The sequence below is a fragment of the Erpetoichthys calabaricus genome, chromosome 4 (genome assembly GCF_900747795.2).
Source record: "Erpetoichthys calabaricus chromosome 4, fErpCal1.3, whole genome shotgun sequence".
NCBI lineage: Eukaryota > Metazoa > Chordata > Cladistia > Polypteriformes > Polypteridae > Erpetoichthys > Erpetoichthys calabaricus.
The window spans coordinates 44,032,849-44,161,260 of NC_041397.2; the positions used below are offsets into that span (position 1 = coordinate 44,032,849).

Genomic DNA, 128,412 nt, shown 5'->3' on the forward strand with positions numbered 1-128,412 from the left:
ATTATAGTATTCTTCACTCAAGTAGCATGACTTCTAAGAGACCAAATGTTTAGCAAACAACATTTTTTATAGCAAAGCTGTTTTTGAACTAGTATTATTCTTTTTGTTTTCATTTGAATCAAGTTACCCAAGGTGGAGGATATGATTTTAATTTCAGGTCAAATTATGTTGTTTATTCTCTGGTTTAGATTTAGTTTCATGACTCAATATATATGTATTGAATGCCACAGTTCGGATTCAGCGGGTTAGAAAATGGATGGATGGATGAATGCCACACAACAGAAATTCTTGGTTTGCAGCTATAATGTAATAACAGGACAAATACAAGACAAAAAGTTTTTATCACAAGTTTTTGGTTTGGAAGGTGCTCTAAATAATCAGTCAGGCAACTTTCCTGCAGTATTTGAAGTAAGTATTAAGTATTTTAAGATAAAACAACCCAGTTAGAATGAAAATTGTTTATGTCAAAATCACCCAGGCCTTTCCAAAAAATCATTTCAATTATTAACACATTACTATGCAGTTTTGTTCTCCTTCTTACAAAAAAGACATCTGCAGTGTAGTAAGTCAAGAAGTAAGCTGCCATATTGATTATGGGTTATAAGCTAGGAGGAAAGACTGAAAAAAGTTAAACAGCTGCTTTATATTACGAAGAAAGCTGGTTAAGAGTAAATTTCACATTAACATTATTGCACAGAAATTAATAGATGAAGTGCATGGAATGAGATTCATTGAATAGAGATTGGAGTGCTAGGTTCAGTTGAATGGCTTACTCTTGACAGTAGGTTTGTTATGTTTTTATAGACAGACTAGGGGGGTTACCCCCTGCTCCCTTTGCTCACCAACCCCCGTGGCCAGTGCTACCCTCTATGAATTATGCCAAAGGAGGACAAACATTACATAAATGACATTTATTGAAATAATTACACCAGGAAAAAAAAGAATGTACAAAATTACATACAACATTATTTCTTACCAACGACCTCTTTTTCTTTCTGTCTCTTGTCCCATTTTCCACCAGCTGAGCCTTTACTTCCAGCTAACCTCATGATTGTAGGCTCAAAGTACCTCTATGAGGTAGCTTTAAACCTCCTGCTGGGGTAACTTGCAGTACACTCCAAAACTCACTTCCCAAGCCAGTGGCCATCCAATTTGTACTATACAAATATCAGACAGTATCTGTCATCCCTGTATTTATAAAAGGGAGTGTCAGAATGGGGTCCCATTATCTGTTGCCTTGCTTGGCCTATAGGGTCCTGAGGAAAATTAATGTACTTACATCCAAGTTACCACCCTGTCTTCTTCCTTGTCTGGTGCCTTCCTAAGACACCCAGCACATACATATTGCTTACTGCTATCTAATGTTCCCTGAATAAGCTCACTGGCATCCGTAAAACATCTGCTGCAAGTGTTCCTTTTTCTTGCTCACCTGACTTGGATATCACATATAGAATTCTGACTGTTAAGTCTTCTAGAGCGTCTTGGTAGCAGGGCACACTCTCACAGGGCAGCGACTGACATCTAATTTCAAATATGTAATGCGTTGAGGAATGGAGTGGCAATTTTAAGTGGTAAGCATTAAACTCACAGTAACCCTTTTTCTAATTAAAATTTGGTTTTAATTCTAAATTATGGACTGCATTTTTTAACATTCTGTTCCAAGAGTACACTTGTAGTACATAAACACAGAAAGGACATCTCAAAAGCGTTTATTAGCGTTTGAAATTGGATACATTTATGAATTAATTCAAAACAAATCAGGATTGCTCTGTATACTGTATTAGAAGTTTAGAATTTATTTTATTTTTAAAAAATGTAAACAAATGTTTTATAGCTCAAATTTAGAAATACGCTTAATATAATTTCAAATTTGAACAATGTATTTATTAGGTATATCAGGAAACTTAAAAATATGAATACCTTCTGAACACTGCCTTTAACCACATCGCTTTCATGCAGTTATCACTTCTGCTATTTAGCCTGACTCTGTATTATAATGGTTTATGTGTAACAATGTTAGAGTGCAAGATAAAATCAGAAATTTTGATTGCTGCGTAATAAATGCAGATATCACTACCATTCAATACTTTCTTTTTCATAAAAACATTTTTTAAGTAGAATTAATGAATTTAAATTAACACTGAGCACTTTTTTTACTTAGAATTCATCTATGAATCCAGTTGCTGTACCCACTTAATACAGTTTTAAAGGTATCCCACCCTGGATAGAGTGCCAGTAAATTGCAAGACATGTTCACAAGAAAAAAATACACTATTAAGTGGAAACTTTACTATGATTTCTCTTTATCAGTGTATAATATTGAAACAAAACACATGTTGTCTGACCATCTAGTTTTTGCATATTATTGCTTTTGAATGGACACAATTATTTTTTAAAACATGCCCTGCAAAGATAGGATGCATTTTCAATCCCAACATCTCAACATTTCAATTTACAATATGAATAAATACATTCTGAGGGAAAAAAAACAGAACAAAGTACATTTTGCACAGATTGATGCACAAGTTTGTTGTAGAGTGCATCAGCTTTTCATGGAGGAGGCAAATACAGACAAGGTCACAAATGGTATGCTGTTAAATTTGTATTTTATTAACAACTCCAAAATTCATCTTCACACTTTACTATTTCAATTTAAAGCTAGTAGAATGCCAAATGTTTCGGCACATTCAGATTGTCGAAAGATTGTGATATTGTAACAGCAATTTTTTTTGAGCTTCAGTCATTGTGAAAACATTTTTTCAAAGTATTTATCTACAGTAATTTTATGTACATATAGATGAATACTGAAGTTGAATTAAAAATATTTACTGTAGAGAAAAGAATTCTTATATGCTTGCTTTATATTTTCAAGGATTTACACCTTGCATGAGGAAATACAGTTCGTGAATTGTTCTAAAATGTATCTTCAAACACTGTAGTTGCAGAAGAAATATTAAATGGCACCAAAATAAGCACCTGTATCTTTTTACTATTTTTAACACAACAACAGATTCTACATTTTCTTTACAATACTATACAGTTGAAAGCTGACAAATGCCACTTTATTATTACAGTTCTTTTTGACATCACACAACACTTATGCTATAGTTTCCGTTTTATCAGCATTCAAGAACAGAGTGCCATTTCTTCCTTTGACCATCTTGAATATTTGCTGCCTTATTTCTTTTGTTCGTACACCATAAATAACAGGATTAAAACAACAAGGTAAAAGTTGATATAATACACTTATTATGTTGTGTGTATTGATAGAAATTGAATCCTTTATTCGATATGCAATAAATGAAACTAAAGCAGAAAGAAATGTTGTAAGTATTACGATTAAATGAGTAGTACATGTATGAATCGCTTTTTGCCGAGAACTTACTGATGAACTTTTTAGTACAACAGTGAATATTTTAATGTAAGAACAGAAAATGCATATTAGATCAACACCAATTATGCTAAAAATTCCTACCAGTCCAACTATGCTGTTCTTAGTGGTATCTCCACAAGCGAGTCCAACCACTGCCATGTGTTCACAATAGCAGTGTTTAATAATATTAGTCCAACAAAAAGAAAGGGTACCTACAAAGATGACAATTAGAGAAACAAAAATAACACTTCTAATTACAGCTGCAACAGACAGTTTCAACAATGTAGAACTGTTAATATAATCATTATACCTTAGGGGCATACATATAGCAACATAACGATCTAATGCCATGACCATCAGAATAGTTGATTCAAATGAGCTGATAAAGTGAATAAAAAACATTTGCACTAAGCAACCAGTAAGAGAAATATCATTCCAGTCAAATAAAAAATTCAATAACATCTTGGGAACAAATGTTATTGGTATGCCAAGATCCACAAATGCAATTGCACAAATTAAAAGATACATGGGGGAACTGAACCCTTTTCCAGTTTGAATGATATAAATGATAACACAGTTTGACACCACAGCCATAACAAACAACATAAAGAAAGGAATAAAGAGCAGCTTCCTATACTCATAAACATCAGGAAATCCAACAAGAATAAATTGTGTGTAAGATATATTTTCTTCTCGAATATCTTGCATTGTACTTTCTAATGCTGATGACCGCACACCTCCACAGTTGCCTGTAATTAGAGCATTTTAAATGCCATTAGTAAATCATATCAAATTATTAGTCAAAAGGAAAAAGCAGTGAAATCTCTAAACTGCAATACAACAGATGACATTTTCTTTATTTAAAATTTTATATAACCAGCTTTAGAAAATTAAATGCATTATAAGCATTGTTGCATTTTTAATAATACTCCATCTGTCAAATATTATTGATTTTATTAACTGAAAAATCTGAAAACTGATAATGTTTAACTGTTGCAAACTTATGCCAGTTGTACTGAAGCCTGACCTTGTGTCCATGAACACTGATGAGTAATAACAGAAGTTACTTACTTTGTTTCACAAAAATATTTCCTTCACTCTTGACTGTGTTGACTCCTTTAGACAATGACAACAATACTTAAAGGCTTGTTCTTTTCCCCTGATAGTTTCTATTCCCATTGCTATACAGCATGTGTATTAATTACATTTAATCTAAATAACCAGGTTGATTAATCAGTAACAATGAGATCATAATATGTATTGCACTAGTTTTACCTTTCTTTAGGACACCAGAGTCCCGTATGAAAAATGTAATAGTTATGATACATTTTTAAGTTCAACACTAACTGATAAATAAAACAAATCTTTATAATTATACTGTACTGTACTGTTTATACCCAACGAGGAATGAGCATTATAAAATAATGTTTATGTTTAAAGTATAAATAAACAATTCATTCAGAATAAAAACATTTTGTAAAACAAATTTTTGTCATATGCAAGGGCTGGAATCAGAGTGACTTACTGTTTTCAAATGGAAAGAGCTCAAATACAGCGCATACAATACAATCTACCATTTCTCATAAACTTTACACTTGGCTGTTTTCTTATATTGCCTGGAGTATCTTCTTAGCTCTTTGATACTTGGTTGTACTTCAATGTATCATATTTTTTAAGTATACTGAGTCTATTATCAAAAGGCAGGGCTTGGTAAAGCCCTTTTCGACACTTCTTGTGTGATTTTGGGTTATATAAAAATAAATTGTATTGTATTCATTAATCTAGACAATATCAAAAGATCACAGTTTCTCCTGGGATCCTTTAAGGCTCCTGCAACTTTGAAAACATATTGTGGCTAACATATACCAAACTGTTTATTAATTTGATAACAAACAATCACATATAAAGTCCTATACAGCAGGTTTGCCAAGCTGGTGTACAAGATGCGGCTCAAATAATGTACAGTATATGTGATTATTCTCAATGATTACAGACACTGAGCTGTAGTCCTAACAGCAAAGTGAAGAGTCTTCCAGAACACTGAAGTCTAACTGGGTGCTCACTTCTGGATCTAATGGAAAATTTAGCTCCACAGAAAATGATCAGTTTCATAGGTTATAGCGCTGTTCCAGGTGACAAACGCTATAAAATACAAATTGAAGACATACTGTATGTCATCCAAATGAAAATAGAACTAAAGAAAAAACACTGTTCAGCACTGTTCAAAAAGTGCACTACCAGGACTTCCAACCACTCAGTGCTTCTCCCTGAAAAAGAGCAGTAGTCAGTAAAAACATTGTACATTGTGAAGAAATTCTATAAACCACACATCTGAGTGAGTAAGTGTGATGCATTGACTAGTCAGTTTTTATTCTTACTTTATGGTGGGTGAAAGCTGTTTTTAAATAATATAATGTACATATTTTTGAGCAAAGTTGATTACATTGCTTTTACTCAGAGCAAGACATTTATGAATGTTTTCAAATTTTAAAGACATTTAATAGCTATTATGGGAAGTACACCATTTTTCTGTTTAATTTTTCTTTCATTTATTTTTATTGATGACATTTGAGAACAGTATTTATAAAGACTTTTTGCCTATACAAAGAAAATTTTACAACTATTTCAGCAAATGGATTTAGACACTAGATAGATAGATAGATAGATAGATAGATAGATAGATAGATAGATAGATAGATAGATAGATAGATAGATAGATAGATAGATAGATAGATAGATAGATACTTTATTAATCCCAAGGGGAAATTCACATACTCCAGCAACAGCATAGCTTTTTAACAACTTTTTGAAATTTTATAGTCAAAGAATATGCTGTGTTGTTGTTCGCTGTTTTTATGTTTAGATGTGGCTTTTATTATATAAATATTCTGTGGGACAGGGTTCCTGCAAAGCAAATATTTTTGGGCCAGTCCCAGGTGTAACTTAACCTCCTCCTATCCCACCTCACAGACTTTAACAGATATACTCCCTCATTTACTCATAGACACTCTTATCTAATCACCCATCACATTTGTATCATGAAAAAGAATATTCAAAGTCAGTTAAAAGATGGTGTCAGGCTGAATATTTACCATTAGCCTTTAAGGAATTTGCAGACAACACAGATATGGTGCAGCAGTTTTCAATGAGCAAAATTTAGAAAGGAACAGCAAATTACTGGAGCTGTGATGACATCACACATCAACCATCCACCAGTCAAACTGCTACAACCAGATGACATTACCAACAACAGCATGACTGCAGTGGCATTAAAATACAGAAAAATGTCAGCACACGTGACTCAAAAAATACACATAATGACAATGTGGTGACTTCAAGAAAATAAGAAAAGAATATCAATTAATTAAAAAATATAATAAATGGGCAAAAAGACAACATAAATGGAATCAAGGAAGTGAAAAATAAAACTATGATTCACAACAGTTGCTATCCAAACCTTAAAACCAGATAACCAGGCTTTTTGCAGACTTGAAGTTCTCCATTACTCTGGCCAAATAAGAAATGACACTAATACTGCTGATGAATTGTCACTTCTATGTTATGCATAAGATGTATACAATTTATTAAGCACAGGCAAAATTAAATGAGATTTAATAGATAATAATAAATGTAGTTAAATAAAGGTAACCTTATCGTGGTGGAGGGGTTTGCGTGTCCCAATGATCCTAGGAGCTCTGTTGTCCGGGGCTTTATGCCCCTGGTAGGGCCACCCAAGGCAAACTGGTCCTAGGTGAGGGATGAGACAAAGTGCGGTTCAATACAACCTCCTATGACGAATAAAAAATTTGGACGGCGTTTTCCCTTGCCCGGACGCGGGTCACTGGGGCCCCACTCTGGAGCCAGGCCTGGAGGTGGGGCTCGATGGCGAGCGCCTGGTGGCCAGGCTTGCACCCATGGGGTTCGGCCGGGCACAGCCCGAAGAGGCAACGTGGGTCCCCCTTCCCATGGGCTCACCACCTATGGGAGGGGCCAAGGAGGTCGGATGCAGTGTGAGTTGGGTGGTGGCCGAAGGCGGGGACCTTGGCAGTCCGATCCTCGGCTACAGAAGCTGGCTCTTGGGACGTGGAATGTCACCTCTCTGAAGGGGAAGGAGCCTGAGTTTGTGCGTGAGGTTGAGAAGTTCTGGCTAGATAGTCGGGCTCACCTCGACGCACAGCTTGGACTCTGGAACCAATCTCCTTGAGAGGGGCTGGACTCTGTACCACTCTGGAGTTGCCCGCGGTGAGAGGCGCCGAGCTGGTGTGGGCATACTTATTGCCCCCCAACTTGGAGCCTGTACACTGGGGTTTACCCCGGTGGACAAGAGGGTAGCCTCCCTCCGCCTTCGGGTGGGGGGACGGGTCCTAACTGTTGTTTGTGTGTATGCACCAAACAGCAGTTCGGAGTACCCACCCTTTTTGGAGTCCCTGGAGGGGGTGCTAGAGGGCATACCTTCTGGGGACTCCCTCGTATTGCTGGGAGACTTCAATGCTCACGTGGGCAATGACAGTGAGACCTGGAAGGGCGTGATTGGGAGGAATGGCCCCCCCCGATCTGAACCCGAGTGGTGTTTTATTATTGGACTTCTGTGCTCGTCACGGATTGTCCATAACAAACACCATGTTCAAGCATAGGGGTGTTCATATGTGCACTTGGCACCAGGACACCCTAGGCCTCAGTTCGATGATCGACTTTGTGGTCGTGTCGTCGGACCTGCGGCCACATATCTTGGACACTCAGGTGAAGAAAGGGGCAGAGCTGTCAACTGATCACCACCTGGTGGTGAGTTGGCTCCGATGGTGGGGGAGGATGCCGGTCAGGCCTGGTAGGCCCAAACATGTTGTGAGGGTCTGCTGGGAACGTCTGGCAGAGCCCCCTGTCAGAAGTAGCTTCAACTCCCACCTCCGGCAGAACTTCGACCATGTCCCGAGGGAGGTGGGGGACATTGAGTCCGAATGGGCCATGTTCCATGCCTCTATTGTTGAGGCAGCTGACCGGAGCTGTGGCCGTAAGGTGGTCGGTGCCTGTCATGCCGGCAATCCCCGAACCCGTTGGTGGACACTGGCGGTGAGGGATGCCGTCAAGCTGAAGAAGGAGTCCTACCGGTCCCTTTTGTCCTGTGGGACTCTGGAGGCAGCTGATAGGTACCGGCAGGCCAAATGGAATGCGGCTTCGGTGGTTGCTGAGGCAAAAACTCGGGCATGGGAGGAGTTTGGGGAGGCCATGAAAAACGAATTTCGGACGGCTTCGAGGAGATTCTGGTCCACCGTCCGGCGTCTCAGGAGGGGGAAGCAGTGTAGTGTCAACACTGTGTATGGTGGGGATGGTGTGCTGCTGACCTCGACTTGGGACGTTGTGGGTCGGTGGGGGGAGTACTTCGAAGACCTCCTCAATCCCACTAACATGCCTTCCAATGAGGAAGCAGAGCCTGGGGACTCGGAGGTGGGCTCCCCCATCTCTGGGACTGAGGTCACCGAGGTGGTCAAAAAACTCCTTGGTGGCAGGGCCCCGGGGGTGGATGAGATAGGCCCGGAGTTCCTCAAGGCTCTGGATGTTGTAGGGCTGTCTTGGTTGACATGTCTCTGCAACATCGCATGGACATCAGGGACAGTGCCTCTGGACTGGCAGACCGGGGTGGTGGTCCCACTCTTTAAGAAGGGGGACCGGAGGGTGTGTTCCAACTACAGAGGAATCACACTCCTCAGCCTCCCTGGAAAAGTCTATTCGGGGGTTCTGGAGAGGAGGGTCCGTCGGATAATCGAACCTCGGATTCAGGAGGAACAGTGTGGTTTTCGTCCTGGTCGTGGAACAGTGGACCAGCTCTACACTCTTAGCAGGGTCCTGGAGGGTGCATGGGAGTTCGCCCAACCAGTCTACATGTGTTTTGTGGACTTGGAAAAGGCGTTCGACCGTGTCCCTCGGGGAATCCTGTGGGGGGGGTGCTCCGAGAGTATGGGGTACCGGACCCCCTGATAAGGGCTGTTTGGTCCCTGTACGATCAGTGCCAGAGCTTGGTCCGCATTGCTGGCAGTAAGTCGAACCCGTTTCCAGTGATAGTTGGACTCCGCCAGGGCTCCCCTTTGTCACCAATTCTGTTCATAACTTTTATGGACAGAATTTCTAGGCGCAGCCAGGGTGTTGAGGGGGTCCGGCTTGGTGGACTCAGGATTGGGTCACTGCTTTTTGCAGATGATGTTGTTCTGTTTGCTTCATCAGGCCGTGATCTTCAGCTCTCTCTGGATCGGTTCGCAGCCGAGTGTGAAGCGGCTGGGATGGGAATCAGCACCTCCAAATCCGAGACCATGGTCCTCCCTGCCCTCTCAGGGTTGGGAGCGAGATCCTGCCCCAAGTGGAGGAGTTCAAGTATCTCGGGGTCTTGTTCATGAGTGAAGGAAGAATGGAGCGTGAGATCGACAGGCGGATCGGTGCGGCATCTGCAGTGATGTGGGCTCTGCATCGGTCTGTCGTGGTGAAAAAGGAGCTGAGCCGTATGGCAAAGCTCTCAATTTACCAGTCGATCTATGTTCCTACCCTCACCTATGGTCATGAGCTATGGGTAGTGACCGAAAGAACGAGATCGCGAATACAAGCGGCTGAAATGAGTTTTCTCCGCAGGGTGTCTGGGCTCTCCCTTAAAGATAGGGTGAGAAGCTCAGTCATCCGGGAGGGGCTCAGAGTAGAGCCACTGCTCCTCCGCATCGAGAGGAGTCAGATGAGGTGGCTCGGGCATCTGATCAGGATGCCTCCTGGACGCCTCCTTGGTGAGTTGTTCCGGGCACGTCCAACCGGGAGGAGGCCCTGGGGAAGACCCAGGACACGCTGGAGGGACTATGTCTACTGGCTGGCCTGGGAACGCCTCGGGATTCTCCTGGAAGAACTAGAAGAAGTGGCCGGGGAGAGGGAAGTCTGGGCATCTCTGCTCAAGCTGCTGCCCCCGCGACCCAACCTCGGATAAGCGGAAGAGGATGGATGGATGGATGGATGGATAGTAATAGAGTATTTAACTACTGAACCAAGAAACATTAAAATACATAAAGCAAATACCAAGGAAGGCAAAGATCAATAAAACAAAAATAAAAAAAAGGAAAACAACTGTATAAAGTGAATAAAAAGAAAAAAACAACCCTATTTACCTTCTTGGCCAATTTAAATAATAAACAAATACAATGAGAGCTAAATACTAGGTGAGCCAAAAAGAAGTGCCATATTTCAATCGTTTATTCTACAAAAACGCTACAAGATAAAATAAGTTTACAACCCAAGAAAGGGTATACAAAATAGATTTTTTTCACTGTGTTTTAAAAATGATGTCTTCAAGGTGGTGGCCATCATTAGTGGTATACTTTTCGAGACAATTTCTGAATGCTTGCATGACTCGTTCGGCCATTTCAAGGGGAATAATGGCAGTTTTGTGACGAATAGCATCCTTGAGGGCATTCAGGGTTTTGAGGTTGGTGTGTGTATACCTTGGACTTGAGATAGTTCTACAAGAAGAAATTGCACGGAGCAAGATCAGGCGACCATGAAGGCCACCCGACATTGCTGCATAGGGAGATCAGCTTCCCCAGAAACATCTCACGCAAAACTTGCATGGCTCTCCACACCGTATGAGCTGTTGCTCCATCCTGTTGAAACCAGGCATCCACCACATCCATTTCTTCCATTTGGGGCCACAAAAAGTTCTCTAGCATTTCAATGTAACGTTCTGAAGTGACGGTGACCGTTGCTCCTCCCTCCTCAAAAAAGTAAGGGCCTACAATGCCAAATTCTGCAACGGCGCACCAAATTGTAACATGCTCACTGTGCAGGGGTCTCTGATGAAGTTGGCAAGGGTTGATTTCAGCCCAATAGCAAAAGTTTTGCTTATTTACGCAACCATTCAAATGGAAATGTGCCTCATCCCTCAACATGACGATGGCATCTCGAAGAAGCAGTTTGCAGAATGTTTGTGCACAACTCTGTACGACTCTCCCAGTTTCTCTTAGTGAGTTCCTGCACTACCATCATTTTTTATGGATGGAGATTAAGGTCCTCATGCAGAATCCTGCTCAAAGATAGGTTGAAAATGCCTAAGGCAGAAGTATGTTTAAGTGCTGAACATCTAGGAGACAATTTTTAAAACTGACGCCCTTACAGCTTGGATATTTCAGGCATTTGTACAGTCCAAGGACGGCCTGGAGATTTTCTGTTCAATTTTGTTGCTTTCTGTCTGAATTTAGCCACACACTGAAGAATTGTTTTGGGACGTCACCTTTAGGAGGACTGCTGAAGTGCATTTGGAAGGTGCATTGCATAGTGATGATGGATTTGTTGTTTTTGAAGAATGCTTTGATAGTGAAAGTGTGGTGCACACCAGAGCAAGGCATGTTGCCAAATGAAAACTATAAGGGATTGCCTATCAAAGGACCCCCACCCCAACCCACTTGGCTACCTCTACCTCATGCAATGACCTTGAGGGTAGATTTTAGAATATTTCAATGTCCAATTGCAAAATAATAAGAATAAGCTGTTTTGCAGATACTGATTTTATGATTACTCATTTTTCTATACAATTGATAAATAATAGTAACTACAGTGGAACCTCGGTTTGCGAGCATAATTCGTTCCAGAAACGTGCTCGCGGTCCAAAGCACTCGTATATCAAAGTGAATTTCCCCATAAGAAATAATGGAAACTCAGATGATTCGTTCCACAACCCAAACTATTCATATAAAATGATTAATACAAAATCTAAAGTAAAAATAAATAAAACAAATTAACCTGCACTTTACCTTTGAAAAGAATCATGGCTTGTGTGTGTGAGTTTCTAAACTCTTGTGGGATTCCACCCAACGGGATGACATGAAGAGCGTCCCAAAGCAATCGTAGTCTCCCAGCACTGTAGCAGTTTGCCGTAAAAGCGAATCCGAAAAGATCACAGACATGCTATAAGCGCCTACCGTCGATCGGTAATACAAGGAACATTATAAATGCGCAGTGTCTGTGTATAGGAGAGTGGCAGATCCTGCTACAATAAATAACCACGCTGTTGCTGTTTCAAGCTGAATAAAGCTGGTATTGCTAAAGTACTGAGACTCAGCTTTGTGTTTTGGGGTACAAGACGGGGTCTTGCACGTCACAACACACGCACACACACACACACAATGCTGTAGTAAACAGTATACGCTCGTACGGATGTTGACTATATGACTGAGGCACGCCGACTCAAATGGAGAATAGGAGACGATTGCCCACAATCCCGCAGTGAGAGAGAGAGAAGAACCATCAGCTCAGTTGTGATCACATGACGCTCAGCAGACAAAGCGTATACATACTACTCGTATTGCAAGACCTCGCTTGTTTATCAAGTCAAAATTTATTAAAAATTTCAGCTCGTCTTGCAAAATACTTGTAAACCAAGTTACTCGCAAACCGAGATTCCACTGTATATTATAGTCAAAGTTGGTAGAAAATGGAGGCATATAAAATTGAGGTATTTTAAAATGAACAAAGTCTCTCACTGGCAAGTGCTTCTGCAATACCGATCTGTTGGACTAGTGCCTGAAAGTCTTATTTATAATAGTGCTGACTCTGGCACCAATTAGGGGAAGTAAGGAGACTACAGATAAGATCAGCAGCCATGTCAAGGCTGGAAGGGATATTAGCTTGAACTGAATGACCTGTATTCAAATGAGCAGCTTCACTGTGACCATCTTAGCATAGCACAGCAAGCAGCTCTTCAAGTGATACCAAGCTAATCAGAAGATGGACAAAAATAACTGAGTTTTTTAAGTCAGTGCTAAAATATGTTTCTGTAATTTAAGGGTGAACTTGACAGTAATGAAACAAATTCTATAGATGTCAATAGAAAATTGTAATGCATTTTGAACAAAAAGAATTTTAGTATGGAGAAAAAGTAGTCAGTTCCCTTTTCATTGGTAATCTGTGCAGATAGTTGATGACAGGAGTATAGTCTGTGTTAAATTCATGTTTTTCACATGTTTGCTCCAAAGTAATCCAGCAGGTTGTCAGCATGTGCCAGTCTTCTTTCATCTTAGCTCTCTGAAACAATCTCTTAGTTGAAGACTTTTTTATTCTGTGTAAACATTATTACACAGTCTGAAAGACTTACCTTAACTACAGTATATGTACTGTATACAAAAAGAGAAACAAAGCATGGTAAATGGAGTGGCTCTTCTGTGCAGCACAAAAAGATGGAGGCTGAGTGAGAGAGAGCTTTACAGATCAGTAGTTGTAACTGAATTAATTAACTCTGTAACTGCATTAATTCTTCAGACCAATTAAAGATATATATTGAACCAAATGGAGCGGTCCTGTGCTGCACTTGTCCACAATGGGTCACAAGACAGCTAATCAAAAAACACAAACATGGCCATGAAACAAGCAGTACATACTGAAGCTTGTTTAACACTGGACTAGGTGTGTTAACAAATAATGCTCAAGTGATGCTCAGTATTTTTTCTGTATTCATTTTTATATGGTGCACATTTGTTTGGACTGTCCACCATTGGTTTCTAACATGCACACAGTGCAGCTATGCAGCAAACTCTGCATATTAGGCCATCGAATTGGAGAAGCAGGTTCGAAAAAGGGTCCATGCATGAATGTAAATTGTGCCATATGTAATTCAGAAAACAGACATAATTATTAATTGAAATTAAAGACGTCTGATATTTAAATTCTAATTATACTTTAGTTTAGGTACTGCAAAAATACATCTATTACTCCTTTACTCTTATGTAATAATAACTTAACAAAGGCTTCTTTTGGTGTTAATTATGGTTATAAAGCATCAATAAAGTGGTAATTCGTCTCTGTGTACCATTGCACATAAGAGCCTGTAATACACTGGTGAAATTACTTAGGAATATGAAGGATGCACATGTCTAATAATGAAGTATTTAATATCAAGAAAAATATGTCTCACTTATGCCACCTGTGACCATTCCAAGATGACATTATTTTATTAGGCCACATTGCATAGATGATCAAAGGCTTTGCTTTGCAAGTGTCATTATCGCTAAAAATGTCTTTATTCACATCTTGTTACATAACAGCATATGAGTAATAAATGCATTTTGCAGTACCTAAACGTAGTACTAGGGTGTTGTACCGTGTTAGCCATTATGAATGTAGAGAAAAGCCAAGCAAAATGACACCTTTTATTGGCTAACTAGAAAGATTACAATATGCAAGCTTTCGAGGCAACTCAGGCCCCTTCTTCAGGCAAGATGTAATCAATTGATTACATCTTGCCTGAAGAAGGGGCCTGAGTTGCCTCGAAAGCTTGCATATTGTAATCTTTCTAGTTAGCCAATAAAAGGTGTCATTTTGCTTGGCTTTTCTCTACAGTACCTAAACTAAAGTGTTACCTAAATTAATTTTGGAGGCTAACCACTTTTTTGAACATTTTCTTCTTTTTAATTTTACATACATTGTGCTCAAACTTACTAGTGTCCTTTTTATCATTTTTTCATTTTATTCTTTCATTGTTTTTCCAGCAATATTTTAAATGATCCCTCCATTTAGATTATTCAATGTGTATGCATTCTCGTTGATCAAAACTGAAAGTCCGCATACACAAATTTGGAACACAGTCATTAGTATTGACTTGCAACATGCTGGCTGAATATTTATGGAGGGGTGGGGTAGCAAAACATATTGATTTAGTCAAGTAGCAGAAGTGTTCTAAAAGATAGGAGTTGTTCAGGAAAACCTTATCTTGTATCATTAAAACCTAATCTTTTACCCTTACATGTATGTTGTTTTTTGCCATTACAAAACAGGGGTTTGAACAGGGGTGCATGAAAAAGTGCAAATTGATTGCATGTGAAGAGTGAAATCCTAGATGATCAGAAATGTGTGACACTTGCTGAAGTAATGCACATTAGCATGGCAGAAAGAGAGTAATACATTTACACATTGATTCAAATTAATGCTTCGTTCCCAGCTAGACAAGTATGTATCATAGGATCAAGACTGGAAAATCTATCCTTAGGATTACCAGGCCATGGTGTAGATATTGACAGGGTGCAAAAAAAGGAAATTATATAGTTTTATCTGAATGACTCGCAAATTTGAGGATAGTGCAACATCAGGGTCTGCTTATGTCAAGCATCTGCGACAGTGGCAAAGCACACAATACAGACATCAAACAAAAATGCCAGTGAAAAGATTTCAAAACAGCATCCATACATGTAGAAAGACAAAACATAATTTTTCAGCTTCCTGAAACTGCTGTCATTAGTGCCACCTTAGTTTCATCAGCTAGGTCAGACTGCAATAAACCCATTTAGGAAATTCTGTTAGATTAGAGGTTGACATCATAATGAAATGTTCCATAACTGCTACCACTGACTGATCTGTGTGCAATATCTGTTTTAGTTCCCTATACTTATATTTCCTGAGCACATAGATTGAGTTGCAAAAATTGCATATTTCACTGCCTGAGAATGGTGCACAATGACACAGCTAATGAAGACCTGTTATACTGGTATTACAATACAAGTCAGTGCAATGTAGATTGGATATAAAATCAGGAATGTTGAATACGTACAATACAAAGGTGAAAATAAATCTGCCTGATGCGCATACCTCACTCCTTTTTACTGTGCACCATAAACAAAAAGACTGATTTAGTAAAAAAAACTACAGTTTTCTAATGCATCAATAAAAATCAGCTTACATGGTTTTGATTACAATTTTATTGCTTATAATTGTAGTATTTATGAGCCCATATTTGAGATTTTTTTCATAATCTGATCTCTAATTTCTTTAGTTCGAAGTCCATAAATAATTGGATTGCAACAACATGGCAAAAGCAAATACAGAACACCTATGAGGATATGAACATCAGATGAAATTGAATGTTTCACTCTGTATGCAATCAATGAACAGAATGCTGACAGATAGGTCATTAAAATTACAATCAAATGAGTACTGCATGTGTGAATTGCTTTCTGGCGTTCAACACCACAAGCTGACTTCACTACTACAGAAAAAATTTTAATGTAGGAAATTAAAATGAAAAGCAAGTCAAATCCAATCAACAAACACATGGCAACTAATCCCATTATGTTATTTTTGCTTGTGTTGCCACAAGCTAAGCTGACAAGTGCCATGTGCTCACAATAGCAGTGCTCAATTACATTTGACAAACAATATGAAAGAGATCCAGCCATGAGGACGATAAGGAATATAAGAATGAAACTTCTTAGTACAGCTGCAATAAATGCTATTAAAAAGCTGGAACTATTTATATAATCATTGTATCGCAGTGGATTACATATAGCAACATAGCGATCTATAGCCATTATCAGCAGAATGGCTGATTCAAAAGAAGCAACAAAATGCACAAAATACATTTGGATCAAGCAACCTAAAAGAGAAATTTCATTCCAGTCACATAAAAAATTGAATAACATCTTTGGGACAAATGTTACAGGTACAGTCATATCAATAGCTGCTATTGCAGCAATTAAAAAATACATAGGAGAATGCAAACTAGGTGCAGACTTTATTAAGTAAATTATTGCAGAATTACAGAATATTATAAGCACAAATAAAATAAAGAAAGGAATAAAAAGAAAGCGTCTGTGCTCTCTTACTCCCTGGAATCCACTGAAAATGAAAACTGTATAAGAATTGTTCTCTCTTCTGTACTCATTCATTGTAACGTTAGTTTTTCAAACATTGCCTACAAAACCAATAATGGAAAAAGTTAATGATGTTTCAATGGTAACTTGTCGATGTTCAACTACTCAGAAGTTAAAAAAGACTAATTGTCTCAAATGTTCCAGTATCTTGCGTATCAAGAATAAACAACAGGGTGTAGAACTGTAAGACTTACAAAGATGATGAGGCTTTAATTGTATCTGATGCCCACAGTGAGATCACAGTAAATAAAACATTAGGAGCCTGTCTTTCCAAAGTTCAAGTGATAATATTCTAAACTGAATTATTTTATATCATCTAAAAAAACATAATGTTAAAATGAATGAAAAATTAGACAATATAAAAATCTAAGTAAGGTAGACAGTTGAGTAGTTGAAATAGTTGCAATACTTGCAATAGCTGAATTTAAAAAATCTTAAGCTTAATTATAATGCTGCAATTATGTACTTAAGTAACACATTCAATTCTATTTAATTACATACTGTATAAATATTCTAGGAAAATGTAGAAAAAAAGATTGGATACTATACTTAATAAAACACTAATTGTATTAGTATTTTTAAAAATACTTACATAAATCCCTTTATATTGTATTTATTCCAGACTGTTAGCTAAGGTTTATAAGTAGCTGCCTTTAAATACTCCAATTTCCCAGCTGAATTGTTTCCTAAGCAGCAGGTACCAAATTACCACTGACTAGATAGTGGAATTCATATAATTATTTCAAATGTATGTGTTTAAATTCCTAAAAGCCAATTATCTAAAAAAAATAGCATTTACTGTTCCTTTTTAATGAAAGGCATTGGCAAATTTAAGAAATAATCACAATTGTCCTTAAAATAAAATTAAAATAATACTTAATACACCATATGCAGTCACCTATTCACTTGTAACATCACTGCTGTCTTTTTTAAAATATACACATACTCTTTTGCATCATTTTCTAGATAAATTATTAGTATATAATGTTTGAATCTGATCAGATCAGCTGCAATTTAAATATAAATAGTAAGCAATAGATAAAATATGTAATTAGGAATTGAATTAAATGTATTGCATTTAAATCCTAACAATACTTTTACAAAATTATTTTTCCTATCTGCGGATATCTCCAGATATTAGAACTACTGTGCATTTCTAAATAAGAGCTTGTTCTTCTTTTAGATGACAACAGAGTGTTGTTTTTTTACTAAGGCTTATGAAAGCCTTTCCAACAGCAAGAAAAACAAAACTGGAGTGAGACAGTAAAGAGAATAATTATAGCTTATCATATCCATTTTTGATCTCTTTATATCTATGTGAAAATAACATACTAAACAACAGCCAGAGTGAGCCTATCAGAGGAAGTTCTTGCCAAACCATTGTTTTGGATTTTTTTTGAAAAGGCAACTGCAAAAGTTGACAAAAGCAAAGCATAAAATATAGATTACTAAAACCTCACATCACATCTACCCAGCTCCACTCTCCATCCTCTGGTTAACCTACTTCATTTTAAGTGGAGCAGCTACTTTTAGATACCAATTTCAACAGCATATCAAAAGATGATGGACTATAAAGAACATCTCAGATTCAACATTGGCTGTTTCTCTCCAGTAATAGCAAAACTGATCAGTACTGTAACTTACAAGTACAGTATGTGCAATTCCAATCACTTTACACTTGGTAAATACCTACACTTTGTTAATTTACTTCTAGATAATTTTTGGTAATACTTATTTTTTATCTGTTGCTGTAACCCTGCAATGTACTTTAGGATTAATAGTTTCATTGTTCTGTCAATCTATTGTAGAATTCAGACAATGTGTTTGCTACAACAGTATACTTTTATGCAATAATGTGAAGAACTTCAATGAGACTCAAGAGACAAGTTGAATATTTCAGGGTGAGTTTTATGCTTGGAGTTTGCCATCTTTGTACCACATCTGGGTTAGTGCAGTTCTCTGCCACACGAATATAGTATTTTCAACAAGAGATCTTTATTTATGTGGATCTGAACATCATGAGGAGGCAAGGATGCCTGCACTATGCGTTTATCACCAATATTGTGTTGCATAATTCCAAAGAGGCCTGTTCTAGTAAACATTTTTCATATGTTCTTATCATTGAATCTGTCCATAACTGTTGCATCCATGTTGACCAGTTATGCCACTGATGCACAGAGATTTATAGAGATTTAAGTAACTTTCTGCTAGACAGAATCATCATGCACCTCACAGAACATTGAATTAGTACTAATTTCACTGGATACAGGCAATTAATGTCACAGTGAATCAAGAATAAATGTGAAATACAGACTTTAATGATTTATTGTTCTAAGTTATAAAAGTGTACTAAAACAGACATACAGCAATAGCTCGATCTAAAATGTGTCAGGCAAACTCCACTATCCAAGAAAATATCTAAATAACTAGGAAAGATCTCTAAAATTCTAGAACAGAATAAATGAATGGCACATAGGCTGGAGCACAAAACCTGGATGGCATTTTGTGGGTGAAGTCAGAGGTGGGCAGGACATGATGTCAGCCTGACATAATGTACTGCAGAGTTTTCTCCTAATGTGGATTACTGATTTAGTAGGATTAAATTGTTGATGATTTTGCATGATCCTAGATCTGTCAGTTCTTCGAAAATTTTGTTGGATGTATCATCATAGTAACAAATCGTAAACCTCAAATCTGCTCGGGAGCATTTTTGTTCTATGTAAACAAAGATTATCTCACACACTTAACTGGTTTCAATACATGGTAATCCGTTCAGCCATGGCCTCGCCATTCATAGATGAGTGACCAACTGCAATCGTTGCACAGATAATAAGAAGAGATTTTCAGAATGAAAGAATTTTGCCCAATTGTCAATATCTTTTAGCCTATCCTGATGATGATCATCTTTTTAAGAGATATCACTTCAGCCAAGAGTTAATTTTTATACATCAGAAATTGAATAGCTCCTTATTATTATTAGAAGCCAAACTCAGAGAAGTTGTGCTCTCATGACCACGCAGACTGTGTTCATTGCTCTCTGGTTTTTTGCAAGTGGCAATTTTTTGTATATGGTAGGCGATATTTGTTAAAGAGCACTGTTTGTCATCCAATTCACAAAGCCTGCTTGGCCCTGAAACACTTCCTTAGAGTTTTTATTATTTTTCCTAGACACCTGCATGCAGATATTTAAAGAGGCTTTTTATGCCATTGCAGGTAATATATAGGCAAAAACCTATGTTTCTTTAAAGAACTTTAAAACCAGACTAATAGTCTAATTTCCCAGGATTCTCTAATGTGATTGGAGCATTGGACTGTACTCAGATCCAAATCAGCCCCCATCAGGTACTAATGAAGGGGATTACGTAAATAGAAAATGCTTCCACAGTAATAATGTACAGGTAGTGTAACCTATACGATTACACCTGAAAATAGCCAATAGACCTGTTGACATAGTGAATAAATTTGTCTAACATACATGCTATGAATACATTCGGATTTTATATGTAAGCATATTTAAATATATATCGCAGATTTTTTGCTGGTTCGCGGATTTCTGCGGACAATGGGTCTTTTAATTTCTGGTACATGCTTCCTCAGTTGGTTTGCCCAGTTGATTTCATACAAGGGACGCTATTGGCACATGGCTGAGAAGCTACCCAACTTACTTTTCTCTCTCTCTTGCGCTGACTTTCTCTGATCCTGACATAGGGGGATTGAGCAGGGGGGCTGTTTGCACACCTAGACGATACGGACGCTCGTCTAAAAATGCTGAAAGATTATCTTCACGTTGCTACCTTCTGTGCAGCTGCTTCCTGAAGCGACATGCTGCACGGTGCTTCGCATACATAAAAGCTCAAAGGGCACGTATTGATTTTTGATTGAAAAACAAACTCTGCCTCTCTCTATCTCTCTCTCTCTCTCATTCGCTGCTCCTGACAGAGGGGGTGTGAGCTGCCGCCTTCAACAGCTTTGTGCCGCGGTGCTTCGCATACTTAAAAGCCAAACAGCCCTATTGATTTGTTTGCTTTTCTCTATGTCTCTGACAGTCACTGCTCCTGACATACACTCCTTTGAAGAGGAAGATATGTTTGCATTCTTTTAATTGTGAGATGGAACTGTCATCTCTGTCTTCTCATGGAGCACAATTTAAACTTTTGAAAAAGAGACAAATGTTTGTTTGCAGTGTTTGAATAACGTTCCTGTCTCTCTACAACCTCCTGTGTTTCTGCGCAAATCTGTGACCCAAGCATGACAATATAAAAATAACCATATAAATATATGGTTTCTACTTCGCAGATTTTCTTATTTCGCGGGTGGCTCTGGAACGCAACCCCTGCGATGGAGGAGGGATTACTGTACATAGAATGGCTGGTGATCATCTCATGAGTGAATGCAGTGGTGAAAACGCGAACTGAGGATTGACTTGTCTCATTCTTTGTTGTTTTGGTACTGTTGCCCATGGTCACTGTAAGCAGAGAAGTTTGTATAGTCACACTATATCAGTATTAATGTCATTCTATCTATCTATCTATCTATCTATCTATCTATCTATCTATCTATCTATCTATCTATCTATCTATCTATCTATCTATCTATCTATCTATCTATCTATCTATCTATCTATCTATCTATCTATCTATCTATCTTTAGGGCGGTTTGAGCCTATCCCAGCAGGAATCATGATGCCAGCTCATTGAAAGGTGAACACAAATACACAACACACAAACAGCAGGGCCAATTTAGCATCGCTAATCAACCTAACCTGCATATCTTTGAACTGTAGGAGGAAACCAGAGAGACTCCCGCACATACACAGGAAGAAAATGTAAACTCCTCACAGAGTGCACCTTCTTACTTGTATGGGCTTATCAACATGCAACACATCACCACTCTCCAGTGCCATGAATAAATAAATATAACAACCTTCTTTCTTATTTGAAATAACTCTTATATAAGTGTACTTTTACAAAGAGAAAAATGTCCTATTGTAGGCATTAATAATATATGTGTGTATGCGTGGGTGTGTGTGTGTGTTTCTTTACGATTGCTATAATTCTCAGCAAACCTATCAGTGAAGAATGAGTTAGTGGAAACAGTGGATTTAAAAAACCTTTTCTAAGTTCATAGTTTTGAATTTCAGAGATTTGTATTTTTTTAATTGTTGAGGACTTTAAACATATTATTTACTTTTTAAAATCAGTATTCCCTTTGTAAAACAAAGCCACTTTCAAGTAATTATCCCATTCATTAGCATGTTATATAAAATTTGTTTTGTAAATTTTGTAAATAAAATATTTTCAGTAGTAAAATACTAGGTGAAATTTACAGTACATTCATTTACTTTAGATCTGTAATAAACTCCCTAGGCATTATTCACCAAGAATTGTGAAACTCATCAAAACAAATATATCCCCATAGTCCATATAAAATGCATATATGAATGTGGGGTGGGGGGTATCATCACCAACACCTTATGTATTATCGCAGTATTTCCCTCTTACCCTTTACCTGTTTTCTTCAAGGGTAAGTGTACTCATCAAGTTCATCACCGGGTTAGTCTACTGTTGCACTTTAAGATTAGCACACGCATATATAGCTATATGCATACACACAGAAACTCAACAGTGCCCTATGAATGACAAACACACAGCTGGTTAACCTCTGGCACTTTAAACCACACAAGTGCCCTTGGAATAACACAGCCTGTCACTCTCTCAGCACTTCAAGAGACTTACTTAATAACAGCACAAACAATATGCGATGTTTTAATGATATCTCAGACCTAAATATTACTTTTGGTCTACAAGAATACATTTAAACATACAAAGGCCCAGCACTCTTGACTATAGGCCATTTATCAGCCAAGAATGCCTTACTTTACGTTCTGTTGCCTACTATGGGCTGGAGCTTTCAGACGCAGCCTTAATAAACCTCGCAGCACAGAGGTAATGGCAAACCTCCAGGAGCTCAAAGAAATCTAACTTATTACTTCAATCACTCTAGACATTGAGACAAAACATAGAAAGTTAAAAGCAGCATGGTATTTATTACAGGAATAATAATAATACCAGTGGAACAAAGAATAATATAAAACAGGATTAATAGTAAAGTCTGGATATATATATATATATATATATATATATATATATATATATATATATATATATATATATATATATATATATGTATAGTCTTTAGAAAAGGTTGATGAAAAGTTACAGATGACAAGGATAAATGTCACAGGCAGCTTGTGATCTAGCACTCACAGCTGTTCATGATGCTTTTCTGACAACCAGATGGAAACGGCTTCACGTTCACGTCCCCCTGTTCTCTTCTGACGTCTTCATTCCTTCTTCTTCCTCACTCGTTCCTTACTATATCGCTGCTCAGATGAGGCATATTTATTCTAAAATTCTACTGGGGGTTTTGCAAGATGTGATTGTTAGATATTCTGATTGGCTTGCTGTCAATATGATGAATGAATTCACTGTCTATTTTCCCAAAAAAATAAAACTTTTTTTGATGTTCTCTGAGGTGTTGCTATGTCTTCCTTTCTCAGGCTGTAAAATAATTAGATGCCCATCCTTTCTCAGGTTATAAAGTAATTGATAGCCTGAGCCACCAGCATGACTTCCTTTCTTTGTTGGAACAGCTGATTTAAAAGTGATGTATAACTGGGAAGAAGACATGCTTTGATTTGTTCTAAATGTAATTCATCTGTTGTCTTGTCTTGAACAAAATAAAATGGAAATATAAACCAAAATGTACAGATTTTGTACCCCATAACACCTTACAAATACATTTTCACATAGCCAATTACCATCTTGCCCTCATAAGAAGTGACACAAGATCCCTTTTACAATGGCGTGCTGGATATCCATACTTTAGGCCTGCATTCATCCTTAAAAGAAAATGTTTTCTTTTTATTTATTAATTGGATAATACAGCAGAGAAAATCAGTTAAGTAAAGCATATTGTTTACTTGTGGCATATAGCAAATAAAACATTGAAGTGAAATTTACCAGATGTGAGAGATTTAGCATTTATTCTTAAGACAAGCAGTTTGTATAATCTGTATAATCCATCTATAAAATTCTTTTTTTCTGTCATGGTTAGAACAGAAAACATGTCTATAGCAAAAAGAAAATGCATGCAGTTACTACCCTGCATGTTTATACTGTAGGTGAAATTAGTTTTCCAAGATGTATAATCATGACCATTGTTAATGAGGCCATTTAGCCTTATCAGGACTGTGGAATAAATAATGTAGTCATTAGTAGACCCTGGCAATGAAGAGTTCTACTTTTATTTAGCCCAGAAGGCCACCTGAGACTAGAAACGCAAGCCAAAAGGAAAGTTCTACTAACCTAGAGTGACATGAGTAGAAGGATAAAGGGTGACAATGATAAGGAAAGAAAGATGCCTCACATATCACCTTACACCTAACCTTTAACTAACTGAATTGCATTTGTCCAAATCCGAATTGTGGAGTTGGATGAGCCGTGATCTTTGCAGTACAAATTAACAGATGTTATGCTTAAGCTTTATAACCCACTAGTGAGGCCTCACCTGGAGTACTATGTACAGTTTTGGTCTCCATACTATAAAAATCACATAGCAGTATTAGAGAAATTCCAGAGGAGAGTGATTAAGACTGATTCTAGGACTGAAAGGTATGAACTAGGACAAGAGATTGAAAGAGCAGAACCTTTTCAGTTTAAGCAAATGGAGACTAAGAGGTGACTTGTTTGGAATACTGAAAATTATGAAGGGAATTAGTAGAGTGGATCCAAGCGGTTATTTCAAAATAAATTTTTCAACATGAATTCAGCGACAAAGTTAAAAACTTGTTAAAGGATTTAAAGGAGTATTTTTCAGGTGATGGCCAGCACTTTTTCAAGAGGAGGTGGTATGAGCCGAATTGCTGTTAAATTTTGCTAACAATTTTTTTCAGTTGTTGTCCTGTTTTTTCCAAGAGACCGTAAAATTGCTTGTTTTTTGCTTACCTGCCCTACTTGTCCTTCTCATTTCACTGCACATGCCTCCCTCCATTATTTCCTGACTTTCTCCTTATTTAGCATGAAATGGGTTCTTTATTTTGTATATTTCAGATAAATGCATAGTTCCTCCATTCACATTACAATAGTATCACTTCAAGCATGATTCATTCATTCATTCATTCACAACTCTTCAGGTTATTAGGAACAAAGGTGAAGAAGTCTGTGAGAAAACTCAAAACACTATTAAAGTAATTGATTAGGTATAAAATGCATGTAAATTTAATTTTATTTCCTAATCAGTTTGGTAATGGCACCCAAATAGTGCTGTATAATGGGAAAATTGTGACAGTAGTGCCAATGCTGAACAGCATAGTCCTAACTCTCATGTATTGTTGCTGTTAAATCAAAGTTTAAATTTGAATGCTTTTAGTGGATATTTTAATTGCTGCTTTTACCCTGCTAAACTAAAGAAGAAATATATCACTGAAGTCTGTGAAATGTAAGGGTAATTCCAAATAGGCTTATATCTGTTTCCAATTCTGAGCATAGATGTCAGCAGAGAAATGCCCCCTGAAGTGCCTCATCATGTACCTGGATGAAGATGAGACCTACCTAACCCAAAAATACCTTGTATATTTTCCCATCCTGGCAAAGCCTGGTGATCTTTTTTATGATATGGTTGTTTGTAAATGTATCTGGTAAATTGGTATTTTGTGTCTAAATTATGGAATCAGTTCACACAGCCTTTAATCCTGGTACTGAGGAACCCTGGCAAGCAAACACACACCCCACAGTCTCTCTCTCTCTCTCTGAAACACACACACGCACACACACACATTGTGTGCCTGTTATACACTCTCTTTGTACTTGTATGTCTCCAGATTGTCTATATGAATGAAGATGAGAGAGTACTTGAACACACCACCTTGGCAGTCTTCATTCTCCGTGATGATGATGATGATATCCTTTAATAAACCAATGAACATTGGCTATGTAATAGATAGGGGAAGGGTAAGCTGTGCCAAGATGTTTGACCTTATTTACATATTAAACTTCAGATATCCAGACCAGACACATTTGAAACTTAAAAAAAAATAGCATGAACATAGAAAGTCAGCACATGAACCAAAGGATATCGAATCTCTCTGCAAAACTGCAGGAAGAAATTGAGTTAATTTCTCTGCTGATAATATGAAGTATGGCTAATGTTGTCCCTAGCAGGAAATGAAACTTGTTGGAAATTTCTCAAGTTCTTGAGCTTTAGCAATAAATGGTCAATTTTTCATAGCTGCTTTACTGAAACGCGTCATAATGTGACAATCCTTTATGTTTGTATTTTAATAATAGACCCTTTTTATTTTCAATCATTGATTATATTTACAGGTTCAAGTTCTCATATTATTCAAGGTTATTGAAAATTAAAAGAGTTTTGGACAATTTTAGAAAAATGTGTGTTATAGGAGATATAACAGTCATTTTTAAAGACTCCAATTTTAATTTGCGTTGGTTGGCATAGTTGATTTTTTGTTACAGTAACTTGTATTTATCCGAATCTACAAGGCTAAGAACTGAAGTAATTGAAGTAGGAACACTTTCTTTTCACTGTTTACCAGTGAACTATATTAATCAAGTACTATGAATAAGAGAATACTTGACTACTGGCTATTATACTAAAATGTATAAATCAAGAATCGTTCATCTACCTGCAGCAAATGGAAATAATTTTAGAAAAGACCAAATACATTAGTATTATTTATTTGATAACATTATTATAATATTTATCCATTAATTTAGTAAAGACTCTTATTCCATTTATAATTTCAGCATTTAATTTCTATTTGACTCTTGCACTTGCACATTTTCAAAAGAATCATTTTAAGTTTTGTTTATTGACCATAGGTATTTGAAATAACATACATTAAATGTATTTGGACTTTCACCACATACTAATAGATAACGCAGTATGATAAACAAAAGTACAGTACATTTGTACATGTATTCCTGGCCAATTTCAAATGTACCACAAAGATGGGGTTAGTAATATTAGGTTCTATTAGTTAAGAAATGTTCAAAATGTTCACAAGAAAAGCACTAATGCTACAGAAAATAAACAAGGAAAATTAAACAATACTATACAAGATGTGGAATGTTTACTGAGCAATGTTATAAAGACATGCTCTCTGATTTACTATACCATAAAAAAAGTATAGTATTTTCCAAATAAAGTTTATTTCTATAATGTAAAGCAGTTTGTTATTATTTTTCAACTGTTAATTCTTGGGCTGTAATTGAAAAAGAAGACATTTTTCCTCCTTTCAGTTTTTGTACTATTAGTTCTCTAATCTCCTTTATTCTGACACCATAGATAACTGGGTTGAAGCAGCTGGGTAACATTAAATAGAGCACATTTACTAGAATGTGAGCATCTGCTGAAAAAGAATTTTTGACCCGATACATGAGGTATGAGCACAAAGCTAAAAGATAATCAAAAAGGATAACAATTAAATGTGTACTACACGTGTCAAAGGCCTTTTGCCTTGCCTTTCCAGAGGCTGTTTTAAGAACTACATTGAAAATGTTACAATAGGAAAAGATAATAAACAGCAAGTCTACAACCGTTATAAAAATGATAGCTGCTAAGCCCATGATATTGTTTTTTAAAGTGTTCTCACAAGCCAAACTTACCAAAGACATGTGATCACAGTAGCAATTCTCAATCACATTTGACATGCAGAATGTCAAATACCCTGCAGCGATGGTAAAGATAATAATAAACATGCTATTTCTTATTAAAAGTGCTACAAATATCTTGATCAAATTGGAATTATTAATATAATCATTGTAGCGCAATGGATTGCATATTGCAACATAGCGATCCAAAGCCATCACCAGAAGTATACTTGATTGAAATGAACTAATCAAGTGAACAAAAAACATCTGAATAAGACAGCCAGTAAGAGAGATTTCATTCCAATCAAATAAAAAAAACAACAACATTTTGGGAGCAAAAGTCATTATGATAGATAAATCTGCAGCTGCTTTCGTACATATTAACATATACATAGGTGACTGCAGGGCATGTACAGTCCTGATTGTGTGAATGATCACAGAATTTGAACCTATAGCCAGTATAAATAAAAGAGAAAAAGGAATGAAAAGAAGCTGTCTTTTTTCCAAGAATCCTGGAAATCCAGTTAAAATAAAATTAGTATAAGAAAAGTTGTGTTTTTGAAGATCTTGCACCATGATTCTACCAATATTTTTGATGGATGTCCATAGTTACCTAAAAAAATATTAAGGAACAAGTGACAAGGTAGTCCTGCGGTGGGTTGGCACCCTGCCCGGGATTGGTTCCTGCCTTGTGCCCTGTGTTGGCTGGGATTGGCTCCTGCAGACCCCCGTGACCCTGTGTTCGGATTCAGCGGGTTGGAAAATGGATGGATGGATGGTGACAAGGTAAGTGACAGTCCAGTATGTTAATTTATCTGCAGCTAAAGTATATATAAACATGTAAATGTTAAACATTTGTTTAAAAATATTTTATAATACATAGTGAAGTTTACTTGGATTAGTTTGATAATATTAATAAATTATTTTGCACAATAAACAAACAAAAAATAGGAAATTTTGATGAATGCAGAAGTAATATTATCTTTGGAATATTTTTTAACACATTTAAGTTTAATAACATATTTAAGTGTAAGACTGATAAAGAAATTTTCTGAATACATTTTTATATGCCCTTCTCAAATTAAAAAGGTACAGTTACAATTTTTACAAAGTAAATGTAAATTTCATTTGCCAAAATCTAATGTTTTACTGAAATCTTTATCTTTTTTTAAATGTGTCCGGATTAAAAGTTAAGTGCTTCATCAATTTTTCTGAAGTTATCTTTACCACTATAGCATCACAGGGAATCAGAACATCCCAGCTGCAATGCAATGTATGATTGTCATTATTATTGGTGTTTAAAATGATAAGTGGTAGTTGAGAAATTAAAGATTAATTTAGCCATAGCAAATTAAGCAATTGTTTTTAGAAGATTTCATAGCACATAAAAAATGTTACTTAGATTAAGCTTGATAAAAATAATACATTCTGTTGCACAATAAAGAAATGCTTTAAACAATTTTAGTTTAATTTCACATTTCAGTATGAACACAGTAAAGATGCTCTGTGACTATGCTTTTCTTTGCCTTTCTCAAATTAAGAAGCTACAATTAGACTTTCAATAGAGTAGATATAAATGTTGTTTCCCGAAAGTGCATACTGGTTAAGGATGTTTTACTGTAATCTTTATTCAAATGTTTATCTTTTTAATGTGGCTATTTTTAAACTTAAGTATTTATTATCAATTTAGTGACCCTGTCAGAACATCCAAGTTTCATAAGAAGACGGAGCGCAAGTCTATTGCATACACCGAAGATAAACATCCTCTGTCGCCCAACATGGGCTCAATTCACATGTACAGGAATGACGTGTTTGGGTTATGAAAGGAAATAATTTAAGTAAAAATTTTTAATCATTTTTATTTCAAATGAATTAAATGGAATTAACATCATTGTACAATAAAAACTTTACCTTGCATAATATGTTCTTTTATTTTAGGATGGATTTCTTACATAATTAATTAACACAAAGTAAATATATTAAAACATTTTTTTCATTGCCTCTAACAAAACCAAGTTGTCACATGGGATAATTAAAATATTTCCTAATAATATAATCATACTAAAGCATCCATTAGTCTATTTAACCACCGCTGCACCAAGTTGTTTCAATCTGAAAAAATTAAACTCTATCGAAATATATATATTTCATTTACTTCTTACTGTAACTATAATTAGTAAATTTAAACCCAAATACTGTATACATTTAATAACAGAACTAAAGATGATATCTTGCTCATGTTTTGATGTAAAATGATATCCTGTAAATGCCTGTACTTACTTCATGATAATGTCTTTTCTCTTCATGCTATGATCTGGGATTTCCCTGCATTAACAAAATGAAGATGGCTAGTCTTAAATCCTTCCACATATTCCCTTGCTAGTTTTTTTTTTTTTTTTTTTTGTTGCCTAACCAGAATTTTCATGTAACCCATTAAAGCACTTCTCAAAGTGTTTATTAATAATAGACCAAGTTCACATACAGTGTTTAGTTCTATTTTGTCACCATTTTTAATAAAGTGACTTTCTTATTTATTTAGAATTAAATTAATTTATTATTTAATAACATTTATCCTCAGGCAAGCAATCCCCAGACTTTATTGTGCCCATTTCAGTTCATGAACTCAACAGAAGTAATGCTGCAACCATATATGAGGAAAAAGGCTGCATGAATTAAATTGAGTCGTATCTGGCAGTCGATTTCTATTTCAGAGTGATTATCTTTTAACATCAGTACTTTTTCAACTTCCTCACATGCTTAATTTTTATCCATTAATAATGTCTGCCTAAATATGCAGTTTTTTTGTTGCCAATAAATGGTGCTGTAATATTTATATCTCTAACTTACACAGTACATAAATCTAAACCAGTGAAAATGGAAAGGATTAACTACACTAAGAAGAAAAAAAACCTGTTGAAATTACTTAATCCAGTTATGATAACAGGTTCCACTTGATTAGGGTGGACCACAAAGTAAAGCTGAAAACAACAGTGATGTGTGGAATGGCACAGAGTGACAGAAAGATGAATGGTGAGTTAAGAAGAAGACTTGGTGTAGAGGATAAACAGACCCAGGTAGATCGGGTGAAGAGGAGGACAGGATAAGGCCCAGAGGGAAGTTAAAGAAGATGTGGTTCGAGGTGGTGTCAGGTGACCAGAAAAGAATGCCTCAAACTCAAAAGATGTTCAAGACATCTTCTTGACATGTTCTTGACACACAGAAGAAGGTTTGGGGCAGCCACCTGTGTACCTGAGCCCTACCTGCAAAAGGCAAAATTATTTGCACTGATGTGTACAGATTCAAGTCCACCATTAAACTGAGGAAACATAGGTAGTGGTCTGGGTGTAAATGCAGGGAACTGGAAGTGACATCATCGTGGCCAGACCCGGAAGTGACGTCAGGGTGGATGGAACCGGAAATGGCGTCTTCGTGGTTGGACCCGGAAGTGATGTCAAGGTGGCTGGAACTGGAAGTGACATCTTCGTAGCTGGAATTAAGCTGAGTTTCCCATGTTTGGTCTACAGGGATAACAGAGAAAGGTTTAACGAACCCCTTCACCCCTGGCCTGGTGTAGAATTACCTTCATTTGGTCCTATTAACTGCCTCCCATGCACATGTGTGTGACACGGCCCCCCCATAAGCCCAGACCCACCACGAAAGGGTATTGGCATGCAGGACACACCGGCGCTTAATGACTGAAAACTTGTATGGCTGTAGGTCCAAGAACCACCTTGTGACTCATGGGTTTGACTCCCTGTGCAAGGCCATCCACTGTAAAGGTGCATGGTCCGTCACCAGGGTGATCTCGCAACCCAAGAGGTAGTACCTCAGCTGAGTAATCGGCCATTTAATCGCTAAGGCCACCCTCTCCATGGCTGCATACCTGGTCTCCTGGTCCAGCAGTTTCTGACTCAGGAACACGACGGGGTGTTCAATTCCATTGACGCTTTGGCTCAGCACAGCTCCAAGACCTGTGTTCGAAGCGTCCATCTGAAGGATGAAAGACAAAGAGAAATTAGGGGCTTTCAAAACTGGAGCTGATTGTATATCTCTTTTATGCTAGCTAATGTATTGATTTATTGTTTTGTTAATTGTTCATTACAATTCCTACCTAATTTAGATAGACAGATAGACTATTTCTTTTACATTTTGTAAAGTACTTTGAGCTACATCCTTTTGTATGGAAATGTGCTATAATAAATAAAATAAAATAAAATTTTGTTAATGTTGCTGTTGTTGCCTGGGAGGAATAGAAGGGAGAGGTGGAGGTTGGAAATGCAAATTTTTTTGATCTTAGGGCACATGGAGTATATTATTTAGTTTTGCTCACTAGTTTGCAGAATACTTTGTTTTTATTTCATTAGAATTATTACTTATATATTGAGAAATAAACACAATATGCAATGTCCGATAGAGTGTGAGGATATGGAATATATAACTGAATTTATTTGCTTCATTTAAGGATTATGGAAAACTAGCAAAATACCCGCGCTTCGCAGCGGAGAAGTAGTGTGTTAAAGAGGTTATGTAAACATATATATACATAAACATATATACTTATATACATATCTACATATACACAGATCTACATATATACATATATATATATATATACATATAGACATCCACATATATATACATATATCAACATATATATACACAGACATATGCACACATACATACATACACACAAATATATAAATAAATATATATATATATATATAAATATATATATAAATATATATATATATATATATATACACATACAGACACATATATATATACATATAGCAAAATACCCGCGCTTCGCAGCGGAGAAGTAGTGTGTTAAAGAGGTTATGTAACCATATATATACATAAACATATATACATATATATACATATCTACATATACACATATCTACATATACATATATATACATATACACATCCACATATACATGTGGATACATATACAAATTTACATATCTACATATATATATATATATATATATATATATATATAGATATAAATATAGACATACATATATACATACATACATTCACATATATATATATATATATATATATATATATATATATATATATATATATATATATATATACTGTATATATACATGTCTACTTATTGGTTCCTGTATTTAGGATATAGCGGGTTGGATAATGGATGGATGGACATCTGTATGCATAGCCCCATTTGCCCGTTTTCGTTTTTTTTCTTTCTTCAGTAATATTTCAGCAAACCCGGAGCTTGTCAGTTCAAATCTTGGTACTGACACCACTGTGTGACCCTGAGGAAGTCACTTCACCTGCCTGTGCAGCAAAAAAGAAAAGTAATGTAAGAAATTGTACCTCAGATGTTGCAAGTTGCTGGAATAAAGGCATAAGTCAAATAGATAAATATGTATTATACACATAGGAACTATTCATTTATTTTCAGTTAAGTCATCTGCAGCAAACTTTTATAAATGAGGGTTTCTTATTTTTAGATAGTGCAAACTGTTTCTTCTTCATTGACATTTTCTCTTGGAGAGGTTCTTTCATTTCATTGAAAATTAAAGCAGCAGCTGCCAAAATATGTAGCTTTCTTATTAATTTTTCAACATTGTGTAAAATAAATTTATAAAGTAACATAAAAGGTTTAAATACTGGTTATCCTTTTACACTAAAATATTACTAAAGAGAAACAAAAAAAGTAAAATGGATATGTTCTTTTTCTTTAAGGAGATTAAATATTACTGAAGAAAGAAAAAAATAAATAAAACAGCCAAATGGGGCTATGCATACAAACTTAAAAGGTTTAAATAAAACAGAAATATGTATTTTATTTTTACTTGCTTAACTTGTGGAGGGTGTATCCTGTAGCAAAGCCCTAACTTTTTTCGTGAAAGCCCGTTTCAGTCAATAAGTCTTAAAAAAAGGTGTAAAGATATTGACAATAAGCTACGCAAACCCAGGAAGACATGGAATCGTTTAAATCAAGTATCATTACATCTTCCTTTCTTAAAGAGAAGTAAGGCAGAACTTATAAGCTTACATATTTATATACAGACATACATACATATATATATATATATATATATATATATATATATATATATATATCTATATCTGAAGCCGTGCAAGCACACTCTTGAGAATGCAACGTATAGTTGTACAGAAGAAAAGCAATCTTGCCTGAAATGAATGGCAACCTTTTGTAGGTCTATGAACTTAATTTAAACTTTAGGTTTACACGGTGCTTCTTTCCGAAGTACCTGCACTCATGAATATGTCTGTATGTGTCAGTCGGTCAAATCCACGCGCTTCGCACTGGCGAAGTACCGCTTTTAAATTTTTATTAAGAAGAAAAGAAAACCTTTTTAAATTGAGGGAAAATATACTAATAACAGTTTGTTAAGGATCTGTTTTTTTGTGAAGCTGCCTTCACTTGAGTGATCACTTCGAGCTGACTTGTTGGCCAACTATAAGCGTTACCTGGTAGGTAACCACCCATACAATCAGATTGTGAATCAGACTACGAATGCCGTGAATGTAATTACCCCGATCTACATGTTGTCAAATAAACGAACCACACGCCGTGGCGCAATTTTAGGGGCTTCGCCTGTAGCGCTGATGTCCGAGGTTCGATTCCCGTAAGGGAGTGAAGTGAGTGGCTGGTTACCTACCAGGTAACGCTTATGGTTGGCCAGCAAGTGAGGTAACATCAGCCACGGAGAAACCCTCATTTATAAAGGTTTGCTGCAGATGACTTAACTGAAAATAAATGAATAGTTCCTATGTGTATAATACATATTTATCTATTTGACTTATGCCTTTATTCCAGCAACTTGCAACATCTAAGGTACAATTTGTTACATTACTTTGGTTTTTTGCAGCACAGGCAGGTGAAGTGACTTCCTCAGGGTCACACAGTGGTGTCAGTACCAGGATTTGAACTGACAAGCTCCGGGTTTGCTGAAATATTACTGAAGAATGAAAAAAAACGAAAACGGGCAAATGGGGCTATGCATACCAATGTCCATCCATCCATTATCCAACCCAGTATATCCTAAATACATGAGCCAATCCCTGCCAACACAGGGCACAAGGCAGGAAACAAACCCCGGGCAAGGTGCCAGCCCACCGCAGGGCGCACACACCCACACACACCCACACACCAGGGACAATTTAGAATCGCCAATGCACCTAACCTGCATGTCTTTGGACTGTGGGAGGAAACTGGAGTACCCGGAGGAAACCCAGACAGACACGGGGAGAACATTCAAACTCCACGCAGGGAAGCGAACCCGGGCCTCCTAACTGGCACCTTTCACTGCACCACCATACTGCCTGCATACAAACTTAAAAGGTTTAAATAAAACAGAAATATATACCTTTATTTTTACTTCCTTAACTTGTGGAGGGTGTATCCTGTAGCAAAGCCCTAAGTTTTTCATGAAAGCCCCTTTCAGTCAAGAAGCCTTAAAAACAGGTGTAAAGCTAAACTTGCAGCACTGCTATTCAATTACGCTTGCCTAACGCCTCTCCTAAGGGGACATACTGTGGGATCTGGGCATCCGTCAAAGCACCAATCACAGGCCCGATTAGAAAGCGGGAAGCTGTGATTTGTCGTCTCCCTCCCATGTAACAATCACAGCCTGTGTTACAACGCACTATGTATGTATGTATATATGTATATGTGTGTGTTTATGTATGTGTGTATATGTATGTGTATATATATGTTGATATGTGTATATATATATGTATATGTAGATATGTGTATATGTAGATATGTATATATATGTATATGTATATATATGTTTACATAACCTCTTTAACACACTACTTCTCCGCTGCGAAGCGTGGGTATTTTGCTAGTACATTATATAATTAAAGCCACCAGCCTGCCCAGGTTTTGTCAATGTGTCCCAGTTTTGTTTTTGTAGCTTTTGAAAAGCCTACCACATGCCTTGGTAAATACCAACACTCTAAAAAAGACACTGACATTTTAAAGAAGAACAAACTCTTCCTTACAAAAGTGTGATGTTCTATTACACTGCATGTCATCATTTTTTAAACATATGTCTTAGAAGAAATATGGTTTGAATGATGTGCTTTTTAAAATACTTTGTGTTATCTGCACAAACAGAAGAGGTGTGTGTGTGTGTTCAGTCTTGTGTGTTTGTCATACCACGACAGAATGGAAAATGCAAAAAAAAAGCCAGAGATTGAAGCTGAACTTGGTATTTGCAGGACATCAATTTAATTAAAACACTAAACACGTACCAGCTGCAGTTCTGTTATTAAATATGTAATTGGTTTTAAAATGACTAATTATATTTATCAGTAATAAATGAATGAAATACATACATTTAAAAAAAGCTTAACTTTGTATTTGTTTCAGATTGAAACAACTTGGTGTAGCGATAGTTAAATAGACCAATGGCTGCTTTAGTATGATTATATTATTATTAAATATTTTAGTTATCTCAAGGAACAACTTGGTATTGTTAGAGGCAATGAAAACATTTTTTAATATATTTACTTTTGTATGCATTAATTATGTAAGGAAACCTATTCACTTTCACTCTTTGAGTTCTATCAGTTAAAAAAGTAAATAAGCCACTCTACCAAAGTGATGTCTAAAATAAAGTTTTTATATCTCTATCTTTAAGAAGGTGGGGCTTTGTGGTGTTTAAAGCCAAAGAGATGAACTAGATGACCTCCAAGGTGTTACAGATGAAGCAAAGTGACAATGGCATCCTCTGTGCCTCTATTAGACTGATAGGTAAACACTCGGCACATATTCTGTACTTCAGTGACAAAAGTGAAGACTTGTTATCATTCCTGTTTTGGAGAATTATTTAAACAATATGATATCTTATTTGATTTGCAATTTTTTTTTTGTCAGAAGAAAGTATAAATTTAGCCCCAAAACATGTCAGTATGACACTCGCTATGTTGGCATGTTTTTGGGTCCCTCTTGAGATCTTTTTGGTTCATTTGAACATTGTACCAATGTGGATGCTTTCTCACTTTTTTAAGCATAGCCTTTCCAAGTGTTGCATTTTTTGTAAATAAAACACTGATTCTCTTAAGAGAAAAATGTGATGGACGTTTTATTTAGTTTTATGACTGTAACTTATCTTTATCTTTTTCAAGCCATTTAGTGCTTTTACAGGCTTTGTCTCAAAATACATCTAATTATGTTGCACATCTCTTAAAACTTGGAGTATTAAAGCTTGTTATGTTACATGAAACATTATCTTTCAGCATAAATAAATACAAGAAGTAATATGTTACATACTGTATATTATATATCACTATTACATTTTATACTTAGGGCTAAACTGACAGAACATATCTTCATAAATACTATAACCTCACAGTAAAATTCATGTACATTCAGTTTTTTGTTTACTTTCATAGGCTCTACTTTCCCAGATTTGCATAAATGAGTTTCAAAAATTAATGGATGGATGGATGATCTTCCAGTGGGACAATAATTTTGTGTGCAATATTCCATTTAATTTTGTTTTTAAAAATTGTTCTGTAACACTTCTGTATAATGGCCTTAATAATTGTTCTCAAATACTAATCAGAATGCAGAGTAAGGTGCTGTAGTCGAGAATGACTTTTTTGGATTTTACTTGATATAAAAATAGTGAAATAAGATCAAACTGTTTTTTTGTTGTTGCAAGACTATTTGAGTGTTAGAGTAAAACCTTATTAACAAACATTCGAATGCTGTTGTTAGTTTTTTGTTCAAAAATCGTAAATCAGATACATTTTTAATTCAGACAATATAAAAATTGATATCTCTTTAGATATTAATAGTAATGCATTCCGTATATTTTTACACAGAACAAGATTTACAAACACAAGCAAAACAAACACAACAGAAAAACAATGGTAATTCATTATATGGTAACACTGTTCAAAACATTCATTTATAAATCAAAGGTTCATGCTGTAAAATACATTTGATAAGACTTGTTCATCATCCTGGTCAGTATTAATTAGCTGATTTACAACAGTGGAATGAAACATTTCTTTAAGAAATTACTTTAATTAGAATATAAATAAGTTCAGTCAGTCAGTCAGTCATTTTCCAACCCGCTATATCCTAACACAAGGTCACGGGGGTCTACTGGAGCCAATCCCAGCCAACACAGGGTGCAAGGCAGGAAACACACCCCGGGCAGGGCGCCAGCCCACCGCAGGGAACACACACACACACCAAGCCCATACTAGGGACAATTTAGGATCGCCAATGCACCTAACCTGCATGTCTTTGGACTGTGGGAGGAAAACGGAGCACCCAGAGGAAACCCACGCAGACACGGGGAGAACATGCAAACTCCATGCAGGGAGGACCCGGGAGGCAAACCCAGGTCTCCTAACTGCAAGGCAGCAGCGCTACCACTGCGCCACCGTGCCGCCCTCATAAATAAGGTACAACATCTGAAGCAAGCAAAATATTTACCCTTTGTTGAAATAAATATTTCTACAGTAGCAGAATAATTAAACGTTTTAAACAATACTCATTCTTTGAGTAAATTAGTACATCACTGATTTCTTTTACCTTTTAGTGCACATGCTTTCTCTTTAATTAGCTACTAACTATAACACTAAAATTGATCAATCCTTAATTGTTCCTGCAGTATATGGAATGCTTTTACATTAAAATTGTTTATTTTGCTTGGTACAATAATGGAAGACTATCTATCCATCCATCCATTTCTCGAAGTCACTTCTCCCAGTTGCAATTTTGGTATTTAATTTTACTGTCACTTTTTCAGAAATATCCCCATATTACCAAAAGAATATTTTTCAGATGTGTTTATAGATTTTAGATTTTCATACTAATGTAAACTGATCTGAGTGCTCACAACATAATAATAGATAACACAAAATGAAAAATATAACTACATCTATAGACTTATTTCCAGTCAGTTTAATGGGGTCTGCAAGACAAACACTACAGAAAATAGACCAATAAAGTTATACAATATCATACAGGACACTTAAATGGTGAATTTTTCAAAACTGGCCAAATTATATAAATACATGTTCTCTAATTTATCATACCATAAAAAATATGTAGATATAGTACTTTCAAAAACAAAATATATTTTTGTAATTCAAAACAGTTTATTATTTTTTTTCAGTTGTTACTTCCTGGGCTATTGTTGAAATAGAAGACATTTTCCCTCCTTTAATTTTCTGTAGAATTAATTCTCTAATTTCCTTTGTTCTGACACCATAGATAACTGGGTTGAAGCAGCTGGGTAATATTAAGTAGAGCACATTTACTAGAATGTGAGCATCTGTTGAAATTGAATTTTTGACCCGATATGCAAGGAATGAGCACAAAGCTAAAAGGTAACTCATAAGGATAACAATTAAATGTGTACTACAGGTGTGAATGGCTTTTTGTCTTGCTTTTCCAGAGGCTGTTCTGAGGACTGCATGAAAAATGTTAATATAGGAGAAGAAAATAAATAGTAAGTCCACAACCGTTAAAAAAATGATAGCTACTAAGCCCATGATGTTGTTTTTTAAAGTGTTCTCACAAGCCAAACTTACTAAAGACATGTGATCACAGTAACAATTCTCAATCACATTTGACATACAGAATGTTAAATAACCTGCAGCGACAGTAAAGATAATAATGAAAATGCTATTTCTTATTACAACTGCTACAAACATCTTCATCAAAGTAGAGTTATTAATATAATCATTATAACGCAGTGGATTACATATTGCAACATAGCGATCCAAAGCCATTACCAGAAGTATAGTTGACTGAAATGAGCTTGTCAAGTGAACAAAAAACATCTGAACAAGACAGCCAACAAGAGAAATTTCATTCCAATCAAATAAAAAACCCAACAGCATTTTTGGAGCAAAGGTCATTGGTATAACTAAATCTATGACTGCTATTGTACCTATTAAGATATACATAGGTGACTGCAGGGTATGTTCGGTTCTGATCATGTGAATGATTACAGAATTTGCACCTACTGCCAATATAAATAAAAGTGAAAAAGGAATAAAAAGAAGCTGTCTTTTTTCCAAAAATCCTGGAAATCCACTGAAAATAAAAATATTGTAAGAAAAGTTGTGTTTTTGAAGATCTTGCATCATTATTCTACAAATATTTTCCATGAATGTCCAGAGTCACCTAAAAATAAAATGTATAATTATTATTTTTATTGAAATATACTAAAGTGATATTTCAGAATCTAAAGATTAATTAAACAGTTTAACCAGTTATTTCAAAAAACTTAATAATACATAACAAAAGTGTACTTAGATTTATGTTAACAATAATAATAATATTTTATTTTGCACACTAAACAAGCAACATTTAGGTAATTCTCAAAAATGCAAATGTAACACTGGCTTAGAATTGCTTTGAACATGTGTAGATTTAATGTCACCATAAACAGAATAAAGGTTCTGTGTATGCTTTTTAGGGCGGCACGGTGGCGCAGTGGGTAGCGCTGCTGCCTTGCAGTTGGGAGACCTGGGGACCTGGGTTCGCTTCCCGGGTCCTCCCTGCGTGGAGTTTGCATGTTCTCCCCATGTCTGCGTGGATTTCCTCCCACAGTCCAAAGACATGCAGGTTAGGTGGATTGGCGATTCTAAATTGGCCCTAGTGTGTGCTTGGTGTTTGTGTGTGTCCTGTGGTGGGTTGGCACCCTGCCCGGGATTGGTTCCTGCCCTGTGTTGGCTGGGATTGCCTCCCGTGACCCTGTGTTCGGATTCAGCGGGATGGATGGATGGATGTTTTTTATCTTTCTCAAATTGAAAAGGTGATCTTAGAATCTTGTTGGTGAACTGCACATATAAAATGTTTTACTTTAATCTTCAGCAAAATGTTTATTTTATTAATGTGGCAGTTTTAAAATGTGAGTATGTCTGTGCTTTCATCAGTTTTCTGACATTGCCTTTACAAGGATTTATAACGTTCCAGCTGTATCAAAAGAGGTGCCAGGCTACTGCCCACTGAGATGGTATCCACCTTCCTGCTCATGGACCCTATTGATTCTTACTGACTATTAACAGGAAAAAAAATATAAGGATGTTTAATCATTATTATTTTACTGTAATAATTAGAAGTAAAAATATCATTTTAAAAAATACTTGCAATAAATCATTTATTTTTCATATTGAACCTTTTCACTTCAAGATAGTTTTCTTACATAATTAGTATATACACATAGTAAGAAAGTTTTTCTTCTCTTCTAAGAATGCTAAATGTGCCTTGGTATAACATTTCACCATAATATAATCAAGATACTAAAGTATCCAAGAGTTTCTTTCGTGAGCCTTCTTCGTATTGCTAGAGCAAACCCGAGCAGCAACTGACATAGGAGAAAAGTAAGGCACACACTCATAACATGATAGTTTTTGAGTTGCCAGTTAACATAATCTGCAAATTTTGAGCATGTTGGAAAAACCCATTCAAACGGTGGAGAAACTGTGCAGAGATAAATGGTCAGGCTGGATATCAAGCCAAGGCGCAGGCATCTTTAACCACCACTGCAGCAAGTTGTCTTAGTCTAAAACAAAACCTTAAGCTCTATTAGGATTGACTTGTATGTTTGTGTTTTAATGACATATTAAATATTATTAGTTCTAAAAATATATAAATGATATATAAATATAACATAAATGTTACCTGTGCATTTTTCTCTTTTGAATATTCAATTTTGTCCTGTAAATGTAACTGTACTAACTTTGTGATGATCTCATTTTTCTTCATGCTGTAATCTTCTGTGGATCAGCAAGGTGAAGCTGGTCAGTCTTATATCCTTCTTTATATTCCCTTGTCAGTTTTTTTTTTAATTAATTGGTTATTGCTACCTTAGTAACACTTTCCTGACACTCTTTTAAGTACTTCAGTGATTGTAAATAACAGTTGACTTCATTTACATATTTTCCTCTGTTTTGCCCCCATTTTTCTAACAAAATGACTTTCTGATTATTTTACAATTAAACTGACTTTATTGTTTTATTATAACATTCATTCTCCTGAAATCAATATATAATTGTTCTTATTTCCTGATTTATGAAAGGTATGAATTCAGTGGACGGAATGTTGCAAACATATCTCTCTATTATAAAAGGAAATCCTGGAAAGCAAAGCAAAAGCAAGGCTATGATACGTGATCCTCTCGAAAGACAATTTTAAAGACCCGCGAGACCAAAGACACTTGCCATGGTGCAAGACACGCCCTACTTACAAGATAAGACCACGGGCAGAAAAAAAATCAGTAGTGTAAAGGCAGTCACGCAGCACACACAGCTCCGTGGCTCTCAGTGCATATAAAGTGTATAAGGTCAATATGGTAGAAATGAAATGAATAGGGTAGAAATGAAATGTCGACGACTAAACGAAGACGAAAGAAAAGCGTGGAGAAAAGAGACCCAAATGCGGTGGAGAGAAAAAAATGCTAAAAAGAAAAACAATAACTTAGGTGCAAATTTAGAAAATAAGGAAAGTGATAATCAGCCCAGAACAAGTGGAATTGAAAACAAAGCACGTCCAATAGGGCTCAGAATTAAAAGATTAGAACTTCATAAACGGGAGCAGCGTTATTCGTCCTGCAAGAAAGATTTAACCACGCCCGGGCTGGAAATAAAGGACAATTATTGTTTTTACAACATCACGTGAGATAAGTCAGTGAGCCATCATTTAAAACAAGTCCACAGACCTCTAACTAAGCAGTTGTTGGATTGCTTTTGGCAGACACACATAATGTGCTCCCAGCTCTTAAAACAATGACATGCGACAAGCAGAAGAGGCAGCTCGCCAGCAGGTTAAAGCCTTTTTTGTTTTAAGTGACTAATAGGTCTGATTGAGGGGGGCGGAGTACAGCACGGAAGACTGATAGCGGGGTACTGATTGATGTGGTAAGGGGGAGGCGAGACCCGGGGGAGGAGGGGTCGGAGAGGGTGCTAGACAGTTGTGTTTGGGGTTACGAAGTCGGCGATTGTTTTTGTGACACTTTATTACGTCAGTCACTACAGTATCAAAAAAAAAAAGATAGTAAAGATCTCATTAGTGCAAACAAAAGGTGATTAATCATCAGAGCCAGGTGTAATTGAAAAAATAGCAGGACAAAACAAGATCGTCCCACAACAGTTAAAGCAACGACAAGTTTAATTTCAAAGAATACACAATTCTGGTCAGGTGTATATTTATGATAACAGAGAAGCGAAGCAAATTTTAACAGGCGACAAGTAAGGTGATGTATATATTCCGTGAATAACATTACACACCAAAGGAGATCATGATATACCATTCGGATTAAAATGTTTACAGTTTACCGTGAGAATAGCTTTTGCTATGACAATTAACAAATCAAAGATAGATAGATAGATAGATAGATAGATAGATAGATAGATAGATAGATAGATAGATAGATAGATAGATAGATAGATAGATAGATAGATAGATAGATACTTTATTAATCCCAAGGGGAAATTCACAACCAATCCCAAGGGACAACCATTAGAAAACATCGGATTATTTATTAGGGAAACAGAAACAATATTCACGCACGGGCAATTATACGTTGCGTTGTCACAATGTATCTCCAAAAACGGATTCAAAATTCAATGCGATCTTGAAGAAAAGGTAATTCCATATATTGTTTTTAATAAACCTTTAAGTAAAAAGTGCAACTAATGAAACTGAAACAATTCAAAAGAATAAAAAAAGCTTTTAAAATTGTATATCCGATTAACCAAACAGCGGCATGGTGGTGCAGTGGGTAGCGCTGCTGCCTCGCAGTTAGGAGACCTGAGTTCGCTTCCCTGGCCCTCCCTGCATGGAGTGTGCGTGTTCTCCCCGTGTCTGTGTGGCTTTTCTCTGGGTGCTTCTTCCCACAGTCCAAAAACATGCAGGTTGAGTGGATTGACGATTCTAAATTGTCCCTAGTGTGTGCTTGGTGTGTACTGTATGTGCGAGCCCTGCGATTGGCTAGCACCCTGCCCGGGGTTTGTTTCCTGCCTTGCGCCCTGTGTTGGCTGGGATTGGCTCCAGTAGACCCCAGTGACCCTGTAGTTAGGATATAGAGGGTTGGATGATGGATGGATTAACCAAACGCAGGGGTTGGTGAGCGAAGCGAGCAGGGGGCGGAGCCCCCTAGTATGAATTATATGAAAAAAGACAGAGAAATTAAGCAGAGTTATGCATTATTTTATTAATAATGTCTGCCTATATATGCATGTTTGGTATCCTCAACAAACAGACGTGATGTTGGAATTTCCAAGTTACATGTAAATCTTAACCAATGAAAAAAATTATTACATGCTAAAACATGCTAACAAAAAAATGTTTAAATTATTTAATCCAGCTGTGTTAACTGGTTCCACATGACTAGAGTGTACAATTTTTTTTTTTTTTGCAAATTATTTTCTGTGTAGGAGATGATTGATTTCTTATGAAAAGGGAACATAAAGCAAAACTAGTAACAACAGAGATATGAGTGCTGCTGCGGAGTGAGAAAAAGATAAATGTTGAGGAATGAAGAGGAAGCCTTGGTGTGCAGGTGAAACAGGCTAAGGTAGTTCAGGCATGTAGAAAAGAAGTTAAACGATGACTGGGTAAAGAGCTGCACCATGATGGAGGATGGACTTCTTATTTAATTATTTTAGAAAAAAGTATATATACTAAAAAGGATTTTCTTCACCTCCAACAATACCAAATTGCCCCTTGGGATAACACAAATTTTTCATAATGATATAATCAAGGTAATAAAACATCCATTAGTCCGTTTAACCACTGCTGCACCAAGTTGTTATGAAGCCATCCTTCCATCTACCATATTATTACCTAATGGTCCAAGAATCAACAAACTGGCTCAGGCTTTACAAGTCATAGCTAACATGACAGCTGATGTTGAAGAAGAAATATCTGTAAAGGTGGTTGCCATAAGGACACGGACACTTCAGAACCATAAGGCTTTGGATATGCTTCTTGGTAGTCAAGGTGGGACTTTGGACGGTTGTCAGTGCACAGTACTCTACTTCTAACTCTGACTCATCTGTGAACCTGACGTCATTAGCTGACCACATCTGCCATGCCGTGTAGAAACCTTTGTACTTTGATGGAGAAAACAACGATCAGTGGCTGTTCAGTTGGTTGTGTATATTACTAGAGTAGTTGAAAAGACTTTTCTCTATGCTCTTTGCCATACTATTTTTGTTAATATGATATATTTTCTCATTCAATGTATCATAAATGTTTGCCAAAAAGTCTACAGTGGGCAATATGGTAGTTGCTCAGAGTAAGCCCTCATCCAAGAGGTTGATGAGGAAAAAGATAGAAAGTCAACCTTAACTTTCAAGGCCCATTATTTTGATGAAGGTAGTGCATACTATAAATATTAAAATGCTCTTTTGCTTTAGTTGTTAATTGTACAAGAGAAATTGTAGCAAAAAACCTTTATTTAACATTATTAGTCTATTAAGCGTTTTAGTTTTATTGCCTTTTGTCAAACTGCTCTTAAGTAGAATGAGTTCATTTTAGTGTGCAGTCCCTCAAGGTCACACCCAACTTGAAATGAAGTATCATGTATCTAACTAATACTGGATGATCTAATGCTCATATATATGGACCCATTTATATTAGATGAACATGTTATTAGCTGTTTGCTAAATATTCTCTTGTATTTTCATACACTATAAAGCATTTGACTAACAATGGATTGTTAGTACAACCTTTTTACAATGCAAGTGTGATACCTTGTACAGTATGGTGTGCTCCAAAAACATATTTGTTCAATAACTTTCTTATACACTGCTCAAAAAGATTAAGGGAACATTTAATCATCACAGTCTAACAACAACTCAGTTAAGCTTCAGGGATATCAGTCTCTCCATTTAGGAAGTATAAGAGATGTGAATCAGTGAAAACAAAAAATGACAAAAGGTACACTGGGAGGCAACAGCAAGACAACCACCAAAAAGGGAATGGTTTTGCGAGTGGCGGCCACAGACAATTGCTATGTCATAATCCTTCCTGACTGATTCTTCTCTAGTTTTGCATTTTGCTAGTGTCCTTGTCACTACTGGTAGCAGGCGGTATCTGCAGCCGATTCAGGTTGTAGGGGTAGTCTAGCTCCTCCAGGATGCATTTCCAAGTAGACAGTAATGTTAAAATTATGTGTGTAGTGAGAAAGTGGATACTGTGCAGCCTAGTCGTGCATTTACTAGTGTCATTAGGCAGATGTGTTGATTCGGTCTGCTGAGTACTGAAATCGGCCTTTCCCTTTGGCTCTTCGTTATAAGCTCTCTTAACTGCAGTCCTTTTCACCTCTTTCTGATCAGGTATGACACATCGTTTACATTGAATCTATATTTTGCTATTTATATTTTCATGAGCATAGCTGCCAATTCTTTCAACAATACATTGACTCCAACACTGAACAACAGAGAGCACACTCGGCCTGTATTAATGTATCATTTACTTTTGCAACTAGTCTGTGATGTCTTTGAATACCAGTGCATATTATGAGTGTACAGAAAGACTTCTTCCCTTCCAATAGGTTACATTTATTGTGTAATGTACCTTCACACATGCACACCTAACACACCCGTGTTTAACAGGGGTCCTTTTAGGAGGCTTTTCAGTTGTAGACAGATTATGTAATCAGAAGCTTGCTCTCTGTTGGATCAAGATAATGAGAGCAGCACTGCTCCTTGCAGTTCACAAGCCCTGCCAGTACTATGAGCAGCTCCTTCGGATGATTATTTAAGCAATGATGCTATGTAAAGCAAATGTATTCTTTATGTCATATGTTCTGATTGTCAATAATTTTTTTTTTGTCAGAAGAAAGGACAAATTTAGTCTTGAATGTCAGCAAGACATTGTGTATGTTTTTGTTCTCCCTGGATGAATCCCCCTGGTCCCCACCTACACAGGGCAGAGATTTGGCTTCACCCACCCTCTTTGCATTCCACAACCAGGTATATGTACTTTTCTCTCTTCCTCTTGTGGGCTGCCTCTAGCCTTTCCTCATATGGCACTGTAAGTTCAACCAGCAATGCAAATTTCTTGGCTTCAGCCCAGAGCACCATATCTAGTTGCATTGTTGTGTTACAAAGTTCCATTGAAACATGAAGCTATCTGTCCTATCTCATCCTACATTTTCCACTCTACTTCTGGTGTTCTAGTCTCCTGATGGTGGTGTCCACAGACTGCCCCTGTCTAAGGAACTGGATTTTTAGGGGGTTCCCTTTCAGGATCTCATGGTTTGCATCTTGCCTTCACCTCTCCACCAACTCTTCCAGCATCCTGAAGTCTTGGTCAGGTCTCCACTTGAACCAATCAACTATACACTGTGTTGGAAGTGTTGGTGTTTCCCAAAGAGCTCAGGCCCACTTTGTGCCAAACCATTTATGGTGAATTTGAGGGCAGGATAGAATGTCATATTCTGCCTTGATCAGGAAAACTGATATATGAAATATCTTCCAAACATCTGCTTAGGTTATAGCATGACTCCTCCCAATATTGTCCAGCACCCCTGCTGTCCCAGTGCCACTGCCCTCACCCAGCTGTTATCTTGCTCCATCCTAGTAATCTCAGTGACAATCAGATCCTTCTTCTCCATTCTGCTGACTCTGGACAATGAGTGCTGTGAACCACATCAACCTTGGCTTGTTCACTCTGTTTGGACCCTGCCCACCACTTCTTGGTAAAACATGGAGTATCAAAGACTGTTAAGTGTACATATAAAGCTATCTTTTGGTATAAATCCCTGTTTGGTACTAATTAACCAATGCAGTATAATGGAATTAAACATTTTTGAAGGACGGTATTAGTTAACAAACTAACAGTGAATGTGATTGATGTGCTAACACAGGGCCTCATCTTAAGCAAGCAAAATACATACTCTTTATTCAAATAAATATTGGTCACTAGATGAATAATTAAACATTTTAAACAATACCAACTATGAAATTTGTACATTACTAATTCCTTTTTTCTTTTAAAAACATGCTTGTTCTTTAATTGGCTACTAGCCACCAGTGGCAGTTTGTAGTGTGGGGAGCTCCAAATATTTAAAAAACTCTACTTAAATTAATTAGGTAATGCAAAATAATAATGAAATAATCCATCCATCCATTATCCAACCCGCTATATCCTAACTACAGGGTCATGGGGGTCTGCTGGAGCCAATCCTAGCCAAGACAGGGCGCAAGGCAGGAAACAAACCCCGGCCAGGGCACCAGCCCACCGCAGGACACACACACCAAGCACACACTAGGGACAATTTAGAATCACCAGTGCACCTAACCTGCATGTCTTTGGACTGTGGGAGGAAACCGGAGTACCCGGAGGAAACCCACGTAGACACGGGGAGAACATGCAAACTCCAAGCAGGGAGGACCCAGGAAGCGACCCCGGGTCTCCTAACTGCAAGGCAGCAGCGCTGCCCACGTAATGAAATAATCATGAAATAAATTCATTAAAACTGATTCTGACTTGCATTTGTTTAATTTCTTTGTCAGTCAGTCAGTCAGTCATCATCCAACCCGTTATATCCTAACACAGGGTCAAGGGGGTCTGCTGGAGCCAATCCCAGCCAGCACAGGGCACAAGGCAGGAACAATCCCCAGGCAGGGTGCCAGCCCAGCACAGGGTAATTTCTTTGTGAATACATATATTTCCTAAGTGAAGAGTGCTGGCCAAATGAGAGTGTACAGTATGTAAGTCCTTTATCTTTTGGCAAGAATGTGACCTGAGGCTGCCTTGTAATTGGTTGCTATCATATTTTTCTGGGGATGCAGCTCTCTGTGTTCTGGACGCTCCCACATTTATTGGCAGCAAATCGGTATTATTTTAGTTTTTTTAAATCTAATGTTGATTGGACAATTGTCGACACACTATTTCAAGTTCATGTTAATGGTTCACTGTTCAGTGGTTCCACCATTAATATAATTACAGATGCGCAACCACAAAACATACCTTCATAAATCATTCACTTGAAGAAAAAAGTGATGATGAAGGAGCTTGGACCGACCTGACTTAAGAATTCAGCAGCAGGCAAGTATCGAACACAAGCTTACATGCTGACTTTCCCTGATCTTGTCATAACAAATGGAGTTGGCTAATTGTATGTGGTGTAAATAATGTCTTTTTTCCTTTCCCTGTTTGCTGTTTCAAAGTGTCAGTACCAAAGCATTGTGCACAACGACAGGGGAATGAGACCTAAAACATCTTTTTGAAAAATGCAAATGGCATGAAAGTACCTGCAGTTATCTACACCAAATGTTTTTTAACCATTGAGCTACGGCAATTTGGTGCATCTGTGAGAGGTACCCAGGTGTGCTGTGTAAATAATAGTACAGTCATCCCTCACCTATCGCGGGGGTTATGTTCCAGAGCCCCCTGCGATAGGTGAAAATCCGCTAAGTAGCGACCTATATTTATTTTATTATTTATACATATTTTAAGGCTTTATAAACCCTTCCCACACTCTTATAAACCTTTCTCACTCTCTTGTTAACCTTTCCCACACTCTTATAAACACTTCCTATGCTCTTAAACACTTTCTACATTCTTAAACATCGCAGACCAACACTGCACACTGCACGCAGCGATCAGGCGTCGCTGTGTCTGCACTCGCTTTGTGAAGGGGGGCAGCTGAACTCACGCTGAGCAGAAATGGACTTTGTGCTGCTTCTGCCAAAATGCCTGCTTGTCGCTCTGCGCGTTCGGAAGGAGGAGGAGGAGTGGGGGTGTGTGAGGGCTGAACGCACGTTCACTCAAACCCCCCTCCCCGGAGGCGCACGCTCCTGCCACTTCGCATTGTCAAGGGGGTGGGGAGCTGAATGAATGCTAAGGAGAAGTGGACTTTGTGCTGGCTTTGTGCTGCTTGTCGCTCTGCATGTCAATAATTTAAAAGCCTGTACAGCACCTATTTTCCTGTCTCACTGTCTTGTCTTGCGTGAAGTTAAAATGTTTTATAATAGTGAGATGTTACTCATATCCTTAGCCCGACATCCACATATCATATGTGTTAACAAAGTGTGTTTTATAAGTTTATATGTGTTTAAAGCATGTGGGATGGGTATTTTAAGGCTTAAACTATAAAAATGTTTATTTATATGATCTTTCTATATTTTCTCCTGTTGCTGATGGGTCTGGAACATAACTTCCGCGAAAAGTGAACCGCGAAGTAGCGAGGGATTACTGTATAGCACACCTGGGTCTGAACCTGAGAGGGACAACCTCTTCGGGTGTTCAAGACCTGTGTGTGAAGGACAGGACTACATGGAGACGTTAGCATGAAAGCAGCACTGTGCATCGCTTTGTTGCAGACCCATGTGATATCCCGTGTAGTGGGAAGTGGCCCCAGCTTACACTATGGACATCTGATAGTTCATGAACCGAACAGGATCAGTGGAGAGATGAGACAAAATCTGTGTCAGACAAAAATTGAAGGGTGAATGGTGCATGTTTATTTACAAGAGTGCTGTACCACCAAAATGCAGTAGTGTCAGGTGGGCTTTGAGACACAGTCCTTCAACTTAAATTTGGTCCCCTTAAGATTACAGGTCGCAAGGTCGGGACAAATAATCCGCCACGAGAATTGTCTTTCCCGACACGTAGCATACCTGAAATCTATAAGGTTGGAACGACAAATACCAACGGGCCACATGTGCGTTTGAATGTCTGATTGGCTGCATCCATTGCAAAGCCCTATGGTCACTCTCTACTACAAACTCTTTTGACAAAAGGTAATATTTTAAACTGTAAATTGCCCATTTAATAGCTAGTCCCTCCTTTTCCAACACGGCATAATTCTTTTCTCAATCAAGTAGCTTTCGACTGATAAACAAAATAGGTCTCCTGTCTTCTCCTTCCCTCTGCATTAAAGCCATAACCAAACCTTCCCCTTAGGCGTCGACCTGTAAAATAAAAGGTTTGAAAAAGTCAGGACAGTGTAGTAATACATTTTCACAGAAAACTTTTTTCAAGCACTTCAGACACGTCTCCAGGCTGGGTGTGTGATTGCCAGCGAATCTCCCAGGACCAGTGGATAGTGGCCATACAAGTTGCCTCTGAGGCAGAGAGGGGCAGGCAAAGAGACAAAGCAGCTGAGAGAAGCCAACAAAATGCACACTAAGTGCCGTGTCTGAGAACAGTGATCTTGGAGCTGTTTTTTACTGGTGTGGGAGCTGGCCCGGACACAGACAGGCGAACACCGAAGGTTCAACCACCAACACACGTTTATTCATAATTTCTTTACAAAGTATCACACAATCCAGTGCCCCTGCACCAATCACCTGTCAAGTCCTGGCCTCTTCTCAATGCCTTTCTCTCTCTTTGTGACCACCTCCACTCCTCTCCTCCGAGCTCCGTCCTCTTCCACCCAACTCCAGCCATCGAATGGAGGGAGGCCGGCCCCTTTTATCTTCACCCGGATGTGCTCCAGGTGCCTCCCAATGAGCATTCTACTTGCACTCCCTGGTGTGGTGGAAGTGCCGGCTGTGCACCCGGAAGCACTCCGGGTGTCCTTGGTCTTCGTCCCCCCAGCACTTCCAGGTGTGGCAGAAGTGCTGAGGACCTGGGCTCTCCAGGCATTTGGGCGCCCCCTGGCGGTGACCACGGGCCCCTATAGGGTTGAGCTTCTAACTCCTTTCCTGTGGTCCCCACAGCCACCCCTTCAGACAGTTGAGCACAAGTATCAGATATAATGTGTTTGTGGTTGATAAGATAGTGGCGTGCATTGGGTTGTTTTTGGTCACAAAAAGTGTGTCAGCAAAGAAAAATGGTTGGGAAACACTGATCTAGACCAGGGGTTCTCAACATCGGTCCCGGGGACCCCCTGTGGCTACAGGTTTTTGTTCCAGCCACTTTCTGTTTTTAATTGGAATCCTGGGCTAATTAAGTGATGTGTTGTTTCCCAAGTTCTGTGTTTTGGGAACAATATAGAAATTAGAAAACTAGGTTTGGTAAAAAAAAAAATGCACTAAGCAGTTATATGGGAATAATGTATTTTCTTTTCTTTTTAACAATACTTTCATCATAATGTTCATTCTATTTTTCCAGGTGTTCTAATTGTTTAATTAATCCACTGTTTTATAATAAGTGGGTCTAACGCTAACGTAGTTCCAGTCTTTCATGATTCAGTGTTGTTTGCCTGGGTGTCTACTCTGCTCAGTTTTAATTGTTATTAATAAGAAACAACGAAGGGGTAAAACTGCACAGAGAAAGGGCAAAATATAATGAAATCAACAAAAGAGAGTTAAGCATTTAAATCTATAGCAAAAGCAGAAGTATTTCTAAATTTCTTATAAATGTAAAAATCATGCTGCTGTGATTTCTAAATGTAGAATAAAAGAAGAGAAAAAAATACTAGCTAATTAATTGAGATCAGTGTTATCGGTTGTCACCGATTATGAATCTGGTTGAAGCAAAAACCTGAAACCACAGTGGACCGAGTTTGAGAACTCCTGATCTAGACAATAACATGAGGCTAACTTTTTTTCGCAAGCTTAGTAAAATTACTCAATTTAATCAGAAAATAACAGAAATTTTCAGGTCTGAAGGAACGGAGGACAATATTTATGTTCAAGGAAATATATGTGTCCTAATCGTAAAGGCAATAAAATTTAGGTTGGATTTGTCCCATGGGTATAGTACAAAACAGGATGGGGGGCGAGTTATGCTTCAAGATGTGGGGATCTGTGGATCTTAGAGTGTAAATTTGTGCCATGGTGAGGTAAGCCTGGCAAACTTGGATAGGATTGAGCAGACTCATATTAATTCAACATATTAATTAAAGAAAGAAACTTAACCTCTACCAGAACAGTAATTGGGTAATAGAAAGCTTGTCCATCCATGTCATTAATTTACTTTTGCAGCACCATGCTGAAGAGGGAGCATCCATCACAGCAGTCTGTTACAAAACAGTCAGAATGGTCAAAAAGAGTAGGGGGTTATATATATAGACAATTGAATTTGAATAATAGTGCTGAATTAATGCTTACATAGCATACTCTGATTGGTTAAAAGAAATGAGGTACTTTAGCATAGAGCACAACCAGCCTAAAATAAAAGTATTTCCCCATTATGTCCTTGTTCTTTAATATCACTTGAATGCAGCTCTTATTCTGTTATGAAAACTGTACATGTGCCAACTAACAAATCTTCCTGGGTGCATGAAACAACATTACATCAGCCAGTTTCTTGAACCATCCTCCTGGAACATTCTGCTTATTTACTTGACCATTTCAGCAGTCTCTTCATGACATTAGAACAACAAATGCTTTTATATTTCATTGTGCATTGCAAACCAAAATACTTAACTACTGTTACCTCCAAGTTATTCTCTTACACCATTTTCTGAATTCACTTGTCTCACTTTCAGTTTCAGTGTTTAATTTCTTCTATTTTACTATTACCTTGTCATAAACACTCCCACATTACCAATATAATCTATTTCAGTTCTTTTTGTTGACCTTATATGTTTAAACTATTGGAAAACAGAATTACATTTATAAACTTATTTCTGGTCAGTTTAAATTGTTCAGAAAAAGATGGGGTCAGTTGTATTAGGTTCTGTTTGTGAGGAAAACGCACAAATTTTACAAGATAAAAACAAAAGCACAACAGACATTACAGCAAGAAAATAGTATAATACCATACAGGACACTTAGATATGGACTCTTAAAAAAGTGACCAAATGTAAACACATGTTCTCTGATTTATTATTCCATAAAGTGTTTGTAAGTACAGTACTTTAAGAAAAAAAAGTATTTCTGTATTACAAAACAGTTTATAATTATTTTTCAGTTGTTATTTCTTGGGCTGTAAGTGAAACAGAAGATATTTTTCCTCCTTTCATTTTCCATACAATTAATTTTCTAATTTCCTTTGTTCTGACACCATAGATAACTGGGTTGAAGCAGCTGAGTAATATTCCGCAAAGCACATTTACTAGAATGTGAGCATCTGTTGAAATAGAATTTTTTACTCGATATGCAAGGTATGAGCACAAAGTTAGAAGATAACCGACAATGACAACAATTAAATGTGTACTACAGGTGTGAATGGCTTTTTCTCTTGCTTTTCCAGAGATTGCTTTGAGGACTGCATGAAAAATTTTAAAATAGGAAAAGCAAATAAATAGTAAGTCCACAACTGTAATAAAAAATATAGCTACTAAGCCCATAATGTTGTTCTTTAATGTGTTTTCACAAGCCAAACTTACTAAAGACATGTGATCACAGTAGCAATTCTCAATCACATTTGACATGCAGAATGTTAAATAACCTGCAGCAACAGTAAAAATAATAATGAAAATGCTATTTCTTATTACAACTGCTACAAACATCTTCATCAAAGTAGAGTTATTAATATAATCATTATAACGCAGTGGATTACATATTGCAACATAGCGATCCAAAGCCATTTCCAGAAGTACAGTTGACTGAAATGAGGTTGTCAAGTGAACAAAACACATCTGAACAAGACAGCCAACAAGAGAAATTTCATTCCAATCAAATAAAAAACCCAACAGCATTTTTGGAGCAAAGGTCATTGGTATAACTAAATCTATGACTGCTATTGTACCTATTAAGATATACATAGGTGACTGCAGGGTATGTTCGGTTCTGATCGTGTGAATGATTACAGAATTTGCACCTACTGCCCATATAAATAAAAGAGAAAAAAGAATAAAAAGAAGCTGTCTTTTTTCCAAAAATCCTGGAAATCCACTGAAAATAAAAATATTGTAAGAAAAGTTGTGTTTTTGAATGTCTTGCATCACTATTCCTTAAATATCCAGAGTTACCTAAAAATAAAATGAATGATTATTATTGTTATTGAAATTTACTGCAAGCGATACTTCAGAATATAAAGGTTAATTAAGCAGTAGTAGTAAAAGACTTTATAATACATAATAAAGGTTTCTTAGACTTATTTTAATAAGTATAATAATAATAATAATAATAATTATTATTATTATTATAATTATTTTGCACACTAAACAAGCAACATAGAGAACTCTCATAAATGAAAATGTACCATTAGCTTAAAATTGCTTTGAACACATCTAGATTTAATGTCACATTTCAATATAAACAGAATAAAGAAGTTTTTTGAATAGGTTTTTGTTTTTCCTTCTAAAATTAAAAGGTGATGATATATCTTGTTTTACTTTAATCTTTAGCTAAATGTTTAATTAATTCAGCAGTTTTAAATCATAAGCATTTCCATTCTTTCATCAGTTTTCTGACCTTGCCTTTACAGGGAGGCAGAATGTCCCAGTTGTATCAAAAGATGGCGTGACAGTCTATTGCACACACTGAGATAAATATCCACATTCATACATATGAACCCAATTGATGCTTACCGATTGTGCAATGAAAAAAATTAAATAAGGATGTTTAATCATTATTATTTTACTATAATAAAGAAAAGTTACAATATCATTTTAAAGAATACTTACAATGAATCCTTTGAGATCTTTCATACTGAAAATGTTTATTTCAAGATGGTTTTCTTAATTTAAATATACATATATAGTATATTTAAATTATATATATTTATAATATATATTTACAGTATATATACATATACAGTACTAAAATAACTTTTTCTTCTTCATTGGTACTTTTATAAATACCAAATGTTTCTTGGAATAACCAAGACATTTATTGAAAATATAATCAAGATACTAAAGTATCCATGAGTTTATGTCATGTGCCCTCTTTTTATGGCACAAATGTGAGGGTTTAGAGTAAACCCCAGCCGTAACTGAAATACGAGAGAAGTAAGATTCGTTATGTGAACACACACACACACAATATGTCAGTGTTATGACTTAACCTAATATGAAAATCTTTAACAGTCATAATAGAAAAAAACACATGCAAACATAGGAGAAACTGCAGAGATTAGTGATCAGAATGGGTATCAAGCTCAGGCCCAGTCATCTTTAACCACCACCACACCAAGTTGTATCAATCTAAAACAAAACCTTAAGCTCAATTAAAATGGACTTGTATGTTTGTATTTTAACAACATATTAAATATTATTAGTTATAAAATATTGTATAAGTAATAAAAGAACTATGACCAGTGCATTTTTCTTGTTTGAATGAAAAATATTGTCCTGTAAATGCCTGTACTCACTTCGTGATAATCTGATTTCTCTTCATGTTATAATCTAGTGTGGATCAGCAAGATGAAGGCAGTGAGTCTTGTATCCTTCTTTATTTTCCCTTGGCATTTTCTTTTTTTTTTTCTTTTTTTTTATTAATTGGTTATTGCTGCCTTAGCAACACTTTCCTGTAGCACATTAAAGCACTTTACAGATTGTAAACAACAGTTAACATTATTCGTATATTTTCTTCTGTTTTGTCACCATTGTGCTGCAAAATGGCTTTCTCGTTATTTTAAAATTAAAGTAAATTTACTAATTTATAACTTTCACTCTCTGGAACTTGACATACACTCTTCAATGTTCCCATTTCCTGATTTGTACAGGGTATGAACTCAATGGAAGGAATGTTGTAGACATATATGAAAAAAGCTGGAGAAGTTAAACATAGCAATATTTGGTAGACAATTTGCATTGGAAGAGGGTTTTTACGTCAGTACATTTTCAATGTCTTCTTATATGTTTACGTCTCTTATTTTTAATGGACAGAATTGTACTATTTGGATTTCCAGCTTATATGTTAATCTTAACCAGTGATAAAGGAAGTGGTGGATAAATATGCAAAGCGGTTAAAGTACACCAACAAAAAATGTTCAAATGATTTGATCCAGCTATATTAAATGGTTCCACATGACTAAAAGAAGCATTTTTTTCTTTTTTACAGTATATAAAAGCTGTGTTGGGGATAGAATGCTGTATGAGAGTGAATATTGGACAATGAAAAGAGAACTTAATGTAAAGCTATAAACAAAAGAGATGTATGGAGTACTGCCATGGAGTAAGAGGAAGATAAACACTAAAGACTTCCTAGGAACCCTTGGTGTGCAGGTGAGACAGGCTAAGGTAGTTCAGGCATATTGAGCAAAAGTTAAAGGATGACTGGTTGAAGAGATGCTGCATGAAGGAGGTGGACAGAAGGATGCCCAGAGGGAGGTTGATGAAGGTTCAAGGTGGTTTCAAGTGACATGAGAAGACTGGGTCTCACTCCATAAGCTATTAAGGACCTAGGAGTGGGGGTTTTAAACCCTGAAGATGTCTGTTATATTCATAATGACAGTAATGAAACCTGCGTTAATCTAACATTCTGTAAACCTTTAAAAGTAATTGTTCATTATTGGGTTGTCTGATTCCTCGTAGAACCATTGCATGATAAAGCACCATTTCTCTCTACATTTAGCTATTTGTACTTTGAATAACTTTCTAACATGTAGAAAATAAAATGAAATCTTTAAGGTTACCTAGCAGGACACTAACAGATTTAAAAACCTGTACTTGGCCTGTGTTATTGTATGAAGCGAGACAACTTTTAAAATTGGGACCCAATGGTATTTCACAAATCTGTTACCATCACTTCATGGTTATTTACTGTGTGGAGCCCATTATATATCTAAATATATAAAGGTTCTTTCTGGAATCATCATGTAGATGGGTTTTTTGGGAACCCAAATGGTTCCCCTATGTCTGGCACCTTAATTTTTAAGAGTGTAGTTGTGTAATTGCAAAATCATTTCATTACCTCAGATCTACATAATATAGTAGATTCAAGTTATGTTCAAATTATTAAATAGCTTCACTTTCAATTAATTAATCTGATACAATAAACAGGGACCCAACACAGTTAATTTAGTTTTACTAAATTAAGTTTATTGAATCAAAGCTCAATCCTTAATTCAAATATATAGCTAAAGAAATCAATTTCCAAAGCAAATACACTTCAGATCCCATTATAGCGAATACTGAAGTAATGTAACAGAATAACAAATACTTTTTGTTGGCCCAGACAAAACATTCATGCAACATCATGTTTATGATTTCATTTTAACAAAGTTTAAATTACAGTACAGTATTACAAACTTTTTTTTGACCAAAAATGGCCAACGAAGATAGTAATGTGATGCAAAAAATACTTAATGCCCCACCTATACTATCGGTGAGTCTCAGGAACCCTACAACAGGCTGTTTCTTTCTTGTTACACAAAAAGAAAGTGAAAGTCTGTTGTGAAATTTCCAGTCTCAGTGAAGCTGAGTGTAGGCGTGACATCATACACGTATAGCTGAGTCAGTGCTCCACATTTTCATTCTGTATTCATACCTGTATTTCAATAAAAAAAAAGTTACATCTAAAGTCTTATTTTCAAATACGATATTTTTTGTAGTTTAAGAAGAGCTGTTTCTTATACAGGTATTGTCAAGCTTATGTCACAGAGTTGCATGAAAGACAGGAAGGTGAGTACAGGTACTATTACTATATAGAGAAGGCAGGTACAGTCTCAAAACTTCATTCAAAATAGGAGCTGATACTTCAGCACTCAAGCACACAAGATAGGAGCTGCAACACAGGCAATCATCCTGCTTTAACTCCTTAGGCTCGGTATCACCGCTGTGACAGACCAATAAAGTTCAAGGAAGAGCAGGTCAAAGTCTGGTGTTAAATGTTCTAAACATCCGCCACACTAGGAAGTGCCGCAGGAAGCGAATCGGGAGGCACATGGAGCATGTCAGGGTGGACTTAAAAGGGGCCGCCTCCCTCCATTCATCAGCTGGAGTCGGGTGAAAGAGGACGAAACTCGGAGGAGAGGAGTGGAAGCGGTGAGGAGAGGCATTGGAAGAGGCCCAGACTTGAGGGTCTTTGGTGCAGGGGCACTGGGTTGTGTGCAGGACATTGTAAATAGTAGAGATGAGCAATAAATGTGTGTGGTGTTGTAAACCATCGGTGTCTGCCTGTCTGTGTCCGGACTGGTGTCCACAAGTGTAAAAGGTTACATGCAAGTATTGCTAAGGCATTTAACAACCAATTAAAAAAAAAAACTGGCAAGGGAATATGAGGAAGGATTTAAGTACAGGTGCTTACATGACATCATTTTATATTAAAACCAGGAACAATGAAAAGGTTGGAATTTTGTTACTATTTAATTTATACATATATAGTTGTTTTTAAAAATCAAATTTTAAAAAAGTAGAAACATTTAAAAATGTAATTAAAACATGTAGATGTGAATAGATCTTATGTTTTTATTTATTCTAGATTACGGCATCTTGGTGCCTTAAAGCAGTGGTTAGAGTTGTCTCACAATGACTAGGTTTTATTCGCAGTCTTATCACTATTTGTGCACTGCATGTTTCTTCCCATGTTTGTATGCATTTTTTCTCACATCCTAAAAACCTTCAGATTAGGTAAACTGATAACTCTTAAACTAACAAGGCACAAAATTGGACTACTTCTGCTATATTAGTTGCAGCTATGATTTATTCGAGCACCACGCAACTGTGTCCTGAAAGAGAAGGTTCATAATATCTTGATTATAGTATTATGAAATATTTGGTTATCCAAATCAGCAATGCACTAATTGTGTAAGACCCCCATCCAAAAACAAAATTTTTCATGGTGAAAGATGCCAGAGGTGTGTTTGTAACTAATTTTCAATATGAAATTGTTATGAATCTTTAATATTATTGAAAGGATAATGATTGAAATCCTCTTTCAATTGGTTTCCTTTCACAACAGATGCACATATTGTTATGTTAAGTATGAATTGCCTCCATGTGTGTGATGGTGGATGTTCTTCTCAGTGTATGCATTAAACTGGCACCCCTGTTTCATTTTGATACAGCTGTGACATGCTGACTTCCTGAGATGCTATACTGCCAAAGACAGGTCATGGAAATATTTAACTTTTAAATAAATCAGAGTAAAAAGGTAAACATTTTTTATTAAAACGATTGAAGTAACTCTTTATATGTGTGCTTTGGTAAACAACAATTTCATCTGTAAAAATTCAAATTGTGTCTTATTTTGCTAAGAAAGGTTACATATTCACATATTACAAAACATTTTTTATTCTGTGACTTTAAGTTTGAATATGTAAAAATTCTTAAACTAATGTTAGATTGGCATACAATATTATGTGTCTCCATTTTAGTGTACAAAATAATTAATATTTTCAAAGTAAATATAAATAAGTTTTATTAGCTATTATAAAATCATTTAATAATCTTACAATTGGCTCCAGCAGACCCCCGTGACCCTGTACTGTAGTTAGGATATAGCGGGTTGGATAATGGATGGATGGATAATCTTACATTTAATTTTTAGATAAAAAACATAGGTAGAAAAATGATGCAAGATCTTCAAAAACACAATTTTTCTTATAGTAACTTTATTTTAATTGGATTTCTGGGATTCTTGGAAAGAAGGCAATTGCTTTTCATTCCTTTTGTCTATTATTTATATTGTCTATATCTTCAAATTCTTTAATCATACACACAATTCGCACAGGACATACCCTACAATCCCCTATTTATATATTAATATGCACAATAGCAGCTGTAGATTTATCCATACCCATGACTTTTGCTCCAAAAATGTTGCTGGCATTTATATTTGATTGGAATGAAACTTCTCTAATTGGCTGTCTTGTTCAGATGTTTTTTGTTCACTTGACAAGCTCATTTCAATCAACTGTACTTTTAGTAATGGCTTTGGATAGCTATGTTGCAATATGCAGTCCATTGCGCTTCAATGATTATATAAATAATTCTACTTTACCAAAAATGTCTATAGCAGCACTAATAAGAAATAGTATTTTCATTATTATCTTTACGATCCCAGCGGGTTATTTGACATTCTGTACGTCAAATGTGATTGAGCATTGCTACTGTGATCACATGTCATTGGTAAGTTTAGCTTGTGAGAACACTTTAAAAAACAACATCATGGGATTTTGTTATTTTAAAATCTTCCATACAGTCCTCAGAACAGCTTCTGGAAAAGGAAGACAAAAAGCAATTCACATGTGTAGCACAAATTTAATTGTTATCCTGATGGGTTATCTTTTAGCTTTGTGCTCATTACTTGCATATCGGGTAAGAAATTCTGTTTCAACCGATACTCACATTTTAGTGAGAGATAGAGAGAGACATACACTGATGTTTTTTCTAGTACACATCCTGATGGGGGGAACAGTGACTCAATGAGGACATCTTCCTGCCACTCCCTGAAGCTTCCCTTAATGGAGTGTTGACCCTGAAACTCTGGACCCTGGAACTTCTTCCTCCGTAACCACCACCAGCACCTTCCTTTCTCTAACTCTTCTGCTAGCACTCTAGCTGCCTTTCTTAATTTAGACTATGTCATGCCAGCGCCTGGGAAAGGTTGGCTGCTGTGTTGACAAAGCACCGTGCATCCAACTTTTACAGGATGGATGCTTGCATTCCAACCAGCCTCTTGGCATTCTGCTGCCAAAACTGAGTATTTCACTCTTTTCTGATATTCCTTCCTACCAGGGTAGGTCAGTTATACAATAATTACCCTCTTTGTAGCTGTAGATCACATTACGGTGTCTGGCCTGAGAGTGGTTATCTCAATTGGAAAAATTAGATGCCACCAGAGGACTGAGCACATTTCCCATGCCTTGCCAGGGATGAGATGGAATGTTGGTTTGCTTGACACAGTCTCTAGTACATTCCTACCTTGCTTAACAAATTGAATGTAATAGTGTTTTGTAGCATCTACATTTCTCAAGAAACTCAGTTAACTTTAAAACATGCCTGTGTCAGTGCAACTTGGATTCTGAGAGGATAGCTGAAGGATTCCATTGATGTTGTTACAGAGTGGGCCATTGCTTTCACTTACAAACCACAGACAGATGTCCCAGGGCATGGTAGGGTTTTGCAGGGTTTTCCAAATGTCTGCCCAGCTAACCCGTATGCTTATGGTGGTTCCCCACCACATCCTGGTTCCTTAAGTAGTCCTGTAACACTGCTTTTACTAGTAACATTCTCATTCCACCCTAATGACCATCACAACCACAATCTTCCTTTGTTTTCTTGAGGTTTTGGACCAATGCTGCATTGATGTCTGCAGCTCAACCCTATGTGACCAACCTGAAATACTTCCTAGGATTCTCTCTATTGCTGGCAGCTGAGGGCTTGGTCCACTGTACCTTCCACTTGTGGCCAGTGCAGATGACCACCTTCTCACCAGTTAAGTCATGGTGTCATGTTCATATCCTTTCCTAAGTCACCCTTTAACTTGGTCTATATTAGATTTGTACTATACTACCACACATGATACAGTGTATATTTAAATGAATTAAAACAAATAATGTTTTGTGACCCAAATTACCTTTTAATTTCTCACATTGTTTTATTTTCATCCTCATTTTGTTATACTTACTCTGCAATAATTAATTCCTAATACATTTCCCAGGGCATTTTGAAAACACTTTTATGATCATAGGCACTGCTTTCTTATTTGCTAATAAACAGAGTTCTAGAGTGCAAATGTTCTACTTTTTAAAATTATATTCGATTACTGTTTACTCCTTCCTTACTATGTGAATACATATTTTAAATACTACCTCATCTTTATTTTTTTCCATAATTTATTTCTCTCTCTGAATAATATTTTGGTTTCTCAAGAAGACAGTGTGTTGTAAAGTGACCAGTTTCTTTGACTTTCTGAACACCAGACAAGTACATAGATTCATCTGTTCACAAGCTTCTCGCCTCCTCCTGATGTGAGAAGATACTTAGATTTAACATGTACTTTCACACATGTACTTGTTTGTCACTCAGTTCAAGAAAGGCAGTGAGAGTCTTGCAAGCCCTTCTCGACAGTTTAAGTGCCTTCTCGCTGGAGAAAGGTGTGGAAGAAACTGATTCAGTATGTTGTAATAAATAGTCTGGATGGTGATCCCTGGGGGGCAACTGTAATGTTTTAGTAAGTTCAGTTTAATCCTAAACTAATGACAAAGACAAAAAAGTAAATATATGAATACCATCCATTATTATTTACAACTTGTTACTGAGGCAGCAACAGCCAATTAAAAATGAAAAATCTGACAAGGGAATATGAAGAAGGATTTAAGACCGGCCACCTTCACACTGTGAAACCCTAGGTCATAGCATGAAGAGATAACCGATTATCATGAAGTGAATACAGAAATTTACATTGAAACAGAAAGAATGTAAAGGTTAGGATTTTGTTACTATTTAACATGTGTTTTTGTATTTAAAATTACATTTTAAGACAGTAACAATATTTAAAATGTAATTTAATAAGTAGATTTTAATATGTCTAAAGTGTTTACTTTGTTCTAGATTAAGGCAACTTGGTCCAGCAGTGGCTAAAGCTGCCTCACAACTCCTGGTTTTCTTTTGCAGTCTTATCACTATTTATGCACTTTCTCTCACATCCTAAAAACCTTTGGCATTAGGTTAGTTGACCACTCTTAAATTAACATTGTGTAATTCTGGGCACACAATGGAACTACTTCTCCTATATAACTTGCTGCTGGGGTTTGCTGTAATTGATGCTTTAATATCTTGATTAAAGAATCATGAAATAATTTGATTATAACAAGGATCAAGGCACAAATTGTGTAAGACTCCCATGCTAAAACAAACATTTTCTTTATAAAAGTTGACAAAGGTGTCTTTAAAGCTAATTTTAAAAATAAAATTATTACACATCTTTAATATTGCTGAAAATTCTCATTTAAATTGTTTCCTTTCACAGCATATGCACATATTGTTATGGTAGATATGAATTGGGTCCGTGTGTGTGACGGTGGTCATTTCAATGTATGCATTAGAGTGGCACCGCAATTTCATTGTGATACAGCTGAGATGTTCTGACTCCCTGACACCTTATACTGCTAAGGATGGGACATCAAATTGATGAAAAGGCAGAGATATTTAACCTTCATTAAAAAGATAATTTTTATTAAAAAGTGAAAGTAAATCTTTTTTATATGTGACTTTAGAAAAAAACATTTACATGTCCTTGGTCAAAACTGAAATTGTTTTTTATTTATCTTAGAAAGGTAACATTTTTAAAGTTTACAACACATTTTTATTCTATTCATACGCTTTCCACCACGGAGTGCTAAGAAAAGCCTCTGGGGTCTTTTCAGCCCATTGCAGTTTATTTTTATTTCTTTACTCATCAGCTGATTGGTTGATTGGCTGTTTTATGTGTCCTGTGAGTCTGTATCCTTGTTTATTATGGTTCTGTTGCTGTATGCATCTAAATTTCCCGGTAGTATTAATACATTTTTAAAAATCTAATCTAGTTGAATCTAATCTAAATATGATATTTAATCTGAAAATGTACAAGGAATTCTTAACTAATGCTAGATTTGCATAAACTACTGTGTGGTTCTTGTTTGATGTGTAATGTAATTAATTAACACTATCAAATCTAAATAAGTATTATTGAGTATTATAAAGTCATTTAATAATCATGCAATGTATTTGTAGATAACCCTGGACTTTCATGGAAAATACTGGTAGAAAAATGATTCAAGATCTTCAAAAACACAATTTTTCTTATAGTAGCTTTATTTTAATTGGATTTCCAGGATTCTTGGAAAAAAGGCAATTGCTTTTCATTCCTTTTTGTCTTTTATTTATTTTGGCTATATCTTCAAATTCTGTCATCATACACACAATTCGCACAGGACATACCCTACAATCCCCTATGTATATATTAATATGCACAATAGCAGCTGTAGATTTATCCATACCCATGACTTTTGCTCCAAAAATGTTGCTGGCATTTTTATTTGATTGGAATGAAATTTCTCTTATTGGCTGCCTTGTTCAGATGTTTTTCGTTCACTTGACAAGCTCCTTTCAGTCAACCGTGACGCTGATAATGGCTGTGGATCGCTATGTTGCAATATGCAATCCATTGCGCTACAATAACTATATAAATTATTCTACTTTAGTAAAGATGTCTATAGCAGCCCTAATGAGAAATGGTATTTTCATTATTATCTTTACGATCCCTGCAGGTTATTTGACATTCTGTATGTCAAATATCATTGAGCATTGCTACTGTGATCACATGTCATTGGTAAGTTTGGCTTGTGAGGACACTTTAAAAAACAATATCATGGGCTTAGCAGCTATCTTTTTTATAGCAGGTATAGACTTAATATTTATTTTCTTTTCATATTTAAAAATCTTCATTGTTGCCCATAGAACAACTTCTGGAAAAGCAAGAGAAAAAGCCATTCACACATGTAGCACACATTTAATTGTTATCCTGATGGGTTACCTTTTAGCTTTGTGTTCATTCCTTGCATATCGGATAAGAAATTCCGTTTCAACTGATACTCACATTTTAGTGAGTGTGCTCTATTTATTATTACCAAGTTGCTTCAACCCAATTATCTATGGTGTCAGAACAAAGGAGATTAGAGAACAAATTTTACAAAAAATTAAAGGAGGAAAAAAATGCTCTGTTTCAAATATAGGCTAAGAATCAAAAATGTAAAAATAATTATACATTTATTCTAAGTATTGGTATACTGTTCACAAAGTACTGTAATTGTAAACCTTTTATTCCACAATAAATAAAAGTATTAAAATGTATTTATACCATTTACCTGGTATTTATATGTTCAATGTTTAGGTAGTATCCTGTACACTTATATTCACTAATACAACCTAATATAATTGCCCCCATCTTTGTTGTGCATATTAAAGTGACTGAGAATATGTTTATGAATGCACTCCTGTTTCTCACATATTGTGTTATCTGTTACCATGTTATGAATGTCTAAATATGCTTATTTTATTGTAAATATCTAAGATCTGTAAACAAACCTGAAACTGATGTTTTTGAAAATATAGTAAAGGTTGTGACCAAGTGATAGTAAAATAGTGGAAATTAAATACTGAAATTTAAAATGGCATAAAGATGTTCAGCAAATGAATGGATGGAGAGGTGGGTGGATATTCTTTAATGTTCCAAGCAAATTAAACAGTGTGATGGATAGTAACCAATTAAAAGAGAAAGTATGTACTCAAAATTATTTAATGATATTAATGATGTACCCATTTCCTGTATTAATTGCTACTTTTTGCATAATTTTAATTATTCATCTGCAATAACAATGACCATTTCAATAAATGGTAAATGTTAAAATTTATTTTAAATGTATTTATTAAAAATGTACTCCAGTAGGTTTGATAAATATGAATACCTCTTATCTAAAATGTGAAAAAATGGTTTAATAGTACATATACGTACATATGCAAGACCAGTACATGTGTCTCACTTGGATTGGGAAAAGCTAACTTTATTTTAAATATTCACATTTTCACATTAACAAAGAAATTCACTTGAAAGTTGACAACATCCTCAATTATGATTCCAATATCCTCAGAGTGTTCAACAGCTCCTGAATGTTCCATTTTGTAACTGTCTATGTTCTGGAATCCATTAACATTGTGCTGCTACAGCAGTCTGTGTTAATATTGTTATTACACTGTTTGGTACATTCCTAACCCCGTCTCCCTTTTTAATTTAATACATATTGGTATGTCCCTAGCTCCCTTTTTGCTACTAGCACTGTTTTAGTCATAGCTTTACCTTCTGCCATATTGCATTTTAGGTTAAGGAAATTATCATCCTTTAACCTTCAAGTTGTCAATGGTTTGACTTCTTGCAAGAAACCTACATTAAAGTAGAGTATATGGATTCTCAGCCTTGACTTGGTGAGTAAAGCTATCTATCCTCATTCACTACAACCAATGGGGCGACGCACACTTCATGTGGACTGGGTCTTAGGAGAGAAGACTCGCTAATATGGCGTTCAGGGACAGAATAAACATCCTTAAAAAAATCATGAAAGTTCAACATGCATGTACACCAGTGATACAAAAAATATTACCTTATTTCTGTTCCTTTATAAATTTGTACAAATTTTGAAAGTAAGACAAAATAAACAAGTATGTGTTGGGCAATACTGGTGCACTTTCTTAAGCCTTTAATAACTGACTGCCTTTGTGGACCAAAAGAAAAGGGGACAGAAACAGGGTTGGAGTCAGTCCTTCTTCTAGGGCCTGCTCTTCCTAGTTGGAGTGACAAACAGTTAAGTGAAGTTGTTGCATCCATATCCTTTCCCACAGCACCCTTTAAATATGGTCCCTATAAGATTTGTACAGTACTGAGACATTTGACACAGTGTAAGCTATATTTGCAGTAATTGAGACAAATAGTGTTTAGTGACTTAAAGCAACTTTGAATTTCTTACTTTCTTTTCTTTCTCATTTCAATTTAAATCAGTGCATCAATGACTAAACACTAAATGTTGGACAATAAGCATCTTTTTAAGTTTTATTAAGATGTAAAATTCAGGATTATTTAGAAGACTGTAGGCAAAGCTGGAACACAATAATAAATTATAACACACTCAACACACATGCTGTAGTTTGATATCAAAAATATAAACCAAGCATCAGTGCAAAATCCCTTTGCTTAAACTGTGGTTTCAAAATGTATTACCCAAGGTGTATTTAATACAATTACATATAAGTGAAATGCTACTTCTAGAGAAAAAGAGAAAAATACACCATGGTGGACTTCTTTAGCTGTTCATTGAAATGGACAACATGACTTAAGACTGAACACCCATTTTAGTTCAATGCTGTCATTCTGAAGAACAAAGCATAAATTATACAAATATTTAACAAAGCAAATTATATCACTAATGCTCAAAAAACTGATGATTCTTCTCACTGAGTATAGCCAGTCATTATCAGTAGTTTCTGTTGCATACTGTGTGTAACTTACAAAGTTGAAATTCAAAATTTAATTATTACTCCATTAAATTAAGTTATTTCCGATCACTACTTAATTACATTTGATTTAGTCCTGCCCTTGCCAACGCACTCACAGATTAAAACAAAGACAGTGCGACATCTAGATTGTAATTCTACTTCAAAATTTATAGATACTTTGAGTAAGTCGAGTGTAATTGTGGAAAACCATTTAGATCAGTTAACATCAAATGTAAACACGGAAAACAATTTAGATGAGCTAACATCACATTATAATGTGACCTTGAGAGATGCTCTGGACACAGTGGCTCCCCTTAAAACAAAAGTGATCAAAGCACATAGAAACTCTCCCTGGTTTAATGAAAACACTCGAGCTCTTAAATTAGAGTGTCGAAAACTGGTGCACAGATGGAGAACAACAAAGCTACATGTCTTTCAAATTGCATGGACAGAGAGTGTTAATAAATATAAAAAAAGCCCTCTTTAAAGCTCGGTCAGAATATTATTCTACATTAATAGATAGCAATAATAAAAATCCTCGGGTACTGTTTAGAACAGTGGCTAAATTAACAAATGGAAATTCAGATCAACAGTGCAAAATACCAACGGATATTAGCAGTACAGACTTTATGAACTTCTTCAATGAGAAAATTAAAAATATAAGATCCCAGATCTCTGCATCACAGTACAAACCACATACTAGCTTAGCAGACCCTGTCTCACATTGCACTCAACACCTTAGTAATTTTAATCCTGTAACTGAGCAGGAAGTCTTAAGTTTAATTTCTAAAATGAAGCCCACTACTTGTTCCCTAGATCCAGTGCCAACAAAACTAGTGAAAAGTGCAATGGATGTTCTTGCAGCGTCTATCCTAAACATTATCAATAGTTCATTATTGCATGGCACAGTACCTGATACACTAAAAGTGTCAGTCATTAAACCATTACTTAAAAAGTCAAACCTTGGCCCACATATACTAAATAATTATAGGCCTATTTCAAATTTACCGTTTCTCTCTAAAATACTAGAAAAAGTAGTCGCCAGTCAGCTTCAGACACACCTTACGCATTACAATTTATTTGAGAAATTCCAGTCTGGTTTTCGCACTGGTCATAGTACAGAAACGGCACTAACACGGGTTGTAAATGACATTCTGATATCCTCTAATGAAGGAAACTCCACTGTAATTATGTTGTTGGACTTAAGTGCAGCATTTGACACCATCGACCATTCTATTTTACTGCACAGGCTAGAAAATGATGTTGGGCTTACAGGCACCGTGCTCGCTTGGTTTAGTTCTTACTTATCAAATCGATTCCAATATGTACAGAAATGTGCTGACAGTACTCCATCATTATACACAGAAGTTCAATATGGTGTCCCGCAGGGCTCAGTACTGGGACCTTTACTGTTTTCACTGTACATGCTTCCACTGGGATCTCTCATTAGGAAACATAATGTTAATTTTCACTCGTATGCAGATGACACCCAGTTATACCTTTCATTTAAATCAAATGAAGTTTCTCCAATGTTGTCTTTAATTAGTTGTGTTAGTGAATTAAAGGAGTGGATGAATGAGAACTACTTGTCTTTAAATACAGATAAAACAGAGATGTTAATTGTTGGAGGGAATGATGCTGATCACAACAATATTTTGTCATCATTTAACTCAGTTGGAATCCCAGTCAATTTTACTGAATCAGCCCGCAATCTAGGAGTTATCTTTGACTCTAGCATGTCATTTAAAGCGCATATTACAAAGTTGTCCAAAACATGTTTCTTCCATCTTAAAAATGTTAGGAAATTAAGGCGCTTTTTAAATAAACAGGATTCTGAGAAACTAATTCACGCATTTATCTCTAGTAGGATTGACTACTGCAATGCGGTGTTCACTGGATGTTCAAACTTTTCTTTATACAGCCTCCAGTTAATCCAAAATGCGGCTGCAAGAATTATTACAAGAACAAGAAAATACGAACACATAACTCCAGTTCTTAAATCCTTACACTGGCTCCCGGTTAAGTTTAGGGCAGATTTCAAAATCCTTCTTTTAACATATAAAACATTAAATGGTCGAGGTCCGGCTTACTTGTCTGAACTTATCATTACTTACAAACCTGAGCGCACATTAAGATCTCAAGATGCCGGTCTGTTTATGATTCCAAGGATTAATAAAATAACAGTGGGAGGTCGAGCTTTTAGTTACAGGGCCCCTAAACTGTGGAATGGTCTGCCTGCTACTATAAGAGATGCCCCTTCGGTCTCAGCTTTTAAATCCCGGCTGAAGACTCACTACTTCAGTTTAGCATATCCTGACTAGAGCTGCTGATTAACTGTACAGACTGCATCTCTGTTGTTAGTCATTAGCACTTAAACATAAGTAACATGACAGTTATAATCTATACTAATAAAAGGCAAAGCCCTCACTGACTGACTCACTCACTCACTGACTCACTCATCACTAATTCTCCAACTTCCCGTGTAGGTAGAAGGCTGAAATTTGGCAGGCTCATTCCTTACAGCTTACTTACAAAAGTTAGGCAGGTTTCATTTCGAAATTCAAAGCGTAATGGTCATAACTGGAACATATTTTTTGTCCATACACTGTAATGGAGGAGGCGGAGTCACGTATCGCGTCATCACGCCTCCTACGTAATCACGTGAACTAAAAACAAGGAAGAGATTTACAGCACGAGTCACACGCGGGAACGAAGGTAAATGACGTTAATTTTTGACTGTCTTTTAATACTGTGTAAGCATACATATTAACACATGTGCAATTAAACGTGTGCATTTACGGGGTGATTTCTCAGGCTTAAAAGCTCACCTTTTATCAAACGCGGGAACAAAGGTAACTGACGTTGTTCACTGTCTTTTAATACTGTGTAACCATACATATTAACACATGTCCAATTAAACGTGTGCATTTACGAGGTGATTTCTCAGGCTTAAAAGCTCGCCTTTTACTAAAAAGGTAAATGCGAAACTATTTTCAATCAGTTTATTGAAACGCTCCCGTTAAGGATTGCAATAACATATTCGCGAGATATAAGAACGAAGTAGGGGGAAATGGAGGAACAGCCGCAAACAGCGAAGAGCAAAAAATTAATTAAACAATTGAGAACGGAGCGAGTTAAGCATACAAGCATGTTCATAAGGGAAACAAACCATGGTGTAAAACGTAAGTTTAAATAAAGTTTATAGAAACGCTCCCGCTGCGGATTGCAATAACATATTCGCGAGATAAAAGTTTAATGAGAAGACACGAGGTATAAACCAACCACACGCCGTGGCGCAACGTTAGGGGCAACAGTTTCAACCATTCTATGATCTGCTTCTCGCAACTGAAAGACGTCACATGGCGGATGTTAGCCGACTTGCTGACCGCAACGTTAGGGGCTTCAAGTATGGCGCTGACGCCACATCTCAGTGCCAACACTTTGCAGACTGTACTTAAAAGACACGCCCTCCTCACTGGACAGTTAAAAACACCAATCAAACTAACGATGACATCAAGTATTACCCAATCAAAAGTAGGAAAGGAGGCATCTTCATAAAATGCGTGTGGGATGATTTGCATGAGACGCTGCTTTAAAAAAAAAATGATTACAAAAATACGGGATAAATCCCGTCCAGTATTCATTCAAAACGGGACGCGCAATTTCATTGTCAAACGCGGCACGATTCCGTATTTTAAAGGACGGGTGGCAACCCTACAGTGCCAGGTAACCACCCATACAATCAGATTGTGATTCAGACTAGGAATGCAATGAATGTAATTACCCCAATCTACATACAAGGCGAAAGTCTTGCAACATTCAAAGATGATGGTTTGGGATAATTAGTACTTATTAAGTACACCATGGAACATAAAACAGCTTATGAAGCCTTGAACCGAAAAAAGCAACATCTCAGAGATCGTACAAAAAAAAAAGGAGGTAATGTCGTTTTACTCGCTGTACATTTTAGTGAAACATTACCAGTTATTCCACGAGGGAGACCAGCAGATGAACTCAACGCTTCTTTAAAATCCATGCTTCTCATACGGTCGGTTATATGTCGCGTGTTCTCGGGTAAGTACACCAAAAAATGTATACATTTAAGCATGTAATGGGCAAAGAAAAAATGAGGTATACCCGAAGGCACTGCAGTAGTACTCAATGTAACTTTACTTCTTAAATGTTAATGTTTTACTGTTTAATAATTTATACGCTTCTTATATATTGTTCAAATTCTTTTATCAAAATACCAGTGACAGCGCAATGCACGATAACATGGAGTGAATACACCATACGCATCTGCCCACGGCCGCCCTGGTGTGCGCAGATAGGACGTGATTCTAAAATAAAATAAACATAAATAATAATAATAATAATAAATTTTATTTATATTGCACTTTATATTTTAGCAATCCCAAAGTGCTAAAAGAGTAATACAATCATCACCCATAAAGCGGATAGCAGACGTGACGTATTATATGTGTACCACATTTCAAGTCAATAGGTGAAACAGTTTGCAAGCTACAGGTGATTTAAATATCCTGGACAGACCAACGAGAAGCCACGGTAGCAAATTATACAAGAAGATTTTACTGTTTAATTATTTATATTTATATGAAATGTGCTTCTTATATATTACTTCATATTCTTATATGATAATGATGTTAATGTTGTTTATATTGATTTCTATGTTATTGTAAGTGCATCTATGTGTGTATATGTATGTGTGTATGTATGTATGTGTATATATATATATATATATATATATATATATATATATATATATATAAAAATATATATATAAAAAATATATGTGTATATGTATATATAATATATCTGTATATGTGTGTATATGTGTGTGTATATGTGTATATGTATATATATATGACAGCAACACTCATAACAATGACAACACAATTACATTGACAATCATGTTACGTTATTTTTAAAATGTTTCCTTTACTTTTTCATAACCTCTTTAACACACTACTTCTCCGCTGCGAAGCGCGGGTATTTTGCTAGTTGTATAATAACCCTCACTTATTCTTTTTTTCTTCTCGGTACTCAAATGTGGCACTTGGTGCCATGGCCCACCTGCCAAGTTGTTTTGCCTGCCTAAGGAAAAGTCATCCCAGATGGAGTATCGCAGGAATCGTGGGAAAGAGGGGTCCTTTCATCGGATTGGCTGGCCCAGCACTGTTTCAGCCGTGGAATGGCCAAATGGGGGAGGCAGCTTGAAGGATGAGGTCTCCAGGACTCTACACAAATCCAAATCTTATTATGGGATATATCATCTACTGTTAAATTCTGCTCTGTACTTCTAAAATTTATATTTTTTATTTCTTACTATATTGAGAAATTGTTCTGTTCTGTATACTGCATTGTATTGTATTGACCCCCTTCTTTTGACACCCACTGCACGCCCAACCTACCTGGAAAGGGGTCTCTCTTTGAACTGCCTTTCCCAAGGTTTCTTCCATTTTTCCCTACTAGGTTTTTTGGGAGTTTTTCCTTGTCTTCTTAGAGAGTCAAGGCTGGGGGGCTGTCAAGAGGCAGGGCCTGTTAAAGCCCATTGCGGCACTTCCTGTGTGATTTTGGGCTATACAAAAATAAACTGTATTGTATTGTATTGTAATTATAGAGATCTGCAGATTGATTCCTTTATTGTAAATATAATGGCGTGCACAGTCAAAAGTGCTCACACTTTTATAGAACTAAAAAAAAAATACATCTCTGATAACAGAATTACAGTTTAAAGGTTTCTATTATGTCTTTAATGTTGGGCATCATGGTTTCATAAACATCTCATACAGTAGAATGTGCTCCCTAGTGATGCAGCATGGGAAAAACCTCCTGGAATGAGTAGTTCAGCCATGGAAGTCTGACACAGTGAATACCTGACAACCATTAATCATAGGATCCGTCAATAGCATTTTTGTCATAAGGATGCTTGTTGTAGACCTTTCATTTCCAGAAAAAAAAAATCCTTGATTCGATTGAGCAGTATGGAGCACGATGGAAGGAATTCTGCAGATAAATGACAAAAAGATATATTGTCCCATAAGGCAAAGTAGTGTGGAGTCATTGATCACAGTATTCTGTTTTTCCTCAAAACAAGAAATGTAGTGTGTAAAGCCCATCAAGGAATGTGATAAGGTAATGGCGAATTTCAAGGCCGAATTTTTTTTCTTATTAGGTCCTTTGTACTATTTTTTTTGCAGAACTTAATAAAATGTCTTAAATCACATACACTTACCACTCTGTGGTTTGGTTCTTTAGCATCCCCCCCACTTTCCCTACTTCATCTGTAACCTCATGCAATTAGACAAGCAAAGGAAGAAGCAAGAGTTAAGTTCCACATTTAATTATGGATTATTGATAATATGCCTAAAAATATTAAGGAAACATAGTACAATGTGCATGTTGGCAAATTATACCATTAGAGCCTAAGTAGCAGTACATCTTGCATCCATATGTGACTCTTGGCTTATTTTCAGTCCAGCTTGCTTTGCTACCACAAGACCTTTGAATGGAGTATTGAAAAAAGCCACATGCCCGTCTCAGTATGGCTGTTGAGATACAGTAATCTTCATCATGGTCTTCTCTTCATGACTGGATGGTGAAAGAGAGAGGTAAAGGCAAGGTGACCAACTTTGTATCATTCTTATCACAAAACACAAACCAGTGGGGCATGGTGGTACAGAATGGACTTCAATTCAAAACCAATTATAAACAGCAATACTTCAGACACATTAAATTAGTTTTCCTGTTCCTTCCTGGGCCATTTACCAATGAAAACGCTCAGGTACAACTCATCGCCCAGTTGCCCTGTTTAGGCAGTTTATGGCCTGTCTGAGGGGGAATGCTTATAGATTCATGTAAGTCCAAACACAGATAACCTTGAAAAACTGATTTTAAACATGCTCCATCCCTATAAATTTCACATCCGCAGTCAGTCCTAAAGACTGGGGGTTGAGTTGGTTAGGCAAACATCAAAGCTCTTATCAATAAAGTAAAAATATGTCTCTGAAATACTAATGTTACATTTGGGTTGTCTAGCTTACAAATAAAGATGGACAAAATATGTATCAAGATATAGACTAGCTATATGGTCCATTACATCCAGTCATCAGAATGAAGGCCAGATCACCACTGTCTTGTAGGGCTGTACACATAATAATGTTTGCACCTTGCTGTCAGTACTTGAACTGCCACCCTTTACCCCTCCCATGCCTCCTTGTCATCCAGTTTCGTCAACATAGATGAATGTATGTTGTATCACATTAGACTCCAGTTCCATTATCTTCATTAATCACAATAATCAAACATATGGAAAAATGTATGAAAAGGAACAGAAGACTGATTTTTGTAAAACCTACATGATGCTGACAACTTAACTGTATATACAGAAACTTCATGCCCTTAACTTTGACTTTCTATCAAAGGATACTATGCAGATCTGTTAGATTCTGATGTGGGGCACTTCAACACCTGAACAATTGTCAGTATACTTACAGTATGAATGTTTGAGATGTTTTGGTGTGCAACTACAGCTGTCTGTACTTCATACAAACATATGAAATTCAGTTTTAAACTGTGACTCAAAAGGGTGCCATTGCTGTGGAAAGTATGATAAGCCATTTCAAGTTGGAATACAACTTCAACATTTAAACACAAAGTGAAGATATCTGGCCAAACCTGGGATGTGACAGATGACATTGACTCTCAGGAGAGGAGATTATATCATTGTAAAATAATGGCATGGAAAAGGTCTCAAGGTGCTTTATAGCACTTGACTTATCTTATGAATGCTACAAAATGTCCTTGTCCCCCTGTAGTCTTCTTATAGAGCCAATAGGTGTGTGGAGAACATATTGAGTTTAGGTCTGAAATTCATATACCAACACCTTGACTCCTCTGGGACACTCATGAAAATTTTGTTTGTAGATTTAAGCTTTGCCTTTAACACCATCATTACAGAGCTATTGAACAAGAACCCCAGCCAGTTCCATTTGCCCCACTCAATAGGCTAAGGTATCATAGACTCTCTGACTATGGTTGTATAAATTGTCATATACTTTTTCCAAGTTCACAAACCACATATAGACCAGCAAATATATAAGATTAACAAATTTCCATGATGCCTCAATTATCTCTCCAACAAAAAATGTGTCCATGTATTTCATGATCTGGGCAGAATCTGTATTACTCCAGTGTTCAGCTTATGCTTTCCCAGAAAGACCAAAGAGTAAGTGGAATGCATGATCTTATTCCCTTTTCAAATAGGGAGCACTTCTCCTGTGTGCCAGTCCCATCACACAGTATTGACCTTCCAGGGAGCATTTAATTGGTATGAGTCAATGAAAGTCTTATTTTCAATTTTTGAATGCCTTTTAAACACAGCTCCATTAGCACTGAAAGCATCAGAGGCTAAAAGTGAAAATTTTGCAGTATATTTTAAAAAAATATTAGACTTACTATAAAACCGACTTCTATCTCAACTATCTCAGCATTGTGAACTAAGCTGCTTCAGTAAAATTAGTTTTTCTGAACTTCATAGAATAATCACTCAGCTAAAACAGTCCACATGTATATTAGACCCTGTTCCTACAAGCTCTTTAAAGAAGTTTCTGATCTACTTAGTGTGAGCGCTGAAGTCAGAAAACGACGAGAAAAACACCAATTTAAAATTAAAAGCAATTTCTTTATTATTTATTCTTGGTGAGAGATGGTAAGACTGCTTCCTGCCTTGTGCCCTGTGTTGGCTGAGATTGGCTCCAGCAGACATTAATAATGTTTTTTCTGCGTTCTCATTAGCAACAGCATTCTTGTCATAGTAAACTGTTCATTAGACTCTATCATTTTTCCAGATTCTTTTAACACTACTGTAATTAAGCCTCTGCTCAAGAAAAATAACCTTGATCTTAGACAACTACGGGCCAATCTCCAATTTGCCTTTTCTCAGTAAAATTCTGTAAAAAGTAGTTTTTTGATAGTAAGCTAGCTTTAGAGCAAATCATAGTACTGAAACAGTTCTAGTAAAATTAATAAATGATCTGGAAAATAATGCAGATGCAAATACAACACTGTATCTGTACTTGTTCTGCTAGACTTGAGTGCAGCATTCGATATTATACATCATGATATTCTTATAAACTGTCTTAGGCATTGGGTAGGGATTTCAGGTACTGCCTTAGGCTTGTTTAAATCATATATAACTGGAAGGAAATTCTTTGTCAGTTATGGATATTATGCATCAAAAATACATGATATTCTACATGGTGTACCGCACAGATCAATTTTGGGACAATTATAATTTTCACTCTACATGCTTCCATTAAGCCAGATCATTTTCAAATATAATGTAAATTACCATAGCTATGCTGATGACACACAGCTCTATTTATCCATTGCTTTTTATGTTTTTGTCTCCCATCCTGTGTGGTGGTGCACACCAGCTCAGAGTGCTCTGTTCTGCAGTAGGTACTGGAAGAAATGAGGAGGACTTGGAAACCTTATTATTGACTGTGCTAACTGTATCAACTCAACAGTGGAGGGCAGGTGACTAGCTGACCTAGGTCATTCTGGCTTTCACAATATAGAAACTGATTACCATCAGACCTAACTATCTGATTTGCTAATTTTTGTCTTCTGACCTTGGCACTCCAGAGGCTTATTTTTCTCCTATGGCCCATCGTAGGAGTTTTTTGTTTTCCTCTCCTCAGTTTCAGCTGGTCAAACAATCACATTCAGGAATCAAGAACTTCATCTACATCCTAAATCAATGGAAACCGCTATGGCCTGTTTTATTTGCTTTTGTATCATGTAACAAAGGCGCTATATAGGTGCCTGACCCGACACAGATGGACACAGAGGCACATATAAAACCAATAAAGACTTTTATTTTCTTCACACGTGGGCGCACATCTTCCCTGTGACCCACAGGCAATACACAGTCCAAAAAGCACTTGATAAACACACCAACAGTTTTCTCTCTTTTACCACCACTCCTCCTCAAGCATAGTCTTCCACCTCCCGACTCTGGCCCTTTTTATAGCCCACCCGGAAGCATTCCAGGTGCTTGACCACTTGGTCCTAATTGCACTTCCGGGTGGGGCTGAAGATTCGTCCAGCCGTGCTGTTGAAACCAGACAGCCCCCCCTAGCGGCCACCCCAGGCCCCAACCAGGCTGTGGAGGACTCCATCTGACATGGAGCCCTGCAGGAGGTTGGGGAATCACCGTCTGCCAGGGAGGCTGCCACCAAGAGTCCCAGAGGAGGTATTGGGCTGCCCATGGTTGCTCCCCTGGAACATAAGAAGCAGGGGCGTCCCGGCCGGGCATGGGACCCAACCATTCATCACAGTCTTTATATTAACTTTAATAACATTAAACTGTTTCTGCTCAATGGGTTGACATGCACATATGCAAAGGAAAAATTTAGATACTGTATATACTGTATATATTTAATTTTATATATATTAATTAGATCTGATTATTCTATTGTCAGCCTTAATGTATACATATTTTAATTAGAAAACCTTTTTCTGATAAGAGTGAAGGTTTGTTTTGCACTTTAGTGATTAAATTTTGTTTAACAATACCTGGTTGATTTTGTTTTTAGTATACTTACATTTCTTAGAAATGATCACAGTATTAATTAATGATAATAATTCAAGTAAATATGGTATATCTTTGTTTTTGTTAATTAATCTGTGGAAAGCACATTGAGTTTCATGTAAATATATGATAAGTAGCTATATAAATAAAGTTATTATTATATGAGAGTCAAAACACAAATACCGTACATAATATTTAGTGCACCCATCCAGTCTGATGATATCCCCATTTAAACTCATCCTATTTAAACTTCTACTAAGAATAGCATAGGAGATTTACCACCTACCCTTCCTGAGTCATCATATAATTTGCTAAAACCTATTGAAGGGTGTCCAAGACCTTATTTACCTTGGCTTTGCTAAACATTTACTTACGGGACTTAACTCTGCCCAGCTGCACTAGCTGCATCCTTCTCGGCTTGTTAGTAATTCTCATTAAAATCTGGATAGTTTCCTTTACTGCTGGTGTCAACCAGTAATGCCACTATGAAAGGCACCAACATCCTTCTAGCCACTGCTGCCTGTGGCTGCTTCAGCTACTCGTGTTTGAAGTAGGCCTGTTTTGGTTTTATTTACTTGACTTCTATCAATTTGCAGGAAAAGCTGTTCTAGAGATGGGGAATAAATTCACCTTGAAGAAAGGCATCTGATAGTTGCTCCAAGCACACCTTCATTACTTATTTGAATCTACCAGTTGCAGTATCAGAACCATATGGTGATTAATTGATTTTTCAGTAGTTCTCCTTACCTGACTGTCCTGATACAAAGAGTATCTCACACGTGTGCATGGGAGACAGTATAAGAGCTTAACTGGGACTAAATGCCAGAGACAGGGGTTGATGAATGGTACTAATGCCTTTTTGTCCTTCTTCTACAGACAACTGGAAGAAAAAAACAAATGAGACTCCACCCACTTCCTCATCAACTTCAAGCCCTCCAAAAGACCTCACTTCCGGTTGAAAACCCTCCTCTTCCTGCCATCTTCCTATACAACCTCAACCCTGCAATCCCATCCTTAGTCTATTTTTTGATTCAGTCCTTTATGATTACTTGTATCAGTGTTTCTCTACAGTATATGGGGTGCAGTCCCCAAACCTTTATCTGGGCTCTTTGTGTTTTCTTCTCAAGTATCAAACCCGATGATACAGCTTAAAAAGTTTGTCATTGATCTTTACCCTGAGATACACAAGTACAGTGGACCCTTGACTTACGAACTCAATTCGTTCGCGAGAGCTGGTTGTAACTCAAGTTGGTTGTAAGTCAGGACTATATTTCCCATAAGAAATAATGGAAATACCCATAATACGCTCCGAAACTCCCACAGCAACACTTACTTAACCTTTTCGTAATAAAAAAGGGTTGTATAATGTGCATAATTTACCAAAACACCAATAATTTTTCTAATGTACTAACCAAAAAGTTATAAGAAGTGCCTAGCCTACCAGAAACAACAATTTCATACTGTACTCACCATTTAATTTGACATCTTTGGGCTGCAGAAAGGGAGGAGGAGGAGAATGAAATGGAAGGTGGTTATTGTTTGGAAGGAGCCTCCTTATACAAATCTTCCATCCATCCATCCATTTTCCAACCCGCTAAATCCGAACACAGGGTCACGGGGGTCTGCTGGAGCCAATCCCAGACAACACAGGGCACAAGGCAGGAAGCAATCCCGGGCAGGGTGCCAACCCACCGCAGTTATACAAATCTTTTCTTTGTAAAATTGTCGAGATGGTGGATTTCGACATGCTGTACATATTAGCGAGATCGGTCACACGAACACCACTCTCATATTTCCGCACAATTTCCTTCTTCGTTTCGATCATGATTGCTTTCTTTACCTTCGTTACCTTCTCTTCCTTCCTTAGCAATTATCGAAAATAAATTATATAAATCACTGCACCGACCGAAATTACGTCCACAAACACATGTATCTGGGCTCCAACTGACGCTTACAAACGCTCTCGGCTGTTTGTTTACAATCATGCAAGAGGATACACGTGACCGCATTCAGGTCGTAACGCAAGATGTTGGTTGTAAATCAAAATAAAAATTTTGGTCGTAAATCAAGTTGTTCACATGTCAGGCCGGTCGTATATATCAAGGGTCGACTGTATACTTATGAGCATATTTCTGTTTAAACATGATGTTCATAATGTAAGATCTATGATCAGCAGAGAAATCTAATAACAATCCACATCAGGCCATAAAAACAATGTGGAGCTGCTATTATGGCTCTCCTCCCACAAGCAGAAGAACTGTGGAACTCTAGAATATGTAACATACATTCTCAGGTATATACAGTCAAACTCATCTTTACATACAGGAATCACTCTTGGACAAGTCTTCTCAATCATCAGTAAAAGATGGTCTCTTCTTTTAATGTGGCTTTTGTCAATGGGAGATGCCCCAAACAGGTGTGGGAATACTTGGTGCTGTATAGTTGGAGTATGTTCAGTGGACTAAGAAATTACCACAATGCACATGTGAGCTGCTGTACTTTGTTTATGCACCATATAAATACATAAAGCACTCAGCTGTTTTGGAATCAATAGATTTGGGACTGGAAAGGGTAATATTTGCTGACACTGTAGCCTTGTAAGGAGATTCAAAGATCATGTGGGGGAGATACCCATTGGGGTGTGATTAGGAGGAGCTTTGTCTTTGTTGTAACCATTATTTTTAGCATTAATTAATGATGGTTTGCCCACTTTTTTAAAAAGAACTCTTAAGTTAGGCTTCCCATAATCCTTGACCCTCTAGGACTCTGCTTCCAGAACTCTCTACAGCACATACCTTTAGGAGAGATTGTTTCCAGTAAAAACACCATGGTCCTTCTCACATTCTGCTCTTGGTTCCTGATGTGTTTTTTTCTGTGATCTCAAAGCAGAATATAACATATTTTGATGTTCAGGCATCTAATGGTATCATAAAAATGTGCAAGCTGTTTAAAATATTTTATGAAACCTGTAACTGAAAGGTCATGGAAATTTCTTTGAAGTTTTACAAAAATGTAATGAATGATTTTTTTTTTGGCATACACATCATTCTTCTTTATAGCTCTTTATTATGTGAATGACAAGCTTAGAATGTGCATTTCAAACTAATTCAGAGCTTCTCTTCATCTTTTCCTACTTCTATATGGAGTTGATGTTTTGTAAGTCAGAGAACCTAAGAGAAATGTATTAAGATATACAAGTATTACATTTAATAGGTTTAGAAAAAAATATTTTAATAACATAGAGAATAATATAGAAGTAACTGTAGATTATTTTACATGTAATTCATCATGCCCAAAAGAGACAACTTAGTCAAACACCCTGCCTTCTGCCCTCCAAAGCCCCTTGGTCCAAGGGTCAGCTGCAGCAGTGGCTGGGGTGCAGATCGATGTGGGCATTTAGGAAGTGCAAACATGTGTAGTAGGATGATATTTGGTTGTTCTTAGTCTTGAATGACAGTTTTAAAAGTTCCAAATAATTTTTTACATAATAATTGGTGTTTTAAAGTCTTTTATTTCTCTGTAATATCTTAAGTAATGACAAAAGCACTGAATGGTTTTCACAAATTTTCTGGATAATGCATTTATTATTTAAAAAACAAAATATTTCTTTTATTTATTTAGTACACTTCTTAATAATTCATCTCAGCAAAATTTTAACATACAATTCAATATTGTTATAGCAATGGTTCATTCAAAACCCCACTCCAGTTCAAGGTTGTTGGAAGAGGGGTCTGCATATCCCAGCATCACAGAACAGAACTCAGGCACATCACAAAAAGTTGTTAAAATACAAACCAACTATCACCATTGTGTGTTATCTTTTTTCTTAGAATTCTTCACTCTGCTCACTGTAGACGTTGATGCAAACACTGAAGATGCATACTGATATTTAATATAGTTCATCAAAAAAGGAAAAACAGAGAAAACACTGTGTAACAAATGGCTGTTTGTCAGCTATGAGTTTGAAAGCAGTTGCAAGTAACAGAATATTATTCAAAAAATAATCTGACATATTGATATATGTAATACTTTTCTATTTACATTAGTACAATAAAATAATCCTTAATGTCAGCAAAGCAGGCAACAAAAAGAAATAACAAAAACATAATGAAGACATTTATAGTTTCATTCTGAGTAACACTTTTTTAGAAAGAATATGCATGTCAATAGATAATGTACGAGGGACGTTCAAAAAGTTTCTGCACTTTTTTTAAACTCTATTAAGAATTTCAAAAACAAATTACATCACTTTTCTACATAGTCACCTTTGTTTGTGATGTCATTTTTCCAGTGTCGCACCAACTTTTTAATGCTCAATTACTGCTCCTCCCACCTTCACCATTTCCAACGAAAATATAAAAGCATGGAAACTTTTTGAATGTCCCTTGTAAATATGACAAAGAAAAAACTCTCACATTTCATACACAGGAAACATTAATACAGTAGTATATTGGAAAATAATAAACACATTAATTATTTAAGGAAGTATATTTTTCAACAATAAACTATCTTAAGAAAAATTAGTGATTTTAATAGGGAATCAATTGTTCCAGCTTTGCAATAACCTAACAGACAAAAGTAAAAATCAACATTTTGCATATTTTTTATTAACACATTTATACAACTGGGGTAAAAATAGAAAGACAATTCCAGAAACCATCAGAAGATTTTTTAGATTATGCTACAGTACACATTTAAACTTCTAACCAGTAATTTTTTTCTCTGAACCAGTTATTCTAATTCAGTGTTGCAAGCTAACAATGTTTATGCTTAGTAATATTGGGCACAAGGCAGTGACCAACCATATAGAGGGTGTTAGTCCATTAAAGAACTCTTTCACTCACTACTATCAGACCATTTAAGAATTGCCACTCGACTTATGCCTTATGCTTTTCAGATGTGAGGAAAACCCAGAGAAAACCACAGACACAAGGAAAAGTGTAACTCCACACTGAACTGGGTGGTATTACATTAATAACTATGTCACCACTGTGCCTATTTAAACTTTATTAGAGTATGAGAACTTACATCAATTTCTCTATATTAGCCTTTACTTTTTATGTATTAGAACTTTGCCCTCTGTTAGAAACTGGAAGTTTTTTGCCTATGCCAAGCTTCCTTAGAATTTGTTCCCTGATTTCCTTTGTTCTAACACCATAAATAATCGGGTTGAAACAACTTGGTAGAAGGAGATATGAAACACTTATTAGGTTGTGAAAATCAGAAGTAACTGAGTTACTAAATCTATATGCGAGAAATGAGCTTAGGCCCATACAATATGTCATAAGAATGACAATTAAATGAGTGCCACATGTACTTATGGCCTTTTGTTTTGATTTTCCCGATGCTGATCTGAGAACTGCAAAAAAAATTTTACCATAGGAAAAAAGAATGAACAAAAGGTCAAGACCTGCTATTGAAAAAGCTGCAACTAATCCCATTATATTGTTTCTGTTTGTATTCTCACAAGCTAACCCAACTACCACCATGTGTTCACAATAACAGTGCTCAATCACATTTGACAAACAGAAAGTAAGGGAACTAGCAAATAAAATAATCAAAAAAACAAATATAGTACTTCGAACTAGGGCAAATACTGCAATTTTAAGAAAATTGGAGGTATTAATGTAATCATTATAACGTAATGGATTGCATATTGCCACATATCGGTCAATAGCCATAACAAGAAGGATGGTTGATTCAAATGAACTAACAAAATGAACAAAAAACATTTGCACTAAACAGCCAACAAGTGAAATATCATTCCAGTCAAGTAATAAACTGAGCAGCATTTTTGGGGTGAATGTCATTGGTATGGTTAGATCTACAACAGCCATAGTGCATATTAAAATATACATTGGCAAATGCAGACCTGATCCTGTTGTAATAACAAAAATGATTCCAGAGTTAAGCAGTATAGCCAGAATAAACAAAATAAATACAGGAATAAAAATAATCCGCCTGTAATCATAAAACGATGGAAATACTATTAAGAAGAAAGTGCTATAAGAATGGTTTTTATGGCTCTCCACTTCCATCATATGCTTTGTGATGCTTGCTGTGCCGATCCTGGCAAATCTGGGAAATGGATATAACTGATGTTTAATGCTTTTTTTTTTGCTTTCAGACAAAGAGAATATCTAATAACAAATTAAAGTAATATTTGAAGAATTTTAGAAGACATAAACATGAATTTGCAGTAGAAGATAAATGTATTTTGGAATTATGCTGATTTTTAAAGTTTTGATAAAACATTAGTTACCCTATTAAAACAATCACATTTTTCATGTTTAGATACTTACAGTTTTTTTAAACATTGGACAACTAGGGTAACAGTTATTTCATGAGTGAAAATTGTGAAGATATTTTATACAGCATGTGAGGACATATTAGTTTCACTAGTGCTATGAAAAAATGACAAAAAACTATTATTATAGAGTAGTTGAAACATCTCAATTTTAACAGTAATTACATTTAAATATGACTAATCCATCCATCCATCCATTGTCCAACCCGCCGAATCCGAACACAGGGTCACGGGGGTCTGCTGGAGCCAATCCCAGCCAACACAGGGCACAAGGCAGGAAACAATCCTGGGCAGGGTGCCAACCCACCGCAGGAATATGACTAATACAAAGTCTAATTATCCTTGTTGCCAATATACAATGATATACTTCAGCATGTTTTGCCACCATTCTCCATTATACTGTGCAATGTTTTTATATTTAAACTAATGTTTTAAAAAATAAAGGAGGTTGTTTTCATACCTATTAAAGTTTCTGCTCCAATCTTCCGACAATTCATTGCTGCAGACCTCGAACATAGGTTCCTAACATACATACATAAAAAAGTTCCATTTATTTATTGTAATTAAATATATTAACAGCTTTTTTTTTTAAGTTTTACTTATTTTATAATGCAGTCTTTGCCTTCTTATTCACTGATACCCTTTAGGCAATGCATGTATATACTGTAATTAACATGTATACACCTTCAATTTGCCTGAGTGTCCAAATAATTTGAAAGCACTCTTAAATAATCTCTGATAGCCTGGTTGTTTTTCCTCTTTTTAATTAGATCAATGTACATTTAGTCATTACTATTAAAGGCAAAAGGGACACTCTGTGGAGCAGCTGTTATACACAATTCTCGAAGGAAACCTGTGAAATAGTTTCCATACTCAATTATGAACATTTTATTGCCAAGTCTGCATTTAGGAAATATTAAGTTATTATTGTTATGATCTGTCGGATAAATCTGTCTCTTTAAGACATTACGTTTTGGTAGTTTGGTACCTCAAGTTGAAATACAGTGTATATTTTGTTTCCAAATCTTTATTATTTCTGAGGAGTAGTGATTCTTGCAAATCAAATAATCATGCATTTTATTTTCAAAATCTATTTATGCGACTACTGAATTGTAGGATAAGGGAGTCCATACAGGCATAATCGGGTATGAGGTATTCCTGGATAGGGCATTTGTCAAATTTAGGGCAGATATTTGAAGTGTGGAATGAAAAATGGAAGTATTTTGAAGAAAAAAGACAGAGGCTTCACCAGGATATGAAACCAGAACTCACAGTCCTTTAGACAGCATCACTAATTACTCATTTATGTACCAAGCTATTCTAATGTAAGTTAAAAAAATAAAATAATGTATTTGACATGATAATTTCAATTTTGAGGCAATGTCTGAAAGTACTGAGAGACATGGATATTGATTTGTTTGGGATCAAGTCAGACTTCTTATATAAGAAACTATTCACTAGGATTGGAATGTTGTGTTGAGCATGGTGATCCTCAAAGGTACCTGTGTGAATTTGATGGCCCACTAACCATGTCCCCAGAAAAGCATGCAAGAACTAGCCTGTGTGTCATCAAGCATTATTGTAATTTAGAGTGTGGCATATAATAGCCTTGTTCAAGTCACTGCTGACATTGAGACATGAGTAAGGTTGTTGTTTTGATGCCACTCTCAGTAATCTCACTGCCTTGAGATATGCAGTCTTGTCTCCGATAAATTCTTTTGTAATTCAAAGTGTGGCATTTAATAGCCTTGTTCAAGTTTCTCAGGGGCGGCACGGTGGCGCAGTGGGTAGCGCTGCTGCCTCGCAGTTGGGAGACCTGGGGACCTGGGTTCGATTCCCGGGTCCTCCCTGCGTGGAGTTTGCATGTTCTCCCCGTGTCTGCGTGGGTTTCCTCCGGGCGCTCCGGTTTCCTCCCACAGTCCAAAGACATGCAGGTTAGGTGGATTGGCAATTCTAAATTGGCCCTAGTGTGTGCTTGGTGTGTGGGTGTATTTGTGTGTGTCCTGCGGTGGGTTGGCACCCTGCCCGGGATTGGTTCCTGCCTTGTGCCCTGTGTTGGCTGGGATTGGCTCCAGCAGACCCCCGTGACCCTGTGTTCGGATTCAGCGGGTTGGAAAATGGATGGATGGATGGAAGTTTCTCAGGTTCAGGCATACTTTGAGTTTCCCTTTGTAACATTTCTCCACCATGACTAGTACTTTGACACAACTGACCATACTAATGATTGATGATTGCTTCATGCACAGCACCTCTGCATTACATATTATAGTCAAGGTGGACTATGCACCCATTAAAAAACAGAAAATTCCTTGAATCAATCAACCTTTATTGTCATATATACTAAGTACAGTATACAGGTTTAATTAATTTCTTATTTGAGTGTTCACCTCCCAGAATACAACTGTCAACTAAGAATTAATGATACATTTAACAATACAGTAGTGTAACAATACAGAACGATGAATACTAAAGTACTAAGTACAAAATACTGTGCAACAGCTAACAAAATACAGCTTGGAGTAGTAATGAAGTAGAATAGGGCAGTAGAACAAAGTGAAAACTGTTAAATGATGAGTGGTAATCACTGTAACAGTGGAAGAGTTAAGGAATACAATGGCAGTTCTGAGATTTAGTAATAATAATATGAAAGTGCAGTGCAAATAAACTAAAACACTTCATTCAGTAAGTCGGTCACAGTAAGTAGCTCACAGATAAATGTTTCCATACTTAGCTGTACAACAATGACTTTGCAAGATAATATTGTGCAAAATACTGACAACATTATAGTGCAAGATAATGGGACATACATGTACAGATCACTACCGAGTAAGATAATTGATATAATGGGAGCAAATCGAGAGTTTGTATATGTAAATTGTTAGCTAATAGTGTTAAAACTGCCAATCAATGCATGTTCAGCAGTCTTATTGCCTGGAGACAAAAACTGTCTGCCAACATATTTGTGCATGTGCAGATAGTCCTCGATTGTTTTTCCAGATGAAAGGAAAGAGAAAAGATCCAATGCAGAGTGGTTGGAGTCCTTTATGTTCCACTCTGCTTTTCTGTGGCAGCATTTATTGTAGGTATTCTGAGTTTCTCGTAACTGTTCTCACAACCCTTTCTAAACTTTACAGTCCTGTGCAGAACAGCTCCCAACTCCACTACACACCGGTAGAAACAGGCCAGTACTGAAAGGGACATCTGTGCCTTTCTCAGGTGTTTAAGGAAGTGTTGGCGATAGTGAGCCTTCTTGATGATAACTGCAGTGCGCTCCTTCCACTTGAGATTAGCTGTGAAGGTGACCCCAAAGAATGCAAGGTTCATGACCCTCTCCACAGCATCATTTCCAATGTTGATGGGTCATGTGCTACTTCCTGTTTCATAGAGTCAATAATCATCTCTTTTGTTTTGCTTACATTGAGAGTAAGGTTGTTGTCCTGACACTACTCTGCCAGTAGTCAAAATTCTTGGCAATATGCAATCTTGTCTCCTATAAATTTTTTTGTAAATGTCTGTTTAGTGTCACTTCTGCTAATTCTAGTTGAGTTACGTTTCTAAGGATGCCTTCAATCCAAGCAGTAGTAGTTTACAGTTAGGTCCATAAATATTTGGACAGAGACAACTTTTTTCTAATTTTGGTTCTGTACATTACCACAATGAATTGTAAATGAAACAACTCAGATGCAGTAGAAATGCAGACTTTCAACTTTAATTCAGTGGGGTGAACAAAACGATTTCATAAAAAGGTGAGGCAACTAAAGCATTTTTTTAACACAATCCCTTCATTTCAGGGGCTCAAAAGTAATTGGACAATTGACTCAAAGGCTATTTCATGGGCAGGTGTGGGCAAGTCCATCGTTATGTCATTATCAATTAAGCAGATAAAAGGCCTGGAGTTGATTTGAGGTGTGGTGCTTGTATGTGGAAGATTTTGCTGTGAACAGACAACATGCGGTCAAAGGAGCTCTCCATGCAGGTGAAAGAAGCCATCCTTAAGCTGCAAAAACAGAAAAAAATATTCAGAGAAATTGCTACAATATTACGAGAAAGAAAGCAAGCACTGGTGAACTCAGCAACGCAAAAAGACCTGGACGTCCACGGAAGACAATAGTGGTGGATGATCGTAGAATCATTTCCATAGTGAAGAGAAACCTCTTCACAACAGCCAACCAAGTGAACAACACTCTCCAGGGGGTAGACATATTGATATCCAAGTCTACCATAAAGAGAAGACTGCATGAAAGTAAATACAGAGGGTGCACTGCAAGGTGCAAGCCATTCATAAGCCTCAAGAATAGAAAGGCTAGATTGGACTTTGCTAAAGAACATCTAAAAAAGCCAGCACAGTTCTGGAAAAACATTCTTTGGACAGATGAAACCAAGATCAACCTCTACCAGAATGATGGCAAGAAAAAAGTATGGAGAAGGCGTGGAACAGCTCATTATCCAAAGCATACCACATCATCTGTAAAACACAGTGGAGGCAGTGTGATGGCTTGGGTGTGCATGGCTGCCAGTGGCACTGGGACACTAGTGTTTATTGATGATGTGACACAGGACAGAAGCATTGACTGAATTCTGAGGTGTTCAGAGACATACTGTCTGCTCAAATCCAGCTAAATGCAGTCAAATTGATTGGGCGGTGTTTCATGATACAGATGGACAATGACCCAAAACATACAGCCAAAGCAACCCTGGAGTTTATTAAAGCAAAGAAGTGGAAAATTCTTGAATGGCTAAGTCAGTCACCTGATCTTAACCCAATTGAGCATGCATTTCACTTGTTGAAGACTAAACTTCTGACATAAAGGCCCACAAACAAACGGCAACTGAAAGCCGCTGCAGTAAAGGCCTGGCAGAACATTAAAAAGGAGGAAACCCAGCATCTGGTGATGTCCATGAGTTCAAGACTTCAGGCTGTCATTGCCAGCAAAGGGTTTTCAACCAAGTATTAGAAATGAACATTTTATTTCCAGTTATTTCATTTGTCCAATTACTTTTGAGCCCCTGAAATGAAGGGATTGTGTTAAAAAATGCTTTAGTTGCCTCACATTTTTATGCAATCGTTTTGTTCACCACACTGAATTAAAGCTGAAAGTCTGCACTTCAACTGCATTTGAGTTGTTTCATTTAAAATTCATTATGGTAATGTACAGAACCAAAATTAGAAAAAAGTTGTCTCTGTCCAAATATTTATGGACCTAACTGTAAACTACTACTGCTTGGATTGAAGGCATCCTTAGAAACGTAACTCAACTAGAATTAGCAGAAGTGACACTAAACAGACATTTACAAAAAAATTTATAGGAGACAAGATTGCATATTGCCAAGAATTTTGACTACTGGCAGAGTAGTGTCAGGACAACAACCTTACTCTCAATGTAAGCAAAACAAAAGAGATGATTATTGACTCTATGAAACAGGAAGTAGCACATGACCCATCAACATTGGAAATGATGCTGTGGAGAGGGTCAAGAACCTTGCATTCCTTGGGGTCACCTTCACAGCTAATCTCAAGTGGAAGGAGCGCACTGCAGTTATCATCAAGAAGGCTCACTATCGCCAACACTTCCTTAAACACCTGAGAAAGGCACAGATGTCCCTTTCAGTACTGGCCTGTTTCTACCGGTGTGTAGTGGAGTTGGGAGCTGTTCTGCACAGGACTGTAAAGTTTAGAAAGGGTTGTGAGAACAGTTACGAGAAACTCAGAATACCTACAATAAATGCTGCCACAGAAAAGCAGAGTGGAACATAAAGGACTCCAACCACTCTGCATTGGATCTTTTCTCTTTCCTTTCATCTGGAAAAACAATCGAGGACTATCTGCACATGCACAAATATGTTGGCAGACAGTTTTTGTCTCCAGGCAATAAGACTGCTGAACATGCATTGATTGGCAGTTTTAACACTATTAGCTAACAATTTACATATACAAACTCTCGATTTGCTCCCATTATATCAATTATCTTACTCGGTAGTGATCTGTACATGTATGTCCCATTATCTTGCACTATAATGTTGTCAGTATTTTGCACAATATTATCTTGCAAAGTCATTGTTGTACAGCTAAGTACGGAAACATTTATCTGTGAGCTACTTACTGTGACCGACTTACTGAATGAAGTGTTTTAGTTTATTTGCACTGCACTTTCATATTATTATTACTAAATCTCAGAACTGCCATTGTATTCCTTAACTCCTCCACTGTTACAGTGATTACCACTCATCATTTAACAGTTTTCACTTTGTTCTACTGCCCTATTCTACTTCATTACTACTCCAAGCTGTATTTTGTTAGCTGTTGCACAGTATTTTGTACTTAGTACTTTAGTATTTATCGTTCTGTATTGTTACACTACTGTATTGTTAAATGTATCATTAATTCTTAGTTGACAGTTGTATTCTGGGAGGTGAACACTCAAATAAGAATTTAATTAAACCTGTATACTGTACTTAGTATATATGACAATAAAGGTTGATTGATTCAAGGAATTTTCTGTTTTTTAATGGGTGCATAGTCCACCTTGACTATAATATGTAATGCAGAGGTGCTGTGCATGAAGCAATCATCAATCATTAGTATGGTCAGTTGTGTCAAAGTACTAGTCATGGTGGAGAAATGTTACCAAGGGAAACTCAAAGTATTTGCTGCAATATTTATGGACCTAACTGTATATGGCACTCTTCACTAAATATATGCTTAAGAGTGCTGTAACAGGTTTACAGGTAAAATGAAATTACAGTTTTTATAAACTGCATTATGTGCATGCATAAAAATACAGATTAGGTTAAACATACTGAGGTGCCCCCAATAGAAAAACTAAATATCTCAAAATCTCAAAAATGCCTTGATGGATTTTATTGAAATTTGGTGATGTTATAGAAAAAAGAAAATTATCTGAATTTTTTTTAAATTTCTCAATATTTGTCATTAATAAAGCTGTAACTAGCTGTAACAAGCTGCAGGGTGTCCTTTTTTGCTTCAGCAGTGAAATGAGATGTGTAGTTCATGCAAAAGAATTGCCATAAGTGGAACAGGGCCACTGTCCAAACTGACTCTGTAATTGCACAGAGAAATGGGACTGGGAGCGAGTGAAAAAGGGCAGCTACCCTGCACTGTAAAAAGAGAGGAAGTGGCAAGCTGCATGGAAAATGAGATGTGAAGTGGATGAAGAACATTTAAGCTGAAACTCACAGAAGATATGGTAAGCAAGTGGCCTCCTTGGTTACACACAGCACTCCCTATTTTGTCAGCTTCTTTTCACTTCTCAGATTGCGGTACAAGTTCAAGCTGAACTGGACTGTTGAATGCTCCTATATACATAAACTATAGACCATGGAACTATAAACTATAAATATAGAACGGGTTGGAGGGTGCAGCTTGGTGGTAAAATAAATGCAAAATGCTGGGGGAACTGGAGTGTCAGGGTGCAATGTGCCGCTACTCACTGCTTTGCAAAGCACAAACAACTGGCAGTACAGCATACCAGCCCACTTTAAGTCCAAAATAACACAATGTACAACATAAGTTGGGAGCGACTGCATGTCCTGGTCAATCTAAACACTTGTACAGTGCACTATGGTCCCCCATAGACAGAACATAGAGGAGGTGGACACTATAGATAGTTCACAATATTACTTCTTTTCACCTATTCTTATCTGTACAGTGCTTAAAACACTGAGTTAGTTCCATGGGACATGTAAATGTGCAGCCTGTAAAGGTCAATGCAGTATGTAAGAAGCTGATGGAAAACATAACTGAGTGTACAGTATCTCACAAAAGTGAGTACACCCCTCACATTTTTGTAAATATTTTATTATATCTTTTCATTGGACAACACTGAAGATATGACACTTTGATAAAATGTAAAGTAGTCAGTGTACAGCTTGTATAACAGTGTAAATTTGCTGTCCCCTCAAAATAACTCAACACACAGCCATTAATGTCTAAACCGCTGGCAACAAAAGTGAGTATACCCCTAGTGAAAAATGTCCAAATTGTGCCCAAAGTGTCAATATTTTGTATGGCCACCATTATTTTCCAGTGCTGCCTTAACTCTGTTAGGCATGGAGTTCACTAGAGCTTCACAGGTTGCCACTGGGTGATGACATCATGGAGCTGGTGGATGTTAGAGACCTTGAACTCCTCCACCTTCCGTTTGAGGATGCCCCACAGATGTTCAATAGGATTTAGGTCTGGAGACATGCTTGGCCAGTCCAGCACCTTTACCCTCAGTTTCTTTAGCAAGGCAGTGGTCATCTTGGAGGTGTGTTTGGGGTCATTATCATGTTGAAATACTGCCCTGCAGCCCAGTTTCCGAAGGGGGGGGATCATGCTCTGCTTCAGTATGTCACAGTACACATTGGCATTCTGCTTGTCTTCAGCAAACTGTTTGTGGGCTTTCTTGTGCATCATCTTTAGAAGAGGCTTCCTTCTGGGACGACAGCCATGCAGACCAATTTGATGCAGTGTGCGGCATATGGTCTGAGCAGAGACAGGCTGACTCTCCAACCCTTCAACCTCTGCAGCAATGCTGGCAGCACTCATACGTCTATTTTCAAAAGACAACCTATGGATATGACGCTGAGCACATGTACTCAACATCTTTGGTCAACCATGGCGAGGCCTGTTCTGAGTGTAACTTGTCCTGTTAAACCACTGTATGGTCTTGGCCACCGTGCTGCACCTCAGTTTCAGGGTGTTGGCAATCTTCTTATAGCCTAGGCCATCTTTATGTAGAGCAACATTTGTTTTTTTCAGATCCTCAGAGAGTTCTTTGCCATGAGGTGCTATGTTAAACTTCCAGTGACCAGTATGAGAGAGTGTGAGAGCGATAACACCAAATTTAACACACCTGCTCCCCATTCACACCTGAGACCTTGTAACACTAATAAGTCACATGACACGGGGGAGGGAAAATGGCTAATTGGGCACAATTTGGACATTTTTCACTTAGGGGTGTACTCACTTTTGTTGCCAGTGGTTTAGACATTAATGGCTGTGTGTTGAGTTATTTTGAGGGGACAGCAAATTTACACTGTTATACAAGCTGTACACTGACTACCTTACATTGTATCAAAATGTCATATCTGTCCCATGAAAAGATATAATAAAATATTTTCAAAAATGTGAGGGGTGTACTCACTTTTGTGAGATACTGTAAATTACTTTTGATCTAAGTCCTCCAAAACTTTGTAAACAGTGTTAATTTTAAATCCGTGTGAAGCTACCACTTTTACAGAATCTGCAAGAGGCTGAAATTAGATTTATACCCCAGATTCCCATTATTCCTACTAATTACCTGTTTACATTTAGAAGAATAGTTTCCTCTAAAATTGTGTTTTGCAATGTCCACCAACAAAAGCCATGTCACTAGGAAAAACAAGAATTGATCAATAGCTGGAATTTTTTGTTCAATGTGCAATTGCATGTGACATGTGGCATGTTGGAGCATTGGCAGTGCTGCTGCCTTGCAGTAAGGAGACCAGGGTTCATGTCTGGGTTTCCTCCCACAGTCCAAAGACATGCACGTTGGTCTTAGTGTGTGTGTGTGTGTGTATTCACTCTACGATGGGCGGGCACACTGTCCAGAGTTTGGTCCTGCCTTGTGCCCTATGCTTGCATGGTTAGGCTCCAGCTCCCCCACTACTCTGATCAGAATTGAGTGTGCTTAGAAAATGGTATGATATATTCAAGAGTAAGGAGCTCCAGTGAACTAATAATATTTGCACCTGGGTGGAAAGACAAAACAAATATTGCATTCAGAAAAGCACTCAGTTACTTACATAGCACATCTGAAACATTCTATTAACACTTGGCATTGTAATCAAGGCCCATACCCTTAGGAAGTATCCAGGGCATATCCAGGTAACACAGCAAATGTTTGCATAAAATTGAACTAAGATGTCTGAGTAGGCAATATCTTGCTCAACCTGCCAAAAACAAAATATGCTCCCATCATCCACTTGAATACTGGAAATGCACATTTGGAAATGAGCTATATCTCATGTAGCAGATCTAAATCCATGTTTAATCTGGTTAGGTGTTGTGGGCGCCAAATCTCATTATGGAAGTACTGGGCTTAAGGCAGAAGCTATTGTTGTATGTCTTATCAATCCATCCACACATATGGGTATAGTGACAGATGGCTACGGCCATTACCTGGCCGGGACGCTAGCTGGAACGATCAGGGGAGAGAGCATCCACAAGGCACTACCTTCCCTGGGACAGTAGAGGGCAGCACTCCTGGGTGGCTATGGCACCAAAGATTCCCGTTGGGCAAGCTGGGAGTTTGAGTTTGGCACAGCCTTGTAGGGTTCTGTGGGAGCTGCCAAGGGAATGTAGAACACTATTTTGGGTTTCCATCACACCTAGGAATAATTCCAATTAACCCTGATCAGCCACCTGGAACACTCCCAAGTGTAACATAAAAGGAGCCACCTTACTCCATTTGGGGAGCCAGAGTGAGGAGGAGGAGAAATGAAGCTTGACTGTGGAGGTGTGGAGGCAGAAAGGAGAAGAAAAGGAACTGTGTATTGGTACATTGTACTGTGCTGCTGTGGGGAGAGGGGGAAAGTGCTTCCCACTTGTAAATAAATGTGTGCTGTGCTGGAACTCATGTCTCTACCCGTCTGTGTCAAGGTTGGGGAGGCTGGAGCGCCCCGGTTTACACTAAATATACAGTATATATATATATGTCAGAGGGGGACATTTTTTTGTGCATTGGGTGGTTCCATTAGGCACCCTTTGTTGGGACTGGGGGGTGAGAAGTTAAAAGGCTGTCTGCAGGATGTAAGTATTTGCTGTATTGCAAAGGAGTCACCACTTTGAAGTTTATGGCTGGTTGAGATTTACAAACAATACCACATGTGATAAGAGAACTGCTGCTTCCTTGGAGGATCCTGGATAATCAAGTTACTTATTGTGTCAGGGTTGTTTGTGGAGGTATTTGCTGTCTTGCAAAGGAGTCGCGGTTTGAAGTCTGGCCTTGGAGGATGTCTGTATTTACCTGACTTGGAAATATTGGTTTCTAATCAGCATATCTGTACTTATTCATGATTGGTAACAATTCCTTTTTTTTAACTTGTGTTTTCATTAATTGTTAAACCCAGGAAATGCAGATGTACCATTGTTTAATCTGATTGTCCAGAACTGATAATGGCAGGGACTGAAGTAGATAAAAACTCCTGGCAGCAGAAGGCAGAGAGGACAGTCCACAGAAAACGCTGCCAAGGCACTCGGACAGAGCACAGGGGCTTGCAGGCAGACAAGGGTACCTGGCTGGCACGACGTGAGGCACAAGGACGGCAACACTTCCAGGGAGGAAGAGACAGCTCCACAAAGAGACGCCAGATGTGGGTTCAGCGAGAGAGGGAATCCGCATGAAAGGACCAAGCGAAGCTGACAGACGAGAAATGAGGCGTGCCTAGGTCCCAGCCACACAAGGAGACCAGAGTGGAAGAAAAAGGAACAACGAAGGGACGCTGACAGGGATTCAATAATTTGACACAACTTCTGTAGGGGAACGAGTGTCCAGTGAACAGAGTGCATCCGTGGACAGTTGAACAATTAAGTGTTGGGGTAACACAGTGAGCAACTTGGACTCTGCACCACTAAAGGTTGTATCCTTCGATTCTTGTTCTTAACGGACCTTTAGAGGGTGGACTGTGTATTTTCCTTTTTAAAAAAAGGAAATTGATTCCTGATAATGTTAGTTTTTGTTATGTTCGTTTATCTTTTTAATGTACCTTATATTGTCTTGTGTAATAGAACTTACTGTTGCTTTTTTCTAAAGTTACTGTTGTGTCTTTCATTGTGTGTTTACTCACTGCCCAATTTAAAGAAACCTGTGTGCTGTTATTGGTAAATTTCAGGAGTTCCCAGTCTCTTAATAAAACTGGGTGGCGCAGTCGGATATTTTAATGGTGTCTAAGTTAGATTACCTATAAGTGTGACCAGACACCTGTTACATATACAGTAATCCCTCGCTACTTCGCGGTTCACTTTTCGCGGATTCATGACTTCGCGGATTTTATATGTAAGCATATCTAAATATATAACACGGATTTTTCGCTGCTTCGCAGGTTTCTGCGGACAATGGGTCTTTTTACTTCTGGTACTTGCTTCCTCAGTTGGTTTGCCCAATTGATTTCATACAAGAGATGCTATTGGCGGATAGCTGAGAAGCTACCCAATCAGAGCACGCAGTTAAGTTCCTGTGTGCTGCTGACTGGCTCAGCGACGGAGTGTTGCATTAACCAGGAAGTCTCATCTCACTCATTCAGCATTAACGTGCTACTGCTTCAGGGGCCGTGTCCAAGCGCCAACAGAAGATGCAAATGATTGCAGAAAAGGTAAAAGTTTTGGATATGTTGAAGGAAGGGAACAGCTACACCGCTGCAGACACCATTACAGCATCAATGAGTCCACGATTCTTTTTATTTAAAAAGGAGGAAAAGCATATAAGATCTACGGCCGCAGTGTCCTTTAACCAGGGCTCAAAACGAGTTGCAAGTGGACGTGATAAGGCAGTAGTCTGGAAGGAATCTGCTTTAGGAATCTTTGCAACAAGGTCAACGACGTCATGACCGCCTACAAACTGCTACGTGTACTTCGCTATACAGTAAGTGTAAACTTATCTACCGATTTCATATTGCTTAGCAGTTGTCCCTGTTATTAATAGAGTAAAGGGTGGGTTGTAAACAATACAGGGAGGATTTAAAAACGTCCAAATACACGTTAAATAATTAAATAAATATGGTGTCCCTACTTCGCGGAAATTCAGTTATCGCGGTCGGCCTTGGAACCTATCTCCCGCGATAAGTGAGGGATTACTGTATATATATATATATATATATATATATATATATACTAGCCATCCCCACATAGTAGTGAAACAGGACAGTGAGGAGGGCCCTGCCTGGCTCCCCATTCCTGATGTCATACTTCCTCCTTCCCTCTTCCCGCAGCCTCTGTCTCAGATTAGCGTGAGTCTATCTCTCCCGTCACAAAATCACCGGAATGTCCCAGCAAATTAAAGAAAAAAAAAACTATCTAAATCCGTTAAGTAGTTCTCTTGTTCGCTGGTTAAGCGGAGGTAAGTTACACACCCCGAGGCTGGCGCGTGAGTAAGGAGGTCCCAGACCCCCTCCCCTTAGCCCACTGCATGTCTTTTGGATTCGCACAAATAAATCGATACCACAAGCGAACTATGATACATAGTGCAATGAGAGAACTTGCAAAATCAACCGGAAAGTTCAAACAAATTATAGAAAAAAACCCAATCAAAATCTGTTAAATAGTTCTCTCGTGAAAAACGGACAGACATACAGATAGACAGATGTTGGATTTTATATAGAGCGATATATGAACATATTCTATATCATTTTTAAACTTAATGTTTTTGTGTTGTTAATTTACATGTTTTTAATATTTTAAGTTGTGTTACATTTGGCTCATAATTAAATGCTTACTTTATAAGAATAAATAGAATTGAATTTTTAGTTTATATGCAGGGAAGATCACCACAGAACAATGACAGTTTAAGTGTCTTGTCTGTAGATGTACCACATTACATCAAATGGACAAGAGCAAAGTGGGGATGGGCATGACAGAGGGCACTGACAGAGGACACACTATTAAATAAATAACAACAAACAAGTTGGATACACAAGATTGGTTTCCTCTTTCATACAGCAATTAGTAGCCTCATTGCTGTGTGGTGCATAGTACAGGTTTATACTTTGTGATAATCCTTTTACTGTTGTATATTTAGTGATATTCAAATAATATTTTTTAAATTTACCTTTCAACTATTTATTTGCTTTGTTAAACTAAGTAAATGGCATAACTTGTTGATGACTGATTTGGCCAATAAACTTTTCTATGTAGTTTGGCATCTTTTACAAAATGTGTTATAAAAAATGTACCTGTAGTGATATGGGGATGTGATGTGTATTAACAAGACAAGAACACTGGTGTAATATATATGTTGAACAGTAGGGGATGCTGCAGACCCCCTGAATCTCAGAATTCACCACAGAGACAAGGGCCCGGTGTTCAAAAAGACATTTTACATTCAATAAACCCTTTACAGTTTTTCTTCCACTGTCAATAAATACAATTCCCTCCGAACTATGAGTTCCATGCAACCCTGCAGGTGTCCAAATTAGGGCCATGCTAGAGGAGCACTGCCGCCTATTATACTAAGGGATGAACTGCTCTTGGCAGGCAACTTCCCTCTGTCCATCCATTATTTTTCATCCCCAGCTGAGAATGGGAATTGGAAACTCCCCTGTCCTTCTATAACAGCCATCCAGATAAGGCACTACTCTCCATCCCAGTCAGGTTTGCAGTCCATCCATTATGTCTCTCACAATTAAACAAAATAGACAAAACAAAACAAAACAAAAAAAAACAGTGTTGCAGTGGAGGACATAATGTACTGTAACTGTAACCAATTTAAACAGAAAATGAACGAGGAAAGGTCAGATTAAATGTGGGAGCATTGGAGAGTCCTGATTTGCATTCTGAAAGACTACCTTTCTTGCTGTTTTTATTTGAAAGAGGAAGCATCAGTTGTTTATAAATGAAAGAACTTGTTAGACATCTTATTGCTGCTGATGAATGGTTCTCTTTTTATTTAAGATGTTACCGTAAAAGTATATTACATTTTCTCTTTTTATTTAAGATGTTATCTTATAAGTATATTATATAGTGGTAATTCTATTTCAGTAAAGCCAACACTAAGCCTTTTACAGATTTACGATACATTTTGAGGTTATTTTGGACAAATTTCATTTGAGGCTTTCAGTAGGTATGTCACCACAGACAGCATCTGGGCCGGAGCCTGAGACCTGTGAGGCAACAGCACTAACCTGTGAGCCGTCATATTACTTGCACTTATTGCATATGTGTTGTTTCTTGCGTTTACAATGGCATGCATGATCATTATATTGGCTTCTCAGTTAAAAAGCAGTGTGCAGCCCAGAATGACCTCATAGTCTTAGAAACTATCCTTTCTGCTTTTTGACTACTTGTTCCAGTAGCTTCATGAAAACAGAAACCTTTTTGCCTGTCTTTTGATAAAATATTAAACATTACACTTCATGAAGGTGATTTTGTGAAAAAAGTACATTTTGATCGTAACAGATTAATAAAAAGTTAGTCATTGTTAGTCATTAGTGCTAAAATATAAGTAATATGATAACATTCACCTACTCTGTTTCGCTCTCGATACTTACATGTGGCATTTGGTGCCACTGCTCTACTGCCAAGTTGTTTGCCTGCCTGTCATCTGTGATGAAGGAGCTCTGGAATCATCTGGTAGAAGGGTCATTTCATCAGATTTGCTAGCCCAACACTGAGTCAGCTGTGAAATGGTTAGTAGTGGGGAAGGCGGCTTGTTGGCCGAAATCTCCAGGACTTTGAACAAATCTATATCCTCATACGTGATAGTTCTGTATTTAGTGAGTGATGTAATATATTCTTGCATTTTGCCTTGTAATTTGCACTGTTGTATTGTATTTCTAAAATGGCTATGATAGATTGGCCATGATGCTCTGTGAAGAGGGTTACTTGTGTTCTGCTTTGTGTGTTGTACCCCATTTTTTACACCCATTGCATGCCCAACCTACCTGGGAAGGGGTCTCTCTCTGAATTGCCTTTCCCAAGATTTCTGCTTTTTTCCCTACAAGACTCTTTTTGTGGTAGTTTTTTCCTGTCTTCTTAGGGAGTCAAGGCCAGGAGTCTGTCACAAAACAGGGACTGTCAAAGCACATTGAGAAATTTCTAGTGTGATTTTGGGCTATACTAGAAGTTGTTGTTGATGGATATGTAATTTTTCTAACATTTTCTTATTTTAGGTCTGCTAGAATATATGCATTCATTTTAAATAAGTCATGTGCTGTTCACAAAGATCTTTTTCTATGTCTTTGGAATTTAACTGTAATTATGGAATAGTTTATAATTTTGTTTAAACTTTTCAGACAGCCAAGGTTCTACTAAAGTCTACCTTGGGAAATGTATTTTGAATTTTTGGCATGAACTGTTAGAAGTAAACACATGTTTCTGAAGTTTTATTTACTGTATGTAAAGTTGAACAATATAATCAAAACATTTAGTGTAAATGTCTTTATTATGTTTTTGTTTAAGTATTTATCTTTTCTAAAACTGAATCTTTGATGAAAGCTGCCTACAACATTCTCATAATTATGTTGAGCACACTGCCTTCAAAGTTTTATTTTATGTTTCTAAGTTTCTTTTACTTTCCAACTGTGAATTCTATGATTGTTGGATTTTAATACTGGTGGATTTTCATATTCTTAGGGGTTCTTAAGGATTGGAACTTTTTGTAATTAGCTAACCATAGTCTTGATTTAGTCCACAAATGTTTCTGATTAGAGTGTTAAAATACTGTGGGGATCCATTTTCATCTCTTTGATCGCTGAACAGGCTCCTGTCAATCATGGAGAATCCACTGCATCCACTGAACAGTATCATCTCCAGACAGAAGAACAGCTTCTGCAATAGACTGCTGTCACTGTCCTGCTCCACTGACAGACTGAGGAGATCATTCCTCCCCCACACTATCCGACTCTTCAATTCCACCTGGGGGGGTAAACGTTAACATTATACAAAGTTATTGTCTGTTATACCTGCATTGTTATCACTCTTTAATTTAATATTGTTTTTATCAGTATGCTGTTGCTGGGGTATGTGAATTTCCCATTGGGATTAGTAAAGTATCTATCTATCTATCTATCTATCTATCTATCTATCTATCTATCTATCTATCTATCTATCTATCTATCTATCTATCTATTTTACTACTATTATTATTTATTGAAATGCAAATCCAATTCCCTTAAATTTACTGTTCCTTTTCTATTTCTTTGTCTGTTGAAATTGACTTTAATCATTCTCTACAAAGGTCAATGAACCACAAATCTTAATATTTATGGTCAGTTACAAAATAATAACAGTTCATGTGTGTTATGTTGAAAACCAGAACCATATGAATGCATTGAATTGTAATATATAAGCCTTTAGTGACCTCTAGTGGCTTTTTAAAAAATTACCATTTATTTAAAAATCACTGCCACATTTTCACAACCACAAAAACGTTCTGTATATGTATGTAACTAAATAAGCCATTATTATTATCATTTCACAAGTCAATTTTCCGACCAGTTTAATCTTTATTTATCAATGTTTTTATTTTAATTGAAATATAAATTTCTTCCAAAATTAGAAGTACCTTTTATTAATTTCACTAATCATATAAAGTAGACTGTGGATAAATTTATCAAAAGAATTTATTTTGTTATTTATTTTTTGTGAATTGTAGTGATGTGAATATCTTATAAAGAAAACGGAAACAATTACCACTGATTGATTATTTGACTTATAATATAAACATCCAAACTTCTGCATCTCTTTTGCCATATCTTCTTATTTAATGGTGGATGAGCCTACTTTGTGCTGGATAATGGACTGTCAGAAATACTGCAGTTTGTGAGACTTCTGATATTGATGTGAGCAACACTGGAGCACAACAAAGAAACAGTCCTGTCTCCTTTTCTATTTGCACCTCACAATATAAATATAACACCAAATTATGTTTACACGAGTATAGGAGTCAGGTGGAGAACTTTGTTTCTTGGTCCAAAGAGAATTGTCTGCATCATAACATCAGCAAAATCAAGGAACTGTTTATTAACATTCACTGCACCAAGAAGCCTCTATGTCTGGTCACTATTGAAGGAGTTGATGTGGTGGTGCACTCTTAGAAATACTTGGGGACCCACATCAATGACAGGCTGGACAGGTCTCAAAACACAAAGGAACTATATAAGAAATGGCAGAACAGGCTCTTTATCCTAAGGAGACTGCATTTTCTTCAACTCTGTGATGGCCAGTGTAATTTTCTATGCTATGGTGTACTGGGATGGTAACATCACTTCAAATCAAAAACCTAATTAAAAGGGCAGACTTAGTTATGGGATGCAGTCTGGACATGCTTATGATACACTCTTAAAAATAATGGTTCTCTGAAGGCACTTTATGGTCCTTTATTTGGTTGTGTGGTTACTTGTAAAAAAAATTGCTTGACAAAGAACCATTTTATTCTGGGAAAGATTCTTTACATATGAAGTTGGTTCTTTGTATTTGAAAAACTCCCCAAATGTAGAACAAATCTGGAATCTTTAATGCACAGTAGACTACCTTCCAGGATGCTAGAAGATTTAGAAAACCTGGACTTTTCCTATATGCATGTAGCAAGAGTCCTTTAAAATCCTGACCCATTGGTATTTCACAAATCTGTTACCATCTACTGTATTCATGGTTACAGCCTGTTACAGACCTAAAGAAATAAAGGCTCTTTTGCAAACTTTTTAACTTTCTTCCTTTTTAGTTATGTGTTTAGACCATAGTGTGAGTGTATATCTATATTTTTATCTATTATTAATTAACTGATTATTTATTTAAAGAGCTTCTGTATAAAGCCAAATTTCCCTCTAGGGACAAATAAAAGTTTATCTATCTATTAATTCAGCATCATCAGAAATCACAATTGATCCTGAGAGAAATATGCAAAACACGGGAGAACACAGCCTTAGCATCACAAAAGAAATACTGTTCTGTACATAGGATTCTACACTGCTATGGAAGGCTTGGAAAATGAATAAAAGTGTGTAGTAAAAGTCTTATTTATTTCTAGGCCTAATAATAAGGTAATTTGGGTTTTGCCACCTTGTCAAGAAAGTGACAAAAGAGTGGATTCAAATTTATTGTAAGAGACAAATCTGAAGCACAGCGATTTGGCTGCAACCAGTGCCAGATAAGGGACGTTACAGGAGAGTTTTCAAAGAAGCAAAAGGCATCATCCAGGTTATTTCGCTGCTTGCAGGGTTATGTAGATGAGGGTTTACTGAAGACTTTTTAAGTTTAACATTTTGGCGCTTACCACTCATTAATACTTATGAAACGTAAAGCACATTGTTAACATAATGGAGGAGACAATAATGTAAAGCATCACTATCATCACAATTTGTCACAGGTTCGGTCCATGTTTTTTTTTTTTTTAATTAAAATGCAGTGGACAGTATAACCAATATCCATAAATAAGAATGTTGAATGGTCTAATACTGTACAAAACACTTAACAGCTATACCTAATTTGAACATGAAAATGTTCACTGAAACTATTTTTCCTTTTTTTATAAAATAAGTGCCAGAGTAAATGTTAATGAAAATATTAATTACTTTGCTACTTTAGTGGATTTAAAAGTATTTTAATTGCATTAGTAACAATATCTAATGTAATAAAAATTTAAATTGTATTGTGCTCCTGTCTTCTCTCACAATCCAAAAACATGCAGGTTAGGTGGATTGACAATGTTAAATTGAGAGAAAAAGCATTTAATATGGTTGAATGGGACTACCTTTTCACAATATTGGAGAAATTTGGGTTTGGCCCGAACATATGTGCATGGATCAAACTACTGTATACCAGTCCAGAAGCTTCAGTTTGTATTAACAACATTATTTCAGACTACTTCAAACTAGAATGTGGTACTAGACAAGGATGCCCCCTGTCACCACTGCTATTTGCTATTGAGTCACTAATAGTTCACTTTCAGAGTCACTGATAGTTCACTTTCAAAATACTAAATAAAGGGGATTATCAGAGAAGGACTTGAACAAGGAGATGTGGTCGCTCCTCCAAACCCCCTCTTAAACGGTGATTCAATAGGAAACAAGCACAATTTGTACCCCCTCCTCTTTGCTAGTTCAGCTGCAGGCTTGTACCGCTGCCATGCCACATGATCTGCATCTCACGCTGCACTTTGAACATTTAAAAACCTATACTGCAGCTGTCCTTGTGTCTCACTGCCTTGTCTATCCTCCCCCAGACATCCTCTGCTTTATTATGCTGTATTCGAATAAAGTTTCTGTTTCTTGAAAACTCTGAATGAATCTGTGCAACTTTGTGACCCAAGTGTGACATATATAGCGTGATATATATATATATATATCAGATCCATGAAATACTGTGCTTGCAGTTATAACAACACTAGCAGAATTTTAAAAGATTTCTGGACTCAAAATTAATTTGAATATACAGTGCTCTTTCCAGTGAACTCTCTAGCACATAATATTAGATTGTCCACCTTCCTTTTTATCATCGCAGATCAGTTTAAATACCTAGGGATTGTGGAATTTAAAGTAAAAAGAAGCTCCTCCAAAAACAAAGTTTTGGTGACCATCCCTATATATTGTCCAGCGAACAAAAATAAAGTAGAAAAACTGTTGAAATGATCAAAAGTACTGTAATGGTAGCAACTGACAAAGTACAAGAAACAAAATGACGTTTATATACAGTATGGGAATGAAAACAGGAAGTGACTGGCAGGAAATGACGTTGAATTCAGGAGCCGAAAGCAACGTCATTTTGAACGGAACCAGGAGTGAAGTCATCCATAGTGGCCAGAAGTGATGTCATGGCTGGCGCCAGAAGTGACATCTTGGCGGTCATTTTGGAACCCGGAAAAGGAAGAACTTATTTTTCCTCGGTTTTCCTGTTGGGAGATTAAGAGAATCGGGTAAGTACCACGTGACAACCCTTTGTCTCGCAATGTTTCACTCACCTTTAGGCTTTTTGACTGCCTCCTAAATGCATGTGTGTGACATGACCCCCTCCTCAGCCCAGACCCATCGGGTCAGGCAACCTGCACCGAGAGGTTGTGGGCACGGGAGAGAGCATCTGCATTGGCCTGCAAGGAACCTTTACGATAAACAACACTAAAACAATAAAGTGGAAGGTTCAAAAACCAACTAGTGACACGAGGATTAGACTCCCAGTGAAGGGACAACCACTGAAGAGCAACATGATCCATCACCAGTGTAAATTCCCGCCCCAATAGATAGTACCATAATTGCGTGATAGCCCACTTGATCGCCAAGGCTTCTTGCTCCACCGCTGCATACCTGGTCTCCCGGTCCAGCAGTTTCCGGCTGAGGTACATAATGGGGTGTTCAGCACCATCGATGCTTTGGCTCAACACAGCCCCTAAACTTTTGTCCGATGCATCGGTCTGGAGTATGAAAGGAAAAGAAAAATCAGGAGATTTTAAAACAGGTGCTGACGTCACTGAATGCAGTATCAGCCTTATCATCCCATACCACTTTTAAGGGTGCTCGTTTCTTTGTCAGATTAGATAAGGGTGTATCAATTTCAGAGAAACGAGGTACAAAACGGCGATAGTAGCCTGCTAAGCCCAGAAATGCTTGAACTTGCCTCTTAATCACCGGACGGGGCCAATTTATGATGGCATCAATTTTGGAGCATTGTGGTTTAACAGTGCCCCCACCCACCAGATAGCCCAAATATTTGGCTTCTTTTAATCCAAAGAAACATTTCTTAGGATTAATGTGAAGTCCGGCTCGTGCTAGTGTTGAGAGCACAGCTTTGACCTGCAATACATGTTCCTCCTATGTGCCGGAATAAATGACTACGTCATCCAGATAGACGGCACTAAACGAATTGTGGGGCCGTAGCAGTGTATCTACCAGACGTTGGAAGGTTGCTGGTGCCCAGTGCAAGCCAAAAGGGAGAACAGTGTACTGCCAATGTCCACTTGGAGTACTAAAAGCGTTTTTTTCTTTAGCGGAGGCCATTAAAGGAATTTGCCAATACCCTTTAGTCATATTGAGAGTAGTTAGGAATTGAGCGTTGCCAAGCCGATTGAATAGATCATCCACTCACAGCATTGGATGCGCATCAAATTTAGAGACCTGATTAAGTCATCGGAAGTCATTGCAAAACCTCCATGACCCATCAGGCTTAGGAACTAAGACAATTAGACTAGACCAGGGGCTATAACTTTCTTCAATAACCCCTAATTCCAGCATTCATCTAATTTCAGTAATGATGTCATGTTCAATCAGTGCAGTCCTTCCTGGTAGCTCGTTCAGCAGGTTTCGGTACTGACAGGATAGCCATCTCTAGGTCCTGTTTTTGTTCTGGGGTTAAATCAGGTCCGAAAGTAAGGCGAGACTTTGATATGAAAAGGGAACAAGGCTGGCCGGAGGAGGGATCAATTTCCCAGTCCTTCCACAGCTTCAGCAAATTAATATGATACACTCGCTCACTCTGTCAATGATTTGGTTGTTTAACCAAATAATCTACAAGTCCTTTTCTTTCCTTAATTTTGTAAGGGCCTTGCCAATGTGCCAATAATTTAGAATAGGAACTAGGAACAAGCACCATTACATGATCACCCGGGACAAATTCTCAAATGGTGGGGTTTCTATTATAATAACGAGACTGCGTTGCTTGAGCTTTTTCCAAATTTTCTTTTAGTATTGGTCTAATTTTTTCCAATCTATCGCGTAATTGCGTGATATATTCAAGTATATTTGAGGTAGGAGGGACCTCCTCTTCTCAACATTCTTTTAACATGTCCAACAGCCCATGGGGTTGTCTTCCATATAATAATTCAAATGGAGAAAAACCTGTAGAGGCCTGTGGGACTTCCCGACAGGCAAACAATACGAGGGGAAGTAACTGGTCCCAGTTTCTCCCATCCTTGTTAATTACATTTCGTAACATCTGTTTTAAAGTTTGATTAAATCGTTCCACCAACCCATCTGTCTGGGGATGATAGAACGATGTTTTCAGATGTTTTATCTTGAGTAATTTAGCCACCTCTCTGAACGTCTCCGAAGTGAAGGGAGTCCTTTGATCCGTAAGAACCTCTTTGGGGATCTCTACACGCACGAATATCCCTACTAATTCCCGTGCGATGTTTTTAGAAATAGCTGAGCGCAAGGGAACAGCTTCTGGGAATTGAGTGGCATAGTCTACTAGAGCTAAAATATATTTATGACCTCTCAACAAGGGTTCTAATGGTCCTACGAGGTCGATACCAACGCGTTCAAATGGTATATCGATAAGGCGAAGAGGGACAAGAGGAGCACGGTCCCTCCTAGGAATCTGACGAGGTTGGCATTCGGGTTAAGAAGCGCAAAATCGTCGGACCTCCTTGTTTATCCCTGGCCAACAGAATCGGAGCTTAATTCTCTCCAATGTTTTTTCAGAGCCTAAATGGGCTCCTAGAAGGTGAGCATACGCTAATTCACATACTTGCCGCCGATAAGTACGTGGTACAAGGAGCAATGCCCTCACTTCACCCCCGTGTTCTGCCACTCGATACAAGAGTTCATTTTATATTACAAAGAAAGGCATCGGTGGCACGGGATCTAGGGATGTATGACCTTCGGTAGATACTATTGCATTCCTTGCGAATTTTAAAGAATCATCGTTCCTTTGTTCTCTTTTAAAGGAAGATGGAGTAATTAGAAATTGGGCTGATAAATTTTGAATAGGGTCTCTGGAGACCTCAATGGGAAGGGCTTCTGCCACCACGTCCTCTACTTTAGCTGTACTAGCTCCCGCAGAGGATGATGAGACATCAACTCCATCATACTGAGTGCCTACATGGGTCGTAGTGACCGTTGTACACGGCGTGGAGGCAGTCGGAGTAGAAGAACTCTCCATTATTAAGCACAAAAATTTTTAAGGAGCAGTTGCATTTGTACCGCTGTTAATTTTTTTCCAGTCTCTCCCTAATATGACTTGAAATGGGGGATCCAGTAGTACTGCCATGGTTAATTTGATCATGACGTGATCTACTGTAATCATGCAGTTAGTGATCTTATAGTATCGGATGTCCCCATGAATACACTTTAGGCTAATTTTTAGTCTAAGCCACTGTCGCGGTAAAATGAATCGGGAAGCAACAATGGAAATGTTACTCCCGGAATCGAACATTGCTCTTACCTTCACGCCATTTATAATAACTGCACCTGTATAAGGAAGAGACAAAGGGTTAATCACAGCAGCACAGTACCTTTCTCCCTTAACCAGCGAGCAATCCATTGGTTCATTGGTGCAGGTTGGGGACAGATGACCTACCTGCCCACACTTGAAACAGTGGGGAAGGCCAAAATGTTTGTCCCTTTGACGGACGGCAGGCTCGGGAGCTCGTCAAGAGGGCTCAGGGGCTGCCCCACGTGCCTGTTGGGTAAGGCGAGAGGACCGTTCCAATCACCCTGATTTCCAAGCCGCCCAGTGATGTTCAGCAACCTTGATCAAGGTGTCCATATTTTCAAAATTTTATTTCCGGATTTGCTGGACGATGTTTTCAGGGAGGGCATGAACAAAGGTCTCACACGCTAATAGCTCGGCCATCTTGTAGGAATTGTTAATATCGGGCCATAGCCAACAACACACTTTACTCCACACCTCAAACGCCCGTGTTCTTAAAGGTTGTTTGGGATCAAACTGCCACTCCCTCCATTCTCTCGCCTGCTGTTCCGGAGAGATGCCGTAGCGTTTGAACAGCTCTGTTTTTAAAACGTCATAGTCTGCAGCCTGCTCCTCTGTTAAATCGTAGTAGGCTCTCTGCACTGTCCCCTTCAGGTAGGGGGCCAGTAGGTACGCCCATTCCGACCTTGGCCATGTGTTCCTCTTAGCGGTTAGCTCAAATACCAAAAAATAAGACTCAATATCATCTTCCTTAGTCAAGTAAGTTAACTCTGTAGGTAATGACCGAGTGGCCTCCATCCATATCGCAGCTGCAGCGCGAGCCTCGGATCTGGCTAGCTAGGTCCGAGTTTTGCACATCTGTACCTTTAAGGTACGCAGTTTGGCCATAATGGTGGAAAGTACAGTGTTCAGATCCTGTTCTTCAGTCATCTTCGAACAAAAATATCCTGCCGACTATGCCAATTGTGGAATTTAAAGAAAAACGAAGCTCCACAAAAACAAAATTTTGGGGACCATCCCTGTATATTGTCCAGCAGACAAAAATAAAGCAGAAAAAAACGGTTGAAATGATCAAAAGTACTGTAATGGTAGCAATTGGCAAAGTACATGAAACAAAATGGCGTTTATATACAGTATGGGAATGAAAACAGGAAGTGGTTGGCAGGAAATGACATCGAATTCAGGAGCCAGAAGCAGCATCATTTTGAATGGAACCGGAAGTGAAGTCATCCATAGTGGCCGGAAGTGATGTCATGACTGGCCATTTTGGAACCCAGAAATGGAAGGACTTATTTTTCCTTGGTTTTCCTGTTGGGAGATTAAGAGATTCGGGTAAGTACCACATGACAACCTTTTGTCTTGCTATGTTTCACTCACCTTTAGGCTTTTTGACTGCCTCCTAAACGCACGTGTGTGACAGGGTAAAAATCACAAGTAAATACAAAGCTCTTTATCATCAAACTTTTGCTGTCTGCATGGAAAAATTTAAGCAAGACATGCATAGATGGTCTACCCTTCATAGCACTTTAGCTGGAAGAATTAACACTGTCAAGATGAACATCCTTCCTAAGCTTCTTTTTCTATTTCAAAATATTCCCATATAGATTAACAAATCATTTTTTAAGAAGTTAGATTCGATCATAACCTCATTTATTTGGAATTCAAAATATCCACACATCCAAAGGGCAACCCTACAAAGATCAAAGGCAGAAGCTGGCATGGCTCTACCTAACTTTCAATTCTATTACTGGGCGGCAAAAATACAATCTATAAAAACCTGGACATTGACACAAACAGATGAACACACACAGGCTTGGTCCACAATAGAAATAAAATCCTGCAGTACTTCTTTATTTTCCTTGCTTTGTACCTCAGTAAATACGAGTTATCATCAATATACTAATACCATTCTTCTTTATTCACTCAGAATATGGAACCAATGTAGGAAGTTCTTCAAGATAGAGAAGCTTTTATCTGTGGCACCTCTGCACGATAACCACCTTTTCCTACCCTCTCAAATGTACACAGTTGTTAATGTCTATAAAACATTCATGATTAAATCACTTAGAGATCTTTACATAGAAAATGTCTTTGCATCCTATGAACAACTACACTTAAAAAATGTAAACATTTCAGAAAAAGAGTGGAAGGCAGCCGTGCACAGAATTCACTTGAGCTCCATATGCACAAAGCATACAATTATTCAACTTAAAATCTTTTATCAAGTACATCTGTTCGATTTAAAATCGTCCAAAATGTTTCTAGGGCAAGATCCAACCTGCAAACATTGCAATCAAGCTCCAGCCTCATTGGGCCATATGTTTTGGGTTTGCACCAAATAAAAATCATGCTGGACCAAAATCTTTAAATGCCTTTTAGACAGCATTGGTGTCACAATCCTTCCTAATCCACCAACAGCTATGTTTGGTGCACTTCCAGATGGGCTTAAAGTGGAAAGGGACAAACAAACTGTCATTGCCTTTACTTCACTATTGGCATGTAGACATATGTTGCTCAACTGGAAGAATCCTAAATCACCTCTTTTAAGTCAGTGGGTAACTGATGGTATATATTAGTTGAAATTGGAAATAATCAAATTCTCACTTAGAGAATCTATGCAAAACCTTTTTAAAACCTGTCAGGGAATAAGCATTTAAATTGAGGAAGTGGATTCTCATCCCTTATTAATTTTAATTATTTTATTTATTTATTTACTTATTTTTCCTACTATTAAAGTTTTACTCTGTTGGCCTAGCTCTCTTTCTCATGGGTGGGGGTTGATTTAATTTGAACTTAGTTTTGTAAAATTTGAGCTGCTTGTATGGAATGTTGCTTTTAATAAATTCAATAAAATTTAAAAAAAAAGAAAAAAGAAAACTGGAAAAAGAACAACAGAGAAAGTAGGGGTTAGTACGGATTGCAAAGCCATGATAAAAATGATATTTCAATGCATATACAGTATATCAGGGTTACACTAAAATGTAGCTATGAGAAAGCCATATTAAAATAAGGGGTTTTTAGCAGTTTTTTAAAGTGCTCCACCGTATTAGCCTGGTGAATTTCTATCGGTAAGCTATTCCATATTTTAGGTGCATAACAGCAGAAGGGTGCTTCACCACTTCTTTTAAGTTTAGCTCTTTAGTTAAAGATCCTTTTCCCGTTGTACCCTGGAATTTCTGAAAATAAGGGAGTTTAAAATTGTGGAGATGTTAACTGAGTCTTCAGGATTGATTAATATTTCTTTTGGGATATAAATAGGTGGAAGGTGAGAAAAACTGGGCAGGTTCAGTTTAGCAAAGTTTCTAGCTTGAAAGTAGTGGAAAAAATGCGTTGATGAGAAGTTAAATTTGAAGCTTTCAACACAGAACTGCAAAAAGTCAGGTGGTCCTGACTCTGTCTCACCTGCAACAATCAAGTACTGTGCCAGGCAGCTTGCTCCCATCTTCAAAGACATCTTTAACCATTCTCTTGCACAGTGTACTGTACCTGATTGCTTTAAATCTTCTGTTTTTGTTCCTGTTCCTAAAACTGATAAAATAATCTGCCTCAATGATTACAGGCCTATTGCTCTTACTTCAGTTCTAATGAAAATATTTGAATGACTTGCTCTAACCCATCTGAAGTCTGTTACTTCTACTGGTCTTGAACCTTTTCAGTTTGCATATTGAGCAAATAGATCTGTGGACGTTGCTATCAACATGGGCCTTCATTTTCTGCTTGAGTATCTGGACAGTAAAGGAACTTATGCCAGAATACTGTTTGTTGACTTCAGTTCAGCTTTTAGCTCCATTGTCCCTGAACTGTTGTTAACTAAACTTCTGGGGCCTCATGCATAACGCTGTGCATAGAATTCACACTAAAACATGGCATACGGACAAAAGCGGAAATGTGCATATGCAGAAAAAAATCCAGATGCATAATTCTTACGCTACGTAAATCCCGGTCAGCGTGAAAAGTAACGCACGTGCATGAGCCTGTCGCCCTTCCCAGACTCCTCCCAGAATTATGCCTCTTTGAATGTGCAAATCAATATAAATAGCCCCTTTTGTTTTGTGTTCTGTAAAAAGACAATGACAAAAGCACGGGGGATATAGAAGAATTTCAGCGAATACCAAGTGGAGGCAAGGAAAAACTTACTATTTGTTGGTTTAAGCAGTGATATAAACAACAAAAGGAAGTTGATCAAGTGACATAGAGTGTCGGAGAAACTCGAAAGCTCAAGTTCACAAAGTCGCACAGTGCCCAAAATAAAAAAGAAGTTGTTAGATATCAAAGTCGCCGTGAAAAGGCAAGTCGTAGCCCACAGTCTGAGTGTCATATGAAAGCTTATTAGAGTACAGAGAAAAAAAATAGGCACGCAGTGGGAAAAAAGTACGAAATGTAAACTTTAATCTCGAAATTTCCACTTTAATCACGTAGTTTATTTTGTCAACAAAGTAGAACATCATAAACTTCATCTTAAAATCGTTCAATTTACTAGTTCTCATCGTAACTAAAGTAGCATGTTAAATGCTTCTTTCTATATGCTCTTTTATGTGCTCTATGTGTGTGAATCACTAGGTGCTTCTTAAACGGGATTTCTCTTCCGCCGACAAAACACAGAATACATTACATTCATGATATTACAGCTCTGTGAACAATTTAAATATTAAGATGTATACTTGATATAATTTTCATAATGATAGGAATTAAAGTATGTATTAAACATGGGGACATGGTGGCGCAGTATTAGCAATGAGTTGGCGCCCTATCCAGAGATTGTTCATACCTCCTGCAAGATGCTTGTTGCACCGTGCGTCACCTTTGATGAAATAATTTACTGCAGCAGTCTTATTTCTCTCAAACATACTAACCTCCTGTGCCTGTCCTTCCTTTTCTTTCTCCAAGTAACCAATCACCACACGATCAGCTCTGATAGATAGATAGATAGATAGATAGATAGATAGATAGATAGATAGATAGATAGATAGATAGATAGATAGATAGATAGATAGATAGATAGATAGATACTTTATTAATCCCAAGGGGAAATTCACAAAATCACAAATCTATTTGCTCGATATGCAAACTGAAAACAGCTCTGCAATAGATGCCAAGCCATCTGTAAGCTTAGAACACCGATTCTTTAAAACTTTTGTGAAACACTGAAATATCTTAGTAGTACATGTTTAATTATTCCATCCATCTGTCCATCCATGGTCGCACTAATCCCAGAAAGCATACAGCTTGAGGCAAGAACAATCCCTGAACGTGGTGCCAGCTTGTCGCTAGCACTGCACCACTGTGTCCTTTAATGTTTAATCATTAACAATATATATTATTTAAATGAAGTTTAAAATGTATCTGTATAATGTAATATATATACATTAACGCATTTCATCTTAAAAATGATATCAAGAGCTCCAAGAAGATAGCGCTTGGAAATCTAAATCGACTTAGAAGCCAGTCGTCATCATTGAATTGAATTCTTTATTGTTATTGTATGGTACAATGAGATTCAATATACAAATCCTCCATAAACTTATTTTCGTATAAAATGGTAAAATAACAACAACAATAATAATAATAATAATAATAGGATAAAAAACAGTGAAACACATACAATATGAAATTATAAGTGGCTCAGGTTGTGCAATTTTACAACTGTAATGCAAGTTTACAGCATGCTATCTTTCTCTCCCCTGCTAGTCCCCTGCCCCACCCCACCAACATTTTGCTTTCCCACGTAAGGCTACACCACACTTCACAAAGTCCTAGTCTTCTGACATACCTAGAAACAGAGCACATCCAAAACAAAACAAGCCCCCGCAGCAGCGGCATATAAAGATTAAAATAGAGATATCTACTGACAGTACATACCAAATACTATAAACATCTATATATATAATTCACTAAGCCGCCGACAAGTAGACACCCATGGAAAGCACACAAGACAGCCACGCCCACCAACTCTAAGACCATTGGACACGACGACAACTCGTGGAGCCACGCCCACCAACTCGGACTCAACGTCTCGGAAAACACGCCGTCATTTATGTTCATCTGTGCTACAGTCCACATGCACCTCTGAGCCACGTTGACTTTTCGGTTACGACGCACGACCACGTGCACCATCGCAAACTGTTTTACATGCTACATATAGCAATTCGCATCCGCGACAAACATGCGTCTTCTTAGATGGTCCTGCAGGAACACGGAAAATGTTTCCCCGCCCACCAACACTCCTTATTCCCCGGCCCGTGTCCATCCTCACTCTCTAGGCATTCACACTGCCTGCTCATGTGCCCGGATGCAACAACTCACCGACCACCCCATAAGTCGCTTTCGTCTGTGCTAGGAGTCCACATGCACCTCTGAGCCACGTTGACTTTTCATTATTCTTTTCGGTTATGACACCTGACCGCGTCCACCATCGAAAACCATGGGAAAGGAACAACGAAGCCCAGCCCAGAAACTCTACCCCTCCTCCCACGTGATAGGGAACGCACCTCAGAGCACTGCCCGCCAACTTGAACAGCTCATCAAACACATACTCACTCGCTTTGGTCTGTGCTGCGGTCCAAATCCAGCTGTGAGCCACGTTGACTGTTCATTTGCCCTCCATGGCTACCGCTTCAAATGTATTTCATGGAAACAACACTTCTTTCAATGTTATAGAAATTCCTGCATCAGGTAACTGTTTGTTTCTATCAGTCGGGTTTTTCTGGAAAAATGTCATTGACGAAACTGTTGCTCTCAAACTTTGCAACATGGCTGTTGGCTTTGTTTGCCAACATTGGGATAACTTCGGCGACGTGGTGTCCGTTGTTGTTAGTCACAGAGGCGTTGTTATACAGTCTGCTCAACAATACGCTGACTACATGAATATGTCCGGAGTCTATGGTGGTGAGGCAGAAATTGTGGAAATGTCCCAAATCCTTCCAGCTACTATCACCATTTACTTCCAAGAACGTCCTCATGCCTCTCCTCGAGTTTACAATCCGGCCCAACGTCTCTCCATATCCCGGCTCTTTAGCGGTCCTTTGGATCATGGGCATTACGAGGTTCTCATGGCTCTCAAATACACACGTGATAACCTTCAGGTGACATCTTTTGATGCTGTCGGTATGTGCACACAGGGTGCACACCCACTTGCTCGCCACACTAATGTGACGTCACCTGCCCACTCTCCTCTTCCTGAAAAACATTTAAAGACACACTCCCCTGAACACATGCATTCCACACAGGACTTTCAATGCACCTTTTGTTCCAAAAGCTTCCGAGTGCAGAGATATCTGAACGCACATTTAAAAAAACACAACACTAACCGAATGACGCAATGTGAACATTGCCAGCAATGCTTCAAAACAACTTGCGCTCTCAAGAAACACTTACGAACTCATTCCACTCTCACCTTCAATTGCACATTTTGTAACGAGGACTTCACAGGTGAGATGTATCTCCACAACCATATGCAGATCCATTCAACACAAACATTTGTATGCAAACTTTGCGACAAACACTTTCACACACGCAGATACCTTACTAACCATCTCAAAACACATTCCCTGATGAATTCTCTTCAGTGTCAACACTGCTCCAAAACCTTCACGTGCCAGAAATCTCTCAAAGCACATTTAAACACACACTCCACTGAACAAACGCATTCCAAACAGATCTTTCAATGCACAATTTGTTCAAAAACGTTCCAAGTGCAGAGATATCTCAACATGCATTTAAAAACACACTCCACTGAACGAATTATGCAATGTGAACATTGCCAGCAATGCTTCAAAACAACTCATTCCAATTCCCTTCAGTGTCAACACAGCACTAAATCGTTCATGCACAAACATCGCATTCAGTTTTCTGCAGCTTTTCAAGAAGATACCGCCATTCATGTCCAAGAGCATAACATTGGCCAGCAGAGGTCAACAAATCCGGACATTACACTAAATGTTGTCATGCCGGCAAGGTGTCTTTGCCACTGCTATCCAAACCCCCTCTTTTTTTAGAAGACCTCTTGACTGGCAAGAACCCGCTGTCCCGAAATTACTGTGATCATATCAGGGAATACAACTCTGCTTTAGCTTTCACGTCAATGGGCGCATACATCACTCAACCATCTGGACAAGGACCGTATGCTTTCAGAATCCACGGTCAAATTTATCACCATGTCTCTCCTTTATATACCAATCCTGACACGTCACCACAATACGGTCAGCTATATATCTTCGATTCTGCTGAAGCTACCAGTCAACGTTTGCAAAAGGAATGTAATAGCGCTTGCAGTGACATTTTGTTGCTTCAACTAGACAACATGATACGACAGGTTAATCCCTTCGCAAAGTCTTACATGCAAATGCATGACATTATCACTTACGGTAACCCTGTTACTGCTGTACGAATGGTGTTCATGGAAAATCCAAGTCTGGTTATGAGAAGGTATAACGCCCCGTCCTGTCAAACTGATGTTGCTGCTATCTTTGTAGGTGAAGATGGGGAACCTCCTGCACAACGCGACATTTGCATATATCCAAGGGGAGATGCTTGCAAGCGTATCTCTGTTCTCAATATGAACTGTCACCCCATGGTTTATCCACTGCTATTCCCTTACGGAGATCCAGGCTGGCACATACAATTGACCCATGTTGAGGAAAAGCGAACCGCGAAAACAACGTGAGTCACACAGCTCCAATTTTATGCTTTCAGGCTTGCCATGAGATCTTCATTTACTGCACGTGCGCTACACTGAATGGATCAACGTGCATCTACCTGGAGCAGAGAGGCGTGGGTAAGCCGTTGAACACCATTCGTGCTGGAAACCAGGCCACGTGTTCCCCACGAACGAGGAATTCCCAGTAAGTGCGGGTCATATGCTCGCATAGATTATATCCCTGCCCTTTGTACACCCCCCCACCCCCGCTACTACCATGGTCGGGTGACTTGGTGGATTATATATAGAAAAGCAGCTAGAACCGCAAAGAACAATGAAAAGTCTACGTGACTCACAGGTGCATGTGGACTGTGCAAAGACGAAAACGACTCAGGTGACGAGTTGGGGGTGGGCACATGAGCAGGCAGTGCATACTGAACGAGAAATCAGCAGACTAGCATGATGGAGGGGGAGGAATGGGCGTCCTTCCCCTCTCCTCTCGTCCACTCCCGTCCCTCACTCTGGGAGAAGGTGTCCAGTTTTCAGTCATGGACAATTGTATGTTGGTTCGTACCGTGCATTGTTACAATGTTACTTTTCTTGGTGGTTTATTAAATTACGGATTTTTCAAATGTTAATTTTTTCCCTGTGCTTAAAAATCATTAAAAAAGAGGCCTGATTATGCGGCGTATGGTACGCCGCAGGTTGGCTAGTAAAATATAATCTTAAAAAGTCTTGAGAGAGTAAACCCAGGGAATGATGTTAAACAGTAAACCCTGGATAAGCAGATAAAGTTTGATAGTAAGCCCTAAAACAATAAACCAAGGGTATGATGTTAAACAGTCCCTTAAAAAAATACACATACATACATACATATGATTGTAATTAAAACATAAACAAAAAATGGCCGAGAAGGAAATAGGATGTATAATTACGGTACCAGTATCATTGCGAGCGGATTAAACAGCAGGTAAGATTTTCTTTGCCAAGCCAAGACCCGATGTGACTCACAATCATATTTCAAAAATTGTGAGGATCAGTTTTCTTGGCTCTTTTTCTGCTTCCTCCATAGAAGTAAAAATGTAGAACTTGCTTTGAAAGTCCACTTTCAGTTTGTCAGGATACAGGAGGCTTTCCATAAGCGCTATTTAATGTTGTAAAATAAACCACGTTTAGCAGCTGTTGAGGGTGAGAAATCAGGGAAAATACGATTGTGGTTATTTTCAAATATAATCTCTTGTTTCTGTCTGAGAAGTAACATTATATGTAATTTCAATTTCAATTTTTCAAAACGCACAATGAGAGTTCTAGGTTTTTAGGCATTCGATCCACATATGTAGTAACCTGCTGCTATCTCATTGTCTGATTTGAAGTCCTCTCCAGTTATTTTAGAGAATAGTTCAGCTATGAATTTCACTGGGTTTGGACTTAGGGAGACCTTTGATTCTGACGTTATTCCTTCTGTATCCATCTTCCAGTGCAGGTAGTCTGTCTCCAAGCACTTTACTTTTCTATCAGTGGTACAGCTATTTCAGTACAAGTCGTGAATGTTTGCTTAACATCTTTAAACTTTAGCTTGATTAGTTTGTCAGTGGAGTCAACAAAAAAGGGAATAACGATTTCCACACCCAGTCGGGTAACTCTTCCTCTAAGGCTTGATTACTATGCCAAGGGGAGGAGGAATAACAGAGTGGCTGGGTGTTAAAGGTTGCAACAAGTAGATACTGTTTTAAATGCTTTACACAAGTTGTTAGGTAATTTAAGTAAAAGGTTATTTCTTGCCCAGCAGCAAGAAATGAAGGCTCAGACTTATACGTTCAGTATGCAGAGTGAGATACAGTAAATGTAAACGTGAGTGTGTACATGCTTTAAGTAGTAGGTGCAATATAATAATAATAATAATAAAACTTAAGTAAGTTTAAATTTGTTAAAGATTGTTTAAGTAATTCTGAGTATGTTCAGTATGTGAAAAAGAGCTCTGTAACTGAAGTGCAGTTGAAGGAATTTAAGTGAGTTTGGGAATGTGTTTGGTTAAAGAAAATGTATGAACATATGTGACGTTGTTTGAAATGCTGAGACAATTGATAAAGGTGTTAAATATATGTTTTGAATTTAAACTTAAATGAATATGATTAGGTACAATAAAAGGTTTCCAGATTTAGTATAAATAAAATCAAATTTAAAGTAAAAGGAGTCATATTCTTTAAAACAGTAATCTAGTGATGATCGTTGCCTTCCAATCTAGGTAGTGTTCCATGCTAAGATGTTGTGTAAAAGGGGAGTTAACTAACACAAAAAGGTAGACTGTGCTTTTTCTACAGAATTAACACTCAGGAAATATGCAAGAAACATCTCAGGAGGATACTGGCAAAAAAAGCGTGCATGAATACCTAGCCTTAACAGGAGGGTATGGGTAAAAGAAATCAATATTAAGCTAAATTTTATATATCATAATATTTTCTTTAAAGTACTATATGCAACGGTGTGATGCACTAACTACCCTGAGATCATTTTAAATAATTGATTTATGTGATTATCTGAGGTATTAATGATTTACTTTGATTTCTGTTTTTCCCCAAATCCAATTGGCCAATATTTTGTTCTCTGATACAGATATGATTTATACAAAAAAAGAATAAACAAAGGAGTTTTAGTGGCACTTTAACAAGTTCCAAATGGGGGAATGTGGAAGAAAAATTAGACTTAGTGGTCTCATACTTATGTGTTATATGTTTTCCATATTAAAACGTAGCATCCATCTTAGGAGTATAAAAGGTTTAAAAAATATCATGAACTTGTTCAGGCATATAAGGACACCAGATAAAGGACAAGTGAACAACAAAGAAAAGAATGTACCAGTAGCAGGTTGATGTAATACTCCAAATGTATGATTAAGAGATCAGGAGATGTCCTGTAAAAAATAAAGCTGCACAGTTGTCACATACTCAGAGATTTCAGGGTAATGTCTAAACTAAGAGATATTGAAGAACAATGATATAATGGAGAAAGACATTTGTTTAGTCTTGTTCTCTATGCTGAAGCACCTCATGTCTGTTAACCAATCGGAATATGAAATGTATGCATTGATTGACACCGTCTGTAAATTCAATAATGTATAAAATAAAGTTCCACCTTTTGTATTTTGACAATTCTGATTATGCTGTAGAAGAATGCTCCCTGTTTAAGCATTAGCTGAAGAATAATAAATGACGCAATGAACGGTTTTTGTCTGATTACTGACCAAAAGGTTCTATCAGACTGGTCTTGGTAGAGGATAAGTTTATTTCCTTAATAAAGATGATGATTTCTACCACAACAGGCGTGGAGGGAACTGTGTAATCCATACAGAGTTAACCTCAATGCCGCCCTGTCACTCTAGGTATGAAACAATCTGTATAATTAAAAAGCAAAAATAACCATGAAAAAATATGTTTTAATGTGTCAAAATATAAGCCATGTAAAGTTACAAAGAAAATTAGTTCATTTTCATAAAAAATGAAAATGAAAAGAAAATTTCAAAACTGACATTTAACCATACATACTATGTATGATATCACATGCTGACTTGCAATATCCAACATGACACATGAACACCATCCATAACATCATGTCAATAAGGTATAATGTGATGAATCATCCTTTAATAATAGGGGAACAAGTCACAGCTAAAGTGGGCTTCTTTCTGCGGGTAAATATGATTGAACTTTCTCTTCTGTCGAAAGAAGAGAAGCATGCTTTCTGCTACTAGTATAGGTCATATAAATTTTTACGCATATATCCCACTGGTAAGGCATGACTGTATTTTGACTTTACTGTAGCACTTTCATCCCTTGGTCCTTTAAAAGAATGTCTATGGGGGAGTAGACACACTTGTGTGCCTGAGTGCCCTTATAGATATAAAGGAGCACCGCAACTTGGAAAGTGATTTCCAGAAAGATAAAAAGATAATATCAATTGGAGTTTAAAATAACCACTTTCTACCAGAGCCAGTTTATTCATAAAGATAACAAAAGTTATTCCATAGGGAGGAAATGTGATCACATAAACATTTAGAAAACAGAACCAACAAAAGCAAAAGATACTAGGGAGGCGGAGAAAGACAGTACAGTACAAGGATTCCTAGTATCACTTGTGCTGTGTGTAATTATTATCCTGTTATCCTCCATTATTCTGTTTTTAGCTTAGCTAATTAATAATGATTAAACATATAATATGAAAATCATTGATCATACTTTACAATAAAAAGTACCTTTATATACACAGTTTATTATTAGGATTTTATTACTACTTTAACTAATATTTGGTGTCAGTACAGAAATGTAAAGTAAAATATATATATATATATATATATATATATATATATATATATATATATATATGTATATATACTATATATTAATATATGTGTGTATATACTGTACATTACATATATTATTTCAAGGAACACATATATAACACAATATGTAATACAAAAAAATGACCAATAGAACCAATGCAAGAATTTTATCCAGCTCAGATAATATGAAAACTAATTAACCTAAGAGACTTAACTTTAAATATTAATTGCTCCTTTTATATTTTTTCTCCAATGACTCACAAATTGCATTGATTTTTGTTTCACACTTTATTTACAGCATACAACTTACTTTTAAAATATTCTTGCGCCCATCTTTAGTAAACCTTTAGGAATGTGTGCCTGAAACGCAGTGTCTTAACATTTCCCATTTTTGTACTTGGATGTCCAAGCTAAATGGAATTGCAGTAACATACAGGACTAGGTAACATTTCCATTATTCATTTCACAATATTCCATTCAATATTAACTAAGTGACAATAGAATAACAGATTAAAAAAAAACTGTTACAAAATATTACATTTCTAAATGATGTTCTTGAAAATTAATTAAACACACTTGTTTGAGTGTCTTTTTCACCTCTTTTGACATTAAACTTACAACTGGAAATATAAAAGACATTTAACAAATGTGGCTTTTGGGGTTTATAATACACCCTTTGTAAACAATTTCAAAACTTTAGTGCATAAGACTTTACATTAAATATACAAAAAATGACATTCAATTTACATATTGTGAGGTTTCTGAACTCTTTTGGGATTCCCCACAATGGGACAACACGCCGAAGTGCATCCTGAAAAGTGATTGCCGCGTCTGTGGAAGATTGCATTTTCATTGCCGGGGCAACCCCAGGCTCATATAGCTGCAGTGGGGCACCACGGAAGTAAATCTGAGCCGATTGCGGTCTCACTATAAGTCCCTGTCATCGATGGGTGATGCAAGGAACATTTTAAGTGCAGGGAACAGTATTACTTGGCCACTAACATGACCATGACTCTGCCTGACTGCTGTATAGGAGAATGGTCCTCCTCAATAAATAATCATGCTGTTCCTGTTTCAAGCTGAATTTAAGCTAGTTTTTCTAAAGTACTGAGACTCATTTTCATGTTTTGGGTTGCAAGACAGTGACTCACGTGTCATAATATAAGTATAAATATAAGACTTCATTTACAGCTGGGGACATAAGTTATTTCTCAAGAAATGTATAGCTTAACACATGGTAATTTAAAAACTATATTATTTGGAATCATTCCTCTTTTTCTTTTTCATTACTTGTATATTTAAGTTACACTTAGAAAGTTTAAGAAAACTTCTTCCATTGCATGTGCATGTAATCAGTGATTTCTGCTTTTGGAAGCAAAGTACAGAACTTTCTCATTCCTATGAAAATAAAGCAGCTCAGTTTGGGGGAACCATTCATAAATTAGCAGTACAAAGGAAACTGAGGAAACCCTTGTAAATATTGGAAGAACATCTAAATATGCACAGATAGTACTGTATACATCCATCCATCTATCTCACCTCCAAACCCGCTTTATCCTGAGCAGGGTCATAGAAGGAGCTGGAGTGTATCCTAGCAAGCAAAGGGCACAAAACAGGAACAATACCAGTTCATCACAGGACAAATGAACTCTCACACACACAAACGTATACACTACACACAAACTAGAGACAATGTTGCATCGCCAATCCACATGACCTGCATGTCTTTGGAGTATGGGAGGACACCCACATGGAGAACAGGATGTAGACCTTTGATCTTATTTCTGTGAGACAGCAGAGCTACCACTGTGCCGCCTGCACTGTATTCAGTAAAACTTAATCTAAGACTACAATGCCCATTATGTCACTATATGTACATAAATATTTTTTACTGTAAAACAAATTCAAGTAGTTTTTTCTTTTCTTGTTTTTTTTTTTACTTAGGTTATCAAAAAATATATTAAGAATATCAACTTATTACCTTTTGGCACCCCAATCTGGAATTGGTTCTCGCTTTCCGCCCAGTGCTGCCATGATAACCTCAACTCACTGGGATGTTGAACTGGATTAAGTTGGCTGAATAATGCGCAATGAATGAATGGATCTGACCAACACTTAATGCATTATTACTGCATTTGGTTAAAAACAACAAAGCAATCATAGTACAACGTTAATATAGTATTTCATCTTATTTTGGGGATAACATTATATTTATACTGCACCTTTAAGCTATATTCTTTCATTTATAAATTCACTTAACAAATCCCAACTTTTAATTTACTATTTTGTATAACAGTCTCATCAATCATACCAATATAAAATTTTTACATCAATGTTTTTATTTTTATCATTTTTTTGTCTACAGTAATCTATTTTTCAATGAGATATTTCTAGATATCAAGTAGGAACAATCCCAGGACAGGGTAGCAGTCCATTGCAGGGTGAACACACACACGCGCGCGCACACACACACACTGGGGGCCAATTTAGAATCGATGAATCTATGGTATCCTAAAAGTTTGTAACTATTTTTCTTTATGCCGCAAATATTCCTATTTTATCATGTTTAGGATCAATTTTTCTTAACACAATTTTCTTCAAAATAAATTGCCTTATCTCATGTGTTCTGAAACTGTATATAACTGGGTTTACTAAAGGAGGGAAAAGACAATAAATAATGCCAAGTGCCGTATTTAAATCAGTTGGTATATAGAGACGGAATAGTGTAGCTAGATATACAAATATTCTAGGAACATAAAATATTGTAACTACAATTAACTGTGTGCTACATGTATAGAATGCCTTTGTTTTGCCTTCTTTTGTTTTAATCTTAAGTACAGCCATAATTATTTTCATATATGATAGAAATATTATGAAAAAACTACCCAAAAGTACAGTGCAACCCAATACTAGTGCTCTAGCGGTGATATAGGCTGTATCCATACAAGCAAGCCGAGCCACTTGACTGTGCTGGCAGTATAAGTGTATAACTTTATTGGGACCGCAATAAGGAAGACAAAAAGAATAGAGGACTAAAACAAATGGAACTAAAAGTCCAAATATCCAAGCTATAACACACATTATGTAAGCTATACTGTTTGTAATTATGGAAGGATATCTTAAAGGAAAACAAATAGAGACAAAGCGATCAATTGACATTGCAGCCATAAGAAAAGAATCCACACAGGCTGCATAATGTAAAAAGAACATCTGAACAAAACACATATTAAAGGCAATCTCTTTAATTCCGAGAAAATAGAAATGCATAAGCTGAGGAGATATGGTTGTGCTGTACATTATGTCTGAAACTGCAAGGTTTACTATCATAATGTACATGGGTGTGTGTAATTTTTGTAGTTTTCTAACTATGTAAAAAATAAAGAGATTTCCTGTAAGAGTCATGATGTATGAAATAAGGAAAACAGATCCAATTAATGCAGACATGTTGCCTTTGTCAGTAAAACCTTCAAATGTAAACTGGGTAATTGAAGTATAGTTCAGGTTTTCCTGTAGTCTAAATGGTTTCCATCCTGGTTCCATTTTCATTTGATCTAAAAGTAGAAAAAAATGAGCAATATTGTTACAATAACCATTACCAGCATTATCACTAAGCATGAAACCAAATCAGGAAGACACTTATTTCAAAAAGGGAAATTAAAAAAAAATAATGTCAGCTACTACATAGTATTTAGAAACATTGCAGAATGTTAGTATTAAAATCTTTCTTTGCTATTATTTTGCAATGAGTTAGTAGTATATTTAACATTGTATGTGCTTGGGCTAGAAATGGAACTTTAAGAAACGTTATGTTAAAATACTGCATAGGATACATCAAATTTATTTATAAATAATTAAAAACGCACAATAATCAATTTATCAATTTCAAAATGTATTGCATTAATAAAAACAAACTTTTGAAGAGATATCAAAAATTACTTATTAAAATAAATTATTTGTAAAAGTACTTTCAATAAATAAACAAAATTTGCCATAAAGCATCTTTAAATAAATTAGTTTTGATGAAATAGTTCAAGTTATGTACAGAACCAATAATATATACATTAGTTTTAATATATTAACATTATCATTAATTCTTTTGTCACTATTTTATCGCACAATTTTAAATTCTTAATTTTGGAAACAATTTTTCCTATTGCTATCAAGTTTTAGAATATTCAATTTTGTTTCACACTATTTTTTGAAATAAAAAATCTTTTAAATATTTTTTGGATTAAATTGAGCTAGTAATTTTCTCTGATGTTAAAGTAATATTTCAGAAACAGCAACATCAGAATATAGCACAATACAAATTTTCCAACTTTTCCACAAAATAATCTAGGACAGATGGACAAAATGTAGTATAATCACACTTATTCTCCATAATTTACTAGGTCCATTAAATGAAACGAGGTTAATAGTACTATAAATATTTTTAAACAAGTAGAAAAATATAGAATCATATGCACATATAATGTTTGTGAAGGTTTGTTTCATGTTGCTGATCTGAAGAATACAAGTAAGTTCCCATAAATGTTATAAGATACAGTACACATATTTTTGTTGAGCTTACCTGCACAGCAGATTATTACAGGCAAAACTGCAATGCCACGTACGGTCACCTTCTTTCATTTACCTCTTTGTCTTAATGTGAAAATAAGAATTTCTCTCTGTCACATTACATGACAAGTCACTTTATTACTTCTTCTCTATTCCCATAGGATTGTGTAAGCACTGTGAAGTAAACTGCCACTTAACTTGCTGACAGACAAATGGGAATTCATGCAAAAAGAATAGATGCTTACATTTTTTTAAAGAAAGATGAATTTTGCTAGAGCTTCAATGTGTGCAGGGCAAAGTTAGATGAGGTATAACATGAGCATAGTTTTGTTTCACAGTAGCACACATTTCTTTTTGATTACTGCAATACAAATGCCAAACTGCTTGCTAAAGTCCTGACATATTTCAAAATCTATGAAATAATTAATACATTCTAATCAGGTTTCATTTTAAATTCTTCCTTTTTTGTTTTTTGTTTTTCTGGGATTGAAGATAGAATGTTTAAAATCATTTTGTTGTACTGGTTAAAAGTTTTTAAGTATCAAGTAAAAATTCTTTAAGGGTTAATAAATATACAAGTTTGAGAAAACATAGCAGGAGTTGAAAGTACATTTACATTTTTTAAGTGGTTCTAAATACACTTTATTTTTGAAACTGCACTTCCATTTATCAATTAGTCCATTCACTTCTCAACTCATTTACTTCAATTCTGCCATAAGGAGAGTCAGAGCCAATTTAGGCTAAAGTGGGAAACCAGCTATTTAAGGGACAGCACTTGCTTTCCATCATTGTGAGCATACAACCATGCACTGGTTTTGAGACAAACCTTTTTAAATGCATCAGACATTTAGCAACAATGCCAATGCAAAATACCAGGAGACAAGGGAAACACAGTTTGTTCTTATATTATTATTTATTCATTAATTATTGTATTATTTATTTGTATTATTTGTCTTCTTATTTGTTTTCTTTTTCTGTAAAGTTATTGAGTTAATAAAGCTATTGTAATAATCATAACCTGAATGTCTTCTGTATGAGCAAATGTAAACCTACTTTTACCCAACTCTTTAGTTTGTGTTCCAACCTGGCAAAAGGCAGGCATGTAGGACAAGCCAGTTTGTCCTACAATGTTAATAGAAAGTTTGTGACTCTCCTTTTGTTAATTTGGTGCAGGCCCAAAACATGTGAGTCAGTGAGGCTGGAGCTTGATTGCAGCGTTCACAGGTTGGATCTTGCCCTGGAAACATTTTGGACAATTTCAAGTGAAACAGATGTGCTCGATATATAATTTTGAGTTGAATAATTGTATGCTTTGCGCATATGGAGCTCGAATTAATTCTCTGTTTTGCTACCTTCCACTCCTTTTCTGATATGTTGAGTGAGAGATCCTTTTCCAATTGTCCTCTTGGATCTTTGAAAGGGAGGGACTGTAAAATATTTTTATATATTGCAGAGATGCTGTCTGAGTCCTCGAGACTGAGCAATATTTTTTCCAGCATAGAGGAAGGTGGGAGATGGGGATAATCGGGCAGGTTCTGTTTGACAAAGTTTCTGATTTGAAGATAGTGAAAGAAATTTGTTGCTGGAAAATTAAATTTGGAATGTAATTGTTCATAGGATGCAAAGATGTTGTCTATATAAAGATCTCTAAGCAATTTAATCCCAAATGTTTTCCAGATATTAAAAACTGCATATGTCTACAAGCGTTGAAAAAGGTGGTTCTCATGCATAGGTGCCACAGATAAAAGATTCTCCATCTTAAAATGCTTTTTACATTGGTTCCATATTGTGAGTGAGTGAAGCACAGTTGGGTTATTAGTATATTGGTGATAACTTGCATTTATTGGGGCACAAAGCGGGTAATATAGAGAAGTACTGCAGGATTTTATTTCTATTGCGGACCAAGCCTGTGTATGTTCATCTATTTCTGTCCAGGTTTTTATAGCTTATATGTTTGCTGCCCAGTAATAAAACTGAAAGTTAGGTAGAGCTATGCCACCTTCTGTCTTAGGTCTTTGTAGAGTCGCTCTTTGGACACGTGAATGTTTTAGATTCCAAATAAATGAGGTTATGGTTGAATCTAATTGCTTAAAGAATGATTTATTGATGTATATTGGAATGTTTTGAAATAAAAAAAGAAGCTTAGGAAGGATATTCATCTTAACAACGTTAATTCTTCCAGCTAGAGTGAGATGGAGGGTTGACCATCTATGCAAGTCTTGCTTAATTTTTTCCATACAGACGGCGAAATTTTGTTGATAAAGAGCTTTTTTTACTTGTGATATTTACTCTTAGGTATTTAAACTGATCTGCAATAATAAAAGTGAAGGTATCCAATCTAATATTGTATGCATGAGAATTCACTGAAAAGAGCACACTTTTATTCAAATTAATTCTGAGACCAGAGATCTTTTGAAATGCTGTAAGTGCTGTTAAGACTGTAGGCACAGTATTTTGTGGGTCTAATATATACAGTACCATATCATCTGCATATAGAGAAATTTTCTGTTCCAGTCCTTCTCTGACAGTCCCCTTTATCTGATAAGCATTTCGACAGTGAACTGCCAGTGATTCAGTGGCAATTGCAAATAGCAGTGGTGACAAGGGACATCCTTGTCTGGTACCACGTTCTAGTTTAAAGAAGTCTGAGCAAATATTGCTAATACAAACAGA

At 37.0% G+C, this 128,412-nt stretch overlaps 7 protein-coding genes across 7 annotated transcripts; 1 reads left to right on the forward strand and 6 right to left on the reverse strand.

Moving 5' to 3' along the window:
- Positions 1-3,064: 3,064 nt before the first annotated feature.
- Positions 3,065-4,115, reverse strand: LOC114651064 (olfactory receptor 52K1-like). Its single transcript, XM_028801021.2, has one exon. The coding sequence runs from the start codon at positions 4,079-4,081 to the stop codon at positions 3,098-3,100; it is 984 nt and encodes a 327-aa protein (XP_028656854.1). The 5' UTR covers positions 4,082-4,115; the 3' UTR covers positions 3,065-3,097.
- An 11,983-nt stretch (positions 4,116-16,098) lies between these two features.
- Positions 16,099-17,066, reverse strand: LOC114651065 (olfactory receptor 52K1-like). Its single transcript, XM_028801023.2, has one exon. The coding sequence runs from the start codon at positions 17,041-17,043 to the stop codon at positions 16,099-16,101; it is 945 nt and encodes a 314-aa protein (XP_028656856.1). The 5' UTR covers positions 17,044-17,066.
- A 10,187-nt stretch (positions 17,067-27,253) lies between these two features.
- On the reverse strand, positions 27,254-28,307 carry LOC114651066 (olfactory receptor 51E2-like). The gene has a single exon (XM_028801024.2). It carries the CDS (start codon positions 28,272-28,274, stop codon positions 27,285-27,287), a length of 990 nt encoding a protein of 329 aa, XP_028656857.1. The 5' UTR covers positions 28,275-28,307; the 3' UTR covers positions 27,254-27,284.
- A 10,500-nt stretch (positions 28,308-38,807) lies between these two features.
- On the reverse strand, positions 38,808-41,456 carry LOC114651067 (olfactory receptor 52K1-like). Its single transcript, XM_028801025.2, has 2 exons — positions 41,371-41,456; positions 38,808-39,867 (listed from the first exon to the last, which is right to left on the reverse strand). The coding sequence occupies exon 2, from the start codon at positions 39,849-39,851 to the stop codon at positions 38,838-38,840; it is 1,014 nt and encodes a 337-aa protein (XP_028656858.2). The 5' UTR covers positions 39,852-39,867; positions 41,371-41,456; the 3' UTR covers positions 38,808-38,837.
- A 3,129-nt stretch (positions 41,457-44,585) lies between these two features.
- Positions 44,586-65,147, forward strand: LOC114651068 (olfactory receptor 52K1-like). Its single transcript, XM_028801026.1, has 2 exons — positions 44,586-44,688; positions 64,243-65,147. Exons 1-2 carry the CDS (start codon positions 44,586-44,588, stop codon positions 65,145-65,147), a joined length of 1,008 nt encoding a protein of 335 aa, XP_028656859.1.
- Positions 65,148-82,627: 17,480 nt separating this feature from the next.
- Positions 82,628-84,224, reverse strand: LOC127527511 (olfactory receptor 52D1-like). Its single transcript, XM_051926556.1, has one exon. It carries the CDS (start codon positions 84,110-84,112, stop codon positions 83,129-83,131), a length of 984 nt encoding a protein of 327 aa, XP_051782516.1. The 5' UTR covers positions 84,113-84,224; the 3' UTR covers positions 82,628-83,128.
- A 39,410-nt stretch (positions 84,225-123,634) lies between these two features.
- On the reverse strand, positions 123,635-124,727 carry LOC127527507 (olfactory receptor 10G4-like). Its single transcript, XM_051926549.1, has one exon. The coding sequence runs from the start codon at positions 124,720-124,722 to the stop codon at positions 123,718-123,720; it is 1,005 nt and encodes a 334-aa protein (XP_051782509.1). The 5' UTR covers positions 124,723-124,727; the 3' UTR covers positions 123,635-123,717.
- Positions 124,728-128,412: the final 3,685 nt, after the last annotated feature.

What these genes read in the sequence shown, in the direction of transcription:
- LOC114651064 (XM_028801021.2), bottom strand. Translation starts at nt 4,081, where the DNA reads ATGCAAGATATTCGAGAAGAAAATATATCTTACACACAATTTATTCTT.
- LOC114651065 (XM_028801023.2), bottom strand. Translation starts at nt 17,043, where the DNA reads ATGAATGAGTACAGAAGAGAGAACAATTCTTATACAGTTTTCATTTTC.
- LOC114651066 (XM_028801024.2), bottom strand. Translation starts at nt 28,274, where the DNA reads ATGGTGCAAGATCTTCAAAAACACAACTTTTCTTATACTAATTTTATT.
- LOC114651067 (XM_028801025.2), bottom strand. Translation starts at nt 39,851, where the DNA reads ATGGAAAATATTTGTAGAATAATGATGCAAGATCTTCAAAAACACAAC.
- LOC114651068 (XM_028801026.1), top strand. Translation starts at nt 44,586, where the DNA reads ATGACAGCTGATGTTGAAGAAGAAATATCTGTAAAGGTGGTTGCCATA. An exon ending in TATGCTTCTTGGTAGTCAAG is followed by an intron (nt 44,689 to 64,242) that starts GTGGGACTTTGG and finishes TTGGATTTCCAG; the next exon opens with GATTCTTGGAAAAAAGGCAA.
- LOC127527511 (XM_051926556.1), bottom strand. Translation starts at nt 84,112, where the DNA reads ATGATGGAAGTGGAGAGCCATAAAAACCATTCTTATAGCACTTTCTTC.
- LOC127527507 (XM_051926549.1), bottom strand. Translation starts at nt 124,722, where the DNA reads ATGGAACCAGGATGGAAACCATTTAGACTACAGGAAAACCTGAACTAT.